This window comes from Colossoma macropomum, unplaced genomic scaffold (genome assembly GCF_904425465.1).
Source record: "Colossoma macropomum unplaced genomic scaffold, Colossoma_macropomum, whole genome shotgun sequence".
Taxonomy (NCBI): domain Eukaryota; kingdom Metazoa; phylum Chordata; class Actinopteri; order Characiformes; family Serrasalmidae; genus Colossoma; species Colossoma macropomum.
Genome location: NW_023494788.1, coordinates 24,591,961 through 24,715,543, shown reverse-complemented (window position 1 = coordinate 24,715,543; position 123,583 = coordinate 24,591,961). Strand labels below are relative to the sequence as shown.

The following is a 123,583-nucleotide window of genomic DNA, read 5'->3' as shown; positions in this document are numbered from 1 at the left end:
CTTAAGTAAATTGAGTAAACTGTACTGACTCCATTAGTTGACATTAAAATGATTGAGTATTTGGGACTTATGTGTGAGCTGTTCTAACTCAAAATAATTAAGTAATAGTAGTTTAAATTCACCAATAGGCTATCATTTTGACAAATTTATATTGTATTGCATTGCAGAGATGTAATCGTGGACATTTGCAACAGGGTCTTGTCCACCTTAATGTCACTACAGACCAGCTCTTCAAACACTAGCAGTACAGTCCAGAAGTAGTCTCTGTGGCATTAAACCTCAGCAGAACTGCACTAAGCAGAGAGAAACTTAGCAACTCAGCCCTCTCTACACTGATTTTTGACCAGTATTGATTGGCATGAGTCGCAACAGTTTATAAACTTATGGGAAGGTAGGCTGGGGAGTATGACAACACACAGAGAGCCAATAGGAATGATGTGAGTTTTACTCGAAAAGGTTGCATTGACCATACATTACTCAAGTAACGCTGAGAGTCTAAAGTAAACTGCAATAAGTTTATTTAACTCAAAGATCCCGTTTGATTGGCTCTTTGAGTCTGAAATCATCCAAATAAAATGATGAAAAAATCATTTAAATGTAAACATTTATGCTGTGTATCACATTAAGCCACACTAAATTTTCAACAGTCTTTAAAAACAACCCATTATTGGCCTGTTTGTATTTGCATGTAAAGTTAAATAAAAATAGTGAATATAATACATTTAAATAAAGTTAACTCAAAATATGCTGAAAAAACAATCTCACTCAAAATGTCTGAGTTACTATCTCAACAATTTCATTTGATTTTTTCAGATTAAGTTACTCCAACTTTGTGTAGTATTTCAGTTGTATTAATTTAATTCTTTCATTAAGATGTGCAGTGAGGTTTACAGTGTAGCTGGCCCGCAGATTTGTTGAGATTTTGTAATATGGCCCTTTTAGTGGTTGAGGCTGACACCCCTGCTGTAAAGTGTGGAATACGGCAAATTTTGAAGTGTTTTTTGAGGTTTGACGTAATATAAGATGCTTTTTCTTGTTCATCTAAACTAAACTTTTGTTTTGTATTGTTCGATTCAATGTATGTATTTAAGCTCAGTAAAACCAGTTAAACTGCTTGTTACCTCATGAAGACGGTGTGAATTGAGCAAAAATGGGAAACTGTGTTGAATGAAGTCCTAAAATGCTGCAACATGCTGTTACTTTGCTGCCAGCTTACTGCTCTCTGTCTCTCTCTGTCTCTCTCTCTCTCTCTCTCTCTCTCCTGCTGCATCATCCCATCTGCGTCAGAATGGCTTGGGATATGACAGGGATCGCCACTGAGTAAAAATAGAGATAAATGAATAAATGTGTGGCAGAAATAGACAGATGAGGGAGGCAGCAAAGGAGGAACGCAAGTAAACCCAAAATAGTCGGAATAAGAGAGATGACAGGCCTGTGCTTATTCTAGTAGAGAGATGGAAGGGCAGGGACTGGAGGAGTGATTGACAGCATGCATCATAGCAAAACAATGAATTAGGCTGGAGAAAAAGGAACGAGGCGGAGGAGCGGAGTATGAATGAAGAGGAACTGACGGAGAGGCAGAACGAGACTTCGTTTCAGACAGACTGCCGTGGACGCACATAATTGCATAAATCCTCCACATATTAATACCACATGCAGACACTTCCTTTTGTCATTACAATCGTCGCCTTAGTCACGTTGGAATGGCTGAATGACGTGATGTAGCCTACGAAGTTTACGCGAGCTTCCCTACACTCTTAAATATTCCAAATATGGAAGTCAATGCGCCGGAAATGAGGTTTGGATACCTTTGACCAAATGGAAGACCAGCTGTAGGTCCTACTTTAAGTCAGTGGTCAGCAACCCTGAGTCCTGTTCTGACCACAATCAGCCCACACCTGCTGTTCTTCAGAAGTTCTTGCCTGGTTGGACCAGATGCATTGGAGTTAGGTAGGGGTAAGGCGGGAAGTCACGTTAGATGCAGGTTGGAACTAAACTCTGCAGAACAGTAGGTCAGGAGAGTTGGTGACCACTATAGTAGCTCATTTTAGTGGTCAAAAAGATCCAGTGATGTAATGACATCATCCCAGTTGGAAGCGAAACACTGAAAACATCATTATCCTACAAGCAAACCCACCCATTCCTCGTTGTCTTTCTTTCCAAGAAGTTTCTCTTGGCTCCTCCATCTTCCTCCTCACATTCCCCCTCTTTCCTCCCGAGAGACAGTGCTGTGGTGTGAATGAGTCTGCCTCTCCACCTCTGCCCACTAATGAGAAGAGAAGGAGGGCGAGAGATGGAGAAGAGGAAAAAGGATTAGAGGGAATAAAGGATGGAGTGGTAAGAGGTGATTGAGAGCCGAGAGTCTTTTTATACAGAATAACTGTGTTTGGTTCTTCACAGCTCTCTGCCATGAGTGGATTTTAAAAAAGGGGTTTAAAGCTGAAATCTTATCACAAAACTATTATAAAACGGTGTCTCTGGCTTCAGGTAGCAGATTCTTAACCATTTCATATGATAATTTTCTGTGAGGGAGCTTTTAGAGTTAAGCGATTTAGCGCAGGGGTCGCAACCCAAATGTTGAGAAGAGCCAATTTGTCCTTTAAAAATAATCAAACCACTTTGGGAGCCACAACATTTTATGTCCATTTTACCATCTTTTATGTCTCAGTATGTGTTAATGTATTAATGTTATAATATTATTATAGTATTATTATTATACCATTATTATTATACCATTATTATAATATTATAATAGTATTTTTCAGCCTAGTCTCTATTTGCCGTATCTGTATTGTACTGTCGATTGCCATAGACAATAATTTTGATGTCTTTCCCTGTACTGAAAAAAAACTCATCGAAACTCACTTATAATAAAAGCCATTGGGCAGTTGCTGAATTTCATCAGTAAACATTAAAATGGCCAATATACAGGTCTTGCAGGTCTCAGGCATCAGGCAGCATATTTGTAACCAGTTCATGTAATGACTTCCTGTGAGGGAACTTTTAGCGGCATTACATTTTTCAGATGTCTGGTTCCTATCACCACCACTGTTAACAATTCTGAGAAGTTCTCTAGAATGGCACATTTCATATTAAACCACTCGGAATGACTTTGTTTACATCAACAGTTAAACTTGGCAGAAATTTTGAAAAATTGATGGAATTCCCTTTTAATTTATGTACACGTTAACTTACATTCATTCCACCTCTAAATTCCCCTTTAACTTGTGTTCACTAACACTAGCAAGGAAAGTGCTATCTTCACTCTCCAGCTGACCTTGTGGACAAGTTGTGTTTCCAAACTGGAACTGGGTCTGCAATATACAAACAAATCATTTTCCTTTAGTAGATCAAATGACCAAAAGCCCACAAAGACCTGGCTAAGACTTATTTACTGCTGTCAATCAGACTTTTTTTTTCTGATGCTTATGGTGAATGTTCCACAGTGAACTTGTGCCACATTCAGCAAAACTCAAAACAGGTGGGTTCTAGGCTAGTTAACTTCACAAACACATACACACCCTTCCTCCTTCCTCTCTCTTATCAAAATAGTCATGAAATAAATAATCATGTAATAAATGTACTAATATAGGCTAAAAATATAATATAAACGTTTTATAATATAATATAAAAGTATTTTCTGGGCAGCCCACTGACGGTTAAGCAGAGTATTAGACAAAATTCCACTTATCAACGCTCATTTTCCACTCGCAGTCCAATTTACTTATTTTTCCTTCCTTCCTTTCCTCAGTTATACTTTATAAATTAGTTTAGTAAATGATTCTATTTTAGCACAGAGTCAACAACAACGTTTTCTATAGAATCATTTTATATTAGGCCTAGTCATTATTTTTTATTTCTCATTAATCTTTATTTCTCTCAGTTATTTGTAATATTTGTCTTAGTTTATTTTACAAAATAAAAGTCTCTGTGCATTTTAAAATCTGTTTGAGGAGATTTAAAACTAGTTAGAGCTTGTATGTAGGACAGTAATCTGGGTGGTCCGAGGGTGGACCAGCAGTGGCAAACAGTCAGCGGGGTGCTGACCCTATCAAGCCAGCGTACCGATATGCTCACTCTCTGGGCTTCTCACAAGATACTTTTCCTCAAAAGTAGAATAAAATTACTTTCTTGTAAAACGTCTTTCAACGTTCGATTTTTATGATTTTAAATGGTGCCTGAGGCTCCAGAATATAACAGCTTTGTGACTTTGTGTTTGTCAGTTTCTCAAAGCAGATTAAACGTATCAGGAAACCAGCTGGAGTGATTATTAATGCAAATAAGTCCATTTGTCTCCAAATTATCGACGTTGGTTTTAAATCTTTCTCTTTGCCATTTCGTTAGCTACTAGCTATGCGAGATTGTTGTCTGCATTGCTATGGTGACCAGCAGTCTGCACTGATCTTCAGGGTTAAAGGGTGAATTAGCAGTTCTACATTAACTCCAGAGTTTAAGCCCATTTATTGTTAATACTGTGTTGAACGATCAGCAGAGCTTTATTTTACTGCAAAGCAAGTTTATTTTATTTTTACCTACAAATCTAACAACAGGGCAGTAAAAGGCTCTGGAGCCGCATGTTGCTGACCCCTGCTTTAGCGTCTGGGTTCTATCACCACCATTGTGAACAATTCTGACTGTAAGTTTCTCTACTATGGAGCAACTCATATCAAACCACTCTCACTAACTTTGGCCAAATTGTAATAATTTCATTATGTAGAACAATACATAATTTGAATATTTGAATAAAATTGAAGCTTTTGGCCCATAGCAGAGCTCCAGTGGGTGCCATGTGTGCCACACACCCATGATAAGCTACACAAACAAGCCTCAAAAATCTATTAATATAATGCCCATTTTCTGCTGATTTGCTTTTTTAAAAAAGGTCATCAATAACAGAAGCTAACATGTCTGAACCCTTAAGTAGGCCAAGTGGTCCATTTCCATGGAATCATGCCGCATTTTTTTCACTCAGAACAAGATTGACACAAAGTCATGTCCTGATAACGAGAAAACAGGCTATTAGTTAGCTAGCTAGCATAGCAACTTCGCACACACAGCTAGAAGGAGTGTTGCAGGTTTGCGGTTGGACGGTAAAAAGGTTGACAACTCGAAGTGGAGCTAGTAGCTAGCTAGCTCGCTAATGGTTGAGCTAAGAGGAAATCAAGTGAATGCTATCTGGCAGAAAGTAGCTATCTAAAACATATCTGTCAAAATATTTCACTGAGTAAAAATAGTCTTTGTCCAAGGCAACAATTATGATAGCTCAGATGTCTACTGTAATATCATCATGTGTAGATTTAAAATGTTTAATGTTTGGATATTGTAGGCTTTCTGTAGCTTGCACTCACATATGAACATGCAAGCTCAAAAACTGCTGCTTTTAGCTATGCAGCATACTTTTGTCCAGTGATGTATTGGTTAGAAGGTAGACCCTAAATTTTAGGACACCCAATTACATAACTGCAGAACGATGGACAAGTACATTCATAAACCAAACACATCTTTTCACCCTTTTAATCAAATCAGTGATCTTCACTGTAGTTTGGTTTCCTGTATTGAATACATGCGTGGTTTCCAAGGGGTGGCCAGAGTGGCCAGTGTTTCCGCACCCTACAATCTGACTGGCCACCCCAGATGCCGCCCCAAAATTTCTGTCACGTCATTGGCTCCCACCTCACTGTGGGGCAGGTGTTTGTGCCATTAAGAAGAGAGTTATTTTGCTATCAGCGCTCGGCGGAACAACTTCCAACCTCTCTCCAGCTCCTCCCTCTCCCCCACTTGCACATTCTCATTGCCACCATACTGAAACTCCCTGCCACCCCTTAGCCACCCCGGTTAAAATTGATGATATATGCCAGGACTTTCTGTAAAAAAATTGTTTAAATACTGAAATAATATCTAGTCATAATATATATGGTTAAAGTTGTAATAGGAAATCAAATTTAAATCTTAATAAAAGTCAAGGGGGTGGGCATGTAGAGGCACCGGCCCCCGCAGAAATTTGATTAGCCACCATGAGGCCCCTCACTGAAGCTGGTTGATTATAGGTTATTAGACTGTCATATCATGGATAGAAAAATTAGACTTGCATGATGGTACAAAAGGCTACACTTTCAACGTAGTTTTATGGTTTGTAAAATATATACCATAAGCTCATGGCTTTAGTGATGTGCTGTGGTCTCTTTGGCTTTTTTCACATTTCGTGAATGGAACTGGGAGGTGGAGATGGAGGAGGTGAGGGAGACATGAATCTTCATGAAGATTGTTGAAAGAAATTGAGTAAATGAGTAAACTCTAATAGTAGTAGTTCATTGCAAAGCTGTAGCTGCTGTGGTAGAGCTGTCGCCTCGCAGCAATAAGGGCCTGGGTTTGATTCCCCGGCCGGGTGACTAGAGTCCTTTCTGTGTTGAGTTTGCATGCTGTGTGGGTTTCTTCTGTTTTCTCCCACAGTCCATAGACATGCAGTCAGGCCACTTGGAGATGCTAAATTGCCCCTAGCTGCGAATGTGTCTGTGTGTCTGCCCTGTGATGGACTGGTGACCTGTCCAGGGTGTTTCCTTTCTTCTGCCCAATAAGAGCACTGGGATAGGCTCCAGCACCCCCTGCAACCCAGGAGTATAAAAGTGGCTCAGAAGATGGTTGAATGAAAATGTAGCCTGTGCAAAAGTTATGGAACATTTTAGATGTTATATTTTATTTAATATTTTCTTTTTTTTCAATGTGTTAAATTCACCAAATAAATAGAAATTGTGCACTAAAATGTCACATCGACAGGTCCCATATAATGCAAAGCTAAATTTCAGACCATATCATCCACTCATTAATCCATACAGTCCATATATGGAGACGTTGCTGCAGAAACAGGCCATTTTTAATTCATTATTTCTGTGATGTCACAAGAACCAACTCATTTACACACACATCTATTCAGCTACAACAGTTTAGCCCCACCCATTCATGTTGAAGATCGAAGAAATGCTCTGAAGTGAGCTACGAGTGCTTTTGAATGACACACAATACATGGCAGCCAGTTAGAACAGACTGTATCAGTCTTAAATGCACAGTAACAAAAACACTCTGTTTAATTGCAGGGGATAAAGCCAGGTTTGAAAATTAGCATGTGAAAATGATTTATGATCATGTTTGATAAATAATAAATAGAAAATCACACAATTATTTAGTGGATCTCAAGGAGAAAAAAGAAAATTCAATAAAGATGTATTTTGACCAGAGGTGTCCGATCTTTTGAATTCATACACATATTCATACATATACCGTCGGAATACGTCTTCCCTATAAACATATTTTAAGTGGTGGCTATGAATGCATACGTTTTTTTCATATTTATAAATTTATAAACGTCAAAAGACATTACATGTGGAAATTTGAAGTGGTTATATGCACTGGGAATATATTTGATAACAAAAACAAGAGTGTTTGAATACTTATTTTAAGTTTTTTACACACCATATGAAATTGCGCTATTTAATGTGTTGTAATGATTTTCCTCCAGTGACTGTAACATACAGTCCACACATGCATGTGTAAGTATGACCACTCATTGGCACAAGACATTCTGGTCTCGCTCACACTGGGTTAGCAACTCAAAGGGCACTCACATGTGTTAGCATGCACATCAACATGTGTGGACACGCAAACACACACACAAACACACACAGGCTACCCACTCCCCAGAGCGCCGTCTGTTGCTCTTTAATGAGTGTATCACTGTCCCGAGTGGTGAGGGGGAGGCTGGTCATCTGTCTGATCCCACTACCTCATGTGTGTGTCAGTGTGTTTGTGTGTGTCAGTGTGCTTGTATGTGTGTGTGTATGTGTGTCCATCGTCCTCCGCAGACCCCTGCAGCGCTCTGAATCCTCAGGGATGACTGAGTCTGTGGGTGAAATGATCGTATGAATGTGTGTGAATTCTCGGCCGTGTGTTTGTTTGGTACTTCGTTGTGCTATTTTAGCATTAAGCTGTTTCTCAAAGGCCTGACCATAACAAACGGTGGGCGTGACAGGAAGTTGCCTGCATTTACTATCACTTACATTGCTGTCCAGGTGCGTCTGTGTATTAACTTGTGTGTATGTATCACTGTGTAAGTATGTGTGTGTGCATACTGTGTGTGTATAAATAATGTGGCCCCCTGTAGTGATCAGAAATTTCAACAGTGACTGGGCTGGTGGGCTCAGAGAGCAGGGTTTGTGTATGGAAAGCTTCCACATGTGTGTGTGTGTGTTTGTTTATCATACATTTTGAGGACAACGATGTTCTGAGTGTAAACCTCGTATCTCCATTTTTGTTGTTTTTAAGTTTTTGACATAATTTGAAAATACCAGTTACCATTTACATTGTATGTAAATTTCATGATGAGTGAACTAAAAGAAATGTCCCCAAAAAAATTCTGGTTCTATTGACTTACTAAGTATGTTTTTCCTTCTCCTGTAAAGTTACCATTTTGAAGATACGAGGTTTTCTTCCAACAACAGCGATATATATATATATATATATATATATATATATATATATATATGGAGTATAATATTATTCTTATTTTCATTATTGTTCTTATATTTTTTTATTTTATAGATACTTGCATATCATCTCTGTTGGAACAAAACCTTTTTTGTCAAATAAATATATATGTCGCATATCAGTGCATATCAGTACTTTCATTTTCAGTATATAATACACATGGGGTATATTATTATTACATATAGATGCTTTCTTATTGTCATTGTCAGGACAAACCTCTGGATTACATTTCATCTCTCTCTCTCTTTCTCTCTCTCTCTCTTTATATTATATATATACATATATATATATATATGTATATATGTATATATATATATAATATATATATATATATAAAGTAGTGATGGCTCAATATTAATTACACTGCCCTATGTGAGACAATAGACAGTATTGATATAATATAAATGAAAACTTAAATAAATAGGTAGAATACTTTGAAAAAGTAGTGCTGGCTGAATACTGAATACATTGTCCTAATTGTATTCAATAATGTATTCCATTACAATATTTAACAAGTAACATATTCAGAATACATTTAGACTACATATTAATAAAGCACATGGCAAAAGCTCTGCTGTAAATTTTATTTCTTTCTTGATGTTCCTCGCTGTTACTGTTTGCCAGTTTTGTTCATGTAATACTTCTGATAATGTTTCATAAAAAATTATTATTCAAATGAATACAAAAAAAGAATACAAAATTCTCAACATTATTTTGGCTCTTATCACCTGCTTCAGTCCACTGCTGCTCCCATAATCCCACTTCCCTTTCATGACCAACAATTTGCCATATTCCAATAAAACGAACATTAGGTATGTAACTTGCTGCAGAAGTCCAGTACAGTTCCAAAGCTAAGCTTATCACTCGAGAACATGTCCACTCTCAGTTCAGTCATCCCTCAAAAGAGTTTACTAATGCTTAGGTTAATAACTGGCTCATCACAATGATTTATCAGTCTACTCATGCTTTAGCAGGAACTTAAGTGTTTGTAAATAAGATGTTTTTTGAGTCCTTCTTCAGAGTTTGAACATGCTATGTGCTGATTTTAAATAGCTAATTAACAAGCAGTGTAGGTGTTTTTAAAAGATAGTACATGTATATTTATAAAATTTAGTTTAGTTTTGAAAGCACTTTCCTAAAAAGGTAACTGTATTCTGAACACAAAATCTTTGCAAAATTTCACTTGGACTGAATTCAAATAGTTCATTTCTGAATCCTGAATACATATTTCCATTACTAGTATTCAATTGCAATTCAGCATAAATACAGTAAAAAGTAAGCAAGATTTGTCCACCGACTCATAAATGAATTGAAGTGATAGCATAGCAAAGGCAGGCAAGGAGAGCAGAAGAGTGTTTTTAGCTACACTCACAGTTAGCCATGCTTTTCTCTTGAACCTCTCTGGACTGAAGGAGCAGTTTTTGTCCTTTCCAGACTGAATGATGTTGAAATCCTCTGGCTGGTGTCGTTCCAAACGTTTAATCTCTAATTTTCTTCTCTAATGGTCGGAACCAAATTTAACTTTTATTACCTTTTCGACTTGACTCATTATAATGCCTTGCTGTTATGAGTGGCTACAACAACTGATGAGAAACAGTGGCTAGCTGCGTAGCGGTGCCCACACCATAAATTATGTTTACTAAACAATGTTTTATTGGCTGCTCTCAGCATGGGGCCAACGTGATTGTGCCCCACAGCTGGTTATTGAAAGTGCATTGAACATGAGTGTTTTTTAACTGCTCACCTGGTTAGACCCACACTCACCAAACGAAGACTACTAGGAGAAACAGGTCACCTACTGGCATTTACACAACAGGCACAGGAAGATATTTGGAACGTATCCACCAGCCCTACCACTGTCGTATGTAATAACAAATGTTAGTTAAAAAGAAAAATATACATTAGTTGTTATACTGAATTATTGATCATGTCATGCACTGCTCCACAGCGACATCTGGTGGGGCCAGGCCCCTAATGTAGAGACACCACTGGTGCATACGTGCGTGCATTCATACATACGTGCGTGCGTGTGCTTGTCAGTATCAATCACCAAGACATGTTCCTGTGCTTCCAATAATCACAGTGAAGCCAATACCTAGACAATACAGGAGCTGTTTTGATAGATATACTATTACACTGGGAGCCTAGGTGTGGCTTTGCGTGCCTTTATGTGGGTATGGGTACATGTGTGCATGTGCAGATGGATTGCATCTTGCCAGAGAACACTCTGTGACCTCAGTCATGGTCAGGACAGAACAGGTCAGAACTGATTCAGCACAGCCCACACGCATGCATTGAGACACAAACACGCACACACACTGCTCTCCCAAAGTTCCTGACACAAATTCAAAGGCTTCATAGTGTCATTCTAAAGAACCAAATCCACTACATATTCAAAGTGTGTCTGATCTTTTCTTACAAACAGCAAAGGTACCATGAACTACACTGGATGTGCTACATAAAAGACTCCTGCTACTCATACAGCATTTCTTCTGAAATAGTAACAGCCTCTACTCTTTCCTGAAGGCCTTACACTCAGTGTGGGATGTCGGAATATTACCTTGAGGATTTGGTTGTATTCAGCCACGACAGCATTAGTGAGGTCAGGTACTGATGTTGGATGATTAGTTCTGGATTACAAACAATCCAACTCATCCCAAAGGTACTGCATGGAGCTCCATTGCTCCATAGAATGCAGTTCCACTGCTCCACAACCCAATGCTGGTGGGCTTTATAGACCACTAAATACTCCACTGGTGACCTTAAGCTCGTGTGCAGCTGCTCCAGAGTATCCCACTCTGTTGGCAGTGCATTTTCTGCGGAGGTTATACAAGCTAAGTGCAGCAGAACGCCTGTGTTCGTGGGGTGTCTTTTAGTGTAGTTTCCCATTCCAAATACTACGCCCATACATTCACGGACATTTTTGTAATGATCACATGCCGAAACATAGGAATAAAATAAAATATAAAATCAGTCTACCTTCCGGGCACAACCAACCGGATCCCCACGGATCCTGAACTCTTTAGAACTGAAGGAAAAAAACGTGAGGTGTTTTCTATCATCCCACTCCATGTTTTATGCTGCTTGTGCTGCAGCTTGAGCAGTTTCCGCCTTAACTAGCCTACGTTCCAAATACATGACTAACCATAATTCATCTTTTTCTTTATCCTAATTGCACTCTGGGGAGTATGACAGCCTTTTATGTCCCAAAACACCAGCAAGTTCTCATTTATACACACTCTCAGCCACACTCACACACATACACAAGTTTGTATTCCTGACTTTGTGGGGAATTTCCATGTCCTTATGTATGTGTCCTTATGTGTATATATATATATATATATATAAAGAGGGTCTTCTGTGGCATCGTGTGTGTATCTATCTATCTATCTATACTATCTATCTATCTATCTATATATATATATATATATATATATATATATATATGTATAGATAAATAGATAGATAGATACACACATAAGGACACACATAAGGACACGAATATATATATATATATAGTATATATATTATATGTATATTTGTTATGTTTATATATATTGTTTTGTTTGGTTTTGTTTTTTTTGTTTTTTTCCTTGTCCTTATGTGTGTATCTACATATGTATTCATCATGTAAGTGTGTACATATATATATATATATACATATATATGATAAGACTTTTGGTTGATGAGGTGGCCGAACGTCCCCACAACGTCACAATGTTCATCATCCAGGGCTCAGTCTGGTCCCCACAAAGAGCTAAACACAAACACACTCACACACAGTGCTTCCCCTGTCCCTCCACTCCAGCACGCCCTCGCGCGCATTACGCACTAGCGATTCCGTCGCTGCCCACCTCTGCGCGCGCTCCTCCCTCCCTCCTTCCTTCTCCTTCCTCCTCCTCCTCCTCTCCTAGCTCGCCCTATAAACGCGCTGCCGCTCGCGCTGTTTCCTCAGTCGCCTTCGACTCGAGCTTGCGCGCCAGAGCTGAAAGCAGCGTAGATAGCAGGCACGTCCTCGCGCTCGGGCTAACTCGCTCTCGGCTCTCGGCTCTCGGATCAAGGCTTCAGAGATGGAACCTCGCGCAGCTCTGCGGCGATCTCGCGCCTCCAGCGCGCTCAGCTTCAAGAGTAAGTATGATCATCTCCTTAATGTACTTATGCATGCTTTATTACGCATTACGCGTGTTATTTCGCACTTGTGCATGCATGTTACGACGCGTAATGAACAGTTGGGTTACAGGAGGCAGCATACAGAGATATATTAATCTGGAATCGTGAATCCAAAACTTTTTTTTTTTTTTTTGCGTAAAGCTGTTTGTATGTTCGGAGCGCGCGGTAGATACTGGAGCACTGAACAGGGAAGAGCCATCCAGAGAGTTTAGTTCTTCAGTGTTGTGGTTGGAGGAGATAGAGGACAAAATACTGAACTAAAAACAGACAAATAAGCATCTAGGAGTAAAAGTTCTCGAGAGTTAGTTCTCAGTTCTCGAGAGAACTCCTGTAGAACAGTATTCACAGAATGTTGTTTAAGCGATGCCACAGAAGACCCTCTTTTGGTTCCCCAAAGAACCCTGTTTGAAAAAGTAATTTGTGAGTGTGAAGAACCTTTCAAACGTTTATATACCAGCCACCAGGTTCTATACCAGCTTAGGGGTTCGTTCTGGACGCTCTTCAAACTTTAAAAAGATGCTTCACACTCACAAATCTCATTTGGAGTAATTGGTCATCCAAAGGACCATCCACTGAGAGGAACCGTGGTATCGCAAAAAGAACTGTTCTTCCATTTTTGGGATTATTTTTCCGATAAAATAAATGTTAAGAACTCCAAAGTGAGAGATGAGAGCAAAGCAGTCCAGCAGCTGAACCATGAAGCTGAACAATGCATATATAATACATATATCTCGTTTTTGTGTGCTTATATATACTTAAAGCAATAAACTATACTTTGATTTTTAATGTAAGTCAATGGAACCAGACTTTTTTCCAAGTAATTTGATATAAAATGATAATATTTCCATTTAGATGTTTTTGTTTCCATTGTAGTGATACTGAGTTCCTAATTCATTTACTCGGCATATATATATATATATATATATATATATATATATATATATATATATATATATATATATATATATATATGCTGAGTAAATGTAACTTTCTGATAATAAACTCTGAGGCCCATGCTCCCTTATTAGGAATGACACGCACACTCGCACGCGCGCGCACACACACCGCTTTGAGGGTCACGGCTCGGGCTCGTAGGAAAATCTTGCGTGCGGAAGCTGAATGCGCGTGCCATGATTAATTCAGGCGGCGCGCGGCTCTATTAGTCTTTTTATTGTCCGGAGTCACTGGACCCCCCTCACGCGCTGAAAGTTTAATGCGCTGCGCTCCTCCAGCCTGCTCCTGTTTCAGCTGCTTGACGTTAATCCCACCTCTTTTTGTTTCACGCGCCTTTACACACCCTTCCATCCGTTCAGGACTTGTGCACAGCTGCACGCCAGTCCTGTCCGCGCGCCCTGCTGTTCATCTCGCCAGAATTTAGAGCCAGTAGGGCAGGTCATGACCTTGCCCTTAACTGACACTATACAAATATTGTCACCTGTACTTTCAGAGTGGCAATCAGTTTATTCCAATTTCAATTTCAATGCTTTTCATCAATCCAAACATGTCCTAAGCTCCCTCTTCCCCCCTTCTCTCTGCAGGTGGTCTCACTCTCTGGTTGGTGGTGTGGCTGTTGGCATGTCGCATTGCTCCAGGTCGTGCGTGTCCGAAGCTCTGTGTGTGCTACGACACGCCCATGACTGTGAGCTGCCAGTCTCAGAACTTCACCTCTGTTCCGGCCGGCGTTCCCTACGACTCTCAGCGCGTCTTCTTGCAGAACAACCGCATCATCGAGCTCAGGGCTGACTCCTTCGGCTTCGAGACCCAGGTGAGTGGTCTTTAAACATAATAAGTAATAAGATTTTGGGAGTCAAGAGTCAAGCAGACCACTTTTATCACCTCATCCATATACAACTATACAGTCAAATGAAATCAAGTCCCAACACGAGTGACCAAGACGGGAATAGGGAAAGGACAGCTCTCTTAGACTATATGGGCAATTAGGTTTCAGTACAATTCAACAGTGCAAAACTAGGCTAAAAAACATATAATAGCTCTGAAAGAACAGCTTTATAGAAGAAGGATAGCATAATAATAACGTACAATAATGTAAAAAGTATTTATTCCTAATAATCTTGGACTGTTTCTGTTGGTTCATCATATTCTCACAATATAAATAGCAACTGGATTTTTCAAATGTGAAACAACATAACATAAGAGACAGTTGTATGCAAAAGTTTGGCCCCCCGGTCAAATGACATTTTGTTGATTTTCTAAACTAGGTTAACACGTCCTCTACAGAGAACACACTTCTAGCACTATTACACAATAAGAGTTTATTTGCTGATTTGCCAACTTTTGACATGTTGGGGAAAAATAAACAAAAAAGTGTTCTGTGTAAAAGTTTTAAGTTATATTTTAAGTTTCATCTTTTTTCTGTGGAGCCCTGCTGGTGACATCCCATATAAATGAAAATAATGCGTGGCCATGACTTAGTAAGGCATGGGAATGAGATAATTAAGCCTTGACCGCAGCTTAACAAGGCATGATCTCATTCCTTACTAAGTCATGGCCAGGACTTATTTATCTCATTTCCACACCTAAAGTCATGCTTTAATTGTATAGAGAAATCACCAATAGGGCTCTGTATTTTTTCCCCAAATGTTAAACTCAAATAAATAGAAATTGTGCACTAAAATGTGCAGAAAAAATATTTTAGTTTATTCCCTATAGAAAATGTGTTAACTTTTTTTTTAAAAATAAACAAAGCATGTCATTTGATCAGGGGTGTTTTGCATATGACTAACTAGGCCATGTCTGAAACTGTGCCCTATTAAATATACGGAACTATTTAGTAAGTCATTTTGTTGTGGTATGTGAAATATCCACTGCACTCTTACAATCCCACAGTGCACCACAGTAGGTAAGTGACAAAGGTGAAATGGACATAGAATCCCCATAATGTGCTGTGCTGTATGCGACTGAGACTACTGCTTCAGAGTGATGAGCAAATCCCGGAAACATTAGTGCAGGAAACCAGTTCCTGTCATCTATAATAGTGTTCTATACAGTTCTCTTCATTTTCCCAACGTAAGGAATAGTGATGAGCGAACAATTTCCAACACAGCCTCACAATTTAATGCACAAGAATGTGAGTAATTCAAAAATTCTGCTGCAGATCCCTCCCGGTTCATTCTTTCATTGAGTTCCGCCTCCGTTTCCGTCTCTGTTCTTCAGGTCCTGTGGCTGTATTCCAACAACATCTCATGGATTGAGGCGGGGGCGTTCAGCAACCTACGCGTGCTGGAGGAGCTGGACCTGGGCGACAACCCGTCCCTGCGGCGGCTGGACGGCGGAGCCTTCCGCGGTCTGGAGCGCCTGCAGAGCCTCCACATGCACCGCTGTGGTCTGACTGAGCTGCCCGCTGACCTCTTCCACAAGCTCTACAGCCTGCAGTTCCTCTACCTGCAGGAGAATCAGCTGAGCCACCTGCCAGATGGCCTCTTCTCCGACCTGGTCAACCTCACGCACCTCTTCCTGCACGGCAACCGCATCCGTACGCTCTCCGAGAATGCCTTCCGCGGCCTGGTCAACCTGGACCGCCTGCTGCTGCACGACAACCGCATCCGACAGGTAGGGCTGAGAGCTAGAAACTCACTACAGTATTGGTGCAGATTATGATTTTGTGTTGGAGAATAGGCTTCCTGTAAGGCATATAGGTTACATTACACCCTATAACAGCTATACATGGCACTATGTAGCTACTAGCAGCCTTTTTCACCATCTGAGCACCCAGTATATGAGTAAATGCAGTTCGCATTTGTACAATAAAGAAAAGGAGACTTTTTAAAGTGTAAGTTGTGTCTCAACATGTTTAATTTAATAATGTTATCATATATCAAGTTTGAAGGGCTTAAACCACATATAATATTCTTTCCTTCTTAGTATTGTTGTTATTAATTTTTGGAAATGTGTTGCATCATATCTTCATTGTCCTTATTATTAATATTCACATTCTTGGAGTTCATATTGCCCACCCTATTCCTAAAACATACTTTTGCATTTCATTCTCATTTCGTTGTTGTCCGTAAAATCACATACTTACTCAACTTGTCCCTGCAGGTGCACCGTCGGGCATTCCGCGACTTGGGCCGCCTCACCATCCTCTACCTGTTCGACAACCAGCTGCGGGAGCTGCCTGGCCAGACGCTGCGAGACACAGCAAATGTGCAGTTCCTGCGCCTCAACGGCAACCCCTGGGGTTGCGGCTGCGAGGCTCGCACGCTCTGGGAGTTCTTCCGGGGTGCACGGGTATCCAGCTCCGAGGTGACCTGCACCTCTCCGGCTCCTCGCAAGGGCCAGGACCTGCGCTTCCTGCGTGAGATGGATTTCGCCCTGTGCCCACTGCCCGACCCAGGCTCACTGGCCGGCACTACCACCACCACTTTCAGCACCAAGACACGCTGGTGGTTCTCCAAGGGCAAACCAGCCGTCTCATCCAAGGGTGCCTTCCACAAGAGCGGCGAGGGGGTCAAGGCGTTCCCATTCGCATCGGGGAAGAACGTCCATCCAGTAGCGGCCGCGGCTGCGGCGGCGGCATCAAATCTCGCCTCCAAGTACGAGCCGATGGCGGAGGAGGCTGCTCTGCCCAAGTTGGAGCCAGAAGAATACTGGGCCAACTACGGCAACGAGGATTCAGCCTTAGTCCGCTGCTTCGAGCTTGAATGCCCGCCAGATGACGAATCGCCGGCCCTCCCTTCTTCCTCCTCCTCCTCATCCTCTTTCTTTTCGTTCTTCTCTCTCCTTTCTCTCTCCATGCTGGCCCTCTCCCTTCACTTGCTGTTTGGCTGAGTGCAGCTGTCTGAGCTATTAATTTCTCTTCTTTCACTATTTTTCAAGTGCTTGGCCCCCCAGTGATTTGACGGGGCATGATTCTGATGGGCACATGACAGCAGTAGCAGCCTCAGAAGTGATGAAGCTGGTACACACACATACATATATACACATACACACATATATGCACACATTGTGAGGGAAGTGCTGTATTTAGCATAATTCACAAGGCAGAGTTAGGCCAGCCTGTTGCCTGTATGAGGTGAACTACATCTCCCATGAGGCTGTGCAGCACCAACTCGGGCCACTCTTCACTTTCTGCATCCAGCAAGACAAAAACAGATAGAGAGACAAAACAGAGACAAATAGACATACATAAAAAGACAGTGCTAGATAACACAGAGAGGAAAGGCAGCAAAGGAAGATTAGAGGTCAAAAAAGGAAAAAGAAAAAGACAGAGACTCTTTCACTGTGGTCTCTTTGGAGATGTGCCATTCTAAAGCTATCACAACAGACCATGATCCACTAACATGCACTATCTGTATATAGGCACACTCACAAACGCTCTGGCATAAATCAAAATAGGAGACAAAACAGCAACCAAACATTTGGGATCAGTATATACACAGTGCTTAAATAGACTGCAGAACAATTTTGCTTTCTTTTTGTCTGCTACCCCTGATGAAGCAGTAATGAGAAGAGCACCTGGGGAATGGAAAGACGGACTCTGTGTCCATCTGCCTGTGTTCGTTTCAGGGGATTTGAGTTGCAGTGTGTCCTGTGTGAAGCTTATGTAAACTGCGCTGATAGCGTGGGTGTGTGGTTCGTTCTGGGCTTTCACTGTGCGTTCAGTCATTTGGCCTATAGAACTCAGGAATGAGTGATGCGCTCCCGGGTTCACCATAAAAGGAGACGTTCCGCTGTACACAGCAAACTGAACTCTGCATTTTGTCCTACACTGTAAATAAAACAATAAATATTCTTTGTATCTCAAAACAAAGTCTTCAGTGTCGTTGACTCATCTGATTATTTTTATGTCTGTCTGTGAATGAATGAATGAACAAGGTACACCCAATTTGGACTTCCACTCACTGGCCATATTATTAGAAACCTCTACATTGCTCTTCCACTCACTGGCCACTTTATTAGAAGCACCTACTTTTCACTTTCAATCACTAACCATTTTAATAGAAACACCTACATTGCTCTTTCACTCACAGGCCACTTTATTAGAAGCACCTACCTTGTACCTCCACTCATTGGCCACTTAATTAGAAACACCTACCTTGTACCTCCACTCAGTGGCCACTGTATTAGAAACACCTACCTTGTACCTCCACTCAGTGGCCACTTAATTAGAAACACCTACCTTATACCTCCACTCAGTGGCCACTTTATTAGAAACACCTACCTTGTACCTCCACTCATTGGCCACTTAATTAGAAACACCTACCTTGTACCTCCACTCAGTGGCCACTTTATTAGAAGCACCTACCTTGTTCCTCCACTCAGTGGCCACTGTTACCCCTCTACTCACCCACAGGACCACTGTTGACCATGATTGACTGTGAAGCATACATGTTGAGTATGTGTGCGTGTGTGTATATATATATATATATATATATATATATACATATATTTATATATATATATATATATATATATATATATACATATATACATATATATATATATATATATATATATACATATATATATATATATATACAATACATGTATACACAGTGAGCAGATGGTGAAGTACAAGAGGAATCAGACCCTTAATTACACTTCACTCCTTAAACTGCTTAAGATGCTCTCTTTAAAACCTTAATGCTCTTTAAAGCCACCCGCCAGTGTGTGTGGGCGCGCCTGTGTGTCTGTGTGTGTGTTGGCACAGCACAGTCTTGGCGGGAGTGTGGCGTTTGGCCGGAGAGAGAAAAACGTGAGTCAGTGAATGAGAGCGAGGAACTTCTCACATATCTTAATGAAGCACACCTCCGCAGCCTAACACGTACATACACACACACACACACGCAAGCTCTTATAAATAACGGCCGGAAGAGTTTCCTCCAGACATAAAAGTACTTTCATTCGTCCCTCCTACACTTCTGCATCAGTTTTTTTTTCTCAGCCTTTCATGCGCCTGCCTGTTTTTGTTGGGCTGTCAATATGGCTGTCAGGAACTCAAAGACACTCTCTCTCTCACACACACACATACTTTCTCTCTCTCTCTCTCTCTCCACACACTTTCTCTCTCTCTCTCTCTCTCTCTTTCTCCCTCTCTCTCTCTCTCCCTCTCTCTTTCTCCCTCTCTCTCTCTCCCTCTCTCTCTTTCTCTCTCCAGTGTTTCATCATCCTTTCACACCCTGTCACCCCTCCACCCTGATTTTCTCTCTCACCCTCCCTCTATCTCTCTCTCTTTGGCTCTCTCTTCCTTTTGAGCCACAGATGGTTCTGTTTGCCCGCTTGGCTATGTTGGCGTGATAGTGACGTTCATCTTCATTCATGGGGGCTTATTAGAAAGGAGCTAAATGTGGGTCTGCATGTGTGTATGTGAGTGAGTGAGAGAGAGAGAGAGAGAGAGAGAGAGAGAGAGATGTGGAAAAAGAGTCTAAACTTTCAAAGTGTCGGATCATTACCGGACAAGATTGGGTTTAGGGAGGAGATGACCAGGCCAATTTGGTCAGGAAGAAGAAAGTAGCACGAAACCGCAATGGAGGAATTTAGAAGAGTTAGAACGGCTCGAGTGAAGACTTTAATGGAGGAGCTCGTTATTTGAGAACAGAAGGAACAGAAAGACAGTAGACTGTTTTCTGATCTGAGATACAGATTAACGCTGTGTTCACATTACAAGGCCCATTTTTTTTCCCACAATGTGACACAGACATAGATTAGAAACGCTTATGTGACCCTAGAAACCCAATATGTGGTCATGTAACTGTAACGAAAATGGCCATTGTGTTAATCATATGCATATCACTGCGGTCATCATCCAGTGTGGGCAACATATCAGCAGTGGCTAGTTTGTGCAGGCACATATAGGTCACTTTTAAACACTTTTTATAGATAGCAGTTTGTCAACAAGTGACAGAAGCAGGTATGTTTGAGATTAGCTAGTGTTTCTGATCTAAGCTTCCAGTACTTACTAGCTATACTACATGTTTTGTGGACACCTGCTTATCCAACATTTCTTCTGAAGTCAAGGGTATTAACAGGGAGCTTGACCTCCAAATGCTGAAGTAACAGCTTCCACTCTTCTGGGAAGACTTTATATTAAATGTTGGATCATTGCTGGGAGAATTTGATTGCATTCAGCCACAAGAGCATTAGTGAGTTCAGGTACTGATGTTGGATGATTAGGTCAGGATCACAAACGCTACAACTCAACCCAAAGGTGTTGGATGGAGCACCATCACTCAAGACAACACAGATCCATGGCTCAACAGCCCAATGCTGGGGAGCTTTATACCCCTATTCTTGCGTTGCGCATGATGTCACACCGCCATTTTGAGCACCTTTAATTTGCTGTAATTCGTGAATGATTCACTTGCAAGACGTGACAGTAGCCGAAAATGACAAGAAACACAGACCTTTAATTCAGTGTCACTCCAGGCTTGGAGCTCCTGCACTGTATAGTTTAGTTTTTCTTTCTGCTGTTCTCACCTCGTTCAGCTCAAGAAGGGATTAATTAGTTAATAATATCAGGTATTTTAACCAGGACACCACAGTTATGCAGCGCAGGGGTTTCAGGACTGGAGCTGAACTCTGAACTAACTGCACTAGCAAACTTACAGAATCACGTCTGATGAAACACGACGTACCCAGATAACAGACAGTTTTGGTCCAATTCTAGCTTTCCTTTGTGAGTGTTGGTTGACTACTGGGTAAGTGCTAGGCATGTGGGCCAGAATAGGGCCAGATCCTGGACAGCTTCATATGGTTTTGCCTCATGTCTACATTCATGGGGCAATTCTGGCATGAGTGTCGTGAACCAATAATGTAGTTGGGCCAGATTGGGGCCAGATTTGGGCCATATCCTTTAGTTCTACTCACTTTACAGTGTGTGGGCCAGATCTGGGCCAAGGACCCAGAAGTATATTGGGCCAGAACAAACCAAGGATGGACAAATTTTGCTGACTGGGGTTGTTTTCCGACCCACAACATTCAGTCTTACATTTAACGTTTATGTTTCTCCATTCAAACGTCATTTTAAATCTCCAGAAACAGAGAGTAAAGTTATACCGGCTGTCTGCAGCTCCGTTAGGGGGACGACTGTTCATCTCTCGGCTGGTAACATTAGCTAAAGTTATCTAAAGGCTAGCATTGTTCACATCTGTGTTAATTAGCTGATGTTGTTACCCTCCTTTGATGACAAAGGGTTTGTCTCCTCTTTATACAACACCACAGGATCCTTTACCCACCCTGACATGAAGAGCCGTTGGGCTTCTGTGCTTTTAAATGCTTTGAGAGACTCCAGAATAGGGAGAGGGGCTGAGTATGAGATCAATATGTCAGGAAAACAGTGGTTTTCTGCCAGTTTAAGTGGGTCCAGGAGTTCAGGGGGAAACTGTATAAGGATCACAGCCTATTTTATTGACTTTGTTGAGGTAACTTTTCTCTCTTTCAAAGTAAAGAGAGTCATTTTAACCATCTTTCACCTCTAGTTACGTCCATGTGGAGCAGCAAAGCCAGAAGTTTGGTCACAAATATGGCGCCACAACAGAAAAATCATGTGACTGAAACCCTAGGATAACTAATGCTGGGCATTGGACGTGTTGACCTTAGGCTCATGTGCAGCCCATTGTACTGGCAATGCTTTTCCAAGGAGATTATACAAGCTGCACTTTAAATTCAATTAAGAATTCAATTAATTAGAAAGGATGTTTTGATTGCCACCATAGTGCAATTATGTATCTAAGTTGGCCTTTGAAGATGGATTTGGATGTTTACATTGTTATGCAACATACCAGCTAATACGGCATGCTGTATATGCCCGAAAGGGGGCGCAGCCTTAAGGCCTTTACACTGGCGATACCACTGTATGCCAGACTTTTTACTAAATTAAGAACTGGTTCTGACTTGTTGGGAGAAAATAGAGCAAATAAATAAAGACCATGAAAAAGGGAAAAACAGATTTCAAGAATGGCTTTAGAGCGAGAGGTAAATTATGCATGTAAATATGACTCATATGAATGTATGCCTGGGGCTGATAGGGGAGGCAGAGGAAGAGGGGATGATTAAGAAGTGGCAACAGCAATGGGGGGGTCTACACCCTTCTGTTCATTCACCCAACTTCTGTTCAGAGCTAAGAATGCACATGCCAGACGGCACCTGCAGTGAGTGAATGAGTGTGTGTGTGTGTGTGTGTGTGATGTAGATTCATGCTGCAGGGTTTAAAGTTTGCGTGCTTTTGGTAACTTTCACTCAAATCCTGTTTTGGCCTCCTAATCTTCATGTGGGAGCGCTGCTGCTTTTGGACAGCTAACTATGAACGTTCATTCACAGCCTCCTTAATATTTCCATCTCTCTCTCTCTCTCTCTCTCTCTCTCTCTCTCTCTCTCTTTCTCTCTCTCTCTCTCTTTCTCTCCCTTTTTTTCCCTCTCTCTGCTGCCAGTTTAGGCTGTGTTTAATCACGTAGATCACGGTGATTAAGTCAAATCCCTCCTTTTCCTGTCCATCACTCTATTTCTGTCCGCCATGTTTGCCCAGGATTGTGCCTGAGATTGGTTTTCTGGCTCAAGACTCTGAGCTCCAACTACACACACATACTTGTTTTTGTACAATGTCTGGACATGGTGTCATATACTCGTGTTTCAAAGGTTGGAATCACAATTCAAATGTTTGGGATCACTTTTCCCTCGTGTTTGAAATGTGATGATTAAATCTCAGGAAGGTAACTTAAGAAAAAATTGCTTTAAATAAATAATTATGTTATATTATTTATCATTTAAAGGGCCCATATCATTAGCCACATTTACATGCAGCCTGATAAGAAGTTAATAATCCAGTCAATTGGAATAGACACATCCATATATACACCTCAAATAGAATACACTAGTCTGAATGGGTAATAGAAGAATAATAGCCATTTAAATGCCTGTATTTGATTACATTCCCCATCGGAAAGTTTAAGTATGTTCTGAATATGTACAGTTGCATCATAAGGAAAGTTTATAACATTCAACATGGAAACTGGTCTGCAAAGAAACTGGTCTGCAAAGAAACTGGTCTGCAAAGACCAGGTTTATGCTTCAAACTTCAAAAGATAAAAATCGTAAGCAGGATGGACGGCCGTAAAGCACGCAATAATGAGCTGTTCAGAATGTTGCAGGGTATGACGTCTCACCCCTTCTTTAATAAGTACAGGTGAAGTACATTTTCCTGAGTCTGACATCATTTTAAAGCAATTAAAAACCAACTGCGCCAACTGAAAAGTCAGATAACACACTGCTGCTCATTGTCCTGGTAATGTCTACACTAAGTGGTTCTCTTCGTGGTCTCTCTTCACACATGCACATAATTCTGGATCTGATTACTTGTAGTGAGCATGTAAAGTGATTTTCATCAGATTGTTGATTACAGTACATAGAGTACACTTCAGTCTTCATCTGTTATTGGAATGAATTCAGTCAATCTTTGCCTGCAGACACAGCCAATGAAATCCAAAATTTCCTCATTGTTTAAAATACAAGAGTTTGAGTTTGTATGTAAGCAGTCCTTACAGTTCAAAACATACAGATCACTCTCCACTACATTACGCTGTAAAAACAGCCCATTTAGAGTTTAGTTTAGAGACTGTTTTTGTGATGTCCTGAAAATAAACTCATTTACATATATCCGCCTATTAAGCCAACATGCATTTAGCCCCACCCATTCACACCAAAGTTAGAAGCAGTGTTCCAGCCCAGGCTGCTTTTTGAATAAGGTGTATTATAAGGCAGCTGATCAGAATAGAGCTCATTTACATATATCAGTCTGAAAGGCACAGTAATAAAAACAGCTGGTTTGAATTATGAGGGATAAAGAGAAGCTGGAAAATGGTTATATGAAAATAAATTAGGATTGTTTTTTGGTACATAAACTCCCACAAATATTCAATGTACAAAAATTGTGGGGTATGGGCACTTTAATATTATTTTGGTTTTTCCAAAAAACTACTAAAACATTATTATCATATTTCAGTCTACACTGTATAAATTATTGTTGAATAAAATAACTAGCAATTATTAATACAAGTGATTTCACACTTTTGAACATCAGTTTATGCCCCATATGTAGTATATATGTACTTATGGGTTGGTTTCCCTGACAGGGATTAAGCCTAGTCCTGGATTACGTTTTATTTCAATGGAGAATGCTGTGATCAGGACTAGACCAAACCCCTGATCAGTAGACCTTATAGGTTGTTTTCCCGGTAATGGATTAAACCAAATCTCAGACTAAACTGCAGTGGCACTGGTGAATCTCCTTTGGAAATTCTTTTTAGTCTACGATCAGGCTTAATCTGGGTCTAGGAAACTGGACCAAAATGTAATAATAAATATGTCCCATATATGTATGTATATACACATATATACATATATATATATGTATATATATGTATATGTATATATACATGGGTCATTCTACAGAAACATCCATTTTTGTGCCTCTAGCGTTTACAGATTTTAACAATTCCATCTTCTTCAGCCATGAATTTAGCAATTTTGTTTTTTAAATCAATTATATAGAATTCCAAGCACCACAGAAGAGCTTGTCCCCACAGTCATGTGTGAAGGCTGAGGCCATATTTTGAAGAAAAAAACATGTTTTTCTACAATTTTAACTACAATAATCTATACACGACTATGGAATGTATCAATTTAATGATATAAAGAAAACAAATGCCAAATAAATATTATAAAGTATATAATGAAAGCAGTCGTGTCACTGGTGTTACTGTGGAAAAAAAAATCTCTTATTTTGAAATAAAAATCACACTGATGACATCACTTGACTTCCTTTTACCTGTTTTCTGAGGATCTATGAAGAAAAGCACATGGTGAGTCCACTGAGTCTTTCAGTTATCAGAGATTTTCTCATTTAGCTCATGATTTCATATGAAGCTTTTAGCTGAAGTCACTGGTGTGACCGACTTTATTCTGAGGTCATTGTGAAAAAATAGAATACAAATGGATTAAATTACATATTTTAGTGGATATTCCATGATTGACAACATGTGGTTTGGTGCTCTGTAGCAGCCATTCTGTAAAATGCATTTTTCATTAAAAAAGACCAATGAGGATCAGTAACACCAGTGACACCTATGGAGAGATAGAAAAGTGGACGTTTCTGTAGAATGATCCATGTATGTAAGTATTAAAAATACTTACAAAAAACAACAGGACCTAGAAAAGGCTAGACGTCTGGTCTACTTACCATTAGACAGCTACAGCTTATTCGAAATGCAAAATGGTCACCAAAACAATGAGAAATGAGAATATTACCCCAGTTTGGCTGCCAGCTAGTTTTACAATTGATTTTAAAGTGTTTCTATTTGTGTACGGGCTGGATTCCCGGGCAGTGATTAAGCCTAGTCCTAGACCTCACAGCATTGTGAATGGAGATTCTCCACTGAAAGAAAAGGACTAGGCTTAATCCCTGTCTGGCAAACCGACCCTATAAATCACTCAGTGGCTTAGCATCAAAATACATCTCTGATCTGTTTGAAAACTATAAACCTATCAGGCCTTCCAGATCACTAGAGACTGGCCAGCTATCAGGACCCAGAATAAGAACCAACCATGCTGCCCAAAGCCGGAACCAGCTGCCTGAATCTCAGATATGTCCCCAAATTTGGCCAACATTACGTCTAGACTAAAGATGTTTCTTTTGCCCAGGACGCTGACACTTCAGCACTTTGTGTCTTTATGCTATTTTATATTTTGCTTGTATTTGTGTAAAGACTTTGAACTGCCTGTATGTATGAAATATGCAATACAAATAAACTTGTCTTGCATTGCATATATGGAAGAAGAAGAACACTAAACCTAACCCCAACTTTGACCTCAGTACCCAAAAAGAAATATTTTAGCACTGTTTTTTTTCTGTTGTTCTTCACAAAATCAGGATATTTTTGTCCTGAAAGAATATGAAAACAAATACATACACACACATATTCCGCATCCTGTGCGCTGATGAGTAAGAGCACATTGAGACGTCTCACTCCCACTGCTGTTTCTCTCCTTCTCCCTCTCTCTTTTTTTTTCTGGCTGCTCTATCTTGCACAGATCTATCCATCCTTCCTTGATTTTTCATTCATCAGATGCATTTACATAGATGTGTCATTTACATTGCATTTCCATTGATGCACAGATAATGTGTTATTTCTCTCTCTCTCTCTCTCTCTCTCTCTCTCTCTCTCTCTCTCTCTCTCTCTATATATATATATATATATATATATATATATATATAAATACCTTTTACTTGGTCACAGGTGACCATTTGCAAACAGTGGGCCAGTACGTCATCAAATGACATTCTCATAAAGGAATGCATTAAAAAATTTGCACAGTTTCAGCCAACATCAGCCAAGGCATGTTTGGTGTCTGCAAATCTCTAAAAATGGACAAAAGTACATTTCTACTGCTACTGTTTTTAGCTATGCAATTATCTTTTGTCCATTTAAGGTAATACTTTACTTGAATGCTGGTCCAACCATGCCATACAGACGATATGGCAGATGTCAGATGCTGTCATGAGTTTTCCTTGCAGATTATATCCAAAAATATGAGTCATGTTACCATTACCGCTAATTGTCAATCACATTTGTCATAATGTTTGACGTAAAAAAATTAGCATGTGAAACAAGCTTATTAGGTGACCCTTTATTAATCCCACAACGAGGTAATTTTACCTCCGCATTTTACCCATCCGTGCAGTGAAACACCACATACATACTAATGGGCAGTGAATACGCATGCCCAGAGCAGTGGCCAGCCCTATCCATGGCACCCAGGGAGCAGTTGGGGGTTCAAGGGCACTTCAGTCATGTACTGTTGGCTCAGAGGATTGAACCAGCGACCTACCGGTCACAAGGCTGGTTACCTAACCTCCAGCCCATGACTGCCCCCTGTCATGACATGAAACGTTAGGAAATCTGTCATAACAATTACTAGTGATACTAACATGACACTGTTATATTACTGAACTGGCAACTAATGTTGCTTTCAAGTGCTGGTGGAATGGTAGATTTCGCAGAGAAGGAACCCAGCGAGCACCCAGAACTCTGAGGTTGTCAGATGGATGTTGTGGTTAATTAGCGAGCTGGAATTGTCCTATTTTACTGGTGTTTTGAACTCATATGAAGAAAAAATATAAGATGTGGGTTGACTGCATGTTTACAATTCACTTTACCATTATCACTTACCATATTTATGCAGTTGTTGTTTGACTGCTCACTGTTATCCTGTTATAAAACCCTTATGCTTGCTTACAAAGCCAAAAATGGACCAACCCCTTCGTACTTGATAGCAATGGTGAAATCTCGAACTGTACCACGAGCCTTCGAGCACAGCTCGACTTGACCCGCCATCCTTCAAGGCGCGCGGAAGGCAAGCATCAAGACTGTTCTCTGTGCTTTCACCCAGGTGGTGGAACGAACTCCCACTGGCTGTCCGAGCAGCAGAGTCTCTCGCTGTCTTCAAACGCAAACTGAAGACCGTCTCTTTATACAGCACTTAAATGAGCACTGAGTTAAGTATTGATTGTAATGTATTGTACTGCACTTATGTATTGTATTGTATTGTGTTGCACTGCTCTGTGTTTAACTCTGTCCCTTTTTCTCTAGGCGTCTATAATGACTTTCTGATTCTACCAGTATCTGAGCTCAGGACTGACTTTCTCTCTAACCTACTGGTAACTAGCAAAGATATTTTCTCTGGATAGACAAAGCACTTTTGTAAGTCGCTCTGGATAAGAGCGTCTGCTAAATGCTGTAAATGTAAATGTGAATGTAATCCTCCGCCGTGATGACAGCAGCATTGACATCACAACTTGGTCAACTTGAGCTTGCATTGAAAATTCCAATGTACCCTCTTCATTATCCGACTTCGAAAGGCATTCATGCGGTACCTCCTGGTGGGAAACTCCAATAAAACCAAGACCACTTGAAAGCAGCATAAGGACATTATATGACATCTGCTATGCCACGTTTGTGGCATGTTTATGTCAATGTTATGAAGCAGGATTCAAGTAAAATGTCACCCGTTTTGATAGATAACAATTTGTCATACAGTGTCAGTGCATAAGTAAGTCTGTTGAAGTTACTTAACAACTCGACACTATTTGAGGCAAATGTGTGATGATGCAGTTAGCTAGATCCTAACTGGTGGAGTACAAGCTTCAAGTGCTTGTTAACTGCATTGGTCTTTAAAACCGAAGAAGCAAACTTCAGACACCAAACGTGTCTTGGCTGATTAACTACCTCCAGTGGCAGGTGTGACACACCGTGGCCCAGTTCTAGTCCTGAATTCCGTAACACGAGACTGACCATGTACACACCTGATCAGGTAGTAACTGGCCACGTAATTACACCTGACTGCATGACGGTACTGTTTCATTTTCCACTCTCTTCTGGAAGCATGAGAAACCCCAAATTAGTTGTTCTTCTATATAGTTCTATATATTTTCAGTCATATATGAACCTTGTAACTTTTCATTTTTTTACACCACATAAAACTGCTAGCTGCCCTTAGCAACATTTCCAAAATGACTTACAATAAAGTTACATCATATAAAAATTTTCCATTCAGATGATATCATATTTTCTTATGACAGTGATGATACACAGGTCATATACTCATAAAAATATAGTTGCTGAGAAGTTGGGAGGGATGCACTTTTGGTCCCATAATAAACCTTTTAATGCATGATTATTTAACCTTCAAACTTATGTCTATCTGATGAATCTATAGTGTACTATTGATTGCCACAGACAATACTTTGTCTAGCTTCTTGATATGTTTTTTTCTAAATACAGTGAAAGCATTAAAAATGTTTATAATACACTGCAATGAATTATTGTATATTTACAGCAGAAACACTGCAGTAATCTATTTCAATCCTTAAATACAGCAGATTGTTGCAAAGAAAGGTGTAAGAAAGCTTCTGAAAGTTACAGATCATCCTGTAGAAAGAGGGTAAAATGTTGAATTTTACAGTAATCAGTTGTTATTTGCATATACTTTTGGAAAACGACTGGTACTATGTACAGCTTTTCTCTGAATATTGTAGTGATGGGGAAAGCTTCCCTGCATTCCTTGTGGTCTCTAGTTTAACCATGATGGTGTTTTGTGTTTTAGTTAACTATTTCATCCTATAATGTTATAATCAAATACATATTTGGCTGCTGCCATCATTTATAGTTTTACTCAGTGGTATAAATGCATATAACTGATTGATAAGTATGTAATTGACTGATAAACAGTCCTGTGCTTTTGTAAGATACAGTGCAATTGTTATCTTAACTATGTAAAAGCACACATGAACGCTCAAGCATGTGCTTCCAAAAACTGGTAAGATTGATTTGATATGATCTTCATATGTTGTACTACATAATGCTGAAGAGCCGAGGGCCCTCAGGGTGGACATTATAGCACATAAGAGTTGTACATTAGAAATGCAGGAGTGCAGGAAAAAATACATTAATCAACTGTATTTAAATACAGTATTGTAATTTTCTAATGCATTATGAACAACGTAAATAAACATAATTCCTGCCAATAAGTTCCTGTAACTTTACATTCCCTTTTTGGGTGCAAAGCACCTTATGGAAGTGGTTTGCAACTCACTCACTCATGTTTTGCGGGCTGAAATTCTCCACAAGGGGGCGCCGTTAGCAGTCAAACAGCTTTTGATGTTTCATAAGAGTAGTGCTTCACATCAATGACAATTGTTTTACAGCATAATTGACCAAATGCTACAGATGCAGCAGACAGAGATTAGGTTGAAAAATGTAAAAGTATTTCCATTAAAGAACTATGCATTAAAACGTTCTTTAGGGAATCAAAAGAGGTTCTATGGCTTAACTCCAAAGAACCTCCTTTGTACCCTTTTATGCACTTTTTTAAGTACATGATACTCAATAAGGCGACTCTAAATGAAATGACAGCTAGCATGAAGAAAATACAACTTTATTTATTGAAACTAAAAGCAATCATTAGACAAGTGTAGAGGTGTGTTTAAATACTCATTATAACAAATGTTCAGGTTAAAATTATATCACTTTACTCTATATATTCACTTAAGAGAGACTGAGTGAAGCAGCTTTACCTGGACCTGGTGATGTTGACAATTGTATTTGGAAATGCATAAAAATATTAAAAAGATCACAAAATAACTGAGGAATGTTGGTCTGAGCAGAGTTCAGTTGTGGCAAGAGGAGTCCATAACTTCCATTCAGATACTGCACCTGGGTGTGTAGGTGTGTGTGTGTGTATGTGTGTGTGTGTTTAAGGCCAGAGAATAAAAGCTAGGGAGAAAAACAAGAAAAGAAACAAAAACTATAAATCATAATAAACATAATAAACACAAATGGGTTTCAAACAGGAGAGAGAGGAGAAAAAGAGGAATCAGATTTTAGAACCACACACTTTACACACTGACATTGTTTAAGATCTTTCAATACACATCCACTAACCCACTGAACATCTGACACCTTTTTGTATTGTTTAAATAATTATATTTTTAATATCATTAGGCATGTGGGCTAGAGTACACTGAAAAAAACATGGTGGTATGAATTTACCAGTGGTGACCGTTCACTTTTCGAGCTAGGCCTTCTGCTAGCACTCCTAAGGGATTTCTAGTAGTATGTTAGTCCTAGGATAACATTGGTGCAGATATGCAGTTTTTGGCCATTCTACTTCAAAACCCAGATATTTGAAGCTTGTAAAAGACACTACAAAATGTTTAACTGAAGCAGACATTAACATTTGACCTAATGTATGACCTTGTATGACTCTTTCAGTAAAGCGCTCTGGCATAGAACTGACGATGCTGTTTTCAAACTGAAACTGGCTTAAATGAATGTTCCAGAAGGCCTAGAGTGACGCTTTTCCTTACAAAATTGGTCCCACCCATTGGAAATCAAAACATAATTAGGTGATTCCTGTATCAGTTACTAATTTTGTTGGTTGGTAATTGAATGTTCAGCTCCTGAAGGCCTAACCAATTACAGAGCTCTGGCTGTACCTACTTAGATACCACAGAGAAAAAGACCATTTTCCATTGGGGGTTTCAAAGCCTTAACTCCTTTGTTTCCAACCAAAACGTAACAAGAGTATTACTACAATACTTTTTGTAGTTTAAATGCAACAAGCATGATAACTCTATTAACTCTTGTGTGGTGTTGGGGTCTGTGGGACCCATTTTCATTGTTTACCAAAAGAAAAAAATTACATGATTTATTATTTCACTCTGTTCACCCCCCACACATTTATATTACACATGTGGTGTTGGGCTGAACCCATGGGGAGTAAAAGTGTGGAGGTGCTGTGTCCTTCACTCTGTTCTCCTCCTATGTGGCCTGCTCTAAGTGTGTGTGTGTCTGTGTGTGTATATATGTGTGTGTGTGAGTGTGAGGGTGGACAGCATGGACAGGTTGCTGACTGACTACAGCTGCTAAAGGAGAACCCTACGCTGGACACTTGTGATATTTTAAACATCTGGTATTTTTACATAAATTCTTACGGCTGTATTGATTTAAAAAAAAAAACAATAATGTGGTGGGTCCACCAGACCACTGAGTGACAAACATATCAACACCACACAAGGGTTAAATCAAAATGAACTAAAAATTAGAGACATATTTTTACCACCCAAAAATCACTGTGCATGTTAGAATCATGTTCTGCAACTTTCAGCGGGGAACCCTCAGTGCTTTCTGGGTCTTCTCTGAAGGCCTAGAACAGGGGTTGACAACGCTAACATTAAGAAGAGCTATTTTTTTCCCATTTCAATAAAAAACAAACCACTTTGGGAGCCACAGTATTTTATGTCTACTTCATTAAAGGACATTTTGGCTGTAAATGTGTCTCAGGATGTGATAATGTCCTAGTATAGACTAAAAAATCTAATATGACAATATAATATAAACAAAAACACAGACTTGCTTTGCTCTGCTTTAAGCTTTAGCTCAGCTATAGCCACTTTTCTCACATCTCCAGCAGGAACTTTTCCACAAAAGTTGAAGGGTTCTTGTAAAATGTCTCCCAGCACTTGACTTTTTAGTGTTGGACAGTTTCTTGTTGCAAATGAAACACATCAGGAAACCTGCTGGAGTGCATATAAATGCAAATGAGTCTGTCTATCTGTCTCTAAATTCTAGGTGTTTGTCTTGTATATGTCTCTTATTTACTATTTTGTTAGCTACTAGCTAGGCAATATTGTTATGCTACCAGCTGTCTGCACTCCAGCCTCCAGGGTTAAAAGTTGGCGATTATTAAGGGTTATTAAGTTATACATTAGTTTCAGCATTTAAGACCATCTATTGTTAAACGTGTGTTAAAACTCACTCAGCTTTATTTTACTGCAAAGCATAATTTTACTGCAAAGGAGGATTATTTGATTTCTACCTAAAAATCTAGTTCTGCTGTGGAGCCACAAGGGGGCAGTAAAAGAGCCGCATGTTGCTTACCTCTGGCCTAGTAACCGCTGAAGGTTCCCCACGGGAATTTACAGAACATGATTCAAGCATGCAGACAGCTACACGTAAGTAAATGTGTTAGATTGTGTTAACACAATTCTTGCAAAGTAATCTGAAAGACAGCAACTGTGCTAATGTAACACTTTTATTAATATGCAAATATCTGACAGTAATTATTGTGTAAATCATGTAAATCCCACCATTTTTCAGAGAAAAATAAGAAACTTGATTAACTCTGTTTTAGGTTCTTCCCCCATCTACTCACATCGCTCAATCTGAGCAATGACACACACACAGCCATACCCACCTTCTCTTCGATCTCTTTGATTTGTCGTCTCTGCATATCAATCTTGTCCTCCAGTTCTCTGATCCTCTGCAGTAAAAACAAATTTTGAGGCAATTAATAAAACATGACATTAATTTTGATGGACTTCTCCCATACATAACAATTTCATTCAATGTGAATCTGACATCACAACGCATTTTCCTACCATACTGTGATTTATTTCTGAGTGAAACATGGTATCAGGGAGGTTCTCTGAGCTAGCTGATTGTTTTTTGGTTGATGACAGGAGGGGGTGGTGGTGGGGGGCTGAAACTTTGGTTGACATTATTTCCCCCACCCACTGGTATATGGTGATTTATAAAATGGATAGTTATGGTCTTAAAATCTGATTGGCTAAGCCGCGTTCGAAACGTTGTAAGATCCACGATATATGAACACCTATGACTGCTTCGCAACAACTGAATCATGTATCACTGCGCCAAAAAAACCCTTGTGCTGTTAATGGAATAATCTTTGACTCTCGTGCTGCTTCCATGGACCACAGAGTATACTGATGAAGTAAGAACCCGTTTTTGGTTTATATTGAGGGGCTGACTACTTATGTTCTTAACTAGAACTAGCCTGGTCAGCCAGCTAACGGGCTAAAATATAGCAAACAGCCTAAACAACTCCATCATTTATATCACAGGCTTGAATTAAAGTAGTTATGGTATGATTAACTGTAAAACGGTATAAAAGTCTAAAAAATATTACTTGAATGTTTTACAAGCTTCAAACCTTCATGTTTCAGTCAGAAGTCGCGTCAAACCCAGGCTGAATCCCAAACATCTCCGTGTGAGATATTCCCTGAGTAGTGTTCTAGCTATGGAAGTTTAGAAATTCCAGCCTCTACAGACAAACAGTGCATCATTTATCGAGTGTGGATGAGTCTGAATCCCAAATGACTGTTTCTTAGCTGTATTTTGCTCTGTTGGGCTGCAGGATCCAGTATTTAAACTCCTACATAGTGCACTATGTAGGGACCAGGGAGCCGTTTGAGGTTCAGCCCCAGCACGAGAAGAGGGGTGCCGCTGGATTGGTGCTAAATACGACTCGCGGTAGTGATTTGCTGACCAAAAAGTACTTATAAAGAGAAGGTTTTGTATTAGCCAGTGCTGTGTTATCATATGTTCATTGTTAGACAACAAAAAGTTAAAAAATCATGAAATGACCGCAGTATACAGTGATGGGCGACCAAACGTTCTCCTAATTCAGTGTCCATGGTTGCTTAGCAACGATACCGTACTCTAAAGGAACTACATTTCTTGGCAAATTACTTGTTGATGTCGATTATTATTAATAATAACTTGAAACACACTAAAAGGGTGTATTTAATCATATTTAATGTTGGTCACCGTTTTGTAAAAGCAATAAGCCACCTGAGGCTGTGCGTTACTGCAATTTTATTACAGGGAAGGGAGTGTCTAAAAACACCCTTCCCGTGATAGAATCAGAGTAACCCACAGCCTCTCGTGGCTTATTGCTTTAGTAATCAACAGTCTGAAGATGTTTACGAGGTGAAGAAAAGTAATCACACTTCAATCAAAGATTATGTGAAAATAATAATTTTGCCTTTTAAATGGCATAATGAATATGACATTATTTAACCAGGTAAAAAAGGGGGGTATTGTGTAAATATGAGTTGTCACCAAACTATTGCTTCAGTTTGACAGCCTGTTATTTTATAAGACTACACATGCGTGTGTGCTGACCTGTTGTGCGGACTGCAGGAGCTCCATGCGCTGCTGCAGGATCAGTGTGTCTGCGTGACGGCTCTGTCTGAGGATCTGCCTGCGCACAGCCTCCATCGACTCAGCAAGCTCCGCCCGCTGCCTGTCACTCAAACTCTCAGCCAATCGGTTATCTGGGTCTTGCTGCAGGATGGCGTAAAGCGTGGCCTCCAGCTCCTGAACCCTCTGAAGGACACAACACAGGACACAACACTGAGTACGTGTTGGAGCTTTGTCATTTCTTGACGAAGGGACCGATAGATGTGGTCCATATCTGTTGATATCATTTTGATATGATAGCAACAATTGAATGAATTTCATTACATTAAATACATTAAATTTATTTTTTTTACCTCTCCTATAAAGTTACCTTCACACGGCATGTTAGCTTCACACATTTTGCCAATCCAACAAGATTATTCTTTATCTAATTTAATCATAATGGTCAGGTACCAGGTGAGCTTGGTCTAAGGCCTGTTTCCTGTAGTCCAGCTCCTCCTCCAGGAAGCCCTTCTGCTTACTGAACAGCTCCTGTAAACGGCATCAGCACACAGAGTAACGCTTCACTGAAATGTATCAGATCTTTACTGCAGAGTCAAACTGCTCTTGAAGGGAAAAGGAAGGCGACACTGAGCAGGACTCATCCATCTCAGACAGCATGAACAGACTTGATCAAGGACTGTCTCACCTTTTCGTTCTCAAGATCAATCATCTTCTGCATGAGTGCTGCCTCTGTGCTATCAATCTGCTTCAGCCACTGAGAGAGAGACAGAGAGAGAGAGAGAGAGAGACAGACAGAGAGAGAGAGAGAGAGAGAGAGAGAGAGAGAGAGAAAGAGGAGGGGCATAGAAAACAAAACCTCTTTTAGAGTGTTTCAGACTATCCACTCTATCTGTCTATCTATCTATCTATCTATCTATCTATCTATCTATCTATCTATCTGTCTGTCTGTCTGTCTGTCTGTCTGTTTATCCATCAATCCACTCTATCTATCTATCTATCTATCTATCTATCTATCTATCTATCTATCTATCTATCTATCTATCTATCTGTTTATCCATCAATCCATCCATCTGTGTGTCCGTCCGTCCATCCTTCTATCTATCTATCTATCTATCTGTCTGTCTGTCTGTCTGTCTGTGTATCCATCTATCTATCCATCTGTCCTTCCATTTATCTATCTATCCATCCGTCCGTCCGTGTGTCCGACTGTCCATCCCTATCTATCTATCTATCGATCTATTTATCTATCTGTCTGTCCGTCTGTCCGTCCCTCCATCTGTCTGTCCATCTATCTATCTATCTATCTATCTATCTATCTATCTATCCGACCATCTGTTCATCTATTTATCCGTCCGTCCATCCATGCATCTATCCATCTGTCCGTCCGTCCGTCTATCCATCTATCTTTCTGTCTATCTATCTATCTATCTATCTATCTATGAAGCTACTTTAAGGTGCACCCATTGCAGACATGAGTGTTCAATTGCACACACACTGCTTGTCTAGTCTCCATAAAAAGCATTGCCAAAAGAATGGAGCAGCCGCTCATGAGCCTGAGGTCACCATGACCAATGCCAAGTGCCAGCTAGAGGGGCATAAAGCCCCCCCAGCATTGGGCTCTGGAGCAGTGCAACTGTATTCTCTGGAGTGATGGAGCTCCATCCCATACCTCTGGGATGAGTTGGAGTGATCCAGAACTGACCATCCAACATCAGTACCTGACCTCACTAATGCTCTTGTGGCTGAATACATTCAAAACCTCATAGCAATTTTCCAATATCTGAAGTAAAGAGAGTAGAGAAGAGTAAAGGTGGCACAAAGCAAAGTGGGGACGCCCTCCCTATTGATACCCTTGATTCCAGGCCTCTGTTTAATAATAAATGTTGGCTGATCTTACTTCAATGACTTTGCAAGTAAATGGTGAAAACATAGCAAATGATATAAGCAAAGAGTTGAGGGTCACAGTTTAGTGCTCTCAGGCAGAGGGCGCCAGAGAGTCAGCGGTCACCTTTTCGCAGCGGGACAGCACAGTGCTGGCCTGGATCACGGTCACCTGCTCCTCATTCCGCAAGTTCTGAGACGAAGAGAACAAAAGAAACAGAGAGAGAGAGATAGATAGAGAGAGAGAGAGAGACTTTGACTTTGAAAGCACTTTTTAATGATTATTTTAAATAGGATGTTAAAAATAGGAAAGCTAAGCTCCAAGGAACAATATCAGCTCCAGGATCCAGCCGGACAGTAAATCATCTTTGTCACTGATGGATGCAAAACTTCCATTTACAACCTATTTTTTCCTAAAACCAGCCTTATTGTTAGCAATTCAATAAAAGCCAAATTCAGCTCTTAAATGTAATTCAACTAAAGTCTGGAACAAGGTCAAGCGGATGTGTCCAGCTTTGCTGATTCCATTTTTAAGGATTTCCAAATGGCTAATTTTGCTTGACCAACTAAAAGAATCACCAAAATACAATAAATCTGGTCTTTTATCCACAAAGCACTCCTCAAATTTATGATCAGCTTAATGATAGGAGTAGCTCTTAGATCAGCGCTCCTATTCTGAGTACCTTTATGAATACGGGGCCCTGGTCTGTTGGGAATACCTACAGCCAAAAAACAATAAAATGCTAGTAAGCAGAAACCTATAGAGTTTAAATAGGGAAAGCAACCTGGGATAGGTCTATTCCCTCTCAGAAAAAAGTCTGAAACTGTCTCTGGGTCAGTCCCCCTCTTGTCACAGGGGTGGGACCCTCAAGAGTCCATCTCAGTACCTTCAGTCAGGGAACATAACTGAACCATAATCCACTGAAATGATATGTTCTAAGCTGTACTGACTCCACACACCCCGTCTCGTCTCCAGGACTTTATTTTACTGTTCTGTTTTAAGACATTCGGTTATGAAAAGGTACAAATACAAACTTTTCACCTGGAAAAACTTATTTAAGGTTCACAATCGGACCTTAAAACCACTGTTGGACCTTTGAGGGAACATTTACATTGTTTGTACCTTAATCAACAAAAATGTACCTGCACAGAACCTTTATTTCTGACAATGTAGTTCCTACAAACCACACATTAGTAGCCATTACACACACCAGAGAGAGAGAGAGAGAGAGAGAGGGAGAGATGTCAACACAAGCTTGAGAAATGGACTGGGGATGGACTGTCTTACCCCGTTGTCTCCCAGGATGTCCAGCTTCTTTATGAGGTCAGGAATAATGACATCCTATAAAACACAATACAGATCTGCTTCATGTAAAAATGTTAAACAAGTCTGAGTTAGTAATTTTCCATATTTACATTCATTGTTTCCCATCATTCTGAAATAATCCTGCTGGCAGTATGGGGTTGAGGTATTGTCTTATATACATATATCTTGGTTACATATCTCCTTTTTATTTTCACTTATTTTTTATTCAAAACAAAGTCAAACTGTACCCCTGTCTATTCATATATGTTAAAGTGGAACAAATTGGCAATTGGAAATTGTTACAAAAGGACTTGGGTGCTAGTCAATATACAATATACCTTGGGGGAGCAGAGGGTGTTCAATATATGTGTCTATGTGTGGAACATTGGCATGAAAACATCCAAACTCCAAAACTGGAATCAGAAAAATACGTAAAAGATGCCTTAAACGGCCTAACGACCATCAGATTAACAGAGAAAAGGTCCACTCTTACGGCAGATCTGAAAAAATACTCCGACTGAAAAAAGTTTTGAGGCAACTTAATTCAAAATGTTTTTGATTTAAGTCTTTCTGAGGACACTGGTCAACTATTCTGTAGAATAAAAGTGGTGGGGTAAGTTAAAAATTTAAGGTAATCTAAAATTTAAAAAAAACTTTTGTTTTCTTTTACAGGCATGTCTGTTTCTAGACAAAAAAAGAAGAAAACTTCACATCAGCCAAAGAAGATGCTGATGTATAATGGAATCCAGATCTCAACATCACTGAATGTGTTTGGGATTACTTGGATTGTGAGAAGCAGAAAATGCAACCAACTTCTAATACTGAACTTCGGAGGTGTGGAAAAATATCCCTGCTAATTTCTTTGAAAAAATGAAAGCTAGTCTCCTGAAAAGAATCTGAAATGAAGCTGAAATAAAGGCAAAGAGTGGACGCGTTAAAAAAACGGGGAAAAAATCTATTTGGTCTAAACTAATTTAACAGGAAACAGCTAAACCTAGTTGTTTCTTGTTAAATTAGAAAACATCTGCTTTGTTTATAATGCTGAAAATCTTGTATGCATCTGTATACATGCATAATACGGACGTGTTCACATGTATGTGTTTATATTTGTATGTGTATGTGTACCTTGATGCCCTCCTGTTGGCAGTGTAGCTGCAGGCTGCTGTTGTTTTCCAAGGCAGAGATATGCAAGTTAAAGGCAGGAGAACGCCGCTCCCTCTCCTATTGGTCAAACACAAAATTGGTCTAGAGATGATGTCCATTCATCCATTAAGTACAAAGATGGTCACTATCTGGACTCGGACATCCAACGGTCACATTTCTGAGAGGTCATGTAATCAGGCACACGTAATAATCCAGCATTATTTGTTTGCTATTAATGTGAAAGGTTACAATAATAGTTTATAACGTCACTGAATAAGACCTTCAGAATACGTCAGAATAAAAGCTTTTATCTCCATTCTTGTTTTTTTGGACATATTTTAAGGGCACACTGCCTACTTTTTTTAATTTCCTGGGGTCCTTTTATGACGTTTGTGTGGGTTTTATGTCACAAAGAGTCATAATTAATTTTTCCAAGACCATTTTCCAACCGTATTCCAACCAATTAAACAGGCTGTTTTTGTTACTGCGCCTTTAAAACTAATACATGTAAATGACCTGTGTTTATTTGTCTATATAGAGGAACATTTATGGAAACGCTATGGAACATTTTAACTCTTTAACTATGTTTACAGAGATTGTTTATTCAAAAAAAGTGGGGAAATGTTTTTTTATGAAATGGGCCCTTTAAAACTGCCCCTACATTACATGAAGATATGAATGGATTGATAGAAATGGGTCAAAATTACTTAGAATAAAATCTTCTGACATTTTTTTTACTTATTATTTTGGAGATATAAGGTGTTGTTCGAATAGTGATTATATATATATATATATGCATGTATATACAAATGAACTAATTCTCCAGTGGATGAGAACAGCTAACTTGATAGTTGATGTGAGCATACTGAGATTTTTCTTCTTTTGAGTTGTCCTCTAATGATCCCCCTTCCCGCCCAAAAGTAAATATGGCATTTTTCTGCAAATTTTGCAAATTTCTATTTATTTGCTGAATTTAACATGTTGGAAAAAAATTAAACAAAACATAAAATGTGCCATTAGTTTTGCTCAGGCCACATTTTATGCTTTTTGTTTGTTTGTTTGTTTTAAATTCAGCAAATAAACAGTAAACTTGCATTAAAATGAGCAGAAGTGCGTCTTCTGCAGAAGATGTGTTAACTTATTTATTACTTCAATCAACAAAACATACAATTTACCCAGGGGCGCCCTAACTTTTGCATATAACTGTAGTTCACAGAAACATTAAATAATCAGCAATTCTTCACAAACACAGTTCATCAACACAGATTTAGTGTGACAGGCCTCTAATATGTCGCTGCTGTCAGAACAAAACCTCGTATCTCCAAAAAGGTAACTTTACAGAAGAAGAGAAAATGTTCTGAAATTTTAATGGAAATGAATGGAGACATATTTTTTACTAGTCATTTTGGACCATTTCTGTTGGCCCATGCATTATGATATTTTGACACAGCCTAAAGGGCAACTTCCTTTTTACAATTATGTAAAAAAAAATGGAAAACGACAAGGTTTTGTCCTGACAGCAGCGATGTTAGCTACATGACTGTGTATGACTTGGCTGATCAACTATATTTTCAATAAGCACAAAAACAGTGGAATTTTTGCTAAAAATTGTAATTGTGTACACAAAAATGTGATCTGGGAACAAATCAGGAAATGTGAATTCTAATAATGAAATGAAATGGGCACGTCTCATAGATTGCACGTACAAGTACTCGTCATGCACACAATAGTAAACAAATATAAATGCATAGAAACTGAAATCAAACACAAATTTTACTATGGTAATGAGTTGATCCATAGTAAAAGCGAAATACATGGCCTTTGAAATAAGTGCTTGGGATGCTCAGGTGCAAAGATACATCTTTCTCTTGAAACACACACATGCATGCACACAAACGCACACACACACACACACACACACACACAGACACACACACACCTGCTCACACACAAAACAACATGCAGGGAAGTGGAGTCAAAAAATGGTGAGGAGCTCAATTCAAATAAATTTTATTCCAACTCATATTCAACCGATTAAAACAACATTCATTTAAATATACATCATTTAACGTTTAAACAATCGTTTGAAAATGACAGAGATGAATATTTTAACATAAAAAAGGATAAAAAGATGCAGTGCTAGTTGGCGAGCATGCATGTGTGCGTGTGTGTCTCTAGACGTCTATGTGTTAAGCTTATGCAGGCAGCAGTTGGGGTTGGCCGCCCCGGGTTGTTGCAGTGGGAACAAGATGGAGTCTCTTACTTCCAGTTCGAGGATGCGGAACTCCAGCAGCTCGTTCTGGTCTTGAGTGTCCCGCACCTCGGAACGCAAGCGTAGCTCGCACTGCTCCAGTAACTCTATCTATCACACACACACAGAAGTATACAAATATATTACAAATATTATTGAAAGAAGATTTCAGTGCTTTTCAACGTCATTTTAGCTGCTGCCATCTGTACCACATGCCTGAATACCATGGACAACAGAGGTCAGAGGTCCCGTTGACCTGCTTGAATTCATTATTCAAGACAATTAGCAGTTGCCGAATTGTATCAGTAAAGAGTTATAGTGCAGTGAAAAAGTATTTGCCCCCTTCTGATTTCCTCTGTTTTCAGTTTTGTCACTCTAAATGGTTTCAGATCCTCAAACAAAGTGTAATGCATGGCAAGAAGACCAAGATCGGGTCACTCCTTCAACGAAATGTTTTGGAACACCTATATCAGCTATGTGAAAAAGTAACTGCTGCCTTAAACGTAACAACTAGCCACCTTTAGCAGCAACAACTGCATGCTGGTTGCCGGCGGCGGCAAGGCGCCACAAGTTCAGGGAACTCCAATTCCCAGAAGCCCTCGTGCTGATTAGGCCCAACCTAGCACACCTGTGGACTCCTCTACTTAAGGCTGTGGCAAACAGCAGCCCTTTGTCACACCTTTGTAGAGGGGTGACCGGTATGGTACTTAGCCCAGGTGGGTATTTAAACAGAACAGAAAAGAAAAGAGGGCTGGAAAAACAAAAGAGAAATTGGCCCAAAACTGCTTAAAAGCCAAAAAGAAGGCTTGAGCAAGAAAACGACTCCAAGCCATACAAAAAAGTGTTTGTTTCACAAAGATCAAACATAAAGCTGATCCTTCTCTGAGAGTCACAGAGGAAGTGTTTTTTGTTTTCTGATTATCTTTTATTTCCCTTTTCTATCTCAGCCTTTGTTTGAGCTGCTTTCAGCATCCCCTTTGTTTGCCTTTTTCCCGCCGTTTTTTTATTTCCCATTCGTTGAGGTGTTTTTCCCGTTTTCACCTGTGCTTCCCGGTGGCGCAGCGTAACTCCTCGGACCACCGATCTGTACGTCAGCAGTTCGAGCCTGGCTCTGGGTCACCTCAACCCCAACATGCACAGTCACCCAATTCACATTCCATCACCTCAATAACTTAAGACCCTTTCTCATGGGTTTTCCTCTCTGCGCTTGGGTCCGCCTCCCTGCCGTCCCGTAACACCAAATACTTCCTATAACTGGAGATTAGCCTTTTATAAAGCGGTGGAATTTTGGCCCTCTCTTCTTTCAGAATTGCTTTAATTCAGCCACTTCGGAGGGTTTTCAATCATAAACTGCCAGTTTACAGTCCTGCAACACCTTCACAATGGGGTGAGGACTTTGACTAGGCCACTCCAAAACCTTAAACCTTGTTCTTGTGCTTTTGCTCTTTGCCTTGCTGCATAACCCAGCTGCGTTTGAGCTTCAGATCACAGACTGATGATCGGACATTGCCCTGCAGGATTTTAAGTAGAGAGCGAGAGCAGCATTTATGGTCCCGTCAAGTGTGGCAAGCTGTCCAGGCCCTGAAGCAGTAAAGCATCCCACACCATCACCATCATCATATTAAAGCATAATGTTTAGCATTTGTCACTCTGTACATATTAGTTATTTGTTACTGGCAAAGACATCACTTGCGTACATTGGCGGATGGTAAGAGGAACAAACTAGTGCTAATTAAGGACTTGGTAAAGACTTTAAGCGCACAGTTTTGCCTAAGTGCAAACTTATGCAAAACCGTTCAACCCAATCCAGATGGGTTTCTGAACATTTAGGGGCCTTCAGTGACCTTCCACTTACTAGCCCCCCCGTCCACCCCAACCCAATCCTATTATTTTGTGTGAATGAAAAAGTATGAATAATTGTTTTTTGATCAGGAAAACAACAGACTTCCCCTATCCTTTCCTAACTACTGGGGTAATTCTGTGGTAATTTATGGTACAATACAGATGTGGCAGATACAGCTTAGGTTGAGTATTTTTTGAGCTTTGTGTAATTGTGTAACTGTTACGTTGGGACCGGAAGTACCTTTTCTCTCAGTTCCTGATTGACCCTGATGAGGTTCTGCTTCTCTTCCACCCACTTTGAGTCCTGCATCACACACACATACAAGCACACAAACACACATCACTAGGATTAACTACTCACACACCCACTTGCAATTACAGGTTAACCACAAACACATTCATGCATCCCACATACGCACGCTCATGGGGAAATATAGCTTAATGTAGCAAAACATACTGTACATACCTAAACAGAGCCACCTACTCAGACACAAACAAGCACACACACACACACACACACACACACACACACACATACATATACATACCTACTCAGTGAAAATAAAGTGAGGAGAGTTACATGTAAGGCAGCGGTCAAGCTTTATTAGGAAGCATGAAGAAAAGTCCACCATGTTTAACAAAGGAAGCACATTAGAAACATCTGGCAACCAAGAAACAAGCAGCAGTATTTGAGACATGCTTAAAGACAAGACGGGAATCATGCATCAGTGAAGTGGAACAATGCGAAGCATGCACAAGTGGAATGGATCGACAGGAAACATGCGAAAGTTGAGTGGAACAATGGGAAACATGCACAATACAACTGGAAACATGCAGTGTAGAGCTGACCAATTAAACCCAAAGCAGCACAGTAACAGAACAGATTTAAATAAAATGAGGTAACATGTTTATGTACATTATAAATTATCTCTATGTAGTAGAGTTGCATTGAACTTCTCTATTCATTTTTTTTCTAGTTTACTACCTATAAGTTCCAATAATGGTTCACAGTCCAGTAACAGAAACCTGTTCTGTTACCACTGAATAACGTCTCAGCATTAGCAATTGCCAACCGTTCTTTTCTCTGGGCCTGGGTATTGGTAAGGTTCGTGTGTGTTTAGACTGGAGGGCTGAGAACGTGACATCACATAATTCTGTAGCAGATCCGCTCCGCATAACGCCAGCACACAAGCACGGCTGCCAGACAGGCAAGCAGCAAAGCCAATGAGAGCGGAGCCAGGGGCTTCTTCTCCCCGCCCCCTTTCTCCATTACCTGCCCCTTCTCGGCCAGGCTCCTCTCCAAGTCAGCGATCCGCGCCTGGCAGGCGCTCAGCTCCGCCTGCAGCTGCTCCCGCGTCTGACGGACAGAGCACACAGCCAATCAGAGAGCCAGCCTGCGGCAGACTGGAGATAGACAGCTTCATTGGGAACGAACGCAATGGGAAACTAGCTTGAACGTGCAGTTGACCGGGACCCTACATTTAGGTGACTTTTCAACAGCTGGGTGTGTTTTGGCTGCGCTAACTGCTCTACCAGCCAGAGGCCACAAGCTCGTTCACTGTCACTCTCAGTAGAATGATGTCTTGTCTTGTCTTGCAGTATTTGAGTGGGAGAAGGTGTAAAGAGACGATCGTTACAAACATGGATGTTCACAATTACGGACTGTGTGAGCTTTAACCCTAATAAGGTAGATATAAAATTATTGCTGCATGTATAATCTTGCTATACAGAAAAAAAAAATTGTCATTTCTTGACAAACAAAAAAAAAAAATGAAGTGTTTGAACCTGTTGATGCAGAATGTAAATCAAAAGTAAATTCATCACACAACTAAACATGTAATTCACTGTTACTGAGTAATTACATTCATTAGTATAGAGGATTATAATGATGTTAACTCTAGATTTCTAGGGCTAAGGGTTAAGCCATATGCTGTGTTTACATGTTGGCGTTGGGGGAAAAAAAAAAAAGTTTTCATGCCTCATAGCCAGACGCCAGGCAGCCATTGAAAACACCTGTAACACTTGAACCTTGCTACATAACATTGTCATAGCTTTGCTATAAACATGTTATGGCAGATGTCAAATGCTGTCATGAATTGTAATTACAGATTTTGTTATATAACATTGTTGTGTTACTGTTACCCATAACTGTCATGACAGACACCATAATGTTCGATGTCATGACAGCTCATGTCACATGTCAATTGTACTCTAGTTAGCTGTCATGATCACCATCAACCATTATTGCATCTGTCATGACAATCAACAATAAAGGCACATAACACTGTTGGGTTACTGAACAAATTCTGTCACGCCAACTCATAACAGTGTATGATATACAGTATGAGTTTATCTGGAAAAACTGAAAACAGTGGAATATCCAGTTTGCCGCTGACCATCTCCCACCAACTTGTTAACGCAGCATTAGAAGGGTTAGCCCAGGGGTGTCCAATCTTATCCGCAAAGGGCCGGTGTGGCTGCAGGTTTTCACTCAAAACAAGCTGGAGGTCACCTGATTCTGATCCTGCATTGTTGGAATGAAAACCTGCGGCCACACTGACCCTTTACGGATAAGTTTGGACACCCCTGGGTTAGCCTTTTGCTACAAATTGTAGCAAGGAGTGGGCAATATGACAGTATTTATTATTTATAATAATTTATTTATTTATTCATTAAGATAAATTACAACACATTACAAAAAATGTCCTGAAGTGTAAGAGAAAAATCTGCATGTCATTGTATGATGATTTAGGGGTACGATGACATGCAGATTTCACAGTATGATACTGTGTAAATCAATTTTTAAATAAATATTTTTTGGTTGTAATTCTGCATTTTTTCTCTTTTGATAGACATATTTTTTGGGGGAACATGCATGGTCTCACATCTCATTACAATAAAAGTAAACAAAAACTGTGTGAGCCATAAGACTACATCTTAATATTAAACTTCTTTACAAGTTTATTTACAGCCAGGTCTTGTTTTAGTATATAAAGTGTGTCTCTTACCTTTTTGAAATAAGTGAGAGGGGGTTTTCTAACATGACTCAATCACTCACAGTAAACTGTGGAATCCAGCACGCTCTACAACCGACTAGCTATTAGAAGCTATAAATATCCCTGTGGAGTTACTTATGTGGCCTGTTTACAATCAACACTTGGCGGCTGTTTGAGTCCTGAGTGGAGAAGTAGCTGCTGCAGCTCATGTTTTCTCCACACTCCGGTACCTGAGACTTTTAAGTGGGTCTTCACAGATGAGTTATCATAGTTCAGCTATTATATAACAGGCATTTGATACTCGCACAGTGCCAGTGTGGAGTCTCACCCACTGCTCATCACTGCTGTATTCATCTGGGACACTGAAGTGCTCCCAAAGAGGAGATGGCTGTTTTCAAACAGCTTGGCTAAATAACCATCCAAGGTAGACAAAGCTGAAGTTAGCTTCTTATTTGAATTCCCCTCAAATTTCCTAACTGCTGCGTTATTTAAGATGGAAAAGAAAATTTGGAAAAGAGGCTGATGAAACCGGAATCCTGTTCTGAGAGCCGCACAGCAAAAGGTTTTTTATGTTCAAAATTTTAGGACTATCATAGATTTCATGGATGTAAAATAGAACTAGAGAAATATAAATAATATAGATATTCGATACACAGTGTGTATCGCGACCCACATATTGTAAGAAATCAACATTAACATTTGTATCGTGACACCCCTAATCGTGATATTACATTTTTGCCAGATCACACACCCCTACTGTAGCTCCTGGAGGCACATTAAGGCGCTTAAAGGTGCACTAGGGTGCAGCAACACAACACTTTTTACCATATCAGAACAATTAGCCTTCCATCTCAGGCCTGATTCACACATGCTACCTCTGCGTGGTGTGAATGATGTGGCAGTGTGAGCCTTTCATCCATACAGTGTCTGACTGTGTCACATAAATCACAAAGTCCAACAAAAATATAATTTATTAATTAATAATGTGCAAAGTATATTTATTTATCCTCGGCCACATTCTGGCAAAAGTTTCAAGCCTGGTAGACCAACCGGAAAATCTGTTTGCAGCACAGAATGTTTAACTAGTATTTCATCATGAATTAATTTAAACGTAAAAAAAGTTTTTTTTAAGTTTGTATACAGCTTTCTGTTTAATTTTTGACTTCCATGGCTTATTTCAGTGTACTTGCTGCGTGATGCACATGGATAAAATTAACGTCTGGTCTATTCTCTAAACACCGCACTGCTTCAATGCGGCGTCTGGGACACTCTGCTGCTTAACATATGCAGCCTGTGTGGAAGCGCTGACCAGTTAACATTGGCACCAAAATGAAAAGCAAGACTTTCAGTGTTGCTCGTGTCACGCAGAAGCAGCATGTGTGAATCAGGCCTCGGGTCTGCTTGTAAATGAAAGCATCTTGATAAGCAAGTGATTAGTACATTGTCGCTTTCAGTACAAAACCTCACCATTGGAGTTACAAGTTTATGTTCCGACAGAGGTGATATTTATACAATCCGTATGACGAATGGCACCACAACAAACTACAGAGACAAAACTGATGTTAAAGACTTTTCTGAATTCTCCAGGCTGGGGAATCTTCCAGTGATGTTAATAATACTGCTAACAAATGAATCAAAAAACACAGCAAAACCAAAAGCTAGCATGCTCGGCGTGCAGCATGGGGGATGTTTGCCTGGGACGTCTCTGGAGTGAGTGGCCATGTGGCAGTGGGATGTGGGGTGTGTGTATGGAGGAGGTTCGTACCCTGCAGTGTCTCTCAGGATCCAGGGGGCCGGTGGTTTCCTGGAGAAGAGCATAGGCTCGCTGCAGTGCCTGGTACTCTCGCGTCAGCTGCCGAAAACGAAGCTCCGCCTCCTCCCGAGAGAAGGCCTGACGGCACAGAAGAGTGTACAAGCACTATAATATCACACATTACTGACTGGTTTTAGGCATATCTAGGGATATATGTTCACTATGTATCAAATGATTGCAAACTTAATATAAAACCAGCTGCAACTTCACTTAGGTTTCAAATAATTAAAAGAAAGCTAGGAGACTACAAAAAAAAAGTTTTAGAGTTTTAGTAGACGTGTCCAGAATGATAATCGCAGCTGTATGTAAGTCTTTAAGTGTGAGGAAGTTGTATAGCATCACAAATGAATTTGCAATAAAATTAATATCCAGTAAGCTACGTATTTTAACCCTTGTGTGGTTGATGTGTTTGTTACTCAGTGGTCTGGTGGACCCACCACATTATTGTTTTTAAATCAATACAGTCATAACAATTTATGTAAAAATACCAGATGTTTGAAATATAGTGCCCAGTGTAGGGTTCTCCTTTAGCAGCTGTAGCCAGTCAGCAGCCTGTCCATGTTGTCCACCCTCACACACACACAAACACCCAGACACACACACACACTAACAGCAGGCCATGTAGGAGGAGAACAGAGTGAAGGACACAGCACCTCCACACTTTTACTCCCCGCAGGTTCACCCAACACCACATGTGTAATATAAATGTGTGGGGGGTGAACAGAGTGAAGACACTGAAAATGGGTTAATTTATATGTTCTTCACAGAAAATGAGCAAAGACCAAGAAATAATAATAAACTTAAATAAATAATAAATAAAAAGCATCATTTTTCTTTTGGTAAACATTGAAAATGGGTCCCACAGACCCCAACACCACACAAGGGTTAAAAATAGTGCTAAAACCTTGAGGAGGATAACTTGACAAAAAATAAATATACATAGATAATTATGGTATATTATTTATCATTTACTAACTTCTGTGAACAGCATTTTACAGGCTTTGAATACTTGTTGATACTTCTGAACAAGTACTCAAATACATGCTCTCAAAATCACCCTAAACAATAACACAATATTTTCCAGATTTTAATTAACTGCTCTGTCTAAAAGCCTTTGCTGATAAAATTTACAACTTTTGTGGCTCAAAAAAGACAGATTTTAAAAATGGATTCCAACATAATGAACGAGTACGTAAATATTTGATTTATTCAGACCTGTCTTACCCAGAATGTTGAACAAATCATCTAAAAATTCTCTCTGGTGTTTAGTTTATATTCTTGACATTAAAGTCTGCATCATAAAAGTTATAATTGTATAAAAGTAGCAAAAATTATTAATATGACAAGTGAAACTTTCAAACTTTTGGATGATGAGGGTATAAAGCGTATATGGTCCATATCTTATAAGTCAGGATTAAGGATTATTTTAAAAATAAGAACAGATCTTAGTCGTGTCGTGTGTCGGGACGCACAACCCTCTGTGTGTACGTGTGTTGTGATATTTTGATGGCTTACATCTTCAAGCTCCTCCTCCGGCGTGGCGGGGGTGTGGTCTGTGTTGTATGACGTCAGAGAGGACGTTTCTGAATCAATAGATTCCTCATCAAATCCAAAATATGTCTCCACAACATGCCTCTGAGAGAGAGAGACAGAGAGAAAAAGAGAATAATAGAGAGAAAGAGAGACATAGAGAGAGATATAGAGAGCGAGCGAGAGACAGAGAGCAAGGGGGGGATTTTTTTTTTTGGGTCAGTACTGTCAGTTTATTGACAGGTAATCTACATGCTGTATCTATGTGCTGTTACTGAAACATGACTGTAGCACTTTTGGTTGCCTCTTTTAGTAACACCATTAAGTGTTTTTGTAACAGAACAGTGGAAATTACACCAACTTCTGATGTCAACTGTCTCGCAACCCCTGTGAAGAAAAAAGACCATTAGTCCCTAGAGTTTATAGATATGTTACACTTGAAAAACATGTTAGGGTTACAATTTATTTATATTTTAAAATAAAACAATAAGTTATTAACAGTTACACCTTCTTGAGCTTCAATTGAGCAATATTGGCTTTTAAATCAATCATATAGAATTCCAAGCCCCACAGAAGAGCTTGTCCCCACAGTCATGTGTGAAGGCTGAGGCCATATTTTGAGAAAAACACATTTTTCTGCTATTTTAACTACAATAAACTGTGCATTACTATAAAATGAGTTAAACGACAAAGAAAACAAATGACAAATTATAAAATATATAATGAAAGTTGTTGTCCCCAGGAGTCGTGTCACTGGTGTTACAGCATAACAAAAAAAAATCTCTTATTTTGAAATAAAAATCACACTGATGACATCACTTGACTTCCTTTTACCTGTTTTCTGAGGATCTATGAAGAAAAGCACATGGTGAGTCCACTGTGTCTTTCAGTTATCAGAGATTTTCTCATTTAGCTCATGATTTCATATGAAGCTTTTAGCTGAAGTCACTGGTGTGACCGACTTTATTCTGAGGTAATTGTGATAAAATAGAACACAAATGGATTAAATTACATATTTTAGTGGATATTCCATGACTGACAACACGTGGTTTGATGCTCTGTAGCAGCCATTTTGTAAAATGCATTTTTCATTAAAAATGTCTCTGGTGTTCCTTTATTATGTGTAACACCAGTGACGATCAGTAACACCAGTGACTCCTAAAGATTAAAAAGTGGAAGTTTTTGTATGTATATGAATATATATGCACACACACACACACACACACACACACACAGCTGCTGTCGGAAGAAAACGAAAATGGTAACTTTACAGGAGAAAGAATGTAAATCAATGGAACCAGAAAATTTTTCAAGTCAATTTGCCATTTGGGCCGTTCCTTTTGGTCAATTCATTGTGAAATTTACACCTAATGTAAAGAGCACCAGGCATTTTCAATTTATATATATATATATACACACAAGAAATTAGTGTTGCTACTGTTCATTGTGACAAAATTACCTATGAATGACCCAAAAGAAATGGTCTAAAATGACTTTCAGAATGTTAACAAGGTTTATTCTTTCGCCTTGAAATTTTTTTTCAGCGACGATATGCATATTATGACACCTCTATACATCACACTCAAAAACAGACATAATTAGAGTTCAAATATCATAACATACATATAAAACAAATCAAACAGCTCACTTTACAGACATACCCTGCTGACCCCAGACCTCTGAGCAGACTGAGGCTGTGTGCTCTTACCATCGTGCTTGTAGGTCATCTCCTGACAGCCAGAGAAATACAGACACACCAGCGCACACAGGCAGATGAAGGAGGAGAAGTAGAGGACCAGCAGGAAATACTCAGTCATACTGACTGTGAGAGTGAGCGCGATCAGTTCAGCGTCATACTTCAACAAGTCTGACAGTCCTAAAAATTCAATCTAAAGCCAGTCAAGCCGAGGTGGATTACGTCTCTGCAGTCTTCACCTTCATCATCTGTGCGACTCTCCACGAGGGAAGTGTGTTCCTGTCTGAGAGTCTGTGTATGTGTGTTTAGTCTGTTTTGGTGATGTCTGATGTTTCCGCTGACTCCTCCTCCTTAGCAACAGCCAAGGATGAACAACCAGGCCCCACCCAACATCATCCTCAAACACACACAGCTGCCCACAGATTACAATCAGTTCATTCTATTCTATTTTCTGCAGTTTAACAGCCTTGAATCAAGACTTGAACTCGTTTTTCTTTACTTCTATATATTAACTTAAAATGACATGCATTCTTTTTCAATTTACTTTCCTACTTTTCTATCTTTCCTTACCTCCTTAAAGAAGTCAACACCACGAAAACCACATTTTCCTCACTTAAAACAATAAACGTGTTTGAGGAGGTATGTAAACATATCGTCACTGTCCAAAGAAAAATATGCATCTTCAAAATAGTAACTTTACAGGAGAGGGCAAAAACTTTCTTTACTTTTCATGTCTTTTAGAGCACTTGCATTGGTCCATTCATCCTGGGATTTTTAATCAATATAAAAAGCAGCCTCTATGCCCAGGTAATGTAGAAAAAAATTGAAAACAAATAGAGATACTTTTTTTTGGACAGTGACAAAGTTTCTAAACATACTATTGATTTCCACAGTCCATAGAGTCTGTATATGGAAACCAAGCCTGCAAAGTGGCCTTTCAAATTCACTGCTTTTGTGATGTCATGAAAACCATTTATATTCATCATCCCCCTTTTCAGCCTACAGCAGTTTAGCCCCACCTATTCACACTGAAGTTATAAGGAGTGTTTCAGCCTAAACTGATTTTTGAATGAGGTGCAATACAAGACAGCCAATCAGAAGAGAGTTCATTTACATAAACGCTTGACAAACGTATGATATGAGCCCTTCACAACTAGCTGAACAAATTAGGACTGTAAGAATAAGAGCCTAGAAAAGAAAGACTGAAAGACAGAGAGAGAGAGAGAGAGAGAAACAGAAAATTAGAGATAGAAAGAGAAAGAGAGACAAAGAGAATGACAGAAGGAAAGTGAGAAAAAGAAGGGGGAGAAAAAGAAAGAGAAAGAAAAAGAAAAGGAGAGATAGAGAAAAAGAGAAAGTCAGCAAGACTGAAAGAGAGAAAAAGTGAAAATAAAAGTGACAGTGAGAGGGAGAGACATAGAAAGAAAGAGAAAGACAGCAAGAGAGAGAGAAAGTGAAAGAAGAGAGAGAAAGGTGGAGCGAAAAACAAAAACAAAGGAAAGAAAGAAAAGAAAAGGAGAGAGTGAAAAGCTGTAAGAGGAAGAGATAGAGAGAAAATAAAAGAGTAAACAGCAAGTGAGAATGAGAAAGTGAGAGAAAAAAGAGAGCAGTGGGAAGAGAGTGACAGTGAAAGGAACAGAGAGACAAAGAGAACGAGAAAGACAGAGAAAAAGAGAGAGTGAGGGAAAGAGAACAGCAAGAGGGAGGAAGAGATAGAAAAGAGACAAAAAAGGAGAGTTAGAGAGAGAGAGAGTGAGAAATCAAGCAAGAATAAACAAGTGAGAAAATGAGAGAGAGAAAGTGAGAGAGAGAAAGAGAAACAAAGAGAGAGAGTAAGGCAGAGAGAGAGGGATAAAAGCAAGGGGAAGAGAGTGAAGGCGAGAACAAGAAAGACAGAGAAAGTGAAAAAGAGAAAGAGCAAGGTGAAGAGAAAAGGAGAGCTAGAGAGAGAGAGAGCAAGAGAGAGGCAGAGAGAGCGAGCAAGAGAGAGGCAGAGAGAGCGAGCAAGAGAGAGGCAGAGAGAGCGAGAGAGGCAGAGAGAGAGAGAGAGAGAGAAAGAGAGAGAGAGAGGCAGAGAGAGAGAAAGAGAGAGCGAAAGAAAGGCAGAGAGAGCGAGAGAGCGTGAGAGAGAGAGAGGGGCAGAGAGAGAGAGAGAGAGAGAGAGAGAAAGAGAGAGAAGGCAGAGAGAGCGAGAGAGAGGCAGAGAGAGAGAGAGAAAAAGAGAGAGGCAGAGAGAGAGGCAGAGAGAGCGAGAGAGAGGCAGAGAGAGAGAGAGGCAGAGAGAGAGAGGCAGAGAGAGAGAGAGAGGCAGAGAGAGAAAGAGAGAGAGGCAGAGAGAGAGAGAGAGAGAGAGAAGGCAGAGAGAGAGAGAGAGAGGCAGAAAGAGGAAAGTTTTCCTTCGAGTTCTCAGGAGGTTAATTAAACGGCAGGTAGACTGTTCCTTCTTTTCTCTCACACACACTCACCTCTCAAAGGAGACGGTTGCTTGGCGACAGAACACAGAGTCACATACATACACACAACACAGAGCTCACACACCCCACTTTCACTGTCATCATAGCGCAGTATATTAGTGAGCGTAACTGTTTCTAAACGGCTGCTCTTGCTCACCTTCGGCAGTCTGATATTTTTCCTCTTGTTCCTTTTGTTTATCATCAGTCTGTCTCGCTCCTGAAACCAGACAGAAACATCACATTACAGAACAGTTTCATAAAACACTTCACTCACTGATCAGGCTAAGAGGGGCTTTGATAGTAGGACTATCTATTATATTAGTAACGGAAAAGTATTTTTTTTAAAAAGGCCAAAAAATAAAATGAACCGAACAAAAGCAATGAAGAGCCTTTCAAAAATCTCTAAATATTTTAGACTTGCGCCTTTGAAAAGACTTAATAGACTATAGGCCAGTTTTCCAGACCCAGTTTAGGCCTAAATCAGGAGACGGCAACACGTGGCTCTTTCTCTGCCCTGTTGTGGCTCCAGAGCAGAATCATATTTTTAGGTAAAAATAAAATAATCCTCCTTTGCAGTAAAATAAAGCTCTGCTGATCGTTCAACACAGTTTAACAATAAATGGTCTTCAACGCTGGAGTTAATGTAGAACTGCTAATTCACCCTTTAACCCTGAAGATCAGCGCAGACTGCTGGTCACCACAGCAACACAGACAATCTCGCCTAGCTAGTAGCTCACGAAACGCCAAAGAGAGAGTTTTAACACGAACATCAATAATTTGGAGAGGAATGGACTTATTTGCATTTTTAATCTCTCCAGCTGGTTTCCTGATACGATTAATCTGCAACGAGAAACTGTCAAACAAGGCTGAAGCCAGTTTCTCGCTCACCAGCGTCTTGTTTCAATTTCCCTATTCCACTTTAAATGGTGCAACAGTTAGCTATATAGAGAGCTACACTCTGGCGTCTCAGGCACCATTTAAGGTGGAACGGGAAAATTCGAATTAAGTTTACTCCAGCCTCATAAAAAGTCGAACGTTGAGAGACATTTTACGAGAAGCTTTTCTACTTTTGCGGAAAAGTTTCCTGCTGGAGATGCGAGAAAAGCGACTGATCCACTCGGACCGGCGCAACACACACTAACAAACCACCACCACATCAGTGTTACTGCAGTGCTGAGAATGATCCACCACCCAAATAGTACCTGCTCTGTGAGGGTCCAGGGGTCCTGACCACAGGGTAAAAGGGGGCTAACAAAGTATGCAGAGAAACAGATGGACTACAGTCTGTAACTGTAGAACTACAAAGTGCACCTATATAGTAAGTGGAGCTGATAAAATGGACAATGAGCGTAGAAACAAGGTCATAACGTGGTCATAATGTTATGCCTGATCGGTGTTTACCATCACATTTGCAGAGGCACATTTTATGCCCCCCATAGTGTGCAGGTCAGATTCAGAGCAGGGGTTACTGAGGTGGCTCTCAGTGAATATACAGTGAAGTTACAAGAGCGGCTTAACATTTTGGCTAAGAATGGATTTGAGGATTATGACGATGAAAAGGGGGTGAATGAGGAGGCATGACAAATCGCTAATTAGGCCTCAGATTAATGAGGTAAACATCCTAATTAACAAACAGAACGCTGATTACTCAACAGAATTAATCACAGTGTGAGACCAATTAAGGCACTCATACAAGAAGAGGAGTGAACAGTGGTGACCTCTGAATGTACAGAAGGTCACTGATTTTATTTTGGTGGTAACGACTTTGGCATTCCAGATTACACACAGGTTATACTTCCTTAATTTGGCCTTATGCATTGTAAAACTGTGCACCATGTTTATAGGACAAATAAGAAGCTACCAAAAGTTTTTTTGTTTTTTTTTTTTAATTTTTACCCGATTTTTCTCCCCAATTTAGTCGTCTCCAATTCCACCCGCTAGTTAGGACTCCCCCAATCACACACGACGCTATCAACGCTAGGAGGGTGAAGGCTAACACAGGCTTCCTCCGAGACCTGCGAAACCAGCCACTGCATCTTTTTCGAGCTGCCGCTCACGCAGCGTCATTTGGACAGCCGAACGCGCTCGGAGGAAAGCGCCAACCGCCAGATCTGTTACCTCAGCTAAGAGACGCCTGCGCTGACCAGCATCGCGCTTAGTGAGTGATGGGGGGAGAAGGGCAGCCATCCCACCCGACCCAGAGAGAGCGAGGCCAACTGTGCTCTCTCGGACTCCCGGCCACGGATGGCTGTAGCATCACCAGGGATCGAACTGGCGATCTCCTGATGATAGGGCCAACGCTTAGACGGTTGCGCCACTCAGGAGCCAAGTGGTGACAATTTTTAGTGTATTTCTGAATATGGTCCGTTTGCTTGGTATATCACATTACTGACTGAGTCCACCAGCCAATCTTTGTCCACTGAGTTGAAAATGTGCGTCACCTCTTAAATTAGAGAAAATAAATAATTTGGTATAACTAAACATGTTAAACTGCCTGCTCGACTTATCAGTTTCTACTATCTGTATTTTTTATTTTTGCAATAATCATTCTGTGCTTTTACTGTATTCAGTAGCCTGTCACTCTTTATGTATTAATGAGTGGTGGTCAGCGTTCACTGTTACCCCATTAAAAGCGATTGCGTTCAGCTTGTTCTACCATCAGTGGTGGAGGAAAAGGCACCCTCAGTACCAAACTACGTTTATAATATATATACACTACCTAGTCCTACCCCCAAGGCTATTTCGTGGGGTAGGACTAGGTAGCGCATATATTATAAAGCAAGCCTTAATTGGGTCCTTTAGAGTGAATGGGTGAAGATTTTAAGTACGGACTGCTGTGAAGTGGAAAGCATGTTTATTTTTGCATTCATGTTTGCCTGATGAACAGGAATTGTGGTTAAACGAGCACAGCAAATTCACCACATTCAGCCTTCCACGGTGAAACAGCGAATAAACTTTTTTTCCTCAGTAGAACAATATTAAATACAGTTACCAGTATTATCTTGGCCCATACATGCATTCGCCAGGGTGTTAATTATCTTCCCATTAATTAGCAGCTACTAGATTTTGTGCTGACTCAGTCATAGCGACGCACAGCCTGCATCTGTATGGGATAATATCACACATCGAAAAAAACAAGATGGCGCAAGTGGCTTAATAACATCAGATTTCATTCCACATTATCAAGTTTCAACCCATATATTCAGACATTCACTTCATATTCTCATGGTTCATTCCATATATTCAGAGTTTTCAGTCATTATATGGATATAAAATTTCCTAAACGGCATGGCAGTGTATATATGTATATATCTTACTGCTATCAGAAACAAAACCTCGTATCTCCAACATAATAGCTTTATAGGAGAAGGAAAAAACATACTTAATTTTTAATGTAAGTCAATGGAGCCACTCCCCAAGTAATTTTTGACTGTTTCTTTTGGTTCATTTATCATAAATTTTACACACGATGTAAAGGATAACAAGCATTTTCAGATTATATCAAAAACTGAAAAAATACCCACACACATATACATGTGTGTATTGAATACGCTATAGGCCGCGGCGGGTAGCGCTGTTCGATTCCCGGCCGTGTGGAAGTTTCTGTGTGGAGTTTGCCTGTTCTCCTCATGTCTGTGTGGGTTTCCTCCGGGTACTCTGGTTTCCTCCCACAGTCTAAAGAGATGCAGTCAGGCTGATTGGATATGCTTAATTGCCCCTAGGTGTGAATCTACATGTCTGCTTGTCTGCCATGATGGACTGGGGACCTGTCCAGCGTGTATCCTGCCTTCTGCCCAGTGACTGCTGGGATAGGCTCCAGCTCCTCCCACGACCCAGAAGGATAAACGGTTTGGAAGGTGTTTGTGTGTGTGTGTGTGTGTGTGTGTGTGTGAATATGGTACGGTACTGACCATATTACTTCAGTACTTCCAAGTATCAAAAAATGATGTCACTCAATACCTTTAAATATCCAATGTCTAAACCACATTCTGTATGCTTGTTATTAATGTCAGCACGTTTGTTTAGACCCAGGCCAGGATATGTCGGCTGCGCCGCCACTTCCCCCTTCTAGGCCGTTTACATAAAGCAATATAAAAAATAAAATGTGGCATAACTTTTGCACAGGCCACGTTCTACGTTTTATTTCTTTCTAATATGTTAAATTTAGTAAATAAACAGTAGTTGTGCAGTAAAATGTGCAGAAATGTCTTCTCTGTAGACGAAATCAACAAAAAGTAATTTGACCATGGGTGCCCAAACTTTCGCATATCTTTGGTATACACCTGTGTGTGTGTGTGTGTGTGTGTGTGTGTGTGTGTGTGGTGTGTGTGTGCGTGTGTATTTGTGGTAACACACCTGCGTGAGCTCCTCGATGACGCTGCGCTGTTCGCTGACCTGCAGCCGCAGAAACTCCACCTCCTGCTGCTCGTGGGCGTGGCTTAGATCAGTCAGTGAGCTGGGCCTCTTCAGCAGTGCATGCTGGGATTCGGAGTTCACCTTCTCCTTCTGAGAGAGGAACAGTGGTTTGAAGTGCTCCTGTATGTGAGGTTGTGAAGGTGCGTCTGTGTGTGTGTCACTCACCAGTTCAGCGTTCTCGCGGCTGAGGGACTTCAGCTTGTCCTCCATGCGCTGCAGGGTCTGCAGGAGCTCTTCATTCTTTTTACTCATCCGTCTGTTCTTCTCTAACAGCGGCTTCATCTGTCCATCAGTTTCTCGCACGCGCTTCAACTGAGAAAGAGTAAGAAAGTAATTAAATGAACTCAGGTGAGTCAAGGACATAATACAGCGATGTGTGGGGACAAATAAAAATACATCTGTTCATATGTGTCCGTTCACTGTCACGCTTAGCAGTGGTGCCTCTGGCGTAATAATAATTTCTTTGTATTTCTATTTACGTATGATTTCTTGCTCCTTTGTTGAGACATGATCATTTTACATGATAAGCCGGAACGTCACAAAGAAATGGCAGTGGTGCTGTGGCATTCTTCTATTCACATGGTAATTGCATGTGTACTATCAATCAGTTTAATAGCAAACGAATTGAAGCAATTTGCTACTAAGAAAATATGACTTTAAAGGACCAAAGTGTCTGCCTGCACCCAAAGGTCAGCCCTGATTGGTCTAAGATCTGCTTAAAATCAAGAATCTCAAACTTAACCTACCACAGAGCACATCAGGATGTATGATGTATGAGCTTTGGGCACCCAACTCCCTGTCCCCGGTTCGTGGTTTGTCCTTCCTCGGTACATTGTCGGTAGGTACTCATCACTGCTGACCGTGAGTACCCCACAAGTCTTGCTGTTTCAGGGATGTGCCAGCTCAGCTGTCTAGTGTCTAACGATTGCACCTTTGTCAAAGTCGCTCAGGTGTTCACGCTGCCCGTTTCTCCCATATCCAACATGTCGACTATAAGATCCTAATGTCTGAGGCTTTGTTCGCACAGCAGGTAAAAGTCTTTTCCTTCATATGTGACGCAGATGTGTTCTGAACATCAAGATCGGAATTTGTGTGACTTTTATGTTAATCCAACTCAAGATTTGTCATACTTTCATGCTGCTGAGACCTCAAACATTTAGGCTGATGTTTCTGTAAAAAACTTAGAAGAACCGCAACTGCTCCGTGAGGTTTCGAAAGACATGGCTGAACGCAGCTGTGGGAGAGCGAGGCTGCAGCGTCAAAAAAGAAAGTTTCAAGAATCTTACTGCTATCAGAAACAAAACCTTTGGGGCTCCCGAGTGGCGCAACCGTCTAAGCGTTGGCCCTATCATCAGGAGATCGCGAGTTCGCGAGTTCGATCCGTAGCCGGGAGTCCGAGAGAGCACAATTGGCCTCACTCTCTCTGGGTGGGTGGGATGGCCCCTCCTTCTCCCCCATCACTCAGCGCGATGCTAGTCAGCGCAGGCGTCTGTTAGCTGACGTAACAGATCTGGCGGTTGGCGCTTTCCTCCGAGCGCGTTCGGCTGTCCAGTGACGTCGCGTGAGCGGCAGTTCGAAAAGAAGCGGTGGTGGCTTCACAGGTCTCGGAGGAAGCCTGTGTTAGCCTTCACCCTCCTAGCGTTAACAGCATTGTGTGACTGGGGGAGTCCTAACTAGCGGGTGGAATTGGAGACGACTAAATTGGGGAGAAAATCGGGTAAAAAAAAAAAGAAACAAAACCTCGTATCTCGTATAAAAAACATACTTAATTTTTAATGTAAGTCAACGGAGCCTCAATGGAGGACATGAACCAGAGAAGTGACCGTGGCCGAACAATGTGCACCTTTTACGGTGGCTCATTCTGGGTGATGAGCCCAGCTGTCAGTCAGTGAAGCTTCATGATGGCTCCTGTGATGCTGGTGAAGATGAAGCTGAACCCTGGGGAGTGACTGGTGTTCGTTGGCAGTCGTGATTGTTTACCTCTGGATGAGCCACATGAAGCAGCATGAAGCTCTGTTCTTTTGCGCATGTGGGTCAGTTTAGGAGCTGATCTGTTCAGATTTGGTGAGAAAATCAGACTTGAGCCACTTTTACCTGCTGTGTAAATGTAGCCTAATATATATCCCAGACATTTATGTGCTGTTTTTATGAGATCATCAATGATTTTCACTTCATCTGTGGGTGGTCACTATGTTTTGGCTCATTATCTCATGTTGTGTTGGTTGTCAAATTGAAGCTTGAAAAACATAAAACTAGTTGCTTCTAAACTTTTTGCCTGTAGTGCTCAAGCATGACTTTGTGAGGGTGTGTGTGTGTGTGTGTGTGTGTGTGTGTGTGTGTGTACCAGTTCAGTCCTCTCATCTGACAGTAGTGTGTTTCTGTCTTCTAGCTTCCTGATGACAGCCTGCAGCTCTGCGATCTTCAGCTGGAACCTGCGAGTGTCCCTCTCATCTACCTCCTACATACACAGACAGAGCAGACAGACAGATACAAACAAAAAAGTGGCCCAGAAAGATCAATCAGATATCAAACACCAAAGCAACCTTGAAGTGTGCATCCTGTAATTTACTTAAACAGGGTAAATCATACAGCTGTATGCAAATGTTTGAACGCCCCCTGGCCGATTATATGTTTTGCTGATTTTCTAAGCAAAAAAAGTTCATGCAACTATGCAACTTTTAGTGCATAGTTTTTATTTATTTGCTGAGTTTTATATATAGGATGATTCAAAAATTTCTTTCGATTTCAAAGCGCCATATTTTTACAACCGTGAGGCGCCTAGGAACCAATCACATACCAATTGAAAGAGGGGGTCATAAAGTTTCTAACTGGCTCCCTTCAGTCTGTGAGGAGATGAGACCCCTGAGCAGAAAGCGTTCTGTGTTCTCCACTTCAATAAGAGTGAATCCGTCAGAACTGTGCAGTGTGATTTTCGCGGGCAGTGAAGCTCCAACAGCTCAGAGCGTTCGCTCTTGGTTCCACAACACTGGATGATCTCAGAAATCGCGCTGAAAGAGCCGTGAGTGCAGAGACACCCGACATGCTCAATCCAGTATGGGATGAATTTGATTACAGTGTTGTTGTTGTCTGTACAGCTGAAGGAGGTTCATACTGAGACCTTGTACAACTACATCATAAACTTTATGCTCATTTAAACCATTTACAGTTCACTGCATTGATCTGTAATGATTTACGCATGAAATAAATTATTTTGAAATCAGATGAATCTTTTTGAATCACCCTGTATAAAAAATTAAAACCTAAAATTTAAGATGTCCCATAACTTTGGCACAGGGCACATTTTAGGTTGTATATTTTCCCAGTATGGTAAATTCAGCAAACAAACAGTAATTTTTCATTAAAATATGCAAAAGACTGTTCTCTCTAGGAGGTGAGTTATAAGAAGCTTGCAGCTGTTTTTGTTACTGTGCCTTTAAGACTAATATTTGTGAATGACCTCTGTTCTGATTGGTTTTCCTGTACTGTACCTCATGTAAAAACAATCCACACTAAAACACTCCTTATGACTAAATCTTGCTTGGGCAGGGCTAAACTGCTGTCAGCTGAATAGGTGGATATGTAAATGAGTGGTTTCTGTGACATCACAAAAACAGTACATTCAAAACTGGCTGTTTCCCTACAACCATAAGTACTGGAGCATGAATGGTACATTTTTTTGAATTTTTTTAAATGTTTACAAATTACCATTAACATCTTTTATTTCAAAAACAAGGAAAATGAGGCTTTCATGATTCAAAACAGTACTAGCAGCAATCTTGAAGCCTGAAATCTGTACTTTTGTCCATTTTTATAGAGCTGTATGTTTAAACATGTACACAATTTTCCCCAATCAATCAGCCAAGTGAACAAAAATACATAATGCAGGCATCAAATTCGCTGCTACTGTTGTTATCAGCAGATGTATTTTTTCCCACTTTAATTGACAACAGTAGGCCACACAGTGTCAGAAACCACATATGCAAGTCTATTTGAGATTCCTTAATAACATGGTTTGAAGCAAGTGTGGGAAAGGGCATGTAGAGTGCACAATGCTAATTGGTATGCATAAGCTTTCATCACATTAGCTACATCAGCAAATTTTGGACACCAAACATGCCTTGCCTGACCAACTACATTTGAAGTGAAGGGAAAACTGTATACGTTTTTTGGTGAATTATCGCTTTAACCCTTGTGTGGTGTTGGGGTCCGTGGGACCCATTTATTTAGAAATCTATTATTATTTCAGCCTCAGATTCTCAGCCTTTGCTGATTTTCTGTGAAGAACATATAAAATAACCCATTTTCAGTGTCTTCACTCTGTTCACCCCCCACACATTTATATTACACATGTGGTGTTGGCTGAACCCGCGGGGAGTAAAAGTGTGGAGGTGCTGTGTCCTTCACTCTGTTCTCCTCCTACATGGCCTGCTGTTAGTGTGTGTGTGTGTGTGTGTGTGTGTGTGTGTGTGTGAGGGTGGACAACATGGACAGGCTGCTGACTGGCTACAGCTGCTAAAGGAGAACCCTACGCTGGACACTTGTGATATTTTAAACATCTGGTATTTTTACATAATTTTTATGGATCCTATCTATAGTTTTGTTTACCTATGTGTAAATACTGTTCTCTGCATAATTTGTGGAACTCGCACTCAAGTTTTTCACTCACCTGTGTCCCTGTACTCTTGTGATGTGACAATAAATCTGATTTGATTTGATTTGATTTGGCTGTATTGATTTAATAAAACAATAATGTGGTGGGTCCAGCAGACCACTGAGTAACAAACACATCAACACCACTCAAGGGTTAACAATATGTGTTCAGAACAGAGAGCAGGAGTGACCTGGCTGCTGATGGAGTCACAGTTCTCTCCGAGGGTAGGAACGACCTCTCTCTTCGGGCTGCCGTGGTGACGCTCGGCCTCCCTCTGCAGCAGCAGCCTCTGGGTCTGACCTGCCTGCACGCCCAGCTCCTTCTCCAGAGCCTGAACCACACGGTCCCTCCCCCGCAGCTCCTCCATCTAACACATGCAGGCATTAACAGCCCAAACACGTATGAAACATGAAGCAGACCCTTTATGTAAGAAGTCTTCATGGTAAATTGTGTTAAAGATTCATAAAGTCTTAGAAGTACAGAGGTATTATTGTCATTTGGCTACATGATTTCGAGTTACATTACATAATTATTCAACAATAATTACGCCAAATTAATAACGCAGCTACATAATAAATCAAATTTGCATTCACTTTTCAGTCACTATCAACAGGTTTGAGTGTGTATTCCAGCATTTTGCAGTCCTTTTTCTACTTAGGCCTAGGCGGTATACCAGTAATAAGGGGTACCACTGTATTTAACGATGAAGTTTTTTTCAAAATTATGACGTTTCAAATTTCTGTTCCATGTTTGAACTGCCAAAACATACACATGCCACCTATTTATATTCTAGAGGGGCTAACAATTTATTTTCAACTGTCGCTCTAACACCTGTCACGAGACTTTGTGGTCTCAGATATCCTGTAAATCAGGGGTGTCAAACTCAACCGCTAAAAGAGCCATATTTAAAAATCTCAGCAAATCTGTGGGCCAACTGTGTTTTTATTCAATTTTTTTACCTGCCATGAACCGAACAGGCCATTGTTTATTCAAAATCCCTGATAGCAAGAGGACAGTGGACCACCATCGGCTCGCTGATGGCAAAGCTGGTGGCCCACTGGTGTTTTGCTCAGCATTTTCTGGGTGGCCCACCAGTGGTTAAGCGGAGTATTAGACAAAATTCCACTTACCATCTCTCATTTTCCACTCGCAGTCCAATTTACTTATTTCTCCTTCCCTCATTTCTTTAGTTATACTTTGTATATCAGTTTAGTAAACAATTTTAATCTAGCTCAGGGTCAGCAACAACATTTTCTATAAAATCATTCTATATTAGACCTAGTCATATTTTTTTCTTCTCAGTTATCTGGAATATTTGTCTTAGTTTATTTTACAAAATAAAAGTCTCTGTGCATCTGTTTGGAGAGATTAAAAACTAGTTAGAGCTTGTATGCAGGACAGTAATCTGGGTGGTCCGAGGGTGGACCAGCAGTGGTAAACAGTGAGCGGGGTGCCAGCCTTTACAAGCCAGCGGACCGATATATGCTCACTATCTGGGATATGCCAAGACTGCAACAGCACAATAGGCACTGAATACTTATTCAGAAATAATACTAAATAAAAAAAAATGTTTTGGGTAGTTTTTTAAAACTGCCTATTTGCTTGAAATAGACATCAGGCATCTTTTCTTTTTGTGTAACTGCCCATAGATTGTTGTTGGGTGTCAGAACACACACTATGTTGCAGTGCATGCTGGGGACTGTAGTGCGTCTCAGGGTGAAACAGGCTAATAAGAACAGAAAATAAAAATAATTTTGCAGGTCGAATAGCACTGTGTCACAGGCCTGACTCGGGCCGTGGGCCTTGTGTTTGACATTGTCACTTAGCGGAAACCAAGCCTGCAGTGTGGCACATTTAGCCTGCTAACTAAGCTATCATTAGCTTAGCCAGAACGCTAGAGTCCCAAACACCACAGAACAGGTTTGATTTCTGCCACTCCAACACTGATCACTCGACAGATGTTAGTTTTTATCATGTAAACCTGTTTCAGAAGAGTATCAGTTAGTCAGAAACCTGTACTGTGGTGAGTGGTAACGTTTGAGTCTGTAGCCTGCTCGCTAAGCTAATGTTAAGTTAGCCGATCAGGATACAGATCCAAACACCTCAGAAACCTACAAAACCTCAGAACAGGTTTACTATATTGTCTCTGTCCCTTTAGTGACAGTTGGCTGACTTCACTACCTCAGAACAGTTATGATCTAAACTTGTGTCGGTGCTTTAGTAAGGCCCAATCCCATTTCTTCTTTTTACCCCTACCCCTTGTTTTCCAGTGTCACCCTAAGGGGGTAGTGGTTAAATTTTGTCCTACAAAATGGGGCCCTCAAATTAAAAAAAAAGAGAAAACGAAAAAAAACATTGCTTCATTAACAGGCTATCAGCGCTGCTCTGTAGTCTGCAGTGACAGCAGAGGAGGGTAAAGTTCAGCTCCTCACTGCTGGGCTTTAGTTACATTTAGGGCATCATATGCTCTCAAAAAGGGGGGCAATTATTTATTATCACCCACCGCTAATTCTTTGGTGATATGCAGCTGAATTAGCCTATTCACCAGCTTCTCATTTGAATTTTCCCGTTCCGCCTTAAATGGTGCAGCAGTTACATTCTGGCGCTTCAGGCGTCAGAACTGCTGGACTATTTAAGGTGGAACAGGAAAGTTAGCTAGCTAGCTACCGAGACATTAAAATACTATTAGCGATTTTTTTATGCTTGTTATGAAGAAAACGACCATAATACACTGAAATGACGTTAAACTAAGATAATACAGTGGTTATCGTAATTTTTGGAGATAATTGTGGGTTTCTTTAGTTGCTCGCGCAGCCATCTTGCCGGTTTTTCTTTTTTTCTCATAACACTCTGTTTGGAGTCTCTGAAAATCCTCCGTTTGGAGGGCCATGTAGCCCTAACACTTCGCCCTCCCCCTCTATCTCAACAAAAATTGGGACACCCTACCCCTAGACATGTACACGCAAAACAGTGGGCTAAGGGCTAAGTGGTAGGGGCGAGGGGTGAAATGGGATTGGGCCTAAGTCAGAATCGAAGAGGATACCACTCAACCCTACTTTTACTCACACAAATAAGGAATCAAATTAAAGTTTAGAATCTGTATTTTGGACAACATTTTCTGTGTAGTACTAAAAGTAAAAACATAGTGCTCAAAAGCAGATCGTCATTGTTCAAAGAAAAATAGTAGAAAAATTGTTCTCCAAAATAGTAACTTTACAGGAGAGGGCAAAAACGTTCTCTGCTTTCAATGTAAGTCAATGGAAAAAGGTTTTATTCTAAGCAATTTTGGAGCATTTCTACTGGTCCAATCATCATGAATTTGTCACACAATGTAAAGGACAGCTGCTGAGCTTGAATGATGCAGAAAAGTAAAAATAGCAAAAAATGGAGATACATGTTTTTCATTGGACAGTGACGATATACTGCAAGGGGGACCAAAGGGACTTAATGCTAAATTGGACATACAGTATTACAGCAGCTCACTCCAACATACCAATACTGAGCTAAAAAATCAGATGTCATAATGTCGTCAGTTCACCGCAGAAAGATGTCACGTCACAGCCTAATGTAAAAGATTCTATGCCACTTAACATCACCATTGTGTCAAATGGACATCAGAACTTATGAAGCCTATATTACAGCTGACACCTGCTGGATTGAGCCTTTACAAATGTCTATGCAGATTTATGCCAGCTGCTTAAGTAGGCTTATGAACAATGGCCTTCTGCAGTAAACAGTGGACATCTACAGTTGTCTTGGCTCTGCAAGGCTCCACATTTTCCAGCTCACTCGCTTTTTTTCCTCTTTCTTTCCACAGCTTACGTCACTTAAGCCTCATGTGTCAAACACACGGCCCGCAGGCCAGATCAGGCCCGCGACACAATCTTATCCGGCCTGCAAAAGTATTTTAATTTTCTATTAACATTAGCCCGTTTCACAATGTACTGCACTACAGTCCCCAGCATGCACTGCAACATAATGTGCTCTGACTTTCCTACCCCAACAACAATCTATGCAGAACAGCAGTTATACCTCAATTCTACACAGTTCCACTCCAGTCATTTCACCAAAATGCATTTCAGCTTCAGTTCAACCAACATAAATACTTAACGTGAGCTCAGAAGCTCAGAAATTGGAACCAAGTCTTAATGAACCTGTATTAAAGAAAGGATGTGAGGTGTCTAGTTTAAGCAAATAGGTAGGTTTGAGTGACCGAGCACCGGGGGACATTTAAATTTTGAATATTTAAAGTGTCCATGTAATATTTTAAAGTTTACTACGACGTTTTTGCATATTTCAAATAAACAATGGCCGGTTCGGGATAGAGCACAACATTAATTAAAAATGATTTTTTAATGTGGCCCTTTTACTGGTCGACACCCCTGACTTAAGCAGTCTGCCTGCTGACAGGCTGCAGAACAATGCTCTTACTGCCCTCTACTGGTTTGGTATGGAGTGGTAACCAGAAGAGCTAGCAGTACTGGCAGTACTACATGCATGTCTTGCTTTGATGTTTTGCCCTCGTGGATCTCATACAATATGTACACACTTTAACATAACTGCAATCTGCCTTAAATTACTAATTTGACATTAGTCAGGAAAAACTAGGGGGTATTTCAACAAGCAAGACTAAAAAGCCCCCAGTTTTCCTGTCTCTTAGCTCCCAACACACCTAAAACAGGCAATTAAGATCTGAATTGTACTCTACTGGGATTGAGGATGCAGGAAAAACACATAGCATCTGGTGGGTTGGATGTGGAACCACTGGTTTAAACCTAAAGAAAGCCTGTCTAATAGGTGAAGAGGTAATTCTGGCAATTCTGCTCAATTTTATTAATGTTAAAACTCAAAACTGTCCAGCTTATTGAGAAATATTGCTTTATGAAATGCCTCACTGGTGTTATATGCTGGATTTCTCCATGATTTCACACCTTACCAACACTAACTCCCTGCCTCGCAGTCTGATTATCCATTTATCCATCCACTGTTTATGAGCAAGAGTGTAAACGCACTGCTGCATCAATTGTATTGATTTGGAAATTTCAGATTCAATTATAATAACAGTCAATAAAGAATGTGTTCATATTACGCCTAAATAAAATTCTTGGGCATTTTTAAAAAACTGAATTTCATTATGCACCAAATAATTGAAAATCATTTATATAACTAATTAATAACTAATTATTTTGTGGTCATATACTTGCACCTCCACTCACCAGCCTGCGGATGTCTCTCTCGCTCTCTCGTTTGATCCGCTGGATCTCCTCTTGATGGGCCTGGTGGGCCACCCTGAGGTCAGCTGCTTTGGCCTTGTCGGCCTGCACGGCATTGGCGAGCGCCTCCTCGGCCTGCTTCCGGGCCACCTTGGCCTCCTGCAGCTCCTGCGACAGCTTCAGCCTCTCGGCCTCGTGGCTCCTGCGTGCCTCCTCGCGTGCCTCCTCCCTCAGGGCGTTCCTCAGCTCCGCGCTGGCCCCGTCCCGCAGCACACTGACCAGGGCCTGAAGGCGAGCCAGCTCTGCCTCATGCAGGCGGCCAGCCCGGGACAGTTCAGCGTCGTGCTGCCTGCACATCGCCTCCCGCACCGCCGCCACTTCCCGCTGCTTCTCCTCGTGCAGCTTCACCCGCAGCTCTGTCAGAGCCACAGAGTGCTTGTGCTGCTCAGTTTCCCGCTGGGCTCGCAGCTCCTGCACCCGCTCCCGCAGCTTACTCACCTATAGAGACGCAGAGGCAGTGAGTGAGCTAGGACCACACTTAAGAGTTCATGTTATTTGCCTGTTTTAAGCTTAAATTTACAATGACATAAAGGAGTTTTAAGAAGTAGAATAGAATCAAAGTTCACCATGAAGAAATACTTCACCAAAAGAAACTAATGTAGATGTAATGTATCTTTAAAAAGGGTTCTTTAGCAAAAGCAATGGTTATATATACTTATGCAAACATTTAAACACCCCTTGTCATATTACATTTTGCTCTTCTACAGAGAACAAACTTTACTATGACATTTTTCAGCAAATTTGCACAATTCCTATTTATTTGCTGAGTTTAACATATTGGAAAAAATAAAACATAACAGATAAAATGCACCAAAACTTTTTTACAGGCCACAGTTTATGTTTATCTTTTCCCAGAATGTTAAATTCAGAATATAAACAATAATTATGTATTAAAATGTGCAGAAGTGTGTTCTCTGTAGAGGATGGGTTTCACTTATTTTCATTTAGAAAATCAACAGAATGTCATTGGACCAGGGGTGCCCAAACGTTTGCATATGACTGTAGAAGCACTGGGCTTCATTCACTAATATCTTAATATAATATATGTTTTTTTCTTAAATTTGTTCTTTAGAAAGGTCCTGAGAAAAAGTCTACATCAGATATTCATGATGTTTTCTTAAACTTTAAGCCACAGACCCTTTGTGCTCTTGAGTGTGTGTGTAGATTCTGTTCTTACCTAAGAACAAATACCGGATAAGAATATTGATTTTAAGAATGATTTTACTTCCAATATCTTTTATTAATAAAACAAATGGAAGTGATGTGGTAAGTGAACCAGAAGGCTCTCATTCACGGCTCTTGTTTGGAGCACGTGAGACACTGGCAGCCACTCATCTGTGATAAAGTGTGCTGTGACTGTGACAGAAGATCCAGTGGCAGTGGATGTCCACGCAGCACGTTACAGCCGTCCTACCTGTTTTCTATTTTTCTGATTTTGTAACTTTAGTCTTGGTCTTGTTGTAGAGAGTGGGGGGATCCCTGTGTCAGTAAAATATCTTCAAGACTGGACGATGTATCTCGGCTCCAAAGTGTGCAACATAGCGCGAAAGCCCTGGTTCTCAATGACTGAGAACTGGTGTGCAGACTGCAGGTCACACAGCAACGAAGTCTCGACGTTACGAAACGGCAAAGAGAGAGATTTAAGACCAACATTTGGAGACGAAAGGACTTATTCGCATTTATAAGCAGCGGAGTCGGTTTCCTGGAATGTTAAACCTGCGAGGAGAGACTGTCAAACAATAAAACGTTGCGAAGATGAAGTCGCTTCTCTTTCGAATTTTCCCGTTCCACCTTAAATGGTGCTGCATTTACATTCTGGCAGAATTTAAGGTGGAACGGGAAAAAATCGAACAAGAAGCTAGAGAATAAAAAACGACTTCAGCCTCGTAAAACAGTCGAAAGTTAAGAGACATTTTACAAGAAACTACTCAACTTCTGAGGAAAGTTTTCTGGCAGAGATGGGAGGAAAGCAGCTATAGCTGAACCTTAAAACAGAGCAAAGTAAGTCTGCGTTTTTGTTTATATTTTTAGTCCATACTAGGACATTAACACTGAGACATACTGGACATTAAATGTGGCTCCCAAGGTGGTTTGATTTTTGTTGAAAGGTCAAAATGGCTCTTCTGATCATTTGTGTTGTGACTCCTGACCTAACCTGGCTTTAATGCAGAGGGAGCCGGTCGGATTTCTCGCTCATCCAGTTGTGTTTGTGCCGCCACAGACTGTCCGGGCGCTGCACTTCCCCACTTCCAAGTTCCGCCTTTTGCGTTCCATCAACATTACATTATAAATTAATTTAGAAAATCTATTTTTGACATTTGTGAATCGATTCAGAATCATCCACGTCTGCATCGCGATGCATTAAAGAATCGATTTCCCCCCACCCCTATTGGCCACTTCAGTCTTGCACTTTAACAGCTGCGTAGAATGAACAAAAAAAGACAATTAAATTAGTAACTGCAATTATTTTCCTCATCAGCTAAAAACTCATGATCATGACAGGCCCATCAGACAGTGTGAAACAAATATTTTGTTACTGTCCCCAAGTCAAGACGAGCACATGTACTATTGTTGACGCTAAGATATGGAGGACAGATGAAAGCCTAAGGAAGGAATGTGTCAATCATCTGTCCTCCAGCACTCGTTATTTATGGTTATCACACATTGATGGATGGCTGGAATATTGCTGGATTCACACTTTGACTAAATCTGACAGACGAGGGCAGCAGTAGCTGACCTCAAGTCACACACAGCGGTTTGTGTTTGAGGGGTCACTGCACCATATGAGTATGAGAAAGAAGGAACTACTACAGCATCTGAGTGCTGTTCAGTAGTTTAAAGCTCCTTGTAAACCTGTTGTTTTGTAGCATTCCATAATGACGCACCAGCTCAGAGTGGCTAACATCTTGCATTAATTCCTAATGCCACACAGTCACATTTCCCAACTGTTCCCCATTGTTTGCCTGGGTGCACTTGCGGCCAATTCCACCACGTGCCAAGGTTACATGAGCGGCAGGGATGAGGAAGGCATTTGGAAACAACATGATGATTTCATTTATAGCATGGAAACACAACTCTTCCCATGATTTTAAAGCACCCACGTCGCTGAGACTATTTTAATATAAAAATCTCTGCCTATAAAGTCAACTTAAAATAAAAAATGCCCTTGTTTATATTGTTGTTCACGTCCCTGTTCATATTAAGCACAAGTCACCATATGATTCAAAAGACTAAGTACTTGTTTTCCTGTAATCTCTGATAGAAGAAAAGGGGAAAACACTGAAAAAATGGCATTTTGTTGATAAAATTATCTTAAATATAGTCAATAAATCTAATGTTTTCCTGTTGAGATTGTTGCAAGTTTAAATTAAGATTATTTAACTTATTTCTAGACATTTTATTTATATGTTTTAAGTAATTTGACAATGTAAAATAAATTTAACATTATAAAAAGAGATCATTTCGCTCAATAAAATGACCTAAAACAAGTAAACAGTGTAACAAACTCTACAGGAATAAAAAATATTATAAATATTTAAGATAATTGTACTTGAAAAGATATCACTTTTTGCAGTGCTGCATCTAAAGCTTCTGATTTTTGAATACATCTCCATCCACGAGTGGGCAGAGAGAAATAATATTAACCAACAATATCAATACAGTAAATGCAATATTGTGGTAATATTGTAACCAGGATAGAAGGTAAGGTAATTATCATGATACAATATTTTTTCTACCAGCAAAAGTCAACAAGTCCTCAACAAGTCGATGTAGTTTGAGCCAAGCATGCAATGATATAAGCTTGTCTTGGCTGATCGACTACATTTAGCGCAATGGGAAAATGTTAGAAATGTTTTTTGCCATACTATGAATTTAAAGGGACTCTTATTCAAAGACTTTGGCCCAATCTCATTTCTTATTTTTACCCCCACCTCTTGTTTTCTGAGTGTCTCCTTGCCTCTTGAAACTGAGTTACAAGGATAGTGGTTGAAATCTTCTCCTACAAAATGGGACCCTCAAATAAAAAGAGCATCACTTCATTAACAGCTACCAGCGCTGCTCTATAGGCGACGCTGCCAGTCTGCAGTGACAGCAGAGGAAGGTAAAGTTCAGCTCCTCACTGCTGGGCTTTAGTTACATTTAGGGCATCATATGCCTTCAAAGAGGGGGGCAGTTATTTATTATCGCCCACCACTAATTCTTCAGTGATATGAAGCTGAAGTCAGATATTCTCCAGCTTCTTGTTCGAATTTTCCTGTTCCACCTTAAACGGAGCAGCAGTTATATTCTAGTGCCTCAGGTGTCAGAACTGCTGTTTACCATTTAAGGTGGAACGGGAAGTTAGGTAGCTAGCTACCGAGACATCAGCTACTACTAGTGATTTTTTTATGCTTGTTATGAAGGAAAGGACCATAATACATTTAAACAGCATGAATACAATGATTATCATAATTTTAACAGAGAAAATACTTAAATTGGTGGGTTTCCTTGGTCGCTCGCACAGCCTTCTTGTCAGTTTTTCTTTTTTCCTCATATCACTCTGTTTGGAGTGTCTCTGAATAACCTTTATTTGGAGGGCCATGCAGCCCTAACACTTCACCCTACACCTCTATCTCAACAAAAATCAGGACACCTTACCTCTAGGCATGAATGTGCATACAGGCTAAGTGGTAGGGGCGAGGGGTGAAATGGGATTGGGCCTAAGATTCTAGGATAAGTAAAGTTCTAGCACTTGTGTCCTGTGATGAAAATAAATTGAACGTAAATGATTAAATTACCTTCATCCTTTCCTGCTGCAGCTCATTTTGTATGTCAGACAGTTTGGTCTTCAGCTCCTCATTGGCTGCCTCCATAGCCTCCTGCTTCCCCCTGCTCTTCTTAGGGGGAGGGGCTGAGGTAGGTGTGTTTGCAGACATCTTCTCTGCTGCCCCCTCCTTTGGCGAACCTCCCGTCCGATTCACGGCTCTCTCACACAAAATTACTCGCCACAACAGGGGCAGACCTCTCTACCGTCATCATCCTCTTCTTTGTCATCGTCAGGGGCGACAGCCGAGCCTTCAATCTGAAAACAAACGCAGAGAAAACACATTTAACTGCTGCATTTCAAAGAGTCTTCAATGTAGACTCTTCACTGACTAATCCAACTGTGGAACTAAAATCTATGCTAGAGGCTCCATCTAGTGGAGAAAGAACTGTATTACATGCAAGATGTTGTCACTCAGTTACAGCAAAGCTCTCCTTACAGCGTTTGAATGTGAAGCAACCCGATGCATCTTCTCTCAGATGCAGAGCTGGGCACTATCGTTATTGTGATAAATTACATCACAACATGCCATAACATGCTTTTCAGAGCGCATCACAGATATTGTCAGTACCTAAAAAATCACTTTCCAACTGCATGTTCAATTAAAAAGAGCATAATTAGTCATGTTTAATTGGATTTAGTGCAGCAATGTGAGAAATGTTCAACACAGGTCACTGGATTAATAGTTTTTGATGGTATTTTTAAAATGTGGCACTACTTTGTCTGTTCTAACTGATCAGATATTACAAAAAAATTAATATTGTGACATCATGCATCATAAAAAACACCCTGAAGTATCATATTATTACATTTTACCATATCGTCCACCTTTACGTTTTTCCAGGTGAAAAGTTCGTATTTGTTCCTTTTCATAACTGAATGTTTTAAAACAGAACAGTAAAATAAAGTCCTGGAGACGAGACGGGGTGTGTGGAGTCAGTACAGCTTAGAACATATCATTTCAGTGGATTATGGTTCAGTTATGTTCCCTGACTAAAGGTACTGAGATGGACCCTTGAGGGTTCCACCTCAGTGACGAGAGGGGGACTGACCCAGTGACAGTTTACTACCTTTTTTTCTGTGAGTGGAGCTAGATATTGGAACACGTGTGATGATTTGATTGTATTCCGCCACAAAGGCATAAGTGATGCCAGGTACTGATGTTAGATGACTAATTCTCAATCACAAACAGCTCTTCAACTCATCCTAGTGGTACTGGATGGAGCTCCTTCACTCCAGACAATACAGTGGCATTGGGAACAGTGACCTCATGTGTGGCTACTCCAGAGTGTCCCATTCTATTCCTTAATTATACAAGCGGTGTAATTAAACACTCTTATCAGCAAAGGGTGCACCAAAGGTATAGAAGCACCCTCTGGACCAAAGCAAACTTGGACACAACGTAGCCAATTTTTCTTGTCAAACTATTCCTTTAATATACTCATAAATCATAACTCACACTGTAATTAAACTTGAATTGATAAATCAATGGAGTGACTGACCACCTGTCATTTACTTTCTCTCTAGTCAAACTGGCCATTAAGTAAAGACAAACACATATTTAACAGAAAATTGCCTTGACGCCTCAACAATTAAATACAATATTAAGAGAAAAGAGATTTTTTCCACACCTCTAAAGTTCAGTCTTAGAAGTTGCATTTTCTGCTTCTGACGATCCAAATAATCCCAAACACATTCAACTGTGTTAAGGACTGGACTCCGGGGTGGTCAGTCCATTGTTCTGAGATCACCAGCAGCTGCTTTGTTTGATTTGCAAATTTCCTTCCTGACAGCTACACATTGTTTCACACTCATAGCGCTGAGTTGTCCTCTCAAAGTGGAAGGATGGACAGAAACACCTGTGGATGTTTTCAGATCTGAAGCAGCTTGATTTTCTCCTCTCTCTCAGAGACGAAAGCTTTAAGTGCTGTTTATCTGATGGGGACTGTTTTGGTGGTCCACTCAGTCTTGCATGGTTCCATTTTCTCAATATATTTTAATCATTTTATGAAATCCCCTTTTTAAACTTCTGTTTTGCTTATTTTCCTTTTACGTCACCCTTTCCTATGCAAGTGGATTAAGTTGTATCTAATCTCCTCAGAAATATCTCCTGACAAATAAACAGCTTGTACTTTAAGGCCATTTGACTGGAAATTTAATAAATGATGGGTGGTCTCTACGTTTGTGCGCAGTACTGTAAAAGTGCCACTATTAAGTTAACAGTGTCTAATGAACTTGATTAACTTGAGGAACTGCAAGCTTTATTTCACAAGGTTTATTACATGAAAACCACAGCGTTTTACTGCTTTTCCGACTGTGGGCAATTACTGGATGATACAAAAAGGTTTTTCCTGTTATCACAGACACACAGACTATTCCAGAAAGAGAGACAGGACACCAAAATCAGCATGCTTTGACATTTACCTGTTTGTAATCTTAAGGTTGAGCAAAAACACACACAAACACACATTTGGCTGCAAGATGTCGACGTAATCAGTTTACCGGCATTCTGAGATCCTTGCACTCTTAAGGGAAAGAGACTAACAGGCTTATGCTGCATACCGATACACAGGCACATGCACAAACACACTCCTGAAAAAGGCCTTCATTTCGACATATACAGGAGGATTTTCAGAGCAGTAAGAAAAAAGACATGAACAAGCTTACGGAAATCAGATTAACAGACTTTCACAACACAGAGTAAAGCCCAGTCAACATCTCCTGCTCTCTGTGAAACTGAAAGAATGTGTTCATACTAGTAGGATGGATGCTACCATACTAATAACATTCCCTCCAATGAGACTGGCCAGTTTAAAAACAATCTACATATCACTGCTGTCGGAAGAAAACCTTAACTTTACAGGAAAAGGAAAAAAACCTACTTTACTTTTAATGTAAGTCAAAGGAACCCAACCCATTTATCATGAAATTTACATACAATGTAAAGGGCAACAGGCATCATTTTCAAATTATGTCAAAAACTGAAAAATGCTATGATACGAGGTTTTTCTGACAGCAGTGATATACGGGCAGCATGGTGGCGCAGTGGGTGGCGCGGTCGCCTTACAGCAAAAAGGGCCTGGGTTCGATTCCCGGCTGGGTGACCAGGGGCATTTCTGTGTGGAGTTTGCCTGTTCTCCCCGTGTCTGCGTGGGTTTCATCCAGGTACTCCGGTTTCCTCCCACAGTCCAAAAACATGCAGTCAGGCCAATTGGATGTGCTAAATTGCCCCTAGGTGTGAGTGAATGTGTATGTCTGTCTGTCCTGCGATGGACTGGCGACCTGTCCAGGGTGTATCCTGCATTCCGCCCAATGACAGCTGGGATAGGCTCCAGCACCCCACCGCGACCCAGAAGGATAAGCAGTTTGAAGGAAGGAAGGATGGATGGATATATAGATATGTAGTTATTTTAACTGGGAATGGGAAGCATATGATATTCAATGCCCTGTATACTCTACAGTATACTGAACACTGAAATGTGAGAGGTTCTGAATAATGAAAAAGTTTCTGAACTCTTGTAACTACTTGGACTTCTGCATGAGTGGCTCTCATTCATAATAATAAACAGAGAGCTTTTTCACACAATATACACATATACAAGGATTTACATTACCATATACAAAATATGCAAACTGCTTAAACAACCAACGTCACTGATGCAAAACTAAGTGTACCTCTAGGTTAATGGCAGAGTTACTAGGACCCCAGCTAAGGATCTGGAAACCACACACATTCATGGCTCTCCAAGAGTGATATTCAAAGATGCCAACACAGACAAACCACTGCTGTCCAAAACACTATAAACAGGGCACTAAGTAACCTTTTCATTTACATGTGTCATCGTGTTATCTGTGAAATGAAAAATGAGCTCCGTTACATTAGTAATGAGTAATAAGAGCTTAACAGGCTGCAGCAGTGGTGGTGAGTTGGGGGGGTATCATGGTTCTTCAGACTGAGAATTGCTGTAGATGTTTTTTTTTTATAGATATAGCACTCAAAATGGTTCTCCTACTGTTACAATGCCAAGGTTGTAACAACAGAAGCCCCCTTTGGTTGTATATAGAACCCTTTTCAAATATCTATAACACATTCATGCACATTTTCCATCAGCGATTATGCCAACAACATTTGAGAGTTCATGGTTCTATATAGAACCATTTTCTTTACTAAAGAACCCTTGAAGAACCATCTTTTTGTTGGTTAAAAAAGTTGAAATGTGTGTAGTTATGGCACACAAGCCCAATAAATTCATTATAAAGCTCTGGTTTGCTTAGAGGTGGGCGAAATGGCTAAAATATAACATTGCAATACTTTTCACAATACACCGTATTTATTTTTTGACATCTGATCAGCTGGAACAGAGAAAAAAGTGCGCTTTTTATAAAAAAATACTATCAAAAACTGAACATTTTTATTCAGTATTTGGCTCACAGTGTTGCAGTAAATCCACTTAAAAAGGACTACTTTCGCTCTCTTTGTCTAATGAAACATGCAGTTGGTCAGTGTTCTACAAGTATTGATTTACACAATATGTTTAGAAAAGTCTACAGTATTATGACGTAATTTATCATGATAATGATATCGTCATATTGCCCAGCGCTGGGTTGGCTACAAATACACGGTGAACAGGGCACCTGTATCTGGACAACAAGATGCAGTTACTCGAGCAGCGACTAGGAGAAAGTGAGGTGCTGAAGATGGTTGAGCTCCATCTGAGAAAGAGTTATAAGAAACATTATGGTTTTAGTGAAACTGCAGCAGCATCAAACGTATCCTGCATTCGATATTACGTAGTCAAGTTTGATTACTTGAATAAATAATATTCAAACATACAAAAAGATTTAAATAATATATCGCTGCTGTCAGAACAAAACCTAAACGGTAACTTTATAGGAGAAGGAAAAAACATACTCTACTTTTAATGTAAGTCAATGGAACCAGACCCCCCCAAGTCATTTTGGGCTGTTTATTTTGGCCCATTCATCATGAAATCTACACACAAGGTAAATGGCAACAGGCATTTTCAAATTAGGTAAAAAAAACTGAAAAAAGACAAAAATGGAGATACAAGGTTTTGTTCCGACAAAAGTGATGTACACAGATCAGGCATAACAATATGACCACCTCCTTGTTTCTACGCTCATTGCTCATTGTGCAGCAGCAGATGAGCTATCATCTCTGACTTTACATCTACAAGGTGGATTGACAGTCTAATAGAGTGGACAGTGAGTGGACACAGTGTTTAAAAACTCCAGCAGCACTGCTGGGTCTGATCCACTCAGACCAGCACAACACACACTAACACACCACCACCACTTAGTATTACTGCAGTGCTGAGAATGATCCACCACCCAAATAGTAGCTGCTCTGTGAGGGTCCATGGGGGTCCTGACCACTGAAGAACAGGGTAAAAGGGGGCTAACAAAGTATGCAGAGAAACAGATGGACTACAGTCTGTAACTGTAGAACTACAAATAGAGCTGGGCGATATGGCCAAAAATGTTATCACGATAAACAAAATTCATATCGTTCGATATCGATACATATCGCGATAAATGTCTAATCATGATTTCTTTCATGTTTGAAGGCTGATTTTGCTCCTGGGTGGTTAATTGTGGTCCGATCATGACAAACACTCGGCAAACAGTGAAACATTTCACTAATCTGTCTTGGGACAGTGGGAGAAAGTTTCTGAGCCGTTTTTATCAGCTGGAAAAGCACAGCTGCAATTTTTGTAATAGTCATGATTTAAGAAAGAAAACAGATTATTTTAGCTGTCTGGTGACGAGCGCTCGGCTACCCCGTTACAAACGCTAAACAAGTGGCCAACAACAGTGCTAAACTCTTTAGTTTCTCAACAACGTCGACTCGGTTCAGTAGGTCACTGCGGTCACTCCTACCACATCCATGTCGGAGCAGATCACAGTATTCAGACACCAGCTAGACGACTGGGTTTCTCTATGCTACTGTAGTAGTTTAAGGGGTGAACCGCAGTGTATCTGACGCTCGCTGTGTAAAAGCATTATCTGCAGTGTGAATCTCTCACACCAGTCACAGAGTCCTCCTTTTAGCTATGTTTAAACTGAAAGCGTTGCTTTTGTGTCTTGTTTGATCTACCGTATCATCAATTCACCGTGTTTTGCCGGAGCGCTGCTTCAAGTTAGCCAGCAGCTAAAAACAGCTAGCCTGGAGAGAGAGCGCTCTCCCGCTCTCCAGTGCCTCACAGCTTCCTCAGTTTACTTTCGAACATGAACCCACTTCTTTCTTTCACTTTCGTTGCTCGAGAATGCACTAATACTAAAATATGACGGTTTGGCGCTGTAACACGGCGCTGCAGACGTGATTTAACACCGCTAAAGTTGTTAGGATGTTAGTAAAGAGGTGAGTTCGCTGTAGGTCAGTACAGTTACACCACTGACCTCGTCACTCACACTCGGTCACATGAGAACAGATCGCCGGTCGCTCCACTCAAATAGGGACTGTATAACTCCGCGTTTCAGCTGTTGCTAAAGTATATTTGGCGACCCTTTTTTACTCGTGGCCCCCTCCCTCTCTAATCAAGTCGAAAAATTCGGAAGTGCGCCCTCTCCTGGCGACAGCAGAGTAGTGTCGCTTTCCTTGAAGTAGAAAACGCCACCAGGGCTTTCGCTAAAACGTGGAAGTGTGAGAATGGTGTATTATATCGAACACTTATCGAACCTGTCTTATCGCTCTATCGAGGAAAAGTTATATCGCGATACTTATCGTTATCGTTTTATCACCCAGCCCTAACTACAAAGTGCACCTATATAGTAAGTGGAGCTGATAAAATGGACGATGAGCGCAGAAACAAGGAGGTGGTCAGAATGTTATGCCTGATCGGTGTATTTGTTGTAAGCAGTTTGCTTAAAAAAGCAAGATTTTTTCACTGCATAGTAACATAAAAAGCCGCCCCAGAACCGAAGTATTACTTTTGTGTTTTATTGTTGTTTTTGCTCACATGTGAAAGTAATTCATTTAAACGTTATACTTTTCCTACATTTTAGGTGTTTGAATAGCCTCTGTTGTCTAGTACCAGCACTGGCGCTCTCTGTTGTAACATAACTTAGCATGAAAAATTCAACTGTTCAAAATAACCACTGTGGGTTTTATATTAGTTATGGAATTCTGGCCTTTCTAGTGTTAAATGCAACTTTACTGGACCGGCAAGGGTGGAGCATACACCCAAAACCCTCGCCTCTTTTCCAACACACACAGACGTGCACTGCACACACGCAACTAATGAAACCAAAGTGTACAGCTGCTCAGTGCTCTTCACGCTCCACCCTCACAACAGAGATAAAGCTCATCAGATAGTCACAAGGTGGAAAATCAAGTTCTGTCGACCTTTGACACTTAGGAGCAGTATTATAATCCATGTATCCACCTTATCTTTGATGAATGGCACTGGTGTAAAATGAAGCAACAGAGATAAGTACTCCTCTGTTGGTCCTGGGTAAATTTGGTTCAGCTCATTGGTGATTGTGTGGTGCTTTTTACAATAGTAATTGCCACCAAGTAGCTCTGCAGGTGCTTTGCCTATGATAAAGTCTGATGCTATTATGCAAACTTTCTGTCGTTCCTCATTCAGCACTGGTGAACTTGCACAAGCACGCGCACACAGAGTGTGCTCTTAAGACATGGGGTAACTGTGTGTTGAGGAAGTTGAGGGCAGTGCAAATACTGCTGAGTAAAGGAGGCTTATGTGGTGGCCCTGAGGGGTGTAAACAGTAATGCACAACGTTTAGGCTTTCATTGGCTTGCAGATCATGTGACTCAGAGGCTTCAGAACACAGTGGAATCTAATAAGAAACCTCTGACAAGCTCTAACAGACACACACACACACACACACACGCGAAAACAAGCCCATGAGAGCCAATGCTCGCCTCAAACCAGACCTCAACTGTCTAACACATATAAAAACATATGAAAACATGCACAAATCTGCAATAACAGGACATATATGTGCAGCACAAACACAGTCTCTCTATTTATAAGCGTTCATTTTCTTTTGGCAAAGAAGTAGCTCCAACAGCTTAGAGTAAAGTGACCGTTATTGTTACTTAGCAACCAGTGGTCAGTAGAATGATACAGGCATGGTGAAAATAACTGTTTTTAACGTTTTTTTGTTGACTTGTGAAAAAGACAAAACAGCACATACACAAACATCAGCTTGGAGAAGCAGCTCTGCTATGTTAAAAGTTAGAAGTTTGTCTTGAATGCTGGGTCGGCCTCTCGGGCACAGTTTTAGAATGGATTAAATCATATTTAGGCAACAGGCAGTTTGTGGGAAATCATTCATCAAAAAGATTTGGTATTTCTTGTGGAGCACCTCAAGGTTCAGTTTTAGGGCCTTTGCTTTTCTCTTTGTACATGCTATCTCTAGGTGATGTCATTAGGTAATATAATATAAATTTCCATAGCTATGCTGATGACACCCAGCTATACATTTCCATTCCTTCTGATGACCAAGACTCTGTAAAAAGACTAACCAGCTGTCAGATATTTCTCAGTGGATGTTGCAAAATGTTCTACAACTAAGGCATGAAAAAACGGAAATACTGATTGTTGGTACAAAAACTCAGATAAACCTCAGAAATCTCAGAGCGACCAGGGAAACTTGTTCATGCATTTGTTACCAGCAGAGTTGATCACTGTAATGGTCTTCTTAGTGGACTTCCTAAGAAAACAATACTTCCCTACAACTTGTACAAAATTCGGCAGCATCCTAATCAAAACAACACAGAGAGATCAGATCACACCCATTTTAAAAGAACTGCACTGGCTGTCTGTATCGTTCAGGATTTTAAAGCTCTACTACTAGTTTTTAAGGCTCTAAATGACCTTAAAGCACCGATTACATCACAGAGTGTCTGTCTGTTTATGTTCCAGCACGTGATCTTAGATCTGCAGATACTGACCTTCAACAAACACCTTCTGTAAAATACAGAAAACATGGAGAGACTCTTTCAGTTATTGTGCTTCTAAACTGTGGAGCTCAGTTCACCTTTTATTAGACAGTCAAGCTCAGTGCTCAGTTTTAAGAAGCATCTAAAAAACGTCTCCCTTTAACTCTCTATTTATTTATCTTTTTAATTTGATCTCTGTCATTTTCTTATATGATTCTAAATGAACACTAAGAATTTCTCATATTACTGTTTAGTTGTTGTATGAAAAGTACTATATAAATAAAAATATTATTATATTATTATTATTATTATTATTATGTGAACTGCAAATCATAACGCATTTTCCATCTGTGATGTATTTCCCGATGGAACCTGGTATCAGGGAGGGTTTCTCACATAGCTGAGTGTTTCTGCTCTGTGATAGGTTAGGGTTGGTGGGAGAGGGCAAAACTCATTACATTTTGATGGAAGATTCTGGGAAAAATAAGCATTTTGTCTTTTAAAGCCACAGGGAACCTTACTTTTAACATATTAAGTAGGTTAATCTTGCACTTGTGGGCACACAAAACACATGATATGTCCTGTTAATAACTTATCTAATGTCCTTTAAATGGCCAATGTATACTGCCAATATTTTACTCTTCTAATGAAAACTGGACGGTTCTAATTTTGTGCCACTTGTACGTAATCAGTATCCTAACCAATCACAAGGCTAGCATGCTGTCCTGCCCACACAGCTTTAATAAAACTGTGGTCTCCTACAGCACAACTCTGGTCCTAGAGGGCTGGTGTCCAGCATAGTTTGGTAGTTTGCCTACTCAAAAAACACCCCACTAAACCTAGGAATTAACAGATGAGTGAAATCAGGTCTGTTTGAGCAGGAAAACCATTAAATTGTACTCTGGGCCTAAGCTCTGCACCCCTGCCCTACAGTCTCTCTCTGCTCAAGTCAGTGAAACTTACCATGAAAAAGCTAACAACCAAGCGAAAGCTAACCTAGCAAGCAGGCTGATCTGTCTGCGTGTCTTCCGTCCATCCATCCATCCATTTGTTTGTTGGCTCATTCAACTGGCCACGCCAGCATTCCCTGCATGCATATTCAGCACATGCTTACCTTCTTTAAGACATCGCCTTATAAAAGCCTGATAATGTTTTTAATGAACCACAACGACACCACGAGAAGAGTTTATAACACGATCTGCATATATAGAGCCAATTTTACCCTGCTGTGTTTCGATATGCGTTAGTAGTGTTCCAATATGGGAGTCAATCACACAGCAGAATATTAGGACCACGCAGTTTTCAGAGAGGTCTGATGTGTTTTCAAGCCACATTTTAAAATATAACACTCAGTTTGGGTATACAAAGATTTTACACTGGGCGTTTCCGGGAACTTTCACTGATATGATGAATTGTGCTTAATATGACCAGCTGCATAAACTAACAATGTAAAGAAGGGTAATTTTGTTTTCAGGCTCATTTTAAGGCATTATGTTCTCTATTGCGGTGAAAGTTTTCTATGCACTTATGTTTCAGATTTGAATGCATTAGCATTTTTTTCTCATACATACACACCCTGAGAAATATCAGCACATTCATGACCATATTGATGTGTGAATCACTTTTTACAAGTGCTCAGTATGAACCTCCTCCAGCTGTACGGACAACATCAACGCCATAGTCAAATTCGCCCCATACTCGATTGAGCATGTCAGGTGTCACCGTCCTCATGGCTCTTTCAATGCGATTTCTGAGAACATCCAGTGTTGTTGAGAGTGGCACATAAACAGAATCCTTAACGTACCCCCACAAAAAAGTCACACAGCGTGAGATCTGGTGATGCTGGTGACCTTTTTCTTAGAACTGTTGCCATACTGACAGTCAGAAACTCTATGACCCCCTCTTTCAATTGGATTGTGATTGGTTCCTAGGCTCCTCACAGTTGTAAAAATATGGCGCTTTGAAATCAGATGAATCTTTTTGAATCACTCTGTATTTCTGTATTGATATTAGGACAGTGTCTCCAGTCCGTGCGAATAGAGCAGTTCAAGATCAGCACTCTAAATCTGAAAAGTCTTGAACATGGTCCCAAGAACATGGACAGAAACTCACGTCCAGCAGCTGAGCACCAGAAACTGACAGGACAAGTCAGCTCTTCACTCAGAAACATAAAAGACAAACTCTGCTATAACTTATCCAAATAAAACGTGGATGAACTGCAAAAACCTACGTCGTTGTATTAACTCTGCAGTGGTAAATTCAACACTGGGTTTTTCCATAATTTAAAGGGATGGTTGACGTGCACCTACATGACTAATGGGTCAAAATGAAGAGTGAAGAATGGAGGAACTGTAATAATATTTGCACAGGCCGGACTGCATTAAGGTGCCACTAATTCTGACTGGCACAGTAAAAGTAATGGGTCCATTATCAACATACAGTTTATTTAATCAGTTATGAAAAACTAAAAGAAAAATTCCCCCCAGCTGATTCTTCTTAATCTTTAGTAATAGTTTAAAAGCGAGAAAATCCACTTTGTCCAGCCTTTTCAGAATCATATTTAGAGAAAACAGTCTTCAGGCTTCGACACCCATGAAACATCTTTTGAAATATTTAAAAAGATCAAAGGTGAAACAAAAAGTGACAGTGCAACACACCATAAAAATAAAGGCAGACTTGAGATTTTGTAGAAGCTTTATGAATCAGTCATAGAGTTCAAGCTGTGACAAAGACTAACAGACACCAAATACTGAGACATATTACTAAAGAATAATGTAATGTAATAATGTAATAAAGTTTTTTTTAACTACGAGAAACTGTTAGTTAGTTAGGACTAAAACAGGTCTTGGTAGCAGACTCAGATCAGACTTTACTGTAACTGTGCCGGCCAGGTATGACAGCAATGCAGCACCTCAACATAACTTGGCCAAATGTTGCCAGACAGTTAAACTGCAGAGCTTTATTATGAGGAGTTCATGAAAGGTGTGAGGAGGACCAGTCTCCTGCAGGTGATGACGGGCTTCCACTGCAGCATCATCATCCCCAGTGAGTCCCATTTAAACGGGCCAAGTTCACTACCATAATTACACAGAACGACTAGTTTATTACCCATACGTCCTTTTTGCTTTTGCCTATGCCTCTTAGCCTCTGACAACACTTACATGAGTGTTTATTTAAATCCACTTGTGTCACATCGAGTGTGTTTACATGCACTTAATAATCCGATAACTGCAGAAAGTCAGATTTTGTCAGTAATCAGATCCACGTGTTTACATGCACTTAAGTAATCAGATAATGGGGACACTCCAGGTCTACATAAGTCAGACAGTAATCGGATTTCTGCTTTAGAGCCAGCCAATAAACTCACAGAAGAAGACGTGACGTAAACGTAATATAAAACTCGAACTTCATGCCGCGCCTTTTTTAAAACATCGCGCTGCTTTACCTGAAAATATGAACATACATCATCTAGACGATGAAGAATATTTAAACCCTTCATTTCATTGAGGATGTAGTCGGTTTCAGCGTCGCTCCATAAAATGTTTTGCTGCGTCTCGCGGCTTATTTCCTGTACAGCAGTCTGTTCCACACATGCGCAGACTGAGAAATCCGAAAGAAATCAGAGTAAGAGTTTACATGCACTGAGAAATCTGATTACTGAGCTAAAATCCAGCCTCTTTATCAGATTTCTTAAACGGGTTTCTAGATCGGAGTATGGTGTTTACACGACCATTTGAATAATCAGATAACTGCAGAAATCCGATTAGGATTGGATTATTGAGTGCATGTAAATGCACTCAATGGTGGCGATGGCGTTTTTGCAGCATTTCAATGATATAAAAGTAGCTTACACAACGATGGTCAAATGGGCAAATTATAAAGCTTTAGCGCGTCTCGGTAGAGTAAAAGATAATTAAAGTCAAACCTTGGCTGTTACCCGCTCCCCCTTTGGTTGTACAGAAAGCGTACACACAGGAACACACACAATTCTAAGCTCAGGACTAGACTATTCAAGTCCTCAGGGGGGCCGGTTTAGGTGGGAGTTTGGGAGTTTGCTGAAAACCCAGTCCAAATAGTTCTCTGGGGAGAGAACTATGCTGTGTATTGCCTTTAAAAGTGTTTTTTGTAGGTTTTGCACCCTCCACTTAAAAGTAATATATTTAAAAGTATTCAGCTGAAAAGGCCTATCACTCACGCCTTCCTATCACCTCCCTTGGTCACTCAGTGACCACAGTATCACACTGTACAATTTGGATTTTTCTGCTCAAACACACCTGATTCAACTCAAGTTTATTGCTCGGTTTAGATAGGAGTGCTGAAGCAGGGAAATCACCAAACTGTGTTGGACTCCGGCCTTCAGTTCCCCACTCCAGGTTTATGACATTCAAATCCAATGCACTTTACTGCTGTTATGACTTTATGTAATTACTGCACGATACAAAGAGGTTTTGGCCGTGCTCTGTGTGACTATAAATAGCCTCTATCCTCCTGTCTGCTATTAGGAAACAGTGTCAAAGTATCGGTATTAAAGATGTAGTTCACTATCCTCACTCAACATCAATGGCTCTGTGGTTTCCTCAAGTCAATCAAGTTCCTGAGCACCACCACATCCAGGGACCTGAAGTGGGAGAGGAACATGATCTTCATAGCTATAAGAGCACAGCAGAGAATGCTCTACCTGAGACAGCTGAAGAAATTCAACCTGATCCAGTTCTACACAGCGATCATCGAGTCCATCCTCACATCATCCATAACCATCTGGTTTGGTTCCTCCACCTCACAAGAAGGAGCCAAACTCCAGCGCATATTCAGGACAGCTGAGAGGGCCATTGGATGTATCTGCCAACACTTCAGGACATCTACAACAGCAGCATGCTGGCAAAATAACAGCTGACCCCTCTCATCCTGGACATCACCTCTTCCAGACACTTCCCTCTGGTAGAAGATTGAGGGCCATCAGAACCAGCACAGCCAGACATGCTAACAGCTTCTTCCTCAGAGCTGTAGCTCATTAGCCACAGTGGACACCTCACACTTTTTAAACTGAACCTAATAAACATTCTTACTGTCTTACTCCTCTGTAACATAATGTTTATTTGCACAACTGTACAGATGTTAATTTTTACCAATGTTTATATTGTAGCGTCTCTCTACTTGCTCGTACTGCTGCGAAAGAGCGGCCACGTGCAGAGGCTCTTGGTCAGTCACAGTAGGAGAGGCATTTATTGTAAGTAAGTTGTTGCTGTTGGTCTATGATGTGGAGAAGGGTTGTATGTGCTATTAGTAGTTTGTGTGTGGTTACTACCTGAAAGTGTATGGCTAGAGGTTACCGGCCATTTCTCCTTTGCTGCCTGTTCAATAAAAGAGCACTCGCCTTTAAAGGGCAATGATTCCTGCATCTTATTCTCCACCGATACCTCAGTATCATTCTTAAATATTCAGCATATAATAGTTATTATATGCCGACTACTACTTAGACCTGCATATCGCTGCTGTCGGAACAAAACTTCGGAACAAATCTCCATTTTTGCCGTTTTTCAGTTTTTGACATAATTAAAGAATGATTGTTGCCCTTTACATTATGTGTAAATTTCATGATGATTGGATGAAAGGAGAAGGTTCAAAATGACTTGGAAAACAGTCTGGTTCCACTGACTTACATTAAAAGTAAAGCATGTTTTCTCCTTCTCCTGTAAAGTTATCATTTTGGAGATACGAGGTTTTGTTACGACAGCAGCGATATGTATAGATACTGATATCTGCAATATATATATACAGATATTCACACATCTGTTTAGCTCTGTTCTCACTGGCTTACTAGTACACTTTATTCTATTAACTGCATCTTTATTTTGTCGCTTAGAGAAATATCTGTTAACAGTCTGTGTGCTTGTCTGGTCTGTTCCCTCCAGTAGCCTTTGTATCACATACACCGATCAGGCATAACATTATGACCACCTACTTGTTTCTACGCTCATTGTCCATTTTATCAGCTCCACTTACTATATAGGTGCACTTTGTAGTTCTACAGTTACAGACTGTAGTCCATCTGTTTCTCTGATACTTTATTAGCCCCCGTTTACCCTGTTCTTCAGTGGTCAGGACCCCTGGACAATGAGCGTAGAAACAACTAGGTGGTCATAATGTTATGCCTGATCGGTGTATTTGGCAAAATAAAGCGATTCTGATTCTGATTGCTGGTTGTGCTTTTGGTCCTTACTGTAACTGTGCTAGTCAAATTATCATAATGCTGTAGCTCAGTTAGCAGCACTCCAACCAAACCTGCCTAACGTTTCCAGCTGTCATGAGGTTTGCTCCATCCTGCAGTCCGTTAGCTGTGGATCACGCTTGCAGATAAGAGCTCTGCACCGGGCCTTCAGAACCACACCCTCAGGGAGAGAGAGAGAGAGAGAGGGAGAGAGGGAGGGAGAGAGAGATAGAGCTGCATCCTCCTTCCCCTCCCTGTCCAGCCCTGTCCTTCCATCTCCAACCCAAAGAGACGAACCGAAGGAGATGAAACCGGACTAGCACGCGCGTGCAGAGCGGGCCGTTGCACGAGCTAAACGCACAAACAGACGCAGCGGGCCTTTTTAGCGGGTGTAATGGACGCGAGCGCGACCGGACGGAGGCTGCAGGCAAGCGCGAGCCTGTCGAAAACTGTTCTGCTGTTAACACTCGAGCATGCGCGCATACAAGCACTGACCAGCCCGTGCGCTGCTGTTCCCTCCTCAGCGTGCATGCAGGCGCTCACACTCATATGCATGCATACATGCAACCAACCATCTCGACCGGCGCGAGCACACGCACGGCCGCCTCGGCTCGGTCGAGAGCGCTCTCGCGCGCACCAGCGCAGCCCGTGCCGCAGCAACCTTGCTCGTGAGTAAGGGCGTGAGAGGGTCTTACCTTCACAGAGGGGTCGTAGGCACGCTGATGCCCTCGTCCAGCGCGCGCCGAGAGGGTGCTGTTACGCGAGGACGCTCGGGTTCTGTCACACCGGCGCGCGAGCGCCTCAAGCCCGCCCACCGCGAGGACGTCACGCCACACGGAAGCCTCTGGAGCGGCGTGAGAAACGGAGAGCTGTGTGTGTGTGTGTGTGTGATCACTGCTGCTGGGAAGAGTGAATGGAGGTAAAAGAGCTTAAGTAACCACAGAGGAAGAGAGAGAGACAGAAAGAGAGAGAGAGAAGGAGGGAGAGAGAACAGAGCGAGAGACAGAAAGAGAGAGAGTAGTGTGCAAAAGTCAGAGACCGCCCTTAATTGATGTGATGTCCAGTCAAAACGGCCATTACGTACCTTCATTTTCAGCGGCAGGGAAATTACTGTCTTTCAGTTTTTTTTACGGAGCCCTGCTGGTGACATCCGGTATAAATCAAAACAACGCCGCATTAACGCGTGGGAACGAGATCCTAATGTATGGCCACGACTTAGTTAGACGTGGGAACAAGATAATTAAGACATGGCCACGAATCTGCAGGGCGTGGGGACAAGATCTTGCCTTATTATGTGGTCAAGGCTTAATTATCTCATTCCCATACCTTACTAAGTCGTGGCCACGCATTAGGATCTCGTTCTCATGCCTTACTAAATCATGGCCACGGATTATTTTTATTTATACAGGATTTATATATCTCATGTAGATAAAAACAATGTGTGGCCACGCCTTATTAATGCGTGGGAACGAGATCCTAATGCATGGCCATGACTTAGTAAGGCATGGGAATGAGATAATTTATTCGTGGAAAATGACGTCGTTCCTATGGCTTACTAAGTCGTGGGCACGCATTACAATCCTGTTCCCACGCCTTACTAAGTTGTGAGCACGCATTACAATCTTGTTCTTAATTATCTTGTTCCCACACCTTACCTGCCTTAATAAGTTGTGGCCACACATTATTTTTATCTATGCAGGATGTTGCCAGAGGGCCTCTGTAGGGCTCCGTAGTTTTCACAGTAATTTAATTTCAGTCTTAGAACTTGGCTGCATTTTCTGCTTCTCACATTCCCAAACACATTCAGTGGTGTTGAGGTCTGGACTCTGGGGTGGTCAGTCCATTGTTCAGCTTCTTTGTTTGATGTGTCCGTCTCCTTTTCTCAGTGAGGTTCTTCTTGAACAGCTACACATCCTTTCAGACCCATAGCGCTGAGTTGTCTTCTCACAGTGGAAGGATGGACAGAAACACCTGTGGATGTTTTCAGATCTGAAGCAGCTTGATTTTCTCCTCTCTCTCAAAGATGAAAGCTTTAAGTGCTGTTTATCTGATGGGGCAGTTTTGGTGGTCTACCATGTCCTGCACGGTTGTTAGGAGTCCCAGTTTCTCTAGATCTTTTAATCATTTATGAACTCCTGTTTTTAAAACTCCAGTTTCTTCACTTATTGTCTTTTGAATTTCCTGTTAGCTCATCCTGAAGAAAGAATAACTTGTCCTGAATGGCTGCTTTCATTGGGAGTTAAATAAACGAAGGAAGAGTTTGGGCTGACAAACGTTTTCTCAAATTCTTGCAAGATGGGGGTAAACTGGGAATAGAGATGACTAAGACAGGAGCTACTAGATGGCAACCACGGATTAATGGAATTTAGGCCCAGCTCAATTTCTTCTTTTTACCACTGGAAAATGATTTGGTTAGGCCCACATCGTAGATTATGCTCAATAACTCTTCATGAAATGAATATTATTAATAATTATTTTTTTGTTATTAAACTTATTAAACTGATTAAATTATTACGTTTATTAATAAGACTTATCTTACACTAGTTTGCCTCCATAGGAGGCCCCCTCCAGGGGTCGGCAACAGGCAACTCGTTTCCTGTCCTGTTGTGGCTCCACAGCAGAATTAGATTTTTAGATAAAAATAAAATAATCCTCCTCTACAATAAAATAAAGCTCTGTTAAACATTCTTACACATTTTTTGCAATAAATGGTCTTAAATGCTGGAGCATAGCAACGCAGACTCTTGCCTCGCTAGTATCTAATGAAAAGGCAAAGAGAGAGATTTAAGATGAACATCGATAATTTGGAGATGAATTGACTTATTTGCATTTATAATCACTCCAGCTGGTTTCCTGATACGTTTAATCTGCAACGAGAAACTGTCAAAGACTAAAAGGTCGCAAAGCTGAAGTCAGTTTGTCATTCGCCAGCTTCTTGTTTGCATGTTTACATTCTACCTGAAAAAGTACAGCAGTTACATTCTGGTACCTCAGGCACCATTTAAGGTGGAACAGGAAATTGAAGCTGATGAACGGGAAACTGACTTCAGCCTTGTAAAAAGTTGAACGTTGAGACATTTTACAAGAAACTATTTTACTTGTGAGGAAAAGTTTCCTGCTGGAGATGCGAGAAAAGCGACTATAGCTGAGCTAAAGCTTAAGGCAGAGCAAAGTAAGTCAGTGTTTTCATTTATATTTTTAGCCTATGCTAGTAGCACATACTTAGACATATTGACAGCCAAGATGGTAAAATGGACATAAAATATTGTGGCTCCCAAGGTGGTTTGATGTTTGTTAAAGGGCAAAATGGCTCTTCTTAACATCTGGGTTGCAAGAAAATGTACAAGTTTTGGCAGATGTTGATATCGTGAGCGATCCTTTTTTCCCAAATTATTCTATGATGTCCAGCTTGTATGTCTAAAGGTTACTGTAGCTGTTATTCTTTCATATTCCCACCGTTTGTAACCAGAGCTTTGACAGTACAAATGTACCATTATTTGCAATACCAGCAGCATCCAGAGTTGAACTGAATTAGATGGGGAGAACGGACAGAGAGGGAGGGCGTGTCTATGGTTCTTTATTGACTGATGTGGAAAATCAGCCTCAGAAACACCACTCAAGTGCCATGACTATGACCCAGATTCCCTCATCCACGCCACTCTCTCTCTCTCTCCCTCTCTCTCTCTCTTTATGACTCCCCCTCTGTAACCTTATGTTGGAGTGAGGCTGAACACAGACATTACAGCATGCCTGATTAGCACCATATGCAGGCCACTACCCCAGGCTGAGTGTGTCCACACACACACACACGCCATGTCCTCGCCTATATCTGCCTCCCAGTAGACACACACACTAGACATAGCGTCGCTTGTCACACATACACACACACACACATTTCCCCTGCCTTCACCCATTACATAAGTAAGCATTAGAAAAGCATTTCTTTCCGCTACACTCTCTCTTTTACTCTCTCTCTCTCTCTCTCTCTCTCTCTCTCTCTCATGCATACAGCAAGCTTATTATCTAAAACCCTCAGCTGCCGGCTGCATTACTCAACAAAGCCTGTAAGCCTGTGAGGTGTTTGCGAGTGTGTGTGCACCTGAGAAAGGACCTTCTGTTCACCTAAACCCTGCCACAGAGTGCCACTTCTAATGAGGCCAGGACTTAATCAGTCCCTTCCTCCGTCCCTCCTTCCCTCTCTCTGTCTGTCTATCTCTCTTTCTTTCTATGAGGAGCCTAAGAGAAGGCTCAGGCTGCAACTCAGTGGATCTGAGACTAAATAATACATCAGCATGAGCAAACACATGGGCTGCGTGTGGGTGTGTGTGAATGAGAGAGTGTGGAGGGGGGACCAAGACATTTTGGAAGCACAAGTATGTTTTCTGAGCAGTATGTGGAGTGACAGAATGAGGCAGTGATGGAGAGCTTGCTTACAGGAGAAACGATGATGAGATTACATAGAAGGTCAATAAATACAATTTTTATTTACTATTACTTTTACTATTACTTATTTACTATGTACTGTTACTATTTATATAACAGTCATCAGGGACTATAGTACAGTAAACATTAAGAACTAATCAAGCTGGATTTGTTTTACCAGTAACTGTAAATGTCATGGTCACGTAACAGGTGCCAAGCTCAATAACAATAACAACACGGAGCACGGCCTGTCACCATCCCTGTGTCTCAATTCAGACAGTATGCATTATATGCTTACATGTCATTATCTGGCTCAAATTGAACACTAAAGTTTTGCACTACATAGAAGTGACAGCTTAATACATGGTGCTTAAAATTGCTAACTAACATTAGCAAGCTAAAAGTTAGCTACAATATAACATGACCTGTTGCCATAACAACAAGTAGCCCAAATGCCACTGGGTCCTCTGAACTACAATGTCACAAAGGCCCAGTCCCATTTCTTATTTTTACTCCTACCCCTTGTTTTAAAGTGTCACCTTGCCTGCTCTGTTGGCGACCCTGCCAGTCTGCAGTGATAGCAGAGGAGGGTAAAGTTCAGCTCCTCACTGCTGGGCTTTAGTTACGTTGAGGGCACCATATGTCTTCAAAGAGGGGGGCAATTATTTATTATCTCCCACCCCTGATTCTTCAGTGATATGAAGCGGAAGTCCGAACCTTCCCGTTCCGCTTTAAATGGTCTGCCATTTAAGGTGGAACAGAAAATTTAGCTAGCTAGCTACTGAGACATCAGCATACTACTATCTTTTTTTATGCTTGTTATGAAGAAAAGGATCATAATACACTGAAACGACATTAAACTAAGATAATAAAATAGTTATCATAATTTTTTTAAATTTTTAAACACTCACAGTTGTGGATTTCTTTGGTCACTTATTCAGCCATCTTGCTGGTCATAACACTCTCTTTGGAGTGAGTCTCTGAAAAACCTCCGTTTGGAGGGCCATGTAGCCCTAACACTTCACCCTACCCCTCTATCTCAACAAAAATCAGGACACCCTACTCCTAGACATGCAAAACGGAGGGGTGGGGCCAAGTGGTAGGGGTGAGGGGTGATATGGGATTGGGCCTAAGTAATCAAAATGCTGATACTGCTACATATATGCTCTAAGCAAAGCTAACACTCTTGAGCATTTAACGTACATCACATGAAAGTCACGCTACTACTAAAGGTCTACTTCTGAACTATTATGCTAACAACTCCAGCTACTCGAACTGTAGCTTAGTGCTGCCAAAGCCACTTGATTATTTTGTTGTTGCCTGTGTTGTGATAGATGCAAGTTGCATCTGGGTCACAGTATTTTATGTCAACAATTTAAAGTCGTGAATTGAAAATCACAACACATTTTCTTCTTTAACGTAATGTAATTCTGAGTGAATTCGAAAACTCAGGTGGAAAATAGTTGTAGGTGGGACACAACTTTATTCTTCAGGATTTCACTTGGTCATGAAAAGCGGACGTTCTGAAATCAGCATATTTACGTCATTTGATATTTGTTTTCTTGTCATTATGTTGTATATTATTTTGTATTTTCCATAATATTGTGAAATTTTAATGTTGTTTAGGTGGAAGCTTTATATAAGGATATTAGGTTTCTTGCCTCTCCCTGCATTGTATGTTATCTTTGTCAATTAGTGTGTATTTTAAATTGTGCAAAAAAATAAACTACAAATAAACATGAAGTCGGATGCTGACAGTCTGCAGAATCTATCTGTTTTGTAGGAAAGTCAAAGAAAATAAATTAAACAGATTTTGTGAAAAAAATGAGGTACTGAGTGTCTGAAGTGTATCAAACATGATTCATTATTTGCTCAAAGCTCGATTTTAAATATGTATTTTATTTAACTCTTTAAGACGTAGATGAGGTGAAGTAAAGGTAAGCAGGCTAGTCCTTTAGCATCCGTGCTGCTTTTGCTTTTTTTACATTTTCATTGCAAAAGCAAGAGAAAAAGTCATCAGGAAAAGAAAATCATTTATCATTAAAATAAACCATAAACTCGTGTACGAGTATAACTACCTCACGTGTGCGCAAGAGATGGACTGTGTGTCTGTGCACATTGCTCTATCATCAGCTGACCCCCCCGTCACAGCAGCAGAAAACTTTAGAAAACAGCACAAACACTGCCAGGTAGTTCAACTCCATCACTCATGGTAACATGAGTCGCTGGCGTAAACAAAGTGAAATAACTCATGACTGATTATTTTACAACTGGTCCAAAACTGAGATTAGGGCTGAAAGAAGTTTCTGTATCGAAATGCATTTTTTAAAACATTATAGTCAATATTATAAACAACATTGTCTTAAGTTAGAAATGGGGAAATGTAACCTAATAACACAAACCTTGAGAACTGCCTGTAGATGAGTTAGATCAATCAGAGGCAACCAAACCTCCATGCGTTGTGACATCACAACCACAACTTACTGGCAGTCTGGCTCACCGCGTTCAGGGTTTAAGCCTCAAGCCAGAAAAAGTGGATATTCTGGTCTTATTGGCCAAAAAAACAGGCCTGAACCTTAATTTATAGAAAATAATCAACTGAAACTGAAAATGCAACTGAAGTCGCTCTCACAATATTAGTCAGAAAAATCGCAATTACATATTTTTCCCAAATCGTTCAGCTCTAAGTGAGATGGTAATGTGATGAGAAGACAGAAGGTTGTGTGCTGATATATATGTACATGCAGGTGGGATTAGAGGTGATGACTGGGGTTTTTGCTCAATAATAGGCCAGGGTGGTGGGAGGGGGAGGGAAAGCAGGCCAAGATATTACTGGTTAGTATAATTTTGTCATTTTTCCCTGCTGTTTGAACACAGTGATGCAAATCAGACCAAGGACATGAACGTACCAGGTAGAAAAGGTCAATTTTCATTTCAGGCTGACTTCAGTAACCTTGTCATTAAAAAATGACAAAGATTTGTGAGGGAAAAATGTATGTAGAGCAAAGCATACATGATTTGGCATTTGTTTACACTACAGACAATGAGTGATTTCTGACATCTAATCTGGATGCAAATGGCAAACTACACAATGACAACATGACCTGGTCTATATTTCACACATCATTCTTCCTCATTTCTAGAACATCATCTAGATATTAACAATACATAAGTTCTGTTTCATTTAAAGTGACTACTACACTAAATAAGCACTTGATTTGAGACACAGGGCAGGTCAATTCATGCTGTTAAGGGAGCTCCAGATTCAGTGAAATACAAATCGTTCACTCTGAAACTCTGCAGATTTGTACCAGATTAAAAGCACAGATCTTGTCTGTAATCACTTCAATTACAGTCCCCCCATCCAGATTAAAGGTAGTAACATAACGTTGTGTCTGTCAGTAGGTTGGGACCACCCTAGCTTTGTTTCTCTGTAAAGCTGCAGGCCTTATCACCATGGTTACAGCACACATCTTTCACTGACCATTCATATAACAACAGGAGGAGGAGATGCGTATGAGTGTTCATGCATGTATCTGTGTGGGCGCATGTGGGTACACATTCTGATTTAACCTAATATGTCTTGGGGCACAGTTAAGCTCGCTGTCAGCTTGAGACAAATGGTGGACATTTGTAATACATTTCCAGGGTTGAAATGCATGCATTTGAAATATGTACTCAGAATACAGAAATGAAGTAGCTGCATTTAGTTACATTTGGTAAAGACGGTATTTAGAATACAGTTACTTTTTTGTATTTTTAGAAGAATGCTTTTAGAATACTTACCATTACACATAAAAATGTATACCATTGTTTAAAGAAACACCATCAATGCTTGTTTGTTAACTATTTTAAAATCAGCCCATGGCATGGAAAGACGTACAAGAAGAAGAACTGAAAAAACAGCTTTTTTACAAACAGGGACGCAGGAAGTGCAGATTTCAGGATTATAACAACAACAACGACAACAACAACATTCGTTTGTGTAGCACTTTTTACAACTAGTGTTGTCTCAATGCAGCTTTACAGAAAAAGCGGTTTATGAAAGGAAAACAGTTTATGGAAGAGTTATCAAAAGAATAAAAAGAAAATAAAAAAATAAAAAGGAGTCCAAACAACACTAATAAGACAGATATCTGAACCTTTTAATAATTTGCACATAGCAAAGATCCATGTGTGCCTGTTTTGGACTGCATTTTTTTATTTTTATTCATATATTTCCAAAATCTGCACTAGCTGCACTGTTTAGGTCAACAATTACAGCTGAATTGCTTCCCTCAAAAACAGTTAAAACACTAAAACATGCATTTTGAGGTTCAAAAAGGGAAAGTGTGTGTAGAGATAGAGGCCATTTCTGTCCCCCAAAGCAGCCTAATAGTGTTTTTCATTTATTAAAAAAATCATCTAATGTAATGAAGTTTGCACCAGAATCTCCCGCTCAGTCTGCTTTCCAAGTTTTGAATCCCAGCATGTAACAGTGGGCGTGACACAATCAGTAACCATGTCACATATCAACAATCTGATTTGTCGCCGCTCAGTTCATCTGCATGAATTTTGTCCATTGGCAGTCTGTTGTGTCAGTTTATATATATGTGTGTGTGTGTGTGTGTGTGTTTATAGTTGATTCAACTGGAAAAAAGGCAAAAAAATTCTATGACATCATCATTCACATCATGTATATGCTACTTAAAATTTCAGCACTCAAACTAAAAAACCTTCATTCGTCCTTGTGTTAAAGCCGGCATAGACTGATAAATAAATGTTGTGAGCCAGTTGTTAGTCTCAGTGTTACTGAGTAGACTGATTAATCAATGTGATCAGTTATTAATCTCAGTGTTACTGAGCTCTGCTAAAGCCTGAGTAGACTGATAAATCAATGTGATCAGTTATTAATCACAGTGTTACTGAGCTCTGCTAAAGCCTGAGTAGACTGATAAATCAATGTGATCAGTTATTAATCTCAGTGTAACTGAGCTCTGCTAAAGCCTGAGTAGACTGATAAATCAATGTGATCAGTTATTAATCTCAGTGTTACTGAGCTCAGTTACAGCGACAAACATTAAATTAGATTAAATTAAAAAATGACAACTGTGGTTTTTAACCATGTACTTTTTAGATATGTACTAAATGTTTTCTGAATACATTACTGCATAATTTCAGAAGTGTATCTAGTATTTAGTCATGACTACTTTTTCCAAGTATTCTGCCCAACTCTGTTTACCAGCCATTTTGTTAGAAAGCCCTGTTTTGTAGCTACAGTTAGAGACTGTAGCTCATCTGCTGATGCACAGTTTGTGTTAGCCGTCCTCTAGCATTTCATCAGTGGTCAGTTTCTGACTACAGAGCTGCTCATGGCTGAAAATTTTTGGGTGGAAGACCACTCTCAACCCAACAATAAGAATGAGTGTGTTCATATGCACTCAATAAACCGATCATAATCGGATCCGACAAAGAGAGCTGGATTTTAGCTCGGTAGTCAGATTTCTCAGTGCATGTAAACTCTTACTGGTGAGTGACCACAAGTATAAGTTTGAAGATAACAGGAGGGTTATCCCTCCAATTCCAGTCCTGGAGACCCTACATTATACATGTTTTTATGCTAGGTCTCATCTAACACACCTGATTCAACTCTTAACTAATAAACAACATCCATGTGGGCTGGTTCAGGTGTGTAGAGTAGGGGAAACAGAGACAGTTTATGAGGAGCCTGGCCTCTTCCTATTTCCCTCATTATATCAAAAACAGCACTGCAAAACATCAGAGGGCGCCCACGAGCAAGTCCTCAATGAATGGGGTGAATGGAGCTAAACAGCTAACAACGAAAAGTTAAAATAGTTTCTAATCACTCGCCCAGAACTTTCCTTTAATTCTAGAAAGTAGAAGGATGGATTTCACTAAAAAAGAAAGAAATCTTACCTGTATGTTTCCTTTTTTCTACAGCAAACGGGTTTCGGGCAGCAGGACGGTAACATTACTGCTACTGAGTGCTGATTGGTTGGCGAGCAGAGCAGCTCATTGGCTGTTCACGCTCACAGACAATATGAACGTACATGAGGCGCCAATTTTAAACTCCTAACTTGAGTTCAAAAGCTCTTAAAAATATAACAGCAGTGTTAAAATGTTTTATGCTGTTCTGTGTTCAGGAAATGATTGTATTCATTTACATTAAAAACGTTTAAGCATTTATAAACTATGATTTTGCTCAAATGCTCCTTCTTAACCCATTCATATTGGACTCGCTCGGGAGCGCCCTCTAGCGTTTGAGAAACCCGGAAGACATTACAGAGCGGCAATTCTCCTCTCTGTATGTTCTCTAGTGAAAACACAAAAATGAGCAGAGCATAGGTTCCCACGACTGGTTTTTGGGAACCCCTGTCTTAGGGCAACATGCCTAATGTAATTTAGTCAAAGGTTTGTCTAAATCGTTTAAATCATTTAAGTACTAAATCATTTAAATAACAACATAAAAATAGTTTTAAAATCACCTGAAGCAATTTTAACTTAACTGTGAATACTATTGGTCATTCATTCATAAAGGGCCTCAATAAGCCTCTTCACACAACAATAGCGATTTAATAGACTTCTAGTGTTTCTGTAGAACTGTGAAGGTTTGATTTTGCTGATTTGGGAAAAGAGTTACTGCTTGATTCATTATTTGTGTGCAGTTACCAGCTCTTCTCTTTCATTTCAGTGATTGCAGCGCCCCCTGGTGGTAAAACTGGCAACCAAACAATTCATTCAGACCCGTTCATGAGCTGCCTTTCATATAAATCCGAGCTGTGCGAGATGAACGTGGAAATTAAATTCAAACAAATACCAAATACATAGTATAAATACAAATGATTTCTTGTATAACTATGTTTTATCACCTGTCTGTAAAGCACTTTGAGCTGCCACCGGCATGAAATGTGCTATATAAATAAAATGATTATTATTATTATTATTATTATTATTATTATGATTATTATTATTATTATTATCTCTGACTGCACCAGCAGAAGACGCACTGCCTGTAACTGTAATGTAGTAATACCACTCTGTACATCAAACAATAGCATTTACTGTGAGAGGCTAGATAGACTCTATCAGACACACGTAACCAATACAACATTATTGGTCATGTATATGTAAAAAACATTGTCTTAAATAAGCCAAAAGACATTTTGTACCCAAATATAGTCTCTTTATCACCGTAGTCACACAGATAAGACAGGTAGTGTAGTGCATGTCTAAAAACTGGGGTTAATGAGTTTAAAAGACAAAGCAATATTCAGTGCTATTATTTCCTCAAACATCATATTCATGTTACATACGGTATGTGACCTCATGTTAGGCATCATTTCGCAAGTCACATTACTGATAGTGGGCAATGTTGACAAAATGCATGATATTTTCTAAATAACGGTATCAGACGACATTTGAATATGCATTAATAAATGTAATGAGCTCATATTTTATGCTTAAAAGAATGCCTGACACACAAGATCTTGTCTTCAATGGGCTGTTTTGTTCTGCTTCACTAAAAGTTACACCACTTATACACAGTATTGTAAACACTAACCAAACAGAGAGCACAGTTAATAAATGATACGCATTGTTGTTAACTGTCACCTGGATATCAAGAGTAAAACGCACAAAAAAAGAAAAAATTGAACAAAAAACATGCTCATTACTTATCAAATGTTTCTCTAAAATATTGCCAAAACAGATTTTTTAAAATGGTTTACTAGAAAATATATTGTCTGCCACTGCATTATATATATATATATAGGTTTCAGTTAAATCATACTTTAATGAAGCAAAAATGTATGTTAACCAAATGTGAAATGATACTCAAAACGTATTTTTGCACAGGCCACATTTTATGCTTATTTCCAGTATGTTAAATAAACTGCAATTATGTGTTATAATGTACAGAAATGTGTCCTGTATATTATTTTAATTTTAAAAATACAATTTGACCGGGGGCGCACCATTTTTTCATACTACTGTATATTTAAGGACTTTTATTTTGGCATTCAGTGAGCGCCAAAAGCGTCAGGAGGTCGGACACGGTACGTCAGCGTTGTTATCCAATAGCACAACGCCCTGCCGCGGTGGGCGGGGTTTATTGAGAGAGGAACAGCTGGACGGGTAGCTTCACCTTTGGAGCTTTGGAGCCTCTGACTGTGTCGATGCTGTGGGGGGCTTTAAAACACACTCACACACAAAGGCAGGTGGAGGATGACCACCTGGGTGACCCCGCTGGCGGAGTGAGCTGAATTTGAGAGTGATTTCTCCGTGTGTTTGGTCAGAGGAGAGCCGGGTGAGTGGTCCTGGCTCTGTGTAGCTTCGTTAGCTCTGTTTATTAAAGCTTATAAGCGCTAAATGACCGAGCCACGCTGTGTGGGTATGATCCCACTGTCACTGTCAGTGTCGCTGCTGCCGGACGAAAACCTCGTATCTTCATTTTTGTTGTTTTTCAGTTTTTGACATAATTCGAAAATACCTGTTGCTCTTTACATTGTATGTAAATTTCATTAAGAATGGGCCAGAAAAACTGGCCCAAAATGACTTGGAGAGACGTCTGGTTCCATTGACTTACATTAAAAGTAAAGTAGGTTTTTTCCTTCTCCTGTAAAGTTACCATTTTGGAGATGCGAGGTTTTCTTCTGAGGACAGCGCTGTGTTGGACTGCTGTTTTATTCCAGTTGTGCTCTCACAGCTGCCCACCTTTACTAAGTGGTCAGCTTTTACAGTTTTTTTTTGTTGAAAGATAGTTAAAACAGGAAAGAGGACAACTGAGGTCGCTATGTTTTGCTCCTGCCAGCCTGGCAGTGAAGTGCTGTTGACAAGGTGCATCACGTGGTCGCTGGGGGGTTCTGTGGTATCTGAAACTGACCACTAGATCTGCCACAAGGTTGAGAGGACAACACGTAGTTATGAGCTGACACAGTGCCAGGTGCTTTACCACACATACTACTACTGTCACTGCACGGCCTTGACTGTCATTGTTGTGTTTGGTGAGCAGGACACACTTCAAAAGATGATTCCTTAGTGAAGGGAATGGTTAAACATTTTATGCTTAAAATTCTCTCTGCATGGTGAAATGGTTCTTCACATTGATGTAGAATGTGCTGTCTATGGTTCTGAGTCATTCTGTGGAAACGTCCATTTTTGTCTCCCTAGCGTTTACAGATATATTACACTTGAAAAACATGTAAGGGTTACAATTTATTTATATTTTAAAATAAAACAATGTTATTTTAACAGTTACACCTTCTTGAGCCTCAATTTTGCAATATTGGTTTTTAAATCAATCATATAGAATTCCAAGCACCACAGAAGAGCTCGTCCCCACAGTGTGTGAAGGCTGAGGCCATATTTTGAGGTATTTTTCTGCTATTTCAACTGCAGTATTCTAAACGTGACTATGAAATATATGATTTAAATGACATAAAGAAAACAAATGCCAAATAAATATTATAAAATATATAATGAAAGTTGTGTTCTCCAGGAGTCGTGTCACTGGTGTTACTGTGTGACAAAAATTCTCTTATTTTGAAATAAAAATCACACTGATAGCATTGCTTGACTTCCTTTTACCTGTTTTCTGAAGATCTATGAAGAAAAGCACATGGTGAGTCCACTGTGTCTTTCAGTCATCAGACATTTTCTCATTTAGCTCATGATTTCAGTTGAAGCTTTTAGTTGACGTCACTTGTGTGACCTACTTTATTAATTGTGAAATGTATTTGCAAAATGCATTTTTCATTAAAAATGTCTCTGGTGTTCCTTTATTATGTGTAACACCAGTGACGATCAGTAACACCAGTGACGCCTATGGAGAGAGAGAAGAGTAGACGTTTCTGTAGAACCTTCTGTGTAGAACCTTTTTGAAAATGGCTCTATTATAGCATCAAAAAGAGTTGTTCTATTGTTACAAGCTTGACATTGTTATAATAGAAGAACCCTTTTTGGTGCTGTATAGAACCATTTTCAAAGATTTTCTATATAGAACCATATACAACACATTCTCCAGCAATCTGAAAAACTATGCAGAGAACCATTTAAGCATGAAACGGTTCTATGTAGAACTCATGGTTCTAAATAGAACTACTGCCTTTGCTGAAGAACCCTTGAAGAATCATCTTTAAGTGTGTACTGTGGGACCTTTGAAGCGCTTTACCAAAGAAACAAGTGTTTTCCTCTGTTGCCAGAGGTGGGTAGTGCAGCCTAACCCCATAATCAAGTGAAACTAGTGTTATTTCAGTCACATGAAGACTCCAGTAAAAGTAAAAGGATCTGAAAAACAACTTGTGTGGAAGTCCAAGCATAGCAGGTCAAAAAACTACTGAGTAACTTAGAATAGCAGTAGCAGAATGTATTAAGAGTCATTATGTTTACATGCGAAGATTTTTGCCAAGCTGATTGAATATATTCTGATTATAGATTAAGACTGAGGTGTTTTCTCACTCTGTTCAACAATCTGATGGAAAATCTCCGTTTACATGCTCACTACAAGTAATCAGATCCAAAATGACGCATGCGCGGAGTACCACTTAGAGTAAACGTTACCATGACAGCAAACATCACGTGAGGTCCAGTCACAGTGAGATGAGCAGCAGTGAGCAGTGCTTGTGTTTTTAATCGCTTTAAAATGATGTCAGACTCAGGAAAACGTGCTTCACATGTCCTTATTAAAGAAGGCCGAGAGGAAGACGTCGTGTTCTGAGACACATAAGCTGGACGTCCGTCCCACCGCCGTCTTTTAAAGATCAGAGCATAAACTTCGTCTCCTCTGCAGACCAGTTTCTGCTCCCACCGTTATAAACTTTCACTATGACACGACGAACATGATCAGAACGGACATTTTCCCCAAATCGTTCAGCCCTAGTACGGATGATGTCCCCACTATATAATGCAGTTAAACACAAAAACACGCTTAGTAGTAGAAGTAAATGTGTGGCCATTTCAGAATGGTCAGGAAAGTACAAATCTATCAAACATTCCTTGAGTGCATGGAAGTGAGATGTATGTAGTTAGTCTTCTAGCTGTCAGTAATGTGGCAGATTTATGTGTAACATCGAAGTGGCTCCAGTTCAGAAGAAGCCGAGGAACTGAAAGTTAAAATCACATGAGGGTTACATGACACAGCAGTAACATGACTCAGTGTCATTAGCATACTGAAATAGTTTAGCTTGCTATTTATTGTATACAGTTATGTACAATTTGTTAGTTATTTATAAGTTTTTATTACCAATGTGCAAACGCAATCATATTACAGTTGTGTAGTAACCAGGGTAACCTGGTCACTGCGCAGTCCTTAGGTAACACATGTCATGTTAAAAAAATATGACCTACAGAGAGGCCAGAGTAGAGTTAAGGGCTTTGGGCAAATATCTAATTGTTATTTTTCTGAACAATATTGTAACTGCAATTTTAATTGCTATTATTTTCTATAAATTAATTTTCAGGTCTGTTATTTTGGGCAAGAAGACCAGCATATTCACCTTTTTTGGCTTGAGGCTTGAACATTTACAGTTACTGCTGTTTAGTTAAAGTTGTGTTTATTAGGTTATTTTTCAATTTTATTATTTTTTTACCCAGTTATCTCCACAATTTGATTATTGATAATTCCACTTGGTAACTATGTTCTGCCCCAATCACACGATGCTACCAAGCTGGGATAGTGAAGACGAGCACATACTCCCTCCGAGACACGTGAAACATTGGGCAGCTCAGCGCGCTTGGAGGAGAACGCTAACTGCCAGTGATGTTCAGCTAACCTGTGTTGTTTTGCATCGTGCTAGGTGGATTTTGCTGTGTTAATCTGTCTTGGACTCCTGACCACAGATGGCTGGGGCATCGCCTGATGAAAAGGCCAACGCTTAGATAGTTGTGCCGCTCTGGAGCTCTATTTTAGCCCACTTAAGATGTAAGACAGTAATTAATAAGGGCTGTAATAAAAATTGCACTCTTAAACTGTGAATTTTAATTAAAAACATTCATATTTCAGCCCTAGCCCAGAGTCTGAGTTCTCTATTAGATACAGTATCATATTGATCAAAACTGAGCACTAACAAACCTGTAAAAAGTCAGAAAACTCTGGTGTTGTCTAAAGGGCCTGAAGGATTTCTGAAATTTGTGTTGTTGTTTGCTGCTTTTTCAACCTAAAAGATGATCACTCATAGTTTTCTCTGAATTGCAGATACAGTCTTTAAAAGTAATAACAACCACGTAACAGTGTTATTCAAATGCACTAATGCAAAAGGGCAGGAATTCAATTATTAGTCTCATGCAACTGCATAAAAATTGTATGTTTTATAGGATCTGTTTTTTCAAATTTTGGAAAAACAGCAATGTACAGCACTGTTCTTAAAGTAGCTGAACTGGGCTATGAAAATGTTGTTTTAGCCTGGTGGACTGCAAAATGAATATGTAAAGGAGAAGTTGGAGATATTTTGAAGAACTTGACCCAAAGAAATGACCCAAAATGACTTGGAAAAAAGTCTGGTTCCATTGACATTAAAAGTAAAGTAGGTTTTTCCTTCTCCTGTAACCATTTTGGAGATACAAGGTTTTTCTTCCAATAACAGCGATTTTATATATTTTTTTTATTTTGCAAATCAAGCAAATGAGCTTACTGGAATTATGAGAAGCAGAAAAACTGAAAGCAAAATCTCCCAAAATAATGGAAGCTGTAGTAAAGGCAAAGGGTGGAGACACTGAAAAACATTATAATTAGTTGGCTTCTGTGTAATTTTCTGTTACATGTCTTTTACTTTTTTTCCTGAAGTTGAAAATATGAATCAGTAATGACTCTGGGAATTGATTAAATGAAGAGTGGTCTCTGACTTTAGCACAGTACTGTATGTAGTAGTTTTCAGTGATGAGGAAACAGCACTACTGTGTTTTGTGTACTCTGTGTGTGTGTGTATGTGTGTGTGTGTGTATATATATATATATATATATATATATATATATATATATATATATATATATATATATATATTATATTATATATATATATTTTTATTTTTTTTTCCCCCTCTATTACAGATGGATCCAGCTGTGGGACCCCCACCCCCTGCTTCCCCCTCTCTAGCCTCTCTTGTGTCTGCACACACCCCTCCTTCAGTATCCACCTCCTCAACCCCTGATTCGTCCACTCGAGTGTCTCCGCCCCCACGTCCTGCCCTGCAGAGAGGTCGCTCTCAGCTTAACGCAGCCAGGGATGTTACTATGGTGACCGAAAACCCGCCGTCTGCTGGACCTCCTCCACAGGCAGCTTTGTCTCGTGCAGGTATAGATGCACCTGCCATGCAGACACCAGTGCAGATCACACTGACCTTCGAGCTGACAGATGCTCTCAGCTGTGCTGCTTCTATAAATGTCAGTGTAAATCTTTTAAGTGTCTGGAAAGTGCACCTCAAGATAGGGATGAACGATTTTGACAAAATATCTAATTGCGATTTTTCTGACCACTATTGACCAGCATATCCTTTTTTTTGTTTTTGGCTTGAGGCTTGAAAGCCTAACACAGAGCACCAGCCTGCCAGTCATTTGTGGTTGTGATGTCACAGCACACTGATGTTTGGTTGCTTCTGATTCATCTGAAAGCCGTTGACAAGCTCCATGTGACTATGTTAAATTTCCCTACCTAAACCTCGCAACATATCAACATTCACGCTTTAACAAGATGGTTCTTTAAGGGTTCTTCAGTGAGGAAAATGGTTCCATATAGAACCATGAGTAATCAGAGAACACTTTGCATGATTAAATGCTTCTTTGCATTGTGAAACGGTTCTTCAGATTGATAGAGAATGTGTTGTAGATGGTTCTATATAGCACTAAAAAGGGGTTTTATATTGTTCCAAGTTTGGCATCATAATAATAGAAGAAAAGGTTCTATATAGAACCATATACAGCACATTCTTCATCGTTTAAAGAACTTTTCACAATGCAACAAACCATTTAATCAGGCAAAGGGTTCCTTGACTGTTCATGGAATTATTTTCTTTAAAGAACCATCTTTTTTTAAGAGTGTTGTTGATAATAGACTATAAAACTATACTAAAAATTGCGGCTCTTATGATTTTAAATTTGCCCGCTTTCAAATTGCGATTTCGATATAAAAACGATTAATCTTTCAGCCCTCAGGACAGCAGACCTGGTTCAAAAGTAAGATGGTGTAATTTGAATGAAAGGCTTTGTCCTTAAAGGAAAGTTTACATGAATTCCGTCAGCAAACTGCTTTGACCAATCACTGCAAGTGTGGTCATGCAAGCAAGTGCATATGCAAAGGGGGCATTTAAATCAGGAATGTGACCCCGATGTGGCTCTCTCTCTCTCTCTCTCTCTCTCTCTCTCTCTCGCTCGCTCTCTCTCGCTCTCTCTCTCTCTCACACACACACATAAATACACACACAGAGAGAGAGGTGTTCCAGCCATAGATATACATTCCTAGATGCTGCATTGTCTGTTGTTCTCTATCTGAGACCATACGTTTGCGCGTCCGCCATGTTGGAGAGGTCAAGGTCTGCTTGTGAACAAATTCACTTGTATTGAGAGACGATGAGTCTCAGGATTAAATCAGCCACAACTTCCTTACTACTCAACTGATTTTCACCAAATTTGTTTTGTTATAATTCTCAGACACAGATTAATCTAGACTGCACTGACTGCTCTCGGTAGCTTTTATTACTTTAATAACTGATCGTGATAATTAGCCGTCCGGACCAGCAGGAAGGTATTCAGTCTGCACCTAAAGTGAGTTTAGCACTTTGGTAAAACATAATCAGCAAATCCATCAATGTGGATGTGAAATGTTTTCCCTTTCCACCTTAAATGGTGCAGCAGTCACTTTCTGGTGCCCAAAGCTGCACCATTTAAAGTGGAACGGGAAAAAAATAAATACCACATAAAGTTAATATCTCCTGAATAGACTATTAAATGAAATAAGCTTAATATAAAACCAGAGGAAAAACAATCACATCAACAGGTTCTCTGTGCCTCATTAACCACACAGCCATATCTACACACAAACATCACACAAACAATACACATCTCACAGACATGAGTGTGGATCACCTCCGTTATATAATCCTATCCCACTTTCTGAGTGTGATATTCCTGAAATAGTGTAATTTTGGACAGTATCTTTCTTAAACTGCCGCTCTGTAATGGTGCCGAATGCAGTCCAGCAGTGATGTTGACCGCCCCAAAATGGCGGCGCCGTTGACCTGCCTGGCTGGACCCAACGCGGCATCCTGGTATGTATATCTATGGTTCCAGCATGATGAGTCACTGTATAGACTTAGCTGATACCTCTATCTACCGTCTTTTTACATGACCGCTGTATTTTGAGATTATGGCTGATGGGCAGTGGAAGTACCGTTCATCACTGTTTTAGTCAAGGAAAGTGTGCTTACTTGTTATCGTTCTGTCCCGTTTAATGTCTCTGAGGCATTCTGGGATAAGGTGCAATTCATGGCTGTCACTACAGCTGAGTGAGTGCGAGCCGAACATCAAAGGTAGCTGCTAACAGACTCTGTGTAAGTGCTTTATACATTATATTACATGTATATTCTGCTGTCACTAGACCAGGTTAGCAGAAAGCTAACCGCTAACAGGCTGACGCTCCAATAATAAACGATGAGTTCAGGCCCTCACTAAAGGACTTAAGCTGACAGAAGCTGACCTCAAAATCCAGCATAATGCTGAGCTAACCCTGCTAGCTTGGCGCATCACTGCATCTCCTCTCCGATTAATACACACTGTGAAATATATCATAACTATTACTGTAGTGACACTTTCACTATGCACTTTACACTGTAATATTGATGCAACGCCGAGTCAGTTATGTCTATAATATGTGCTTTTAGTTAACCTCATACCACTCAGTGCCTGCTGTCATGTAAATACAGCAAATCTGTTCCATATACCATGTAAATATGTAAATAAATATACTTTTATTTTATTTCTCTTGTACTTTAACTTATGTCTAGATTTAGTTCTATTTTTCTGCATAGTATATGAAAGTTTATGTGCAATTATATGTTGCTACTGAAACGCTGCAATTTCCCTGGGATCAATAAAGTTCCATCCATCCATCCATCCATCCATCCATCCATCCATCCAAATACTATCAAAGTCTGTTAACCCGCTCCTGTCTCTTTGAATAGGGAGAGACCTAAATATTTGAAACTGAAAGTCAGATGAGCTTTTCAGAAGCATATTTGAAATCACTGATAAAATCTGAAAAAACCTCATAAGTAGTTTGTAACGTTTGACCCAGTAACACACAAAAACGTCTTTTTTTCGTGTTGATTTGGCTGCTGCGCTTGCACAGATCTCCATAAAAGGGGAGGGGCTTTCCCCAGTCATGGCGTAACCAGCAAGCTGACTGACTCTTTTTCTTGAAGGGTGGGACTTTCACAGTAAACAGACACCATGTAGAGCATCACAAGCTTTTTCATTCATATTTCAAGCAGTGACCAGTCTCCTCATTTATAATGTCTCTGATACCATAGAAGGAGCATTATTTTAGCTCTGGTTTAACTCTGGTTGACTGTGTAATTGTATTGCTTTTCTTGACAGGTTGATGACGGACATCGGCGCGAAAGCATTTCGGCCCTCCACAATGAATTTTACATTTTTCTTTATTCCCACATTTCTCATCATGTTAGGCTGTTATTAGCATTTAAATTATTTAAAATGTATAGTCTGTTTACACTTTGTCGGAAGTTCTGTCCGTAATCCGCTTGAAGCTTCATGGGGCTCAAGAACAAAGGCAAAGGGACTATTAGAATCAATGTGAATTCCACAGATTTGTCACAATTTCTGCATATTTCAGTGGTTAAGATGTAAACAAAGTCATTCATAATGGCTTGATATGAAATGCTCTGTTCTAGAAAAAACTTAACAATTTAGAATTGTTCACAGCAGTGGTGATAGGAATTGGACATCCAAAAGCATTTCAATTCTACACTGTAGAAAGCTACTATATGAAATGGTTTGCAGTAGTTTGGTGGAAGGTTTTTTAATCAACTCATGGTGGAGAGGTACATGCAATGCATCGCAAGAAAAAATAGTATTAAAAGAGAACTTTTTTCAGGTGTACCATTGTTTTACCATCAATAGCATTAAATATAAAAACTCATGAAGGTTCATGGGTCATTTTGGAAAGCAAACAAAATGGCCATAATTGCGAAGTAGACATGGCGACCCCTGGTTCCCACCACTAACACTGTAAAGGAATGAGAGTCTGTATGTTTCTCTACAGTGAATCACTTCACATCAAACCCTGAATGACTTTGTTTACATCTCGATTGAATTATGGAGAAACTGATAAATTGGTGGAATTCCCCTTTAAGGCTAATCTTAAACCCCATAAACCCCTTAAACTCATATTTTAATGCCTCACTCTCATAACTACAACAGTTACATTTCAACTACGTTTCATAGTAGCTACTGAATAATTCTTATAAAGTCAGTAATAATTGTGAAGGTTAAGAATGTTGAAATATTGTTAAGATGATCAGTTTTTGCCATGTTTTATTAGTTTTCCTAATTAGTTCTGACATTTATGGTTGTAGTAGTGATGGTAAGGTGATGTGTTTGACAAGAAATGTCATTAACAGCTACGTAAAAAGCACAAGCGTGGTGCGACAATGTTCAGTGTGTCAGTGACTCTATCTGTGTTCTCCCTCTAATCTCCCAGGGGACATTCCAGAGGGGCTGAACACAGAGGAACTTATGCAGAGAGCTAAGAATGGAGACTCCAAAGCCCAGACAGAGGTCAGAAACCCACACATGCGCACATGGACAGCCACATATTTATATGCCTGATACAACAGCTGAGCTTTACAGGACACAAAAGAGCAGTGACGTTTTAAATATCATGATGTTCCAACCACGTCCGCATTTCCTACATATTAACCCTCTACTGTACGCATTATGAGAGCAATTAAAAAACATATTCAATTCACTTTTCTTGCATAGAATTATTCTTGATTAATTTTTTCAGATCTGATTATTAAATTCGAAAAAAAAAAAGGTGTGCAGGCGTCCTTTTGGAGTATGTTGCCTTGAGGCAACATTTTGCGACAATGGGAAGAAATGATATAGAGCCGTGTTCCCTGAGGTGGTGAGACCTGGTTTGTGACTGGCTAAATCCATTCCACTGTCACAGTGTTGCTTCTAGGCAACAAATGTATTTCTGCAAAATCTCATAACAAAAAAATAAAAACTGAATGTTAAAAAATAGGTTTAAATGTGCCCACTAAGAGACAGCATGACCAAGTACATGGGTACATTAGACTGTTTTTCAAATGTACAATCAAAAATAAGAACCGATCCAGGTGGGAACTGACAAAACTTACAGTTCTAGTTCATTTTCCACTTGTGAGAGACCTCCTGATCCATCATAATAATAAACGATTTAATTGTCTTTTTGGTCGTTTTTATGTGTAACCGTCTATTTTAACTTATTGTTAGTTTACTATCTTAGTTTAACCCTAGTTGTGTACACATGAAATGACATTCCAGAGGGGCTGCTCTTCTGGACTCGAAAAAAAAAAGAAAAAACACTTGCTCTGTGGATACGTGCATAAATGATAACGGTGTTAGTGTTACTCTTTTAGAAAGAAATGATTCTAAAAAGAGCAATCGGCACATGAACATGAATGTCATTCTAGCTTATGTTCTTGCGCACTTATTGGTCATGTAATGGTGCTCCAACTAGAAGAGTAATGAACTCACTAAGTCAACGACATCATCTGCGAGTGTTATTAAAGACAAATGACAAATGCCCTCATGCACTATTATGTCCTGTTGGTCCCCATCTTGAGCAGTTAGCAAAAATCATAAAACCGGAACCTTCGGTACTAGACTGATGTCCAGTGGAAAAGCACACTTCCACTTTTCTGATACCTTGTGCAGAGGGAAAACACCCTAGAGCCCATATGTCAAACACAAGGCCTGCAGGCCAAGTCAGGCCCGTGACACAGTCCTATTTGGCCCATGAAATTAATTTAAAATAATGAAATTATTTTAAATTTCTATCCTTATTAGCCCATTTCACCCTGAGATGCACTGCAGTCCCCAGCATGCACTGCAACATAGTGTGCGTTTTGACCCCCAACAACAATATATGGGCCAGCAGTTACACAAAAAGAAAATATGCGTGGTGTCTATTTAAAGTAAATAGGCAGTTTTTAAAAAAAATACCTAAAACAATTTATTTTTATTAAGAATTATTTTTGAATAAGTATTTAATGCCTATTTTGCTGTTGCAGACATGGCAAAGTGTTAAGTAAATATGAAATGAAAACACAGCTGGTCCATGGATTTGCTGAGATTTTTTAAATATGGCCCTTTTAGTGGTATCGATTTGACACCCCTGCCCTAGAGGCAGGTGCTATTACCAGTATAAGAATATGTACGAATTGAACCTTTTCTTGCAGATTGGCAGGTATTACCTACGGCTGTCTGAGCTGGAGGATGAAGAAGTGAATAGTGTCACTGCCGTAACGTGGCTTCTGCAGGCGGCCAAAAATGGCCGCAGGGATGCTGTAAAACTGCTACAGTGGTGCCTACATGAACGAAAAGGTAGGAAAAATACAAAATTCTTATGAACTCCTTTTAATGGAGCTCAGAGTTGATTAGAACTGACTATGGACTGCCAAATCTATTGGTGTATATTTGCGTGGCAGGCATCACAGCGGAGAACAGGGAGGATGTGCGTACCCTGGCATCTGAGTCACGTTTTGAGCGCAGTGTTAGAAAAGCAGCTCTGTCCATGTACTGGAAACTCAATCCAGAAAGGAAGAGAAAGGTGACTGCGTCAGAACTACTGGAAAACATAAGCCAGGTCAACACAGAAACAGGTAAAAATCCTATACTACAATGTAGGAATATTATTATGTCATCAATAGATCTATTTGAGTGGCTGTACTACTTCTGTCCTGCTAATTCAGCCCTTAACAGTGTAATACCCCTTCTGCTCCTCTAGATGGTGCCTGTAACAACCTACTCTCAAGCTCTACTCTGAAACAGAGGAAGGTCTTGGAGAGCCTTGTCTCAAGTGATGGTGAGAAAGATAGCTACACCGATCAGGCATAACATTCTGACCACCTCCTTGTTTTCTACGCTCATTGTCCATTTTATCAGCTCCACTTACTATATAGGTGCACTTTGTAGTTCTACAGTTACAGACTGTAGTCCATCTGTTTCTCTGCATACTTTGTTAGCCCCCTTTTACCCTGTTCTTCAGTGGTCAGGACCCCCACGGACCCTCACAGAGCAGGTACTATTTGGGTGGTGGATCATTCTCAGCACTGCAGTAACACTGACGTGGTGGTGGTGTGTTAGTGTGTGTTGTGCTGGTACGAGTGGATCAGACACAGCAGTGCTGCTGGAGTTTTTAAACACTGTCCACTCACTGTCCACTCTATTAGACACTCCTACCTTGTCAGTCCACCTTGTAGATGTAAAGTCAGAGACGATAGCTCATCTGCTGCTGCACAGTTTGTGTTGGTCATCCTCCAGTCCTTCATCAGTGGTCACAGGACGCTGCCCACAGGACGCTGTTGGCTGGATATTTTTGGTTGGTGGACTATTCTCAGTCCAGCAGTGACACTGAGGTGTTTAAAAAACTCCAGCAGTACTGCTGTGTCTGATCCACTCAGACCAGCACAACACACACTAACACACCACCACCACTACATCAGTGTTACTGCAGTGCTGAGAATGATCCACCCCCAAAATAGTACCTGCTCTGTGAGGGTCCATGGGGGTCCTGACCACTGAAGAACAGGGTAAAAGGGAGCTAACAAAGTATGCAGAGAAACAGATGGACTACAGTCTGTAACTGTAGAACTACAAAGTGCACCTATATAGTAAGTGGAGCTGATAAAATGACTGTGAGCGTAGAAACAAGGAGGTGGTCAGAATGTTATGCCTGATCAGTGTATGTGGGCACTTTTGGAAGGCTGAAGCGTAAAGGCTAAAACATGATCTTTTGTGTTTATGTCGATGTAGGAACTCACTATGTAGGAGTAGAAGAGTTTGTTGAAAACACTAAGCGGTATGCCCAAGGCATCTCGCCAACACCAGCTCTTGACTCAGCTGCTGTTGATGACGATGATGACGAAGAGCCTGTGAAGAACCCTGATGAGCTGCCTCTGCATCAGAAGGTACTAGCTAAAGCATGAAAAACAGTTAGTTTGAGCCTTTGTGTTGTCCTTTGGGTCAGTGTTTCTCAGGCCATTCCCTGAGGCCCACTTGACAGTCCACTTTTTGCTCCATCCCAAGAACAAAGCAATCATGAACTGAATACCTGGCACTGTATCAAGGACCGAAAACCTGCAGCTAAGAACTGTGTTGAGAAATATTGCTTTAGATGTAAACAGTGGCCGTCAGATTTACAGTGTCTAATGTTCACAAAACTGTATTCATCTATGTGTAGATCAACAATGATTCTTACACCCTATATCCTCTGTTTCTTCATGTCCCCATAGATACTGAAGTTTCCCCTCCATGCAGTGACTGAGGTAAAGGAAGTGTTGATTGACTGGGCCTCCCGTGCTGGAATGCAGTGGATCAGCGCCCTCATCCCCACTCACCATGTCAACACCCTCATTTTCTTCTTCATCATCTCCAACCTGACTCTAGACTTCTTCCTTCTCGTCATTCCCCTCATTATCTTCTACCTCTCCTTCCTCTCTATGGTCATCTGCACGTTGAGGGTCTTCCAGAACAGCAAGGCCTGGGAGAACTTTAAAGCGCTGACGGCCATGCTGGCTCATTTTGAGCCGGGGTTGGACCTGGAGCAAGCCGAGTCGAACTTCACGTGGACCCATCTGGAACCTCACCTCTATTTTCTGGTTTCCACACTTTTCCTCATACTCTCGTTCCCTGTGGCAGATAAGTCCTGGCTACCATGCTCGGAACTAGCCACAGTGGCGGTCTTCTTCACCGTGAGCAGCTACCTGAGCTTGCGTCCGGTGGCGCAGCAACACGCCAGACTTGCTTTTCTCACACAAGTCACCTCTGCCGTTTGCTCCTGCGCTAATGAGCTGGTGGGGGGCTGGGTGTTTTGGCTGGTGGGAGGGTCATGGTTCAAGGTGCCAATTTGCGACCGGTTGGTGTTGCATGTGGGTCTGCCTTGTATTCTGTACCTTTACCTGCTGTACTTGTGTGGGCGCATGGGCAGTGCCCAGGGATTTCATGGGACCTACAGCATGCTGCTGCCTTACCTACTTTGCTTCACGTGGTGCGAACTGTCTGTTACCCTTCTGCATGAGTCCACCGTGCTGGGACTTCTGCGCACTGCCGTAGGCTACTTCCTCTTCTTCTTCGCCCTGCCTGTGCTTTCTCTGGCCCTGGCAGCTGTACTGCTGGTGCAGTTGGTGCAGTGGTTCCTTGCACTGGAACTGGCCAAGATGGCAGTAACTGTATGTGTGTGCGTGCTGCCTGTTTTGCTTCGGTGGTGGACTCGTTTCAGCGTGTCTCCTCTTGCAGTGCTCAGATCTCTACGGCACAGCAGCATCGTCAAGCTGATCCTGGTGTGGATCTCGGCCCTGCTGCTCTTCAGCTGGTTCTATGTTTACCGCTCCGAAGGCATGAAAGTGTACAACTCCACCCTGACCTGGCAGCAGTACGGCGAGATTTGTGGCCCTCGTGCATGGAGGGAGCGCAACATGGCACATACGCAGATCCTCTGCAGTCATCTTGAGGGACACCGTGTCACCTGGGAGGGCCGTTTCAAGTATGTCCGTGTGACGGAAATAGAAAATGGAGCACAAGCGGTTGTCAACCTCCTGCCCGGCGTTATAGCGGACTGGGCCCGCTGTCTTTATGGTGAAGAGTATCCAGCCTGTGACACAGCTCAGCTAGGGCCCACTGACCCGCTCTGCCAAATAAAGGCGCTCGCAAATCACCGGTGCCACGTGAAACGTTTTGACCGTTACAAGTTCGAAGTGACCATGGGTATGCCACATGGGGAGAAGAAGGGGAAAGGAATGCAAGACTCTGACGATGCAACCAAAGACATAGTGCTGCGGGCAAGTAATGAGTTCCGTAGCGTGCTGTTGGCACTCAGTTCAGGCAGTGTTGTGGAGTTCAGCACTGTTCTAGAAGGCAGATTGGGCAGCAAGTGGCCGGTGTTTGAGCTGAAAGCTCTTCACTGTAGAACTTGTACCTCTCCTCTGGTGCCAACACAACGGCAAGTCAAGATAGAGCAGGACTGGAGGGTTAATGCCCGCAATGCCTTTGTCTTTGCCTTTAACTTCCTCTTCCATCCCCTGCTCACTGCTGAAGCAGATGTTGCTGTGGCTACAGAAGTGGCCGTCTAGGCTTGGACACTGTTTTCATTTTGGTAACCGGAACTACAAAAGAGCAAGCGTGGCCTAAGGACTGACATACCACACTAGAGCCGTGTTGAAGTTCTCCTGTCCAAACATCCAGGTGACCTACAGTTCACTTTTGGAGAGGAGGTCTAGTGAGAAAATGATAGGTCATCTCAGTAAAACTGACTGGGTGAATCTTAAAGATAATCCAAAAGGCAAGATTTTTTAGGATGATGTTGCTGTCTGATGAATTAAATGAAGATGCTTCAGATTATTTGGCCAGCAGCCTAGTTGTCTGATAGTCAGGCTGCAGGTACTGGATACTCTTTATGGGCTGATTTTCCTGGCCTGGACTAAAAGTTTTCAGAGGAAAAAAATCACTATTGACAAAAGTACTTTAAGTTCAAGACAGTGGGGTACGAGTTTATCCCTGTTCTACATAAGAATGTGAATAAGTGAGTGGGAGAAACATGAAAACCTTCAGTAGTTGCTACAAAAACCAAACAGCCAGAGATAACTATAAACCCTTGACTGTATCAGTAGGGGGCATTTCACCGGTTAGAGGACAAGAATCAGAAAGGTCTGGGCAAAACCTGCAGTTTATCAACTCAAGAATAGCATTTGCACAAAATGTGCATTTGGAAGAGTGTGTGCTTGGAGCAGTTTGTGCTTTTCACCAAAGATTTCACTTTTCAGACAACACTGGGGAACATGAGAACTTCATAAATGTGAAGACAACCAAATGAAGGATTAACATGTATTCAGTTTTTTTTTTCTCTTTTTATTACCAATATAGTGTCTTATTTGGCCACTTAATAATTAATTTTCTTTGAAGACAGTGGTGTGGAGATCTGCTGCCTTAGATAAGTAGAAATGTGTGAAAAAAATGTATTTGTGAGGTTTTTGTAAATATGTTAGATATATTTTAAAGAAACAAATGAGCCTTTTAGAGTATTTTAAAGGGCGATTCACTCGAAAGAGGCCTCGAATATTCTGTAATAACTCTTTCTAGAACGACGCAATCTGAACGAAACAACATGCAATGAGCTCCTCAGCATATGGAGCTTTAAACAAGCCAGGATGCCCCTTGCATCAGAGCGATGAAGTAGGCGCCGGACAGCCGTTGCGACGTTTAACCTCTGTTTGCAACTTATAGTACCCCCGCACCCCTTCATGTGTCTGGCAGAAAACCGAGAGCATTTCCAGCATCACATGTAATGCAATCGATTACACATACGCCAAGGGTATGTAGCGTATTTTTTTGGTTCAGATTGTTTCATTCTAACGGGAGCTACAACAGAATATTCAGGGCCTCTTTCAAGTGAATCTCCCTGTAGAAGAGCAAGTGCATCTTTTTTTCTGTGTGCATAAAATCAACACTGTACATCGGGGTGGGAAAGACTTGAGCTTAGTGACAATTACAATCCCTTATGTTTTATTTAGGAAGTTTTGAACTTTACTCGCGTATTATCAAAATTTAAATACTTGGAAAACATACATTTCACTCCTTACACTGTTATTTAGACCTTCAAAGGTCTTGAGATTTTCTTAATTTTTCTTCTTGGCAGTCAGTTCAGTTCCTATACATTAATAATTTTTTTTATTAAACATCTGACCAAATTCACATGTATGTAAAAGGAAATTGCCTTCAAGTATGCTAATTTGCCTTTGGGCAAAGAACGTTAGACACTGTATCACACATCATTGCATTACACATCTCCAAACAATATGTCCTGACAATTCAATTTAACAGGTAAAACATTTGTTTTACATGTGTTTCCCTGAGTATGTTTAAATATAGATACTTTCAGATTTTCAGATACATTTTTGACTCCATATTTCCACTTTTGATGAAGACTTTGATGCAATACTTGCATATAAGTATGGTTTTTCTGCCTTTTTTCCACCCCTGCTAGAACATTCTCCTAGTTTGTTAAGCCAACAGTAATAGTTGTTATTACATCAGCAGAATTATGGAGCACAGACCAAGTGAATCGAAATACTGTGCATAGAGAGTCAATTTCTTTATTGAAAATGTCAACAGTTCCACTTCAGTTCAGTCTCTGGCTGTAGGGTGCTGATATGTAAGCAACCACCATCGATCTGGCTGATGACTCTCACTGCATAATGTACCACATTAGATAATGTACTGTTTTTAGACAGACAGAGATCTGCCACAGACAGAGATACGCAACACCCCCCCCACAAGCTAAGGCACTCTGCTCACCTTCTTCCTGAGCTGGTCTCTACTCCTATGATTCCAATGTATGACTATTGACTACTGTAATGTTGCACTACAAGGAATAAACCGTAATTTAGTCGACTCTTCTGTCACATTTCTTGTACAACAGTACAGACATACACCGATCAGGCATAACATTATGACCACCTCCTTGTTTCTACACTCATTGTCCATTTTATCAGCTCCACTTACTATATAGGTGCACTTTGTAGTTCTACAGTTACAGACTGTAGTCCATCTGTTTCTCTGCATACTTTGTTAGCCCCCTTTTACCCTGTTCTTCAGTGGTCAGGACCCCATGGACCCTCACAGAGCAGGTACTATTTTGGTGGTGGATCATTCTCAGCACTGCAGTAACACTGACGTGCTGGTGCGAGTGGATCAGACACAGCAGTGCTGCTGGAGTTTTTAAACACTGTGTCCACTCACTGTCCACTCTATTAGACACTCCTACCTTGTCAGTCCACCTTGTAGATGTAAAGTCAGAGACGATAGCTCATCTGCTGCTGCAGTTTGTGTTGGTCATCCTCTAGTCCTTCATCGGTGGTCACAGGACGCTGCCCACAGGACGCTGTTGACTGGATATTTTTGGTTGGTGGACTATTCTCAGTCCAGCAGTGACACTGAGGTGTTTAAAAACTCCAGCAGCACTGCTGTGTCTGATCCACTCAGACCAGCGCAACACACACTAACACACCACCACCACGTCAGTGTCACTGCAGTGCTGAGAATGATCCACCACCCAAATAGTACCTGCTCTGTGAGGGTCCATGGGGGTCCTGACCACTGAAGAACAGGGTAAAAGGGGGCCAACAAAGTATGCAGAGAAACAGATGGACTACAGTCTGTAACTGTAGAACTACAAAGTGCACCTATATAGTAAGTGGAGCTGATAAAATGGACAATGAGCGCAGAAACAAGGAGGTGGTCAGAATGTTGTGCCTGATTAGTGTATTATGGGCCATATTATATTAGTCTACAACTGCATGCACACATCTTTCCTACAGTCAGAATGAATGACATAATGACAACCTTAAAAAATGCTAATTTTATATGTCATATTGTTCATGATGTACTTCTTCCTGTAGGTTGGTAGAGACGTTTGAGCATGGTGCTTTCAAATCGCCATGCTTTAGTTAAAAACAGACTTTTAAAGCTGAATTGTTGTAAGAAAATAAAATATCAGATTGTTATCAGCCAGTAGTCAAGGTTTTAGCATCAGTATCGAAAAGGGAGAGGTGGTATTGTGCCGACTCTAACTCTAGCTACTATTCGTTCCTAAAAGGGCCATAAAACTGGCTTCAATCTTCTGAGAGCTTATAATAATGCATGGCGTGATGTAAATCCAGTAGATGTCAGTATAGCCAAAGCATGCTTTTGACATTCCCATTCACTGCTGTGAGCAGGAGGAAGTTTCTACATAGTCTCCTGAAGCATTCTGACAGTGTTTAAATGCTACTGTGTGTACAATAATATATAAACATAATATATTTTCATCTGGTAAGTTATAATGACAGGTGGATTTATCTTCTAGAATTTCCCAAAAAGGGCAGATTGAAGTAAGCCAAGTTCAGAGTTCTCACTGGTGGTGTTTTTGTTCAAAGTGAGACAGGCACACCGTGCCCTGTTTTCAAATCAGGAGGATTCTCCATGCAAGCAGTGTGCCAGTGGATAACTTACGTACCCAGTAACTGGTCATTTGAGTCTTCTGGCTGGAATGTGCATCACTATCCAAAGCTGAAGCCTGCAGAGACTATTAAACATTAAATAATGTGAATAAAATAGAAAGTAGTATAAAGACTGCTATCCTCTGGGTTTTCTACAGCAGTGGGTCCCATCTCTTGTCCTGGAGTGCCCCTTGCCTTGCAGTGTTTTTCCAGCAACTAATTGGACTAATCAGCCAGTTAACCAGCCCTTCGTGAGTTTAAATTGATGCATGAGAGCAGGGGGTACTGCAAGACCAGGGTTGAGAACCATTCTATACCATGATGATAAGAAGCAATAATCAAAATTCACTGTCTTCGTCCGATCAAAACATAAAAGATGGAGGATGCCGGGTTAATGTCATGACCGTGGCAAATCCAGGACAGAGACTGGATAAGATGGACAGCTTTAGTTTTAGAAAACGATGTAATGACTTTATTATTTCATTTAAACTAGTGACAAACACCTCTGTAGTGGCATTTTACCAAGATTTAATATAGTTGAAAGTAAGTCAATCTCTCAATATATAAACAGTGATTTTTATTATTACTCATTTTGCCTATTTGTGCCTTGAGCAGCCAGCCATATAAATAATATATATAAATCCTGAAATAAATGCATTCAAAATCCAAAACAATCTGTATTATGAATTGTTTGCATACAACTGGAAAACTGTACTGGACAAAACTGTAGTCAATTAAGATAAAACAACAAACCCACCTCCTTCCCCAGCTTGTGGATTCAATCATTTAAACTAATTCATGGTATTTATAGCTAATTCAATATGGGTTAACAAAAAACAAGTGGAAAACAATTTGTGTAACCCCACTTGTAGGAGGCATTACCTCATATGAGGTAAAAAAAAAGGCCTCTGATCTGACTGCTGCTGTTTTCATACTATCCTGGTCTAATTTAACTGGTCCCAGCTCTTGTTTTATAGGTTTGAAACAAATCTACACCATAATCCATCTTGGGCCACTTATAACGTGAATAAAACACCCAAATTCAATGAGTTTGTTTCTCAAACATGACCTAAGCCTATTTGCTCTAAAAAGTTTCGATGTCAAGCTTGTAACAATATATAAACCCTTTTTGGTGCTGTTTAGAATCCTTTTCAAAAAGGTTCTACATAGAACCATCTACAGCACATTTTTCATCAAGCTGAAAAACGCTTTCACAACATAACGAGCCATTTAATCATGCAAAGGGTTCTTTGAGTGGTCATAGTTCTATATTGAACCAGTTTCTTTACTAAAGAACCCTTGAAAAACATTTTTTTTTGTGTGTTTTCACCATTAAGAATCCATTTTAGTCTTTGCTTAGACTGAATCAGGGTCTGAGAAACTGGCCCCATGTGGGATGCTGGTAGAGAACCCTCAGAGAAGGCCTAATGATTTCTGGGAAATTATATATATATATATATATATATATATATATATATTTTTATATATATATATATAATTTTTTTTTAATATAATCATCATGCTTGTTGTATTTAAACTCTGCAAGTATTGTCCTAATACTTTTTCTATCAAGTTTTGTTTGGAAACAAAAGAGTTAAGCTCTTGACGCAGCCAATGGAAAACTGTCCAATCAGATTTATTTTCTCCGTAGTATTTGGATAAATACAGCCTATTTCTCCCATTAGTTAGGCCTTCAGGAGCTGGACAGAAGGCATATCATGATAGATTAACCACTAACATAATTAGGAAGTGACAGTGGAATCAGCCAATCACATTTTAATTTCCAAAAAAAAAATGGGACCAATTTTGTTAGAAAACCGTCACTCCAGGTCTTCTGGATGTTCGAGATACATCAGTGACTGTGAAAAAAGTGGTAGCCTGACTGCTGCATTTCAGTCAGATGTTCTGAAACAGTAGCAGCTCAGTTTCAGGGCTTTTTACTGACTGAGTCACCGTAAAGTATGCGGACATCTAACCATCATACCTGTCACACTTGTTGGATGGTCCATTCCAAAACCACAGGCAGTAATATGGAGTCAAAACTCGGTATTTTAAGCGCTACGTGCTTCAGCACTCAGTGGTGAGTTTGCATGGTCTGCTTCTTTGTGGCTAAACTGTTGTTGCTCCGGAGCCGCATGCAGCTCTTTTCCTGCCCTGTTGTGGCTCCACAGCAGAAATACACTTTCAGGTAAAAATAAAATAATCCTCCTTTACAGTAAAATAAAGCTCTGCTGATCGTTCAACACAGTTTAACAATAAATGGTCTTAAATGCTGGAGTTAATGTAGAACTGCTAATTCACCCTTTAACCCTGAAGTTCAGCGCAGACTGCTGGTCACCATAGTAACACAGACAACAATCTGGCCTAGCTACTAGCCGATGAAACAACAAAGAGAAAGATTTAAGATGAACATTGATAATTTGGAGACAAACGGATTTATTTGTGTTTATAATCACTCCAGCTGGTTTCCTGATATGTTTGATCTGCAACAAGAAACTGTCAAACACTAAAACGTTGCAAAGCTGAAATCAGTTTCTCCAGCTTCTTGTGCGAATTTTCCTGTTCCACCTTAAATGGTGCAGCAGTTACATTCTTGCGCCTCAGGCACCATTTAAGGTGGAACGGGAAAATTCGAACAAGAAGCTGGTGAATGAGAAGCGACTTCAGCCTTTTCTGCCGGAGATGCAAGAAAAGTGGATACAGCTGAGCTAAAGCTTAAAGCAAAGTAAATCTGTGTTTTTTGTTTATATTATGTTTTTTAGTCCATACTGGTAAATTAGCACATACTGAGACATATTTACAGCCAAGATGGACATGAAATGTTGTGGCTCCCGAGGTGGTTTGGTTTTTGTTGAAAGGACAAAATGGCTCTTCTTAACATTTGGGTTGTCGCCCCCTGTCCTAGACGCTTCCATTTCACAATAACAGCACTTACAGTTGACTGGGGCAGATCTAGCAGAGCAGAAATGAACTGACTAAGGTGGCAGTTTATTATAGTGACACATTTAAAGTCACTGAGCTCTTCAGTACAACCCCACACACGTGTTAGCAATGCATGTGGTTGAAACACCTGATAAGTAGGAGGAGGGTCCACATATTTTTGGCTCTATAGTGTAATATATGTTAATATATGTGTCAGAAATAAAAGATGGGATATCTGTTACAAGCTTCAAACGTCTGTATAATCTAGAACAGCCAAAAATATGTTCATGTGAATCACTGTTAGCTTAGGGCTAATAAACTACTAAAATCCCATAGGGAGGCTAGCAGAATTTAGCATTATCATTATCATTTTTCTTCCATTCTGACAGAGTTTTGACATTTATGGCCTGGCTTTAACAGTCATGGCTCACCACTGTTGGATGCAGAGCAACAACAAATGGTAAAACAGTTATTGTAGGACAAAAAACTAACAGAATATTGTCAACATAAAGATGTCAAAAGTCATTCGCAACATAAATAGATACAGAATTTCACTCTTTATCTAAACAATTCATTAGTT

General features: G+C 40.4%; 3 protein-coding genes across 4 annotated transcripts; 2 read left to right on the top strand and 1 right to left on the bottom strand.

Annotated features, from left to right (window-relative positions):
- The first annotated feature begins 12,591 nt into the window (after positions 1-12,591).
- On the top strand, positions 12,592-18,472 carry rtn4rl2b (reticulon 4 receptor-like 2b). The gene is made up of 4 exons (XM_036568883.1): positions 12,592-12,666; positions 14,247-14,473; positions 15,883-16,278; positions 16,768-18,472. Exons 1-4 carry the CDS (start codon positions 12,609-12,611, stop codon positions 17,494-17,496), a joined length of 1,410 nt encoding a protein of 469 aa, XP_036424776.1. The 5' UTR covers positions 12,592-12,608; the 3' UTR covers positions 17,497-18,472.
- Positions 18,473-30,773: 12,301 nt separating this feature from the next.
- Positions 30,774-89,218, bottom strand: jakmip1 (janus kinase and microtubule interacting protein 1). The gene is made up of 21 exons (XM_036568882.1): positions 89,113-89,218; positions 73,255-73,538; positions 68,420-68,914; positions 63,394-63,570; positions 60,897-61,010; positions 58,718-58,864; positions 58,493-58,642; positions 54,294-54,353; positions 49,973-50,092; positions 48,410-48,535; positions 44,922-45,005; positions 43,890-43,952; positions 41,819-41,917; positions 39,538-39,633; positions 38,395-38,448; positions 37,234-37,299; positions 35,911-35,979; positions 35,676-35,753; positions 35,205-35,408; positions 33,475-33,540; positions 30,774-31,023 (listed from the first exon to the last, which is right to left on the bottom strand). Exons 2-21 carry the CDS (start codon positions 73,390-73,392, stop codon positions 30,973-30,975), a joined length of 2,457 nt encoding a protein of 818 aa, XP_036424775.1. The 5' UTR covers positions 73,393-73,538; positions 89,113-89,218; the 3' UTR covers positions 30,774-30,972.
- An 11,727-nt stretch (positions 89,219-100,945) lies between these two features.
- On the top strand, positions 100,946-116,443 carry wfs1b (Wolfram syndrome 1b (wolframin)). Of its 2 annotated transcripts, XM_036568881.1 has the most exons (9): positions 100,946-101,144; positions 104,632-104,756; positions 105,881-106,124; positions 110,544-110,620; positions 112,288-112,432; positions 112,537-112,710; positions 112,836-112,913; positions 113,864-114,018; positions 114,343-116,443. In XM_036568881.1, exons 3-9 carry the CDS (start codon positions 105,881-105,883, stop codon positions 116,176-116,178), a joined length of 2,709 nt encoding a protein of 902 aa, XP_036424774.1. In that variant the 5' UTR covers positions 100,946-101,144; positions 104,632-104,756; the 3' UTR covers positions 116,179-116,443. The 2 variants fall into 2 exon arrangements, with proteins under 2 accessions (XP_036424774.1, XP_036424773.1); XM_036568880.1 differs by lacking the exon at positions 104,632-104,756.
- Positions 116,444-123,583: the final 7,140 nt, after the last annotated feature.

Bases quoted from the DNA above. Each gene is read 5' to 3' on its own strand.
- rtn4rl2b (XM_036568883.1), top strand. From the start codon at position 12,609: ATGGAACCTCGCGCAGCTCTGCGGCGATCTCGCGCCTCCAGCGCGCTC. The intron at 12,667-14,246 runs GTAAGTATGATC...TTCTCTCTGCAG, and splicing joins CAGCGCGCTCAGCTTCAAGA to GTGGTCTCACTCTCTGGTTG. The intron at 16,279-16,767 runs GTAGGGCTGAGA...TTGTCCCTGCAG, and splicing joins ACGACAACCGCATCCGACAG to GTGCACCGTCGGGCATTCCG.
- jakmip1 (XM_036568882.1), bottom strand. From the start codon at position 73,392: ATGTCTGCAAACACACCTACCTCAGCCCCTCCCCCTAAGAAGAGCAGG. The intron at 58,865-60,896 runs GTACACACACAC...ACTCTTTCTCAG, and splicing joins CAGATGAGAGGACTGAACTG to TTGAAGCGCGTGCGAGAAAC. The intron at 45,006-48,409 runs GTACGAACCTCC...TCTGTCCGTCAG, and splicing joins ATCCTGAGAGACACTGCAGG to ACGCGGGAGCAGCTGCAGGC.
- wfs1b (XM_036568880.1), top strand. From the start codon at position 105,881: ATGGATCCAGCTGTGGGACCCCCACCCCCTGCTTCCCCCTCTCTAGCC. The intron at 112,711-112,835 runs GTAAAAATCCTA...CTGCTCCTCTAG, and splicing joins CCAGGTCAACACAGAAACAG to ATGGTGCCTGTAACAACCTA. The intron at 112,914-113,863 runs GTGAGAAAGATA...ATGTCGATGTAG, and splicing joins GAGCCTTGTCTCAAGTGATG to GAACTCACTATGTAGGAGTA.